The sequence below is a fragment of the Aotus nancymaae genome, unplaced genomic scaffold, assembly GCF_030222135.1.
Source record: "Aotus nancymaae isolate 86718 unplaced genomic scaffold, 86718_ANA_hifiasm-v0.15.2.pri h1tg000003l, whole genome shotgun sequence".
Taxonomy (NCBI): domain Eukaryota; kingdom Metazoa; phylum Chordata; class Mammalia; order Primates; family Aotidae; genus Aotus; species Aotus nancymaae.
The window spans coordinates 20,005,344-20,131,154 of NW_026988414.1; the positions used below are offsets into that span (position 1 = coordinate 20,005,344).

Here is a 125,811-nt window from a genome sequence, read left to right on the forward strand (position 1 = left end):
GGTCTGTAATCAAATAGAGGATAAAGTATTTGCAGCCTTGGGGTAGGCAAGGACATCTTAGAACACACACACACACAAACATACACACAAATAAAAACATTAACAAAATGCAAACAATACAAATTTTAAAGTTTTGTTTCTCAAAGACAGTTACAAAAATGAAAAAGTGACTGGGCATGGTGGCTCGCACCTGTAATCTCAGTACTTTGGGAGGCCAAGGTGGGTATATCACTTGAGCTCAGAAGCTCGAGACCAGCCTGGGCAACATGGTGAAACCCCATCTATACCAAAAATACAAACAATTAGCTGGGCATGGTGGTGGATACCTGTAGTTCCAGCTACTGGGGAGGATGAGATGGGAGGATTACTTGAGTCTGGGTGGCAGAGGCTTCAGTGAGCTGGGGTCGTGTCATTGCACTCCAGCCTGGGTGATAGAGTAAGACTCCATCTCAAAAAAAAGAGAAAAGGTAAGCCACAGATGTGGCAAAATATTTACAATGTATATATCAGACAAAAGATTTGCTTCCAGAATATGATTAAGAACTTGTACAATTCAATAATAAGGTGACAAACAATCTGATTTTTTTAAGTAGGGAAAGGTTCAAACAAGTATTTTACAAAAGAAGAGATATGAATTTCCAATAAACACATGAAAAATATAATCACATCCATAGTTGGGAAGGAAATGCAACTTAAAACCACAATGAGATATCATTGCACACCCATTAGACTAGCTAGAATTAAAAAGACTGACCATATTAAGTGTTGGTGAGGATGTAGGACAACAGGAATTCTTAGATATATAAATAATATAACCATTTTAGAAAACAGTTTGGTAGTTTCTTTTTTTAAAAAAATTACATATACACAAACCATAAGACCCAGACATTCAACTCTTAAATATTTACCCAAGACAAATGAAAACACATCCACCCAAAGACTTATACCCAAATGTTTATAGTAACTTTATTTGGAATACTCAGAAACTGGAAATAACACAAATGTCCATCAACAAGTGAAAAGAAATAATGATATATCTTCAGAATGGAATACTATTCAGTAATTTTAAAAATTTATTGTTATAGGTCAGGTGAGGTGGTTCATACCTGTAATCTCAGCACTTTTTTTTTTTTTTTTGAGACAGGGTCTCTCTCTCTGCCCCTAGGCTGGAGTGCAGTGACACAATCACAGCTGACTGTATCCTCAACTTCCTCATGCTCAGGTGATCCTCCTGTCTCAGCCTCCTGAACAGCTGGTACCATAGGTGTGCCCCCAGCTAATTTTTGTACTTTTTATAGAGACAGGGTTTTACCTTGTTGCCCAGGCTGGTCTTGAACTCCTGGACTCAAGCAATCCACTTGCCTCAGCCTCCCAAAGTGCTTGGATTACAGGTGTAAATCACTGCGCCTGGCCTAATCTCAGCATTTTGAGAGGCTGAGGCAAGAGGATTGCTTCAGCCCAGGAGTTCAAAACTAGTCTGGACCATATAGAGAGACTCTGTCTCTATAAAAAAAAAAAAAATTAGCCAGGTGTGGTGGCATGTGCCTGTGGTCCCAGCTACCCAGGAGGCTGAGGTGGGAGGATAACTTGAGCCTGGGGGATTAAGGCTGCACTGAGCTGTGATCATACCATTGCACTTTAGCCTGCGTGACAGAGTGAGACCCTGTCTCAAAAATAAATAAATAATATATATATTTAACAACATGGATGAATCAGAAAATCACTATGCTGAGTAAAAGAAGCCAAGCAAAAAATGGTTCTATTTCATAAGTGTATTTATATATTTTTAGAACATACAGATTAATATATAGTGATAAAACAAGTTGATGGTTGCCTGAGGAATGGGAGGGGGCAGTGGAAGAATGAATGGATTGTCAAGAGACAGGAGAAACATTTGATGGTGAGGGAGTTATTAATCATCTGGAATATGCAGATGACTTCATGACTGATAGATACAGGCATATCTTAGAGATATTGTGGGTTCAGTTTCAGACCACTACAATAAAGTGAATATCACAATAGAGTGAGCCGCACAAATTTTTTGGTTTCTCAGTGCATATAAAAGTTCTATTTACACTGTAGTATATGAAGTGTGCAATAGCATTATGTTTAAAAAACAATGTACATATCTTAATTAAAAATGCTAACAATCATCTGAGCCTTTTGCAAGGCATAATCTTTTTGCTAATGAAAGGTCTTGCTTTGACGGCTGCTGATTGATCAAGGTGGTGGTGTCAGAGGCATTTGAACCAGAGCATCTTGAATAGGGGCTGGGTAAAATGATGTTGAGACCTACTGGACTGCATTCCCAGGATGTTAGGCATTCTAAGTCACAGGATGATATAGGAGGTCAGTACAAAATACAGACCACGAAGACCTCGCTGATAAAACAGCATGCAGTAAAGAAGTTGGACAAAACCCACCAAAACCAAGATAGTGATGAAAGTAACCTTTGGTTGTCCTCACTGCTCATTATAAGCTAATTATAATTCATGCTAAAAGACACTCCCACCAGTGCTTTGACAGTTTACAAATGCCATGGCAACAGTCAGGAAGTTACCCTATATGATCTAAAAAGGGGAGGAACCCTCAGTTCTGGGAATTGCCCACCCTTTTCATGGAAAACTTTTTGAATAATCCACCCCTTGTTTAGCATAATCAGGAAATGACCATAAAAGTGGCCAGCCAGGAGCCCTTGGGGCTGCTCTGCCTATGGAGTAGCTATTCTTTATTCCTTTGCTTTCTTAGTAAACTTGCTTTCACTTTATGGATTCCCCTCAAATTCTTTCTTGCATGAACCCTCTCTTGGGGTCTGGATCCAAACACTTTTCCAATAACAGTGGTTGCTGAAGACTGGGGTGGTTGTAGCAATGAAGTTTGTCATATCCCTTGACTCTCTTTCATGAAAGATTTCTCTGTAGCACATGATGCTGTTTGATAGCATTTTACCCAGAGTAGAACTTCTTTCTAAGTTGGAGTTGTGAACCCCCAAAATTTGAGACAGGTCTCAGTTAATTTAGAAAGTTTATTTTGCTAAGGTTGAGTATGCCTGCTTGTGACACAGCCTCAGGAGACCCTGATGACATGTGCCCAAGGTGGCCAGAGCATGGCTTGGTTTTACACATTATTTTTTTTTCCACAAAGTAGTCTCAGGATGGTTTTACACATTTTAGGGAGACATGAGACATTAATCAACATATGCACAATGAACAGAGGTTCAGATGAGAAAAGTGGGACAGCTCCAAGCAAAGGCAGGACAACTTGAAGCGGGGAGCGGGCTTCCAGGTCATAGGTAGATGAAAGACCAAACGGTGGCATTCTTTTGAGTTTCTGATTAGCCTTTCCAAAGGAGGCAATCAGATATGCATTTATCTCAGTGAGCACAGGGGTGACTTTGAATAAAAAGGGGAGACAGGTTTGCCCCAAGAAGTTCCCACCTTAACTTTTCCTTTCAGCTTAGTGATTTGGGGGCCCCAAGGTTTATTTTCCTTTTATAGCTGGGTGGACAAGAAAACTAAGAAGACATTCTAGGCAGAGATGATCGAAGCAGCAAAGTAGGCTAACATCAGAAGGAAAAACAATATAGAATTCTTAAGGATTTAGTTATTATTAGCTAAATAATAATAATAATAGAGGCACATGTCTTATTATACTGAACTATCTTTGCATTCCTAGAATAAAAACTATTTGGAAATGATGCATTCAACTTTTAAAATACTATTGTATTCAGTTTGCTAATGTTTTATTTAGGATCTTTGCATTTATTTTCATTATTAAGATTGGTGACCAGGTGCAATAACTCACTCCTATAATCCCTACACTTTGAGAGGTCGAGGCAAGTGGATTGCTTGAGCTCAAGAGTTCAAGACAAGTCTGGGCAACATGGCAAAACCCCATTTCTACAAAAAATTTGCTGGGCATGATGGTCACGAACCTGTAGTTCCAGCTGTTCGGGAGGCTGATGCAGGAGGATTGCTTGAGTCCAAGAAGTCAAGGCTGCAGTGAGCCCAACCTGGGCAACAGACTGAGACCCTGTCTCAGAAAAAAAAAAAAAAAAAAAGGAAGAAAGAAAGAAAACAAGATTGGTATATAGTTTTTTTTCTCTTTTCTTCTATTTCTCACTAATTTGGTTTTATGGTTATGTTACCCTTATAGAACAAGTTACAGTTTCTCATCTCTCTCAATGTTCTATAATTAACCCTACCTCTGAAAGTTCTCACAGAATTGATGATACAAGAAATTTTCTGCCTCTTGTATCAATTTTCATAATTTATATTTTAAGATAATATTGTATTTTGTCAAAATTTTCACTATATTGACAGGTTAAACTGAGCATTCTTATAATTTTCAAACTTCTCCTTAGATATTTTCTTCTACTTAATTTCAATTTTCGTTTTAGTTTTAACCTGATTTCTCTTTCTTCAGTTTTGCAAGAGGATTGTTTGTTTCTGTAGGTTTGTTTATTTATTTTTTTGAGAAGGAGTCTCCCTCTGTTGCCCAGGCTGGAGTGCAGTGGCATAATCCCAGCTCACTGCAACCTCCGACTCCTGGATACAAGCAATTCTCCTGCCTCAGCCTCTTGAGTAGTTGGGATTACACGCGCCTGCCACCACTCCCAGCTAATTTTTGTATTTTTAATAGAGACGAGGTTTCGCTATGTTGACCAGGCTGGTCTTGAACTCCTGACCTCAGGTGATCTGCCCACCTCGGCCTCCTAAAGTGCTGGAATTACAGGCGTAAGTGACTGTGCCCGACCATTCTGTGGTACTTTTAATGGACTATTTGCTGGTGTTATTTATCTTTCTCAAACTTTTGACAACATCAAGCATTCATTTTCTGTTTTATCATTTGGCTATAAATGATACAAACTTCTTTAAAAATAATCTGTAGGATGTGATAGTAATTCACAGAAAAGGGGAGGTCTCTTGAGGCTGAAATTTCAAAGTTTAGTGTTTATTGAGATTGTACTCCATAACCAAAATTAATACAATGACAACCAATAAGAATCAAAAGCCCCTGCACCGTGGCTCATACCTGTAATCCCAGCACTTTGGGAGGCTGAGGTGGGCAGATCACAAGATCACGAGTTTAAAACCAGCCTGGTCAACATAATGAAACCTAAAATACACTCTACTAAAAATACAAAAATTAGCTGGGCATGGTGGCACACACCTGTAGTCCCAGCTACTCGGGAGGCTGAGACAGAAGAATCGTTTGAACCCAGGAGCACCACTGCACTCTAGCCTGGGCAACAGAGCAATACTTCATCTCAAAAATAAAAATAATTAAAAAAAAAGAATCAGAAAAGAGGCTGGGTGCAGTGGCTCACCTGTAATCCCAGCACTTTGGGAGGCTTAGACGGGAATATTGCTTGTGCCCAAGAGTTCGAGACTAGCCTGGGCAACATAGGGAGATCCTATCTCTACAATAAATACAAAAATTAACTGGGCATGGTGTTGTGCACCTGTGGTCTCAGCTACTCAGGAGGGTGAGGCAGGAGGATGGGCTACAGTGAACTATGATCACGCCACTGCACTCCATCCTGGGCAACAAAGTAAAACCCTGTCTCTTAAAAAAGAGAAAAGAAAAAGAAAAAGGAAAACAAATATCTTATTTGTAATAACAGAATACAAATTTCATATGCAACATAAAATGCATATTTTATAATATAGTACTGGTATGATACTACATGTCAAAGATGATTTTAAGTATTTTAAAAATTCTATTCACCTCTCATATTACAGGAGGAAAAAAATGAAGCCACAATGGTAAAGAAAGTAAGTTACACAGCTAGTAAATGGTAAAGCTGGGTTTGGAACTGGGTCCAATTCTTGCATATTTGCATTATGCTCTGCTATAGTGTGAATACATATGCACACATACACAGAAATTGTAAAACTGCTGAGAGAAATAAGAGAAAAATATGAGTAAATGAGAACCATATCAGGTTTTCTGATTTTGAAAACTCTATATATTAAAATGTCAATTTTCCAAATTAATTTATGAATTTTATTACATCTCAATCAGAATCCCAGTTTTAAAAATGTATAATCTTGACACACATATTTCTTATGTTTATTTTTAAGAATAAATCTTTCACAGTAGCCAGGAATTATTTTAAAAGAAGAGTAATGAATGAGATTGCCACATCAGAAATTAAAATTTTACCAGTGGGGGTGAGATGGGGGAGGGAGAGCATTAGGATAAACAGCTAATGGATGCTAGGTTTAATACCTAGGTGATGAGTTGACAGGTGCAGCAAACCACCATGGCACACATTTACCTATGTAACAAACCTGCACATCCTACACATGTACGCCAGAATTAAAAATTAAAATTAAAATTAAAAAAATAAAAAGGACTATATACCCCAAAACTTAAAATTTTAATAATCAAAACAGTGGTATTAGCTCAGGAGTAAACCATCAACAGAACAAATTAAATATGTAGAATTTAGCACATGGGAGTAAATGATAAAGATGTAATTTAAAATAAAAGGGAAAAGTCAAAAAACAGTGTTGAGGTAATTCATTAAACTTTGTAAGAAAAATATTAAATTGAGAACACATTTTATGCCTTACACACCCATATATACATGTATCATCCTAGAGGTTCTAAATGTAAAAGATGACATGATAAAAACAGAAGAAAATATATTTGAAAATTTATGCAATCTTTGGGATGGAGTTGGCTTTTCCAAATATGGCCCTAAAGGCAGAAACTATAAGAAAGAGAATGATAAATTTGGCTATGTAAAAATGAAAACTAAAAGATAAAAAGTTATTTCCTCAATTTTCTTACTAGCTTCTGATTTTAACTGAAATATAAAACCTTGTTTGTTAAAGGTGTGTAACACTGGTGTTCTTATGTGGAGAATACAGACCTCAACATAATGTTAAGATACTTTATCAGAATGGGAGTGTTGTTTTCCTTCTGCGTAAGTGAACAATAAATACTATGTGTGAGAATGAGTCATATCCTCAAATACTCTTATTTTCAGTGACCAACAAATCTCTCATGATTCTCATGAAAGAATCTTAACAGACATTTACTGATTCATTTACCTCTTATTCAGTAACTACTGAGACCAAAGTATTTAGATAGGATATATATGGGAAAACAAAACTCTGATGCCACAGGTAGGGTAGTAGAAATAACTTTCAACTGAGACAGAATTTTCCAGTTGGAGCTTGGGTCACCCTGTAACATTTATGCTCTTGGGCAGGTCACTTAACATCTTGGAGCTTTAGTTTCCTTACTAATAGTAAAGTATAATAATACCTTGGAGAGTTGCTATGAAGATGAGAACCAAAGATGAGAACTGAGCTCCTACTCTTTGCCAGGTTTTTAACATACATGAAACAGTGCTTGGCTGGGTGTGGTGTCTCATGCCTGTAAACCCGGCACTTTGGGAGGCCGAGGCAGGCAGATCACGACCATCAGGTCAAGAGATCAAGACCATCCTGGCCAACTTGGTGAAACTCTGTCTCTACTAAAAATACAAAAATTAGCTGGATGTGGTGGCACATGTCTGGAGCCTCAGCCACTGGGGAGGCTGAGGCAGAATTGCTTCAACCCGGGAGGTGGAGGTTGCAGTGGGCTGAGATCACGCCAATGCACTGCAGCCTGGCAACAGAGCAAGACTCTGTCTAAAAAAAAAAAAAAAAAGAGTGTTTGTAAAATGTTACACAAAAAGGTTACTATCACATAACAAATTCCTTGCTCTAAAGGAGTGTGAGTAGAAGAAGGACAAAAGAGCATACATACAATTAATGATAACAAAATTTGAAAGTAAGAAAAGCTCTACCAGTGAAAAAGAAAAGAGCAGATCAGAGATCAGGAAATTTAGCTGGGAGCTTGAATTGGGCTTTGACAAATGAATAAGTACTTGGACCTATGGGGATGTGTGAGAAAGATCATGTAGATGGAGGGCATATGCTATGGTTTGAATATTTGTTCGATCCAAAACTGATGTTGAAATTTAATCCCCAATGTAGCAGTATTGAGAGAAGGGGCCTTTAAGAGGTGATTGGGTCATGAGGGCTCTGCCTTCATGAATGGATTTACCCATTCATGAATTAATGAATTAATGGGTTATTATGGGAGTGGCATTGGTAGCTTTTTAAGAAGAAGAGACCTGATCTACCATGCTTATCCCCCTGGCCATGTGATACCCTGTACCACTTGGGGGCTTTGCAGAGTTCCCACCAGCAAAAAGACTCTTACCAAATGCAACCCCTTGACCTTGGACTTCTCAGCCTCCATAACAGTAAAAAATAAACTCCTTTTCTTATAAATAACTAATTTTCAGGTATTTGGTTATAAGCAACAGAAAATGGACTAAGACAGTACAGTATGAGAGGGAGCAAACAGAAGAAATGAAAGCAAAGATAGTATGGGGAAAACAACAGTAATTTAACAGTAGTGTAGGGTGGATGAAGGTCAGCAGTAGCTGGAAAAAGCATGGAACCAGATCACAAAGAGTCCTGAAGGCCACACTAAGGAGTTTAGAATTCATTCCTTAGGAAATGAAGAGTTGTGTGAAATGTGCAAACTTTGGCATTAGACTTGTCTTGGCCCCTCACTTCTTAGCTATGTAGTTTTGAGGAAGCCACTTGACCTCTTTAAACCTCAGTTTGCTCTTTTATCTAATAGAGAGACTAATACTAACTTACGTACCAAGCTTCATACCTTGAAAATAGGAGATGCTTGACATATCAAAGTTATTATTGGTTAACTACTGAAAGACTTTAATTAGACTAGTGAGTATAATCTTATTTGACAGCACTATGTAGACTAGATTAGAGGCTGGGAGAACAGCTGTGAGAAAATTACAGTAGTCTAGGAAAGAGGTAGTGGAGTCATAGGAATACAAAAAATTTTTAAAGTAGAAGGTTCTAAATAAGAGTGTTAGAAAATATTTTAGGATGGAATATAATGAAGCACTTTTCAGATACAGAAAAGCCATTATAGGAGACAGAATGAAGATGTACATGAGAGGAAAACACCTACAAACTAAATTCTGGAGGAGGTGAGTGGGGATGAGATATTGAATTCAAGGGAAATAGTACTCTGCTTTTCTTATCTGTTTGTATACTGTGATACAGAATGCATTTTTGTAGGTATAAATAATTTGGAGGATAAGATAAGATATAAAGATTAAAAGATAATATATTAGAAATAAAGAGAAATACTTATTCACAGAAAGAAGAGAGTAAGAAAATATCAAATGAGGCTAAATGGACATTTTGAGATAAAAAGAGAAAAGTGGAAAAAACACAACTTCCCACTCAAGCAGAATGTGAGGTCACCTGCAGGAAATGAGATAGGTTTTATATATATGACTAGAATAGTATGGAGAATGTGGGAATAGATTAGTCTAGATCAAGGTTTCTTAGATTTCATTTAACAGATCATTCTTTTTGGGGAGCATGGAGTCTGTCCTGTTCATTGTGGAACATTTAGCAACATCCTTGACCTCTACCTATTAGATACCAGGATCCTTTCCCCTAGTTTTTTGTTTGTTTGTTTTTTGAGATGGAGTCTTGCCCAGTCGCCCAGGATGGAGTGCAATGGCACAATCTCGGCTCACTGCAACCTCCACCTCCCAGGTTCAAGTGATTCTCCTGCCTCAGTCTCCCAAGTAGCTGGGATTACAGGCGCCCGCCACCATGTCCAGCTAATTTTTGTATTTTTAGTACAGATGGGGTTTTACCATGTTGGCTAGGCTGGTCTCGAACTCCTGACCTCGTGATCTGCCCACCTCAGCCTCCCAAAGTGCTGGGATTACAGGTGTGAGCCTTGTTGCTCCAAAAGCTTAGGCATCCATGGCAGGACATCTGGTGTGGAGGCAGGCTGTTGAAGGTCGACACACTGGGTGTAGAAGACTCTACCACCATAGGTGGAAGGTGGGGTCTTGAGATGGGAATTGAGGCCAGAGAAATATCTTCCAGTTGGGGGAGTACATGATGACCCAGGTCCCCCAAGGTTGTTGCTCAGTTTTTGATAATCCTGGACCAGCTTTAGTTCCACCGGATGCAGCTCTGCTTGCCCCAAGCTAGGGCCTGGCAGGTGAAGGCCACACCTCAGTAGCAGGAGCAGGTGGGGGCCGCATAACCAGGCTCTCTTTCCCCCAGTTTTGACCAACAAAAACTTCTTCAGACAGCCCAAATGTCCCCGTGAGGGACAAAGTCACCTCCAAATGAGAACCACTGGTCTAGATGTTGTTAGAATATGATAAGGGGCCATTTAGAAATAAACAGATAGGGCTGGGTGCAGTGGCTTATGCCTGTAATTCCAACACTTTGGGAGGCTGGAGCAGGTGGATCACCTGAGGTCAGGAGTTTGAGATCAGTGTGGCCAACATGGTGAAACCCCTTCTCTAGTAAAAATACAAAATTAGCCAGGCATGTTGGCGCGTGCCTGTAATCCCAGCACTTTGGGAGGCCGAGGCAGGCGGATCACCAGGTCAGGAGTTTGAGACCAGCCTGGCCGATATAGTGACACCCATCTCTACTAAAAATACAAAAATTAGCCGGGTGTGGTGGCATGAGCCTGTAATCACAGCTACTCAGGAGGCTGATGCAGGAGAATCTCTTGAACCTGGGAGGCAGAGGTTGCAGTGAGCCAAGATCGCGCTGCTGCAATTCAGCCTGTGCGACAGAGCGAAACTCTTGTCTCTAAATAAATAAATCTATAGACAATGTCTTGTTTGAGACTCTATTCCTCACACCTAGAATATTGCTGGCATACATCAACACACTCTCTGTATACCAAATGAATGGAAATAATGATTGACAACTGGCATTGAAAGTCTAGCTAAAGTTGCACAGCATATATTTGTAGTGTAACTAATGAGCCTGATTTTGTGGTTTTGCTATTTTCTTCCAAAATGATAAAGAGCCCAGGCAGAGAACAAGTGAAATAATCCAGGAAGCCAGAAACCAAAGAAGAAGGGTACTTAAAGAAGATAGTCAATAGTCTATTAAATGATAAATAGATGGTCAGTATATGATCATTAACGTTACTGTTTTTAGCTATTCTTCTTTCCTGTAAGAGACAACACAAGTTATCTTTCTCCTGAAGTTGTACATACTGAGCACACATAGTAGGTATTCAAAAATCATTTGTTAAATTAGCTTATATTCTGAGATACATGATTAAGTCTAAATTAAATGAGAATTGCTGTTTACAAAATATTTTTATTTATGGAAAAGGTCTACTTGCAACTTTTCATAAAATGATTTTTCTTGCCTATGAAATTATTATTAATGTAACATTCTTCTCCCCAAGTTTAGCCCAATGCCCCATCTCCTTCATTTTGTTTGTTTGTTGTTTTTGAGATGGAGTCTCACTCTGTTGCCAGGCTGGAGTGCAGTGGTGCGATCTCGGCCACTGCAATCTCTGCCTCCCAGATTCAAGCGATTCCCCTGCCTCAGCCTCCTAAGTAGCTGGGACTATAGGTGTGCACTACCACCCCTGACGAATTTTTTTCTTTTTTTTTTTGTATTTTAGTAGAGCCAGGGTTTCACCATATTGGCCAGGATGGCCTCAATCTCCTGACCTCATGATCCACCATAAGACATAAAAGCAATCAAAGATATCTCAAAGAACATTAAGCCTTATATTGGCGAGAGAAAGAAATAATAGTTTTTCCACATTTTATAAGGATGATGTTTGTTACCCTGGATATTTGAGATATCTATTACAACTTATTAAAATTCAAATTTGCAAGTTTAGACCTTTGGCTGTTATTTGTTTTGCAAGTTACATCTTCCATTAAGTACACAGTCAGCTATATTGTGACTTTTGTGGTCTAAACAGCTAGAGTTCCCATTGGTGTGGTTAATCTGGTAAAATATCTAAATTAGTTATCTAATCAATTTTTTTTGCATCTCTATAACTTATTTGTTGAAATAATAAAGCACTATTTCCTTTTTAAAAATTCCATACTCTTATGACATTAATTTTTTCAAGGAATAATATTTATGTAAATGGTTTCTTTTCCCTATTACATTGAAAGAGTAGAATCAGTTTGCTCTCCCCAACTAGCATATTTACTTGCTCATAATATACGCTTAAAAATAACTGATGGATAAATCAATAAGTAAACAGTTATACCTCACAGGGTAGAAGTCAGAAGACCTGAGCTCTAGATCTGCCTATGTAATTCTGGGCAAACTGCTTAACTTCACTGGACCATATAATGTGCAAGGTTTTAGGGTAAATATTACCTAGGGAAATGTGAAAGCATGGGATTAGTACTTCTACTTTTCCCATGGAAATGGTCACCCAATTCCCACTTTTTCTTCTGGGTTACAAAGTGAAGTCTAAGCAGGGATAAAGTTTATGGCAAGAATCTTGGCTTGCCTGAATTTTTCAATGTGTGTAAAAGATCCAATAAGCATATGATATGTGAAATTGTTCATAATCAGAAAAATGTTGAGAGGTTGAACATATGGGACAGAGAAAAGTAACAGTGTTTACAGAGACAAATACTGCCAAAATAGGCTAGAATAATATTTGTCTTCTTGTATTTGAAAATAGGTAATCTACATGATATGAAATGTTGGGTTTCCCTTCCATACTTGCAAAAATTTCTTTACATGCTGTTGCTACCATAGCTCTTTTCCAGCAGTAATTATCCAGCTTAATTAGACTGAATATGTTGTATTAAAATGTTTGCTCTCAGTCTATTGGTGCAAAACAGTCCCTTGATGGTGATCAAAAGATAGTATGTGAGGTTACACCTATAAATTAGCAGCCAGAAGACAATACATTACTTATGCAACATATTTGTGCAATACTTTTTATTCCATATCCAGATTTTCTGCATGATCCAGTTTGAGCTAATCTGTAATTCTGTCTCAAGCTGATTATCTGCTATATTCATGCCATGTTCACTTTTGCACAGGCGTGTATATGCGTGTGTGTGTGTAATATTTCATACACGACTGCTCCTGCAAAAACACTGAAAACCTACATTTAGTAGGAAGTACAAGAAAATTGATAGTCATTATTTCAAAATGACCTAGTGCCAGATGTTAAGAAGTAGAAAATTCAATTAAATATTCATCACAGTACTTACTCTAGATAAGGCATTGTGCTAGTTACATAAAGATAATTAAGACATGATCCATGGCCATGATATCAAGAAGACTGAAGTCTGGTGGAGAAGGCAGACATGAACAAAACAATTATAATGCAAAACATGAAAAGGATACTAACAAAAATTGTAGGAATAACAAAAGATAACCATTAATTCTCACTAAGAGTACCAGTGGGAGGAGGAAATATATTAAGTTAAAATTTATAGAGTAAGTAGGATTTCAACATGTGATCAGAGTACAAAATAAATTAGCAGGAAAAAAGACTTAGGAGTCGGAGAATCTGAGAGATATTCAAAGAATGGCCAATCATTCAGGATTCCACAATAAATGTGATTGACTGCGAGTTGTTCCATACTAAGGATTTCAGATTTTATATGCTGGAGGTGACAGTTGAATGAATTTAAGCAGGGAAGTGGTATTCTCAGTTAACTGTTTTAGAAATACCATCCTGGCAGCAGTGTTTAGAATCACCTAAAGAGAAGAAAAATAAGATCAACTCAGACAAGGATTTATGAGCTTCTTGGAGGCAAAGATTGGTTTTCCTTATTTTTTGCATCATCAGTGCCTAGTATTGTGCTTGGCGCAAAGTATGATCTCAATAAACATTAAATGTTATTACTATAGTCTTAACAGCACAGTGTGTGAGTACAACAATGAAGTTTGATATTATTACAAGAAATTTCTGTAAATGTGTGGAATTGGTCTGGACAGTAGAGGGATTTTTTTTCTTCCTTCTCATCCTCAGCTTAGTTTATATTCAAGTGTGTGTCTAAACTTAGTTTATATTCAAGGTTCAAAATAACAATGGTACAAATAATGAATTAAAATTTATAGGGAAAAGCAATTGTTCTAAGATTCTCATCATACGTAAAATTTTAGAAATAATGATGCAGAAACATCTATGAAGAAAAAAACAGATGATTTGGATATGATAAAATTCTCTGTAAATATAGAAAGAAAACTATCTTTAGAAATTCACCAAGATAAGCAGGGGGAAAACTCTTACAAAACATGATGACTCAAAAGCAAATATTCCTTTTAGAGAGTGTATGCTCTCATTCAGAGTTTGGGCTCTGCAGCCAGACTGCCTGGATTTGCAACTGTTTTATACTTCCAAGCTCATCTTGGGTAAGAGACTTAAGTGGTCAATGCCCCAGTTTTCTCTTCTGTAAACTGGAGTTTGTAATATTTGTAAACTTATCTAGTTTATGAGTTGTTGCAAAGTGTTTAGAACAGTGCTTGGCACATAATAAGTACTAAATAAAATTTTGATGTTTTCTTCTTTTCTTTGTTTGAGACAGAGTCTTACTCTATCGCGCAGGCTGGAGTACAGTGGCGTGATCTCGCTCACTGAAACCTCTGCCTCCCGAGTTCAAGCGATTCTCTTGCCTCAGCCTCCTAAGTAGCTGGGGTTACAGGTGCGTGCCACCACACCCGGCTAATTTTTTTTTTTTTTTTTTTCTGAGATGGAGTCTCACTCTGTCACCCAGGCTGGAGTGCAATGGCGTGATCTCAGCTTACTGTAACCTCTGCCTCCCAGGTTCAAGCTATTCTCCTGCCTTGGCCTCCCGAGTAGCTGGGATTACAGGTGCCCGCCACCACATCCAGCTAATTTTTGCATTTTTAGTAGAGACGGGGTTTTGCCCTGTTGGCCAGGCTGGTCTTGAACTCCTGACCTCAGGCGATTGTCCCACCTTGGCCTCCCAAAGTGTTGAGATTACAGGCATGAGCCACAGTGCCGAGCCTGGCAGCTATTTTTAGGTTAGTATTCTGAATGCGACAGAGATTGCTGTGTATTTCCCAATATCTGTTTTTTGCTTATATTAATAGAATCTAATTATAACTATGCAAATAACTGTCCAGAATGAACGCTGCTTCTTCCAGCCTTTACTGCAGCTAAATGTGACCATGTGACTGGGGCCTGGCAAATGAGATGCAAGCAGAAGAGTCAAGTGGCAGCTTACGGAAAACTTTCTTAATAGACAACTAGACATCTACTAGAGCTCAAAATTTTCAAGTATGAAATTGCAAGGGTTGTTGAGATATAGAGCAGTAGAGAGTGTCAGACATTACTGATGGATGTGTGAATTGGTATAATCACTTTGGAAAACAGTTTGATGTTAGTCAATAAATGTGAAGATATGTATACTCAATAATCCAGAAATTTTTCCTAAATCTATATTCCAGAGAAGCATATATGTATACTAGGATGCATATACAAGGATATTGTAGCAGCATTCTTTGTAATAGACAAAAATTATAATAACTCAAAGGTCCATCAACAGTTTAATGAATAAACTGAAGTATGTTAATACAATAGGATACTATTGTATCCTATTTAATTATCATATATCATTGAAATCATCATATATAATACATTGAATGAAATTGATGAAACTGAATCATCATATACTTACAACATCCATTGAATAGAAGAAGCAAGAACCAAAGTAACACAAACACCAAGATTCAAAAATAGGCAAACTATGTCATCTAGAAAGGCATACTTGGGTGAAACACTTTAAAGAAAAGCAAGGCAATGATTACCACAAAGTCAGAATTATAGTAATCTCTAGGTCTAGAGGGAGACTTCCTCTAGGGAGAGTTGTGATTAGAAAGGAAAAGCGGGCTTCTGAAATTCCAGTGCTGTTACTTCACTTGAGGGAAGGCTCCATTGATGTTCCTTTAAAGTAATTTTTATAACTATACATTGTGGTATAGTTTCTATGTAAACATTATATTTCTATGTGAACATTACTTTTCTATGTGAACATTATATTTTACAATTTAAATTACATATATATATATAAAGAGACATTGTGCCTTTGGCCTTTGCTCCTTTTCAGTCCTTCCTCCATCCTGCTTCTTGAAACAGATACTGCCACCAGAGACCATGAAAACAAGGACCACTACACAGAAATATCAGAAAAATGAGCTGGTAGGAAGGTAAGTCCCAGAGGACTTAGTGGGGCAGAGTTACCATATCAGTTCTTAACCTTTGTACCTCTTGACTTCACATGATAGAGAAATATATTTTAAATTATTTTGGAATTTTCTGTTATTTACACAGGCCTGATTTTAACTAATACACCTTTACACTAGATTTTCAAAAAGACAACCTGCCCAATAGAAAAATCACTTGCTCTCATACACACACAAACATACATAGATGCATACACATATACATAATACACACATACACAGGCACATGCATAATTAGGCAATTCATGGAAGAAGAAATCCAAAGCTTTCATAAACATCTGAAGCATGTTTAATCTCAGCAGTAGAGAAATGCAAATTAAAACAATATATTGCTTTTCAGAAATTTTGGCCAGGCTGATGATTTCATGCATTTCTGAAAAGCAATATATTCAGTGCTGTTGGGCATTCAGGAAAATGATGATCCCTTTCTGATGCTGTTAACGTAAACTGCTATAAATTTTTGGAAGGAAAATAGGCAATATCTATTAAATTTGAAATGCCCTTACAACGTGAGCCAGCAAGCCAAAACAAATCTATGCCACAGAAAGTATTCAAGAGCATATGTCAAGAATTCTTATTGCAACAGTTTTGTCAGGTAAAAATCTGGAAACAATCTGTGTTAATCCATCAGTAGTGGAATGTTTAGATAAATCATGGCACGTAGTTACTATAAAATATTACGCAGCTATTTTAAAAAGTACTCATTTTGGCCGGGTGTGGTGGCTCATGCCTGTAATCCCATCATTTTGGGAGGCTGAGGCTGGTGGATCACAAGGTCAGGAGACCGAGACCATCCTGGCTAATATGGTGAAACCCCATCTCTACTACAAAAAAAAAAAAAAAAAAATACAAAAAATTTGCAGGGTATGGTCGCATGGGGCCTGTAGTCCCAGCTACTCCAGAGGCTGAGGCAAGAGAATCGCTTGAACCTGGGAGGTGGAGGTTGCAGTGACCCTAGATCATGCCACTGCACTCCAGCCTGGGCAGCAGAGTGAGACTCTGTCTCAAAAAAAAAAAAAGTACTAATTTTTATATATAATTAGCCAATCAACTTTGTATATGTGTATCTGAATAAATGTGTATGAACATACAACAAAGTGTGAAAAGAATCAACCCAGATTGTTAATATTGGTTGCCTGGGAGTTGGGATGGGAATGGAAATTACTTTTTCTATATACATCTTTGGATGGTTTTCCTGCTTATAGTGAGGATAAGCACATGTTATTTTTGTCTTTTTGTTGTTATTTGTTTCTTTTTGAGAGGGAGTCTCGCTCTGTTGCCCAAGCTGGAGTACAGTGGCACAATCTCAGCTCACTGCAACCTCCACCCTCTGGTTCAAGCGCTTCTCCTGCCTCAGCCTCCCAAGTGGCTAGGATTACAGACACACACCACCACAACCGGCTGATTTTTTTTTTTTTTTAGTAAAGATGGGGTTTCACCATGTTGACTAGGCTGGTCTTGAACTCCTGACCTAAGGTGATCCACTCACCTTGGCATCCCAAAGTGCTGGGATTACAGGCATGAACCACTGTGCCCAGCCAATTTTTGTAACTTTTACAATGATATTTAATTTAAAATTGATTTTAATAAAAGGTAGACATTCAAGAAACACCGGATGATTAATGCACCTCAATGTTAGGTGAATATCTTTAAAACAGGTTATTGCCAAACATTAAATCCATATAACTGAAGCAAACTGCAACACCTGTACAAAATAAAGGAAGTAAGAAAATAAAGTAACTTATCCACTGAAATTTCACAATTAGTATTTGAACAATCAATTCAAAAGACACCCATGTGCTACTAAAATAAATAAATGCATGTTACTTCTTGCAATCTTCTGGGAAGGAGTTTAATACCAAGCCATTTCATGGAAAAAACAGGAGTTATGAAATACGGAGAAAAGAATAATTATTCCTCATCAGGCGAGTCTAGCTATACTTAAATGTGTGTATGTAAGGGGGTGGCTGTTAATTAAGGTATAAAATCCACATGTGCCAATTGAAACTCAGGCTCTTCCTGCCCCCCCTCAAATGTTCTTACGCTACCAAGACATGAGCAACACCTAGCCAGACCTCCAAGGCACGTTTGCCTCCTCCCTCTTGCCTTCCTCTTTCCGTGAATGCTAAATCCTCCCACTCTTGGCCCTGGAAGGCTTCTGCCCTCGCCCTCCCGCTAACCTTGCCGCGTTTTGCCCGGCCTCGCTGCCAATATGCGAGCCTCCACTCCCAAAGAAGCTCAGACTGGGCTGCAGGGTCTTCCCAACCCTTCACACCCAGATCTTTCTGGCCTTCTGCCGACTTCTCCACCGTCGCACTCCGCCCACTGCTACCAGGATTCTACTCACTCCCGAGGACCTCAGCGCTGCCCAGGCTGTGGCCTCAGATCCTCACGAGCCTCAGCTCCCTAGGCTGCGCCCACTCGCGAACGGAAGTGCCAGGAGACCAAAGGACGGGCCAGGGGCGGGGCCTGGTCTGGCCAATAGAAGCACAGAATCCAGGCTCAGCGGTCACGTGCCCAGTGAGCGGGAATTTAACCCCGGGAAGACCTACAGGAAGCAATTTTACCTCAGGTAAGTCCCTGAGAGGTTGGAGGCAGGAGGGAGGGTGTTTTTGAGAGCTGAGGGGAAGAAAAGATCGAATGGGACTAAAGAAATATGGCAGCTCAGGAATCTCCGGAAAACACATTGGTGAGGCTCGGCCGATATGACTCTGTAGGGACAAAACCCCAGACCCACCAGGGCTCAGAGATACTGGTGGGATTTCAGCCCATCAATTAGAAGTTGCATGGGCTAAACAATAAGGGAAAATAGATGCACCTCGCCTCCTCTGCGATGTTACGTTTCTTTGTTTTAAGACAGAGTCTCTTTCTGTCGCCCAGGCTGGAGTGCAGTGGCGCGATTTCGGCTCACTGCAACCTCTGCCTCCTGGGTTCAAGCGATTCTCCTACCTCAGCCTCTGAGTAGCTGAGATTACTGGTGCCCACCACCACGTCTGGCTATTTTTTTTTTTTTCCGAGACAGTCTTGCCTTGTCGCTCAGGCTGGCTTGCGGTGTTACGATCTCGGCTCACTGCTACCTCTGCCTCCCAGGTTCAAGTGATTATCCTGCCTCAGCCTCCTGAGTAGCTGGGATTACAGGCCTGCTTTACCACACCAGGCTAATTTTTGTATTTTTAGTATAGAGGGGATTTCACCATGTTGGCCAAGGCTGCTCCCAAACTCCTGACCTCAGGTGATCCGCCTGCCTCAGCCTCCCAAAGTGCTGGGATTACAGGGGTGAGCTACTGTGCCTGGCCCTGGCAAATTTTTGTAATTTTTGTACAGACGGTTTTGCTATGTTGCTCAGGATGGTCTCAAACTCCTAGCATCAGGTGATCCACCCGCCTCAGCCTCCCAAAGTACTGGGATTACAGGGGTGAGCTACCTCGCTGTGTGATCTTATGTTTTTGTAAGTGTGGTTTTTATGCGAGGGAGTGAAGAAGGCAGAAAGCTCCTGATGCCTTAGGCTGTTGGGGAGAAGTGGGAAGGCAGACTGAAGATTACACACTCACCTGTGAGTGCTTTTAAATAATCCTGGGGCCCGGCATGGCACAGTGGCTTGTGCCTGTAATCCCAGCACTTTGGGAGGCTGAGGCAGGAGAATTGCCTAAATCAACCTGGCCAACATGGTGAAACCCGTCTCTATTAAAAATACAAAAATTAGCCGGGCACAGTGGCACCTGCCTGTAATCCCAGCTACTTGGGACGCTGAGACAGGAGAATAGCTTGAACCCGGGAGCAGGAGGTTGCAGTGAGCAGAGATCGCACCACTGCACTCCAGCCTGAGCGACAGAGGGAGACTCTGTCTCAAAAAATAAATAAGTAAATACATAAAATAATAATAATTACCATCATCATCATCTTGGGGAAAGCTGACTTCCTGGCCTTGTGCCTGACCTCATTATGGTGTGCATTTCCATTTTGGCCCAGTAGATGTCAGTCAGGAAGTAGCACCAGAGAAATAAAATCTTTAGAAATAGGTAAGGAAAAATATTCGAGAATTGTTGCAATTCAAAAGCTGATAATTTTAAATTACCTTCTCTCTATCCATGATTTTGTTCATTTCCCCCTATCTTTGGTTTTAGAAATAAGAGCAATCTATCTTTCTTGTATCCGCCCACCACTATTAGATTGATTCGATATCGGTATTGCAATGAAATAAACTTGATAAATGGAATTCTAAGAATGTATATAATATATGGACTCTTATTAAAGTAGTACATATTTAGCATGAATTTCAGTGGTTGACTTCAATACAAAGGAGAGTGATAAATATGAAGCCGATAGAAATACTAGGCTTCACAAGAAAAGTTAATATAAATGCTGACAATAAGCTGAATGGGTAAAGTCTGTAGAGTTGAGTTTGTTGTTATCTTTTTGAAATGGCTTTTAGAATGAGATAATCTTTTTCTGAAAGTGCAACATCAAGAAATGGAATCCTAGAATCAGTATTTGCTTGAAAGATCAGTGATACACTGGATGGAAAAGACACAGTGGTTCAGTGATTGGAAATATTCTCAGAGAAGTAACCATCAGTAAAATAATGCCATGTTGGTCTCTTTAAGAGTGAAAGAGGGTGGCTACACTATATATTCTCCACACCACAGAATCTAAGAATATTAAAGACAATTCAGAGAACATATTTGGCTTGTTTTAATTGGAAAACATTGTAATATCCAAAATCCTTCTGAGTCATTAATCAAATAATTGTGCTCTGGATTGTTTTTGTTTTGTTTTATTTTTGGTTTTGTTTTTGAGATAGAGTCTGGCTCTGTTGCCCAGGCTGGAGTGCCCAGGCACAATCTTGAGTCACTGCAACCTCCACCTCCCAGGCTCAAGTGATTCTTGTGCCTCAGCCTCTCAGGTAGCAGAGACTACAGGTACACACCACCATGCCAAGATAATTTTTGTATTTTTAGTAGAGATGGGGTTTCGTCATGTTGACCAAACTGGTCTCAAACTCTTGATCTCAAATGATTTTCCGCCTTGGCCTCCCAAAAGTACTGGGATTACAGGCGTGAGCCAACGCGGCTGACCTGGATTGTTTTAAGTTTGTTTTTAGTTTTTTTCTGAAAGTTTTAATTTTTTTTTTAATTTATTTTTTTAAGACAGTGTCTCACCATGTTGGTCGGGCTGGTCTTGAACTCCCAACCTCAGGTGATCCGCCTGCCTTGGCCTCCAAAGTGCTTGGATTACAGGCGTGAGCCACCACGCCTGGCCAGTTTTTTTCTGAAAGTTTTTAAAAGTTTTACTGAAAGTTTTACACAGAAGTTACTCTGTCCTAGAGTAACTTCAAAGCTGTAATTCCTTGAGTTCTCAAGTAAATGAGAACCATCCTGGACTATTTCAGCATTCTAAATTTTACTTACTGCTTCATTAGATGGATTTGTTGATTTACCAATATGCCATTGTTATTTTCTTCCAAATAAGTTAGCTACTAGAAAATTCTAACTTTAGACTTCTTATTTTCTAAGTAAGAGAATGAAAACAGTTTTGCAAATTGTTTCCCAATTTCCCAAATCCCCACTGTTTCAACACAGAATTCTGCCTTTGGTTACCCAATTTCCAGACCACTTGCAAAATATGGTTAGTCTGGGAACACTACTCTGGCAATCTTGTGAATTTCAACCTGTTTTGCAACAAAATGGTCATATTAAATATATTTCCACCAACCAACTAACAGCTATATGGTTTAAACAGCATGAAAAATATTCAATTTTATATCAATATACATTATTTTCATTAGATTTAAAATTATAGTAAAATATATTGTTTTTACCAATGATTACCATTCAGAGCCTTTTTAAAAGTGAGTAAACCAAAGTTTTGTGATTAAGAGAGATTTTCTGCACTTGACTTGCTATTTTACCAATGCTAATTTTAATTTTTATATTTCCAGATATTGAAATTTACACTGCTTTAAAAGAAAGAAGATATGTTTTCAGCATTCAGATATCATGCAATAGACTATTTATATGAGGTAGAGTGTTAGTGGCTTACTGCCTATTTACTAAGAATTATAATGGGAAAAGTGTTAACTACATTCAATATAGGTTGAGTATCCCTTATCTGAAATGCTTAGGACCAGAAGTGTTTCAGATTTCTGATGTTTTTTTCAGATTTTGGAATATTCTTATATATATAATGAGATATCTTGGAGATGGGACCCAAGTCTAAACACAAAATTTATTTATATTTTATATATATCTTATCCACATAGATTGAAGGTAATTTTATACAATATTTTGTGCATGAAACAAAATTTGTTCACATTGAACCAACCATCAAAAAGCAAAAGTGCCAGTATCTTCGCCACCCAGGTGGCATCATATTGGCACTCAAAAAGTTTTGGATTTTGGATTTCAAATTTTTGGATTAGAGATGCTCAACTTATGTATGATAATTTTTCAGTAATCCTTAGATTGTTTATTAGTGTAATTACTTTTAGATTTATTTAAAATTATTTTCCACATTTAATATATCTTTAAAATGCCACTTTTGGAAGTAAATTATTAAATTAAAATAATCAAAAAATTAAAATCAAATAATTAAAATGAATCTGAAGCTGTCAGGAGAAAAAAATTGAAACTCTTGGCAAGTTTGAGGTGATTTTGCTAACAATCTGGAGTGATCTTTCTTGAAAGGAGTGGAGAAAAAAGAATCCCAGTTATCTTTAGAAGATAATACTGATAGCATACATTGACCACTTTCTGTGGGACAGATACTTTGCCCTTCTGGATTATATTAGAGTGGTGCAAAAGTAATTACCATTAATTTACCATTAGTTAGTTAAAAGTAATGGAAAAAACCACAATTAGTTTTACACTATTCTGCTATCATTTTATCATCATAAGTACTTCGTGAGACAGATACTATTATTTTACAGGTTTTACATTTTACAGGTTAGAAAACTAGTTTCCAGAGAAGTTAAATAGCTTTTATAATTGTCAGAGCTAAGTTTTGAGCCCAGGCACATTGTTAGGAAACTAATTAGAATAACCATCATATAACAGTCTGTTGCTCTTATGATTTTAGTTGACAAGTTAAATGTTTTTCTTTGTAACACTGACCCCATTTACCAAGGAAAAAAATTACTCCAGTATAACAAAACTGTGTGACATTTTACAGGAAATGAGAAAGACATTCAGGCATCTTCTGGTTTTATTATTCCCTCATAAGTGAGAGAAGCAAATGTGTAGTTAAAAGAGATGCATCATAGGAATCAAAAGTCATCATAAGAAAATTCCAATATGAATATATTGGCCACTTGCAAAATTAGTCTGTATTCAAACATCCTCAAACTTTTTTTTGCCCATGGTATTTTAGTTTCTACTGGTATATGACACTCCGTGATATAATACAAATATGATACGAATCAGTGGCAAATCTTGCCAAAAGATGCAAGACTTTGTTAAGTTCATGAAAACAGTGTTGAGGAACCGCTCAGATAATAAGTAAAGATATTATGAAGATCATGCAAAATTAGATCAGTTGACAGACAAGAGAAAGAGAATGGTTTGAATATCAAAGGAGTCAGAGATGCCTTGGGAAAATCTTCAAGTATTCTCTAAAAACATCTTTTTCATGATCAAAGGTGAAGTAATGAGTAGTATCATGCATATCATCATATAATACAGTTTGTGTATGCCAAAAAGTAATAATTTATATGCTAATTATAAATGAAATTTTGTTATAAAACTTTTTGTAACTTTCATATTTTAGATAAAATACTAATCAAACTTTTTTTCCTATTTACTGTGAATCTTTTAGTTGATATAAAATTACCTTAAGTGATCTTTTTCTCTTTACCATTTATTCTTGGATAATGACTTCTATTTAATCTGTTGTAACACCTTCAGCGAACATCAAAAAGTCTTGTGAAATAATGCAAGAAACTAACATTTGTCCAAATACATAAAATAATGAATTCTGTGGGAAATTGGAGTCACTAAGGAAAGGCTTCATAGAAGAGATATTGCTTAAGATGGGCCTTGAAAGATGAATAGGACCTCTATAGAGAAGAATAGCAGGGCATTTTTAGAAGTACAGCGAAGACCATGGTGTTAACCAGGAAGTGACCACTGAATGTTAAGGGAGGTGGTGAAGAGACTAGTCTATTTAGAGAGAATAGTTAGAGTAATGGAAGATAAAGTTCGAAAGCAAAGGCAGAGCCTAATTTAAAGAGAACACTGACTCATTTATGGACTTATTAACTGATTTAACATTCCTTTAAATAAACAGTTTCCTTATATATAGATAGATAGATGCTCTGTTGCCAGACTAGAGTGCAGTGATAAGATCTTGGTTCACTGGAATCTCCCTCTCCTGGGTTCAAGCAATTCTCCTGCCTCAGCCTCCCGAGTAACTGGGATTACAGGCATGTGTCGCCATGCCCAGCTAATTTTTGTATTTTTAGTAGAGACAGGGTTTCACCATGTTGTCCAGGATGGTCTCAAACTCCTGACCTCATGATCTGCCCGCCTCAGCCTCCCAAAGTGCTGGAATTACAGGCGCGAGCCACTGCGTCTGGCCTATTAGATATATTTTTAAAAATTAGAAATGAATTTGCTGGTTGTAACAAAAGAAATAATGCAAAGATAAAACAAAAGTTAAGACATCCACATTACACTGTTTAGTGAAAAAAGCACATTGCTAAGTGATATATAAATGATGTGATTCTGTTTTTTGTCAAGTACTTACACATGCATTTTAGCTTAAGCTAGAAAAAATATCTGCAGGAGAATACATCAAACTACTACTGATATTACAAGGGGCCTTGACTTTCTCAGTTATGTGGTTCTGTGTATATGATACAGGCATACCTCAGCAACAGCATATATCACAATAAAGTCAGTCACACGAATTTTTTCATTTCCCAGTGCATATAAAAGTTATGTTTATACTTGGAATGCCGAAGTGGGCAAATCACAGGTCAGGAGTTCGAGACCAGTCTGGTCAACATGGTGAAACCCTGTCTCTACTAAAATACAAAAATCAGCTGGGCATGGTGGTGGGCATCTGTAATCCCAGCTGCTCAGGAGACTGGCTGGAACCCAGGAAGCGGAGGTTGCACTGAGCCAAGATTGCGCCATTGCACTTCATCCTGGGTGACAAGAGAGAGACTCCGTCTCAAAAAAAAAGTTATGTTTATACTCTACTATAGCCCATTAAGTACAATAGCAATATGTCTTTAAAAAGATATACCTTAATTTAAAAATTACCAGGGATACCTTAATTAAAAAATACTTTATTGCTAAAAAATGATAAGAATTACCTGAGTCTTTAGTGAGTCATAATCTTTTTGCTGGTGGAGTGTCTTGCCTTGATGTTGAGGCTGCTGACTGATCAGAGTGGTGGCTGTGGCAATTTCTTAAGGCAACAATGAAGTTTGCTACATCGATTGAGTCTTTGATTCACCAGAGATTTCTGTAACATGCAATGCTGTTTGATAGCATTTTACTCACAGAACTTCTTTGAAAATTAGACTCAATCCTCTAAAACTCTGCTGTTGCTTTATCAACTAAGTTTATGGAATATTCTGAATACTTTGTTGTCATTTTAACACAGTATCTTCACCAGGAGTAGATTCCATTTCCAGAAACCCCTTGCTTTGCTCATCCATAAGAAGCAACTCCTCATCTGTTCAAGTTTTATCATGAGATTGCAGTAATTCAACCACACCTTCAGCATCCATTTTTAATTCAAATTATCTTGCTATTTCTATCACATCTATAGTTATGTACTTCCTCCACTGAAGTCTTGAATTCCTGAAACTCATCCATGCAGGTTGGAATCAACTTCTTTCAAACTTCTGTTCATGTTGATATTTCGGCCTCCTCTGATGATCACAAATATTCTTAATGGCATCCAGAATTGTTCTCCTTTCTCAAAGGACTTTGCCTAGATCTATCAGAGGAATCACCATCTGTGGCAGCTATATCCTTACAAAATATATTTATTTCCATAAGACCTTAAAGTTGAAATGACTCCTTGATCCATAGGCTGCAGAATAGATATTGCATTAGCAGGTGTAAAAATATTAATCTCCTTGTACATCTCCATCAGAGCTCTTGGGTGGCCAGGTACATTGTCACCGAGCAGTAATATTTTGAAAGTAATCCTTTTTTTTCTTTCTGAGCAGTAGGTCTTAACAATGGGCTTAAAATATTCAGTAAACCATGTTGTAAATACATGTGCCATCATCCAGGCTTTGTTCCATTTATAGAGCATAGACTGGGTAGATTTAGTATTCTTCAGGGCCCTGGGATTTTCAGTATGGTAAATAAGCATTAGCTTCAACTTAAAATCACCAACTTCATTAGCTTCTAACAAGAGTCAGCTTGTCCTTTGAAGCTTTGAAGCCAGGCATTGACTTCTCTCTAGCTATGAAAGTCCTTGTTGGCATCTTCTTCTAACAGAAGGCTGTTTTTTCAGAACACATACAACATTTATCAGTTAATTTGCTGTCTTATATGGTGCAGTTTATGCCACCCACAAACAATTACAGTGGATCAAAGACCACTGATCACAGATCATCGTAACAGAATAATAATGGAAAAGTTTCAAATGTTGGGACAGTTACCAAAATGTGACACCGGAAGTGAGCACATGCTTTTGGAAAAATGGCACAGATAGATTTGCTCAACACAGGATTGCACAAAATCTTCAATTTATAAAACAAAAATATCTGCAGAGCACAATAGAATAAAGCACAATAAAGTAAAGGTGTGCCTGTTTTTTATAAGGAGCATATATTACTTTTAAAGAAAAATCATACAAGTTTCAAAGTATAGAGAATTTTAATATATTCTGAATATTGACAGATACATAGTAAATGTTAAAAGATTTTCTAATCTTTCTTCCACAGAATGTAGTTAGAAAGAAGTTTTGTAGAGATGCTTTATTGCTTCAAATCCCTTCATGTTTATATCAAGATGAAAGTTACCATATAGCAGTTACTGATAATAAATTTAGGAGGCCATGGACAAGAGGTATGTTTGTTTTCATTTCTTAAAAATGTGTTTAAAAAGCCATTTCAGAGTTCAGCACAGTAAATTATTAAGAATATGCAATGCTTTACTAATTAAAAACTCATTGTATCTGTTCATGTCAGGATTCCAAGAAGTTAACAACAATATTTTTATTATAGAATTTAGATAACTAAATAAGGAATTGGAAAGCTTATATTTGATGTGAATAAACCAAATAAAAGATATGTAGATGATGAAGACTTAAAATAGTCTAACATTGTAAACATTTGTTGTACTATAATAGAATTTTTCTTGACCATCTGAGGCCTACTTTAAGTTGTAATGGCACACTGAATATAAAATTATTTTTAAGTATATATGTATAAAATAGTTTTTTGTTTATATCAAGTCATAGACAAGAAAAGAAGTAGCCTCCTTGAGAAGTCAAGTCAGTTAACAGCATTTATTTGGTATATATCACATACCAAACACTGTTATAAGTACTAAGGACACAGTTACTTAAAAGACATAGAAGTAGTCTCTGCCCTCATTGGGTTTTAGACTGGTAAGGAGGATACAGCAATAAAACCATTAAATATGTAAACCAGTATCTGATATTGCTAAATGTATAGAGAAGAGACAGTAATGCTAAGTGATACGAAATTTCGGGAGTAGGGAGTGCTACTTCCTAAGACAGTTAGGGAAATGTCTCTCTGAAGAGGAGGACATTTGAGTTGAAACCTGAATAATGAGAAAGCAACAACCATGAAAAATATGGGGAAAAGCCTTTCAAGCAAATGCAAAGTTCCTGACTCAAGAATGAACTTGATGTGTGTAAGGACCAGAAAATTAAGCTATTGGGACTGGGTAATGAAAAAGGGACTGAGAAGTAGGCAATTTCTGAATAAGGATTTGTAGGTCATAACGGGGAATTTATTTATTTATTTATTTTTATTATGGCTACAATAAACTGAATGTTTGTGTCCCTCAAAATTTATATTTGTAGGTGGGGCCTTTGGGAGGTAATTAGGACATGAGGATGGAGTCCTCATGAAAGGGATTACTACCCTTATAAAAGAGACCCCAAGAAGCTCCCTTGACCTTTCTGCCATGTGAGTCTAGCAAGAAGACAGCCACCTATGAACCAGGAAGTGGGCCCTCACTAGACACTGAATCTTCTGGTGCCTAGATCTTGGGCTTCCCAGCCTCCAAAGCTATGAGAAATGACTGTTTGTTGTTTGAGCCATCCAGTCTATGGTATTTTTGTTATAGCAGCCTAGACTGATTAACACAATTGTGGACATGGGAAGTCACTGGACAATTTTAAGAAAGAGAATGATATAACCTGATTTATGCTGTAGAAAGATAGTTATAATTGTCTGGAGGATAGAAAGCGAGGAGTGGGGATTAGGAGTCAAGAGTAGAGACAGGGAGATCTATCAGGGAACTATTGTAGTAGCCCAGAATCTCGGCTCTGGATAAAAGATTATAGTGTCTTGGACAAGGCTTGTAGTAATGGAGATGTGAGATGTGCTTAAAGTCGAGCTTATTTTAGAAATTGTCAACAGTGAGGGGGTTACAAAATAGAAGAATAAAGAAATTCTTCTAGGTTTTTGACTAGAGAAACTGAGTAGATGACAGTACCATTTCCTAAAATAGGGAAAGGCTTATAGAGAAGCCAATTTGTGGTCAGAGTCAATAACTCTGCTTTGGCCAGATTATTAGGCATCTAAATGGAATCATTAAGAAGGCAATTGGTTATATTAATTTTGAGCACAGATGCTCAGGACAGTTCTCTGGGTAGACTTGTCCTCCTTTTCTCACTTGAAGTTCTTAAGAATAACTATAAAACGTGCTAGGAATGCAACATTCTGAGATAGAGAGAGAACTGGCCACAACAGCCTAGGCTTTTGCCAGTCTTCCCCTACCACGGAAACAGGATGTCCTTCAATGCTTTAGCCCAGCATGTCCTTTGACCTCAGAATATCAAACCCAGGTGGACTGCTTTCTGGGGTTCTTCAGCTGCTGTGCAAGTGTGACACATGAAGACTCCATCTGCCCCAGGCAGCTTTCCTAAGCCTTAGGGGACCAGTTCACAATGAATCCTAGGCTTCTGTTGTCCCTTGTTATCTATCTGTGAGTAATAAATCCACTTCATGTAACTTCCTGTGTATAGGTGTTCTGTCTCACCCATACTCAGACAAGTTGGTAATCAGTACACAGCTAACCTGCTTCACAAGCTGGAGTTTCAAACTGGAGTTTTCAATATGTAAATTACACATAAAGATGTAAAACCAGATGAAGTCACTGACAGCATGAGTATAAATAGATTAGAAGGCCTAGGACAGAGCCTTGGAACACTCCAATAAAAGTCTGATGTAAAAGGAGTTAGACCTAAGAAGCAAGATAGGAAAATCAAATGAATCTGGTGTTGTAGAATTCTAAAGAAGAAAGTACTTCAAGAAGGAAGTAGTAGTCCAATGCATTGGGCTCCTGTTAAAAGGTCAAGTTATCTGAGGATAATGAGTTGACCATTAGCTCGACTAAATGTAGGTCATTGATAACTTTGATAAGAGTGGTTTCCCTGGAATATTGGTTATTAATATGATTGTAATATAATTAGAGTGTGATAGGAATATATTGGAATATGATTGGAATATGTTGAGAAAATAATGGGAAGTGGGAAAATGAGAGTGAATTTGACTATTTTGGAGAATTTTGCTGTGAAGGAAAATTTTTAAATGAGGCACTAACTTATGGGAGAAGTAAAGAGTTATTCTTTTCTGTTTTTGTTTTTGATGTGTGATTTTTTAAAAATACGTGATGAGAGAGACTGTAAAATATTTGCCAATGGAAATAATTTTGGTAAAAAGAGAATAGGATGATGCAGGAAAGAAAAAGGATAACAGGAGTAAAAGGGGATAGGATCAAGAGCACAGTTAGAGAAGTTAGTATTCAGTAGGAAATAAAATAATTCTTCCCCTGTATGGATACAAAGATAGGGTTTGCAGGTACTTATGCCAGTAGGTTGGTAGAATGGGTGGTGGAAAATGAGGTAGTTCTCTGTATCAGTTTTCTATGTGAAGGTAAGGTCATGCACTGAAAGTGGATAATGGAACGAACACTGAATATTTAAGGGGGTAATGTGTGAATTAGCTGTCTAAAGAGCAGGAAAGCCAGTTTTGTTTTTGTTTCTTGTTTTTGTTTTTTTTTAATTTTATTTATTTTTTATTTTATTTTATTTATTTATTGCATTTTAGGTTTTGGGGTACATATGAAGAGCATGCAAGATTGTTGCATAGGTACACACATGGCAGTGTGATTTGCTGCCTTCCTCCCCATCACCTATATCTGGCATTTCTCCCCATGCTCTCTCTCCCCAACTCCCCACCCCCCGCTGTCCCTCCCCTATTTCCCCCAGACAGACTCCAGTGTGTGATGCTCCCCTCCCTGTGTCTCTGTGGTCAAGAAAGCCAGTTTTATTAGGGGGTGTACTATTATCATCTGTCAATATTGGGTGGCCATTTGAAATTTATGGTTGTTATTTGGAATGAGTTCCTTTAGCATGGCTGGGTGATTTTTTTCCAGTGATTGTCAACTGTTTTAGTGTACATACACAGAAAGTGTAGAGTAGGGGTTGTCCTAAGTTGGTATAAGAGAAAGAGAGGCAAGGGAATCAGGAGTCTTTGAAAGCAATGGTTATGGGGCTGGCTATGGAACCTAAACTGTTCTAAGCAACTTGCATGCCACTTCACATTTTATCTTTACCGCAACACTCTGAAAAGGCTATTCTTCCTAGTTTATACATTAAAAAAACTGAGGTGCAAAAAGGTTAAGCTATTTACCCAAGATTACATAGTTAATAAGTAGCGGTACAAGGGTTAAAATCCAGGCAGAGTGATTCCAGAATCTGTACTCTTAACTACTAAACTTTGGTATTTTTCTTTTTTTTTTTTTTTTTTCATATTTTTCAATGAGGCACAGGCTTAGATGTTAAATGATTTGTTCAAAGTAACAAAACTAGTAAGAAGTAACACTGGTGGAAGGTAGAATACTCAATTGCATATTCTGACAGTAGTATATGACATGGTCTTTCTCCATAAGGAACCAAGGGTCTAATTTGGAAGACAAGCTATATATACATACAATTTGATTGATTGATTGATTGAATGATTGAGACAGAATATCACTCTGTCACCCAAGTGCCCAGGCTGGAGTGCAGTGGCGTGATATCTGCTCACTGCAGCCTCTGTTTCTCATGTTCAAGCTATTCTCCTGCTTCAGCCTTCCAAGTAGCTGGGACTAGAGGAACGCACTACCATGCCTGGCTGATTTTTGTATTTTTAGTAGAGATGGAGTTTTGCTTTGTTGGCTAGGCTGGTCTCGAACTCCTGGCCTCAAGTGATCCACCCGCCTCAGCCTCCCAAAGAGCTGGGATTACAGGTGTGAGCCACTGCGTACCACCTACAATTTTAAATATAGGACTGTATATGGTTGAGTATTCAAGTGCTACTAACAGTATTATGGCCCTTCAAGGAGAATGTATCAGATTGAGCTGGAATGGTTAATAGAAGCTTCATGAGGTATAGCATGTGCAGTAGAAAAGGACTGTCTGGGATGGTAGTGCTGTATGAGCAAAAGAGAGGCTATAAAATGAGGCCGATATGTTCAGGTGATATTCTTCTAACTGTAGTTGATTGAGGGGCAGGGGTGTCTTGATGATAATGAAGATGACTAAATATTTGGAATCAGCTATCACTTTGGAAAAAACTACATTTGTGAACAAATAAAGATAATATCATAATGTAAAAGATGAATGTTTGGTTCCTTGAATTAAGTGTAAAAGAAAATTCTAGAAGGTAATGTTTACCATTATCCTTTCTAGTCTCAGCTGTTTCAGTTCCGGGAATGACAGATACCTCAGTCTTGGACCAATGGAAAGCAAGTCTCTTTGTGGACGATTTCCTTGAGAAGTATGTATCCTTAATCTCAAATTTCTCTTTTACATCTAGAAGAAGATAAACAGTAAGTTCTCCAGATACCTAAAGAGGGAAATATCTTCCTTCATTTCTTCATGGATTTTCTTCTTTTATCTGCAGAAAAGGTCATAATTTGAACCACAAAGGAGTAGTTAATAGGAGTGACTTCTATCCTTTTTCTTAATTAGTAAACTTTTGATTAGTTTATCAATTAGACTTTCTGTAGAAAGTATCTGTAGGAAGTTCTTCATATTAAACTCTTTTTTCCTTTAGTAAACATGCAGATTTAAGGGTATTTTGTAATATATTTGGTCAAAACATTATTTATTATTAGTTTAAGCATTCATCAAATATTTTTATCATGCTATGTATTAGATACAAGATATAAAAATGAATAAGACATAGTCTTAATCTTCAAAGAACACATGAAAACAAGGAATACAGTTTTATAAAGAAATAATTATAATGCAATGCACAAAGTACAATGACAGAGATAGGCACCCATAGCATAATATAAGGAAGAACATCTAACCTGTTCTACATTGTAAATATAGACATAAAATAGATATTTTAGTGCAAATTTAATAATTTACTCTGTTGCTTCACTTCATGCACAGAATGCTGATCAGACCCAGGAAAGATTCCGTTATTATTAACATTTTTGAGTTTCTGTAATTTAAATTTTCCTTAGTTGTGCTTCAAAGAAACAAAAAAACATTGAAAAGTATCTAGACTCTGGATACAGTGAAGCTCAATATGCCATCTTTGTCACCTAGGAATTTAAAGTCAGGTTAGGAAGATAATAGATAAGCACAGAAAAAATTAACAATGTAAGAATTAAATGATAATATAGGATGACCAACATAAAGTCTATAACAAGGCATACGGCCAATTAGAAGTATGTATCACTTGAGTAAACTCCTAAGCAGTGAGGAAACAGAAAGGTGTAGTGAAAAAAGCTCTGCACTATGAATTAAAATATGTAGATGTTAAGCCTTGACTGGAAAAGTCAAGTGCTAACTCCTTTGTTGGTCATTTTACCTATGACCCTCATTTTATCAGTATGATGATGATGGATCAGTGCTTCTCAAACTTTAGTGTACATATGAATCCCCTGCGGATCTTATTAAAATGCAGATTCTGATTCAGTTAGTCTGTTTTGGAGCCTTTCTAATCTATTTCTAATCTATTTCTAGGAGGTACTGATGCTACCAGTCCAAAGACCTACCTTGAGTAACAAGATGCGAGATGATCTCTAAGATCGCTTTTCACCTTATGAGTTAGGTTGGTAGAGCTGTGCATTTGTAAGTAGGAGAGGTCAGCTTCACATAAGTAGCAATTGAGCTTGGGCTGAGCAATGAAAGAGAAATTAACTCAAAAGAAAGGATTTTGAGCAGAGGAAACATGTTTCCAGGCATAGATGCAGGAATATGCAATCAGTATTCAGCAAAGGCAATAATTGGGCTGGTTTGGTGAAAACTAAATTATTGTTTCATAAGGTGAAAAGAGATCTTAGAGATCATCTTGCATCTTGTTACTCAAAGTAGGTCTTTGGACTGGCAGCATCAATAACACCTAGAAATATATTAGAAATGCACAATCTCAGGCTCCAAAACAGACTAACTGAATCAGAATCTACTTTCTGTCTATTGATTTGCCTACTCTGGATGTTTCACATTAAGTGGAATCATACAATATGTGCTTTTATTGTGATTGATTTCTTTTACTTAATATAATGTTTTCAGGGTTTGTCCATGTTGTCACATGTGTTAGTGCTTTATCTCTCTCCCTCTCTGTTTTTTGGGACAGTCTTACTCTGTCACCTAGGCTGGAGTGCAGTGGTGCAATCTCAGCTCACTGCAACCTCTGCTTCCTGGGTTCAACTGATTCTTGTACATCAGCCTCCTGAGTAGCTGGAATTATAGGCATGCGCCACCACATCTGGCTAATTTTTGTATTTTTAGTAGAGACGGGGTTTCACCATGTTGGCCAGGCTGGTCTCAAACTCCTAGCCTCAAGTGATCCACCCACCTCAGCCTTCCAAAGTGCTGGAATTACAGATGTGAGCCACCGCTCCCCACCAGTATTTTATCTCTCTCTCTCTCTCTCCTTTTTTTTTTTTTTTTTGGAAACAGAGTCTCTCTCTCTCATCTAGGCTGGAATACCATGGCATGATCTCAGTTCACTGCAATCTCTGCCTCCTAGGTTCAAGTGATTCTCCTGCCTCAGCCTCACAAGTAGCTGAGATTACAGGCATCTGCCACCATGCCCAGCTATATTTTTTTTTTTGTATTTTTAGTAGAGATAGGGTTTCACCATGTTGATCAGGATGGTCTCAAACTCCTGACCTCAGGTGATCCACCTGCCTTGGCCTCCCAAAGTGCTGGGATTACAGGCATGAGCCACCACACCCAACCTAGTCATAACATTTTTACCACCTGAAATTATGTCATATACTTATTTTTCTATCTTCCTTTTAGCAGATAAGCTCTATGAAGGAAAGAACTTTGTTTACCACCCCATTCTCAGTATCTAGAATGGTGTTAGCACATTATAGACACTTAATAAATAGTTTTGTTAAGTTTACAAATTAATGAATGGGAGTAGATTAATTTACTTAAAAGGAATGATATAGAAGGAAAGCAAAGATGATCTGGAGTAGAAACCTGGTAAAGACCAGCATCTACACATTATGCAAAGGAGGAGGCACTAGTGAAAAGAGAATAAATATATTGACAGGGAGGTAGATGAGGAGAGCCAGGAAACACTGATCTTCATAGATCTTTTGTGTCTACAGAAATAAAATTGACTGGTATTCTCAAAACTGTAGTACCAAGTATTGTTATAGAGTGCTGACCCTGTGAGCAACATTTATTTTAAAACAACAGCAACTATGTAAACACTGAGTTCAGTATATATGATCCACGTAAAAATCAAGGATCTTATTTAGTAATATGGACATTGAAGAGTTAAAATATTTTTTCTTCTACTTTGTATTTTCTTAAAGGATAAATTCTAAAGCTTTCTCCATCTATGATTTTAAGATATGTTAAAAACAAATTTTCAGTGCCGCAAAAGAAATAGCACTCAAACATAAATTTACTCAGCAAGACAAATTTACTTCTATAGAAGGGTGCATCTCGGGGATGGAGGAAAGGCAAGAGCACATCAGAGAAGGGAGGGGAAGGGGGTCTTATCCCTGATGCAACTAGTTCCTACTGCTGTGTCTTTCCCCTATTGGCTAGTATTGGACTGCACAGTCTAAGCTAATTCTGATTGGCTATTTTAAAGAGAGCAGGGGTACGATCCAGAATGGCAGAGTGAGTAGTTTTGGTGGGAAGGATGTGTTACAGAGTAGGTGACTAAGGATGACTAAGGACAGAGCAGGTGACTAAGGATGGCCAAGGACAGAGCCACTAGTGATTGGGGCTAGGAGGGGGTTGTTTACTGAAACTGGGGGAAGAGGACATAAAGAACAAGGAAGTTGAACCTTAAAATAGAGAGCAAAGAACAGGGAAGCTGAACATGCTAACATATTGGTTCTTTGAAGAGGAATTTACTATATCCTACAGATATGACATAATTGGTCTTTTCTCCCATATGGAGAGTTATATTCATTTTGGTTCTTTCAGTCTGCACAAAGGAATGATTAGGGCTGTAATGTTCCAGGATATCAGGAAAAAAGTATATAAAGATGTATAACTAAGTTGCCAATAATATATTTATCCATTGGAAGATCTCTTGTAATGCCAACCATTGTAATGGTGTAGACAATAGCAGATACATGTGTATCAATCAGGAAACAGGTAAGGGCAAGGTTAAAAGAGCCAAAAAGATGTCCTCAGGACTAGCAACAGTAGGAAGTTAAAACTGCCTTCCCAAAAATTATAACTGAGGAAATTATGACAGTGAAAGAGATCAGACCTAACTGATTCCATCCTGCTTCTAACCTTTAAACTGCCCTTCTAACCTTTAAATTCCTGGGTGTAGGCTGAACTAATCTTGGGAAGGAATTTAGCATATGGTTTGACTCTGAAACAAAATTGATTATAGCCCTTTCCTGAAAAGACCCACTTCTTGCCTGGGGACCAGATTGCCTTTGTAGGACTAACAAATTATCTACAAGGTTAGAAATTTTGGTTTAGGGGTCATGTGGCCTCTGTCTGCAAGAATCTGAACCTCTCCAAATTGCTCCTGGGAATAACATCTCTATTATAAAATCCAAGATCAGTGCTTGAGATATTTTGCAGACCCTGCACTTAATGGATCAGCTGACACCACCTAGCCAGTAATCTGGCTCAACCAGGTCTGCGATCCCACCCAGGAGCAGAAGACAGCAAGGAAACCTCACTTCCATCCCTTATAATTTCATCTCCAGCCTGACCTATCTGCACTCCCCACTTTCCAAGCCCTTACCTGCCAAATTATCTTTAAAAACTCTGATCCCCCAATGCTCAGGGAGACTAATTTGAGTAATAATAAAACACTGGTCTCCTGCACAGCTGGCTCTGCATGAATTAATCTCTATCCACTGCAATTCCCCTGTCTTGATAAATCAACTGTCTAGGCAGTGGGCAAAGTGAACCTGTTGAGCAGTTACAAAGTTGTTACTACCCTAAGGTTGAAGAAACAAGGTGCCTATGCAGTTACCAAGCTAGTAAGAACTACAGGAGCAGGGTTGTCTGACAAGGGATGTAACTTTTGGTGGAAGAGTGCAGCCACTTCTAAACTGTGGCCCAACAGAGAAGGATTTGGGAGGAATAATATTCCAACCTGTCTCTCTCTCACCTTCGCTCTTCTGCCAGTACTTTCCATGGCTGAACCCATCCAGAAGCCAGAGGACAAGGAAGCTTGGTTAGTACATAGAGAATAGGTTCCCAGGTTACAGAAAAGAACATAAAAAGTTGAGTAATTGTATTGAGGAACAGACATCGAATATCCAACACAAGGGCAGTTTGGCAATGTGTGGCAAAACGTAAAAATCTATATACCTTTAACTTCATCATTTCTGTTTTTAAGAAATATATTTTGAGATTATTAGTGAATATAGATGTTCTTTGCATTGTTGCTCACAATACCAAACAATTAAAACAAACTTAAATTTCCAGCAATCAGGAATTGGTTGAATAAATTCTGATTTACTGATATCTGTTTACCCATTCAAATATTATTTTTGAATGTACATTGATTGACATGTAAATGTGTTCATTCTTCATCGTTTTACAGAAAAGAACAGGTTATGGAATGCCATTGTCATTAATCTACTATTGTTTAAAGATATTTTTAAAAATTGAGAAATTTACATAATTTTTATATTCATCTTGAGTGATGGGATTATGGATATTTCTTCTCTGTATCTGTTGGAATTTGATAATTTCTTTCCACAGCGAAATATACTATTTACTAATAAAAGTGTTTTAAAATAGGCCATAAACATAACATTAGTAATTTTATACTGTACAGAAAAACAATTACAAGAATGGTGACCCAGATTAACTGTGAATTTGATGAAGTTGTTCCAAGTTCAAATCCAGACTCCCAAATTGAAGTAGAGGAGGCAAGTTTATACACCCACATGGACTATAATGAAGTCTTTACTCCTGTCAGCTGTTCAGAAAAATGTTCAGCACTTCGAAAACAGAACAAAGGTAAAGATTTGTTATTTTATATTCATTTCAGTGAGTTTTTTGTTTGATTTGATTGAAAAATTTTTTTATTAAAGGTCCAACTGCGTAATTATAACCCTAAGCTTTGCCACATTAGGGCAGTATTTCCTCATTCATATTAATCCCCTTTGTAAGTTGGGTTATTTTTGGAGTTTAAGTTTGCTGGGCCTCAAAATAACTGGCAGAAATTTGATCATAGTATGCTTTCAACATACTGCTGTAATGATATTGGTATCTTTTTACAGATCCTATGATATAACAATCCAGTGTAACATTAAATTAATATATTATAATGTGATGATTATATTTTAATTCTTAAAACATAATATTTTCAATCTCATCTAATTTATGTGAAATCAAGGTTCAAAGTGGAGATGGAATAGTTGCAGTATTAAGTTAGAAAATTTACTCAGTTTTACAAACTTCCTGTCAAAAATAAAAGTAAGCCGGGCATGGTGCTTACTACACCTGTCATCCCAGCACTTCGGGAGGCCAAGGCAGGTGGATCACCTGAACACAGGAGTTCAAGACCAGTATTATATATTATATATAATGTAATACTAATATATGTATCATATATATGTATTATATATTAATATATTAATATATGTATTATATATAATATATTAGTATTATATAGAGAATATATATATCTATATGTATAGAATATATATAATATATAATACATTATATACTATATAATATACTATATATAATATACTACATATACTGATACTAATATATTAGTATAACATATATATAATATATAATTAGTATTATATCAAATTTATATAATAAAATTTATGTTGTATTATATTTGTGTAATATATGACATATATGATTATATATAATTTAATATAATAGTAATTATAATAATTTATTATATTATGTATATTACATATAATTTAATGTAATACTAATTATATATTATATTAATTATAAAATACTAATCATATATTATATTAATATATAATATACATTAATATAACATACATAATTTAATATAATACTAATTACATATATTATATATTAGTATATAATTAGTATACTAATACTAATATATTAGTATTATTTATGTTATATATCATATATATCATATACTATATATACAATACTAATATACTAGTACTGTATATATATTAGTATATATGTGATCCTGTATATTGTACTGTATATATGATACTGTATATGATACTGTATATATGATACTGTATATGATACTGTATATATATGATAGTATATATATGATACTATACATGATACTGTGTATTATATCATATATATACTTATATATACAATACTAGTATTGTATATATATATAAGTATATATATGATACTAATACTAATATATATAATATGTATTAGTATATAATATATATTATAAAGTATATAATATATATTATATATTATATGTATTATATATTATATATATTATATACATTAACTAATACTAATATATTATATATAATATGTATTAGTATATAATATATATTATAAAGTATATAATATATATTATATATTATATGTATTATATATTATATATATTATATGTATTATATATTATATACATTATATATAATATGTATTAGTATATAATAGTGTGTATACTAAATAATATAATATTATACCAAATAATATAATATAAATATTATAATATACCAAATAATATAATATTATATACTAATACATATTATACATAATGTATTAGTATTAGTATCATATATAATATATAATATATATATTATAAAGTATTATATAATATGTATTACATGTATTATATATTATATGTATTATATATTATATGTGTATTTTATATATAATATATATTATATGTATTATTAGATAATATATATTATAAAGTATTATATAATATATAATATATAATATAATATATAATATATATGATACTAATACTAATATATTATATATAATATGTATTAGTATATAATATATAATTATATTATATAATATATAATATATATTCATATTATAGATAATATTATATAGTATATGATATATATCTTTAGTTTCATAATATATATGATACTAAATATATATCATATATATAATACTAATATATATTATATATGATATAATTATAAAATACTATATATTATATGTAATGCTAATATATTAGTAATATATACTTATAAGTATTAGTAATATATACTTATATTAGTAATATATATTTATTAGGTATATATACTTATATAAACATATTAATTTGTAAAAACTGATGGACTACACAAATATAGCTATTATAAATGTGGCAAACTAGAAGCTACTATTGTCTAGAATCAAATATTGACTGAGAAAATATGCTTGAATTTCCAAAATGCGTATGAATTCTTCATATCCTGTATTGCCTTAGGTGTCCTGTGTCACCAGACATCACTTTATAAATTTAGATTTTCAATTTCATTTATTGTCTTTGCAGTTATATTGATTGCTGCCAGATCTGTAGATACTTTGGTCTTATTGTCTAAATCAAAAGAAACATATTATATTTTGTAATTTGTAAATATACTGTATCTTATAAGAATTATAAATAATTACTAAATTACAATTTCAAAACATATATATCTTTAAAACATAAAACAGTGGCTGGTTTTCTTTTATGGTTGTTGGTTTATTGATATTTGCTAAATTTTCTATAATGTTCACTTATTATTTCTTAATACATGAAACTCTTAAGCATCCCTCTAAATATCCTGGGAACATATAAGCAAGTATAAATGTAGCTTTTATTTTTCTTTTTAAAAATAAAATTAGGCCAGGCATAGTAGCTCATGCCCGTAATCCCAGCACTTTGGGAGGCTGAGGCAGGTGGATCACCTGAGGTCAGGAGTTTGAAACCAGCCTGGCCAACATGGTGAAACCCTGTCTCTACAAAAAGTACAAAATTAGCTGGGCATGGTGGTGGGCACCTATAATCCCAGCTACATGGGAGGCTGAGGTGAGAGTATCACTTGAACCTGGGAGGTGGATGTTGCAGTGAGCCAGGATCGCACCATTACACTCCGGCCTGGGCAACAAGAGCAAAACTCCAACTCAAAAAATAATAAGAATAAATAAAAAATAAAACAAACGAAGTTGCATATGCATACAGTTTAGTGAGTCAAATAGTTTGTTAAAGTTTACAATAAAAAGCAGTAATCTGACCTGTGGTTTTAAATGGTGGCACAGAAGCAAGCTGGCTTCACTACTCATACAGGAAACCAAAAACAAATATAAAGTGCCAAGATTTTCAGTAGCAACAACCCACATCTCAAATATGAGGATGAGACAGATCCTAAGGACACAGATGTGAAAAAACTTCAAGCACAGAATCCAACTTCCACATCCACCTTGCCCATTCTGCCTGACAGGAACCACATGGAAAATCTTTTCCTAATTCATGGTTTCTATGCTGGAAAAAGTGAGATTGGAATAGTTAGCTAGCTTTCCCACCATCTTGGATTCCCTGGCAGGAGACTGTTCTTTCTTTAACCCATGGAAAGCATGGTGACTGCCTGAAAGGAGAGACAAAGAGGGGAGAAGGGACTACTAACCTCAGCCCTGGAAACTGCTCTGTAACTCAGGCAAAGGAGCCAAACCAGAGTAGCTGAATTGTGCCACAGGTCCCTTGGGCACGAACCTCTAGCCAGACTTCTCTTGCTGTTGGGATAATCTTTTTCAGACTCTCCCATTTGGAGTAGACAGTGCCCTGATCATTTGCTAGAGCCAAGGCAAACCTGGGCTTAAGATACCACTCATAGCCAAGAAAGAGGCAACAACTTAGTAGTAAAGATTTGCTAAGCAAATATATCCAATAAAAAAACAAAACAAGTTGAACAGAGAAAGCTGGAATAAATAACCAATCATCTTTCAATGCAAAGACAAAGACATATACCCACAAGAAACAACACCGAACAGGGAAATGTGACCTCTGCAAAAGGACAAAGCAAAAACCCAGTGACTGACCCTAACAAGAGAGTAATTTGTGAACTCTCTGACCAAGAATTCAAAGGAGCAGTTTTAAGGAAATTCAGTGATCTCTAAAATAATATAGAAAAGCAATTCTGAAATTTGTTGGAAAAATTTAACAAAGAGAATTTGTTAAATTTTTAAAGTTAACTTAAAAACATTTTTTTAATCAAACAACTTTTGGAACTGAGAAATACATCTGCTGAGCTGAACAACTCATTAGAGGCTCTCAACATCAGAATGGAACAACCAGAGGAAGAATCAGTGAGCTCAAAGACCAGCTATTTGAAAATACAATCAGAGGAGAAAAAGGAAAAAACAAAGAAAAAGAAGAAAGACTGCCTACAAGATATAGAAAATTACCTCAAAAGGCCAAATCTAAGAATTCTTGATGTTTAAAAGGGAGCTGAGAAAGAGCAGAGGGTAGAAAGAAATAATACAAAAATTTCCAAAGCTTGAGAAAGATATAAATCTCCAGTACAGGAAGGTCTGAAAATACCAAAGAGATTCAACCCAAATAAGACTACCCCAAGGTATGTAATAACCAAACTCTCAAAGGTCAAGTACAAAGAGGATCTCAAAAGCAGCAAGAGAAAAGAAGCAAATAACATACAAAGAACCTCCAGTTCTTCTGGTAACAGACTTCCCAGACAGGAGGGAGTGGAACAACATACTCAAAGTGCTCAAAGGAAAAAAAAAACCCATCCAGCAAAATTGTATCCAGCAAAATTACCCTTTGAATATGAAGGAGAAATAGTCTTTCCCAAACAAAATTTCAGAGGATTCACCCCTACCAGACCCATCTTACAGTAAATGCTAAAGGGAGTTCTTCAATCTGAGAGGAAAAAAACAAAACAAAACAAAAAACCATTTACATACAAAAAGAAAACTTTTCAAGTCATGAAACCCACTGGTAAAATTAAGTACATGAATACTTAGTTTTAAGAATTTTTGATCAAGCTGGTGGCTCAGACCTGTAATCCCAGCACTTTGGGAGGTTGAGATGGGCAGATTATAAGGTCAGGAGATGGACACCATCCTGGCTAACATGGTGAAACCCCATCTCTACTAAAATATAAAAATTAGCCAGGTGTGATGGTGCATACCTGTAGTCCCAGCTACTCGGTAGGCTGAGGCAGGAGAATCCCTTGAACCCGAGAGGTGAAGGTTGCAGTGAACCAAGATCGTGCCACTGCACTCCAGCCTGGTGACAGAGTGAGACTCCATGTCAAAAAAAAAAAAAAAAAAATTCTAGAATACTCAGAATACTCTGTTACAATAATTGTGGTGTGTAAGCACTCATAACTCTAGTATGAAGCTCAATCAAAAACAATAGTTATAGCAACCTATTAAGAGATAGGTAATATAAAAATATGTAAATTGAGACAACTAAGTCAAAATGTGGAATTATGTGTGTATGTGTGTTTGCCTTTGTTTCTATTCCTCTTTGTAATCTAAAATATTATCTCGTTAAAATAACTTTTTATATCTATATGATGTTTTTTGTAAACCTCCTGGTAACCACAGTTCAAAAACCTATAATAGATTCATTAAAAATAAAAAACAAAAAATTAAAACATACTACCAGAGAAAATAACCACAAAGGAAGACAGTAGGAAAGGAAGAAAGGAGTCTTAAAACAGTCAGAAAATAGGCAAAAAAATGGCAGTAGTAAGTCTTTACTTAATAATAATACTGAATGTAAATGGTCTCAATTTTCCAAATAAAAGGCATAGAGTGACTGAATGAATTAAAAAAACAAGGCCAAATTATATGCTGCCTTCAAGAAACTCTCTTCACTTATAAAGACACACATAGACAGAAAGTGAAGTGGTGGAAAATGATATTTCATGCAACTGGAAACCAAAAATAGCAGGAGTGCTATACTTACATAAAATAGACTACAGATGTAAGATTGTAAAAAGAAACAAAGATGATCAGGAAAGGAGACAATTAAGCAAGAGGATATAACAATTATAAATATCTATGCACACAACACCAGAACCCCCAAGTATATAAAGCAAACATTAATAGATCTAAAAGGATAGACTGCAATATAATAGTAGTCGACTTTAACACCCCACTCTCAGTAACGGGCAGATTATCGAGACAGAAAATCAACAAACAGCATAAACTACACACTAGAATAGGCATAATTAACATTTACAGAACATTTTCATCCATATGACAGCTAACTTCATACTGTGTATTCTGTGCTGCAGAATCCACATTCTTTTCATCAGCACATGGAATATTCTCCAGAATAGACCATATCTTAGGCCACAAAATATACCTGAACAAATTTTAAAAATAGAAATCACATCAAGTAGCTTTTCTGACCACAGTGAAATAAAACTAGAAATTAGTAACAAAAGGAACTTTGGAAAATACACAAACACATGGAAATTATACAACATGCTCTTAAATGGCCAATGAAAAAATTAAGAAGGAACTTTTAAATTTTCTTGAAATAAATGAAAATGGAAATAAAACATACCAAAATATATGGGATATAGCAAGAGCAATACTAGAGGGAAGTTTATCAATAAATTCCTATATCAAAAAGTAGAAAGACTTCAAATAAAATAACTTAATAATGTACTCCAAGGCTCTAGAAAAGAAAGAATAAACTAAATCCCAAATTGGTAGAAGGAAAGAAACAATAAATATCAGAGCAGAAATACATGATGAGACTTAAAAAAATACAGAAGATCAACAAAATGAAAAGTTGGTTTCTTGAAAATATAAAACTTTTAGCTAGACTAAGTAGAAAGAGAGAAAACCCAAATAAATAAAGTCAAAATGAAAAAAGACATAATAACTGAGAACTCAGAAATACAAAGAATTATTAGAGACTATTATGAACAACTATATGCCAACAAATTGGAAAACTTAGAAGAAGTGGATACATTCCTGGACACATACAACCCATCAAGATTGAACCATGGGCCAGGCATGGTGGCTTATGCCTGTGCCCCAGCACTCTGAGAGGCTGAGGTGGGTGGATCACTTGAGGTCAGGAGTTCAAAACCAGCCTGGAAAAAATGGTGAAACCTCATCTCTACAAAAAATATTAGCCAAGTGTGGTGGCATGTGCCTATATAATCCCAGCTACTTGAGAGACTGAGGTGGGAGGATTGATTGAACCTGGGAGGTTAAGGCTGCAGTGAGCTGTGATCATGCCACTGCACTCCAGCCTGGACGACAGAGTGAGACCCTATGTCAAAAAAAGGAAAATAAGTTTGAACCATGAAGATATAGAAAACCTCAACAAATCAATGATGAGTAATGAGATCAAAGCCATAATAAAAAACCTCCCATCAAAGAAAAGTCCAGGACCTGATGATTTCACTGATTAATTCTACCAAACGTTTAAAAAACTAATACTAATCCTACTTAAATGCTTCAAAACAATTGAAAAGGAGGGAGTATTTCCAGACACATTCTACAAGGCCAGCATTACCCTGATACCAAAACCAGACAAGGACACAAAAACAAAAAGAAAACTACCGACCAATATCAACAATGAACATAGATGCAAAAATCCTCAACAAAATACTAGTAAACTGAATTCAACAACACATTAAAAAGATTATTCACCATGATAAAGTGGGATTCATCCTAGGGATGCAAGAATGTTTCAACATATGCAAATCATTAAATGTGACACATCACATTCAAAGAATCAAGAAAGAAAACCATATGATTATTTCAATAGATGCTGAAAAAAGCATTTGATAAAATTCAACATCTCTTTATGATAAAAACCATCATCAAAATAGGTATAGAAGGAACATACCTCAAAATAATAAAGGTCGTATATGATAGCTAACTTCATACTGAATGGGAAAAAATTGAAGGCCTTTCTTCTAAAGACTGAAGTAAGACAAGGATGCCCATTTTCACCACTTTTATTCAACATAAAACTGGAAGTCCTGGCCAGAGCAATTAGGTAAGGGAAAGAAATAAAGGGCATTCAAATTGGAAAGGAAAAAATCAAATTAGCCTTGTTTGTAAATGACATGATGTTATAGCTAGAAAAATCTAAACATTTATGCAATTTACCCATATAACAAACCAACACATGTACCCCTTGAACCTAAAATAATAGTTGGAAAGAAAAATTTTAAACACCCAAAGACTCCACCAAAAAACTGAGTTGATAAATTAATTCAGTAAAGTTGCAAAATTCAAAATCAATATACATCTGGGTGCAGTGGCTCATGCCTGTAATCTCAACACTTTGGGAGGCTGAGGCAGATGGATCACCTGAGGTGAGGGGTTCAAGACCAGCCTGACATGGTGAAACCTCATCTCTACTAAAAATACAAAAATTAGCTGGGTGTGGCTGCATGCACCTGTAATCACAGCTACTCAGGAGGCTGAGGCAGGAGAATCACTTGAACCCCGGAGCTGAAGGTTGCAGTGAGTCGAGATCTCACCACTGCACTCCAGCCTGGGTGACAGAGCAAGACTCCATCTCAAAAAAAAAAAAAATCAACATACAAAAATCAGTAGCATTTATATATACCAACAGCGAACAATCTGAAAAAGAAATCAGGAAATCAATGCCATTTACAATAGCTACAAAAAATATAAAATACCTAGGAATCATTCTAATCAAAGAAGTAAAAGATCTATAAAAGAAAAACTGTAAAACTCTGATGAAAGAAATTGAGGCAGACACACAAAAAAGGAAAGATATAATATTTCATACTCACGAATTAAAAGAATATTACTAAATTAATATTGCCAAAATAACAATACTATCCAAAGCAATTTACATATTCAATGCAATCTCTATCAGAATACCAATGACATTCTCCACAGAAATAGAAAAATAAAACCCTAAAATTTAAATGGAACCACAAAACACCCCCAAAAGCAAAAGTAATCCCGAGCAAAAAGAAGAAAACTAGAAGCATCACAATACCTGATTTTAAAATATACCCCAAAGCCATACTAACCAAAACAGCATGGTACTGGCATAAAAACAGACATATAGACCAATGGAACAGAATAGAGAACCCCAATATAAATCTACTCATTTACAACTAACTCTTCTTTAACAAAGGCACCAAGAACATACAATGAGGACAAGATAGTCCTCAATAAATGATGATGGGAAAACTAGATGACTGTATACAGAAGAATCAAACTATATCCCTATCTCTCGCCATGCACAAAAATAACAAAAATAGATCAAAGACTTAAATCTAAAACTTGAAACTATGAAACTACTAGAAGAAAACATTGGGGAAATGCTCTAGGACATTGATCTGGGCTAAGATTTCTTATGTATGGTCTCAAAAGCAGAGGCTACCAAAGCAAAAATAGACAAATAGGATTATATCAAGCTAAAAAGCTTCTGCACAACAAAGGAAACAATCATAAAGTGAAGAGACAACCCACAGAATGGGAGAAAATATTTGCAAACTATCCATCTGACAACAGATTAATAACCATAATATACAAGGAACTTAAACAACTCAAAAGCAAAAACCAAATAATCCAATTAAAAATGGGCAAAAGATATGAACAGATACTTCTCAAAAGAAGAAATGGCCAACAGATATATGAAAAAAAAGCTCAACATCACTAATCATCAGAGAAATGCAAATCAAAACCACAATGAGCTGGCCAGGCATGGTGTCTCATGTCTGTAATCCCAGCACTTTGGGAAGCCAAGCCAGGCAGATCACCTGAGATCAGGAGTTCGAGACTAACCTGGCTAACGTGGCAAAACCTCATCTCTACTAAAAATACAAAAAAGAGTCAGGCGTGGTTGCAGGCACCTGTAATCCCAGCTACTTGGGAGGCTGAGGCAGGAGAATCGCTTGGACCCAGGAGGCGGAGGTTGCAGTGAGCCAAGATCACACCATTGCACTCCAGCCTGGGTGACAGGAGCAAAACTCCATCTCAAAAAAACACACAATGAAATATCACCCAAGTTAAAATGGCTTGTATCAAAAAGGTAATAACAGATACTGGCAAGGATGTGGAGAAAGGGGAACTCTTGTACACCATTTGTGGAAATATAAATTAGAACAGCCACTATGGAGAACAGTATGGAGGCTTCTCAGCTAAACTAAAAATAGAACTACCATATGATCCAGCAATCCCATTTCTGGAAAAGAAGGGAAATTATATCAAAAAGACATCTGCATTCCCACGTTTATTGCAGCACTATTAACAATAGCCAAGATATGTAATCAACATAAATGCCCAGTAGTGGATGAATGGATAAACAAAATGTGGTATATTATTCATCCACAAAAAAGAATGAAATTCTGTCGTTTGCAACAACATGGATGGAACTGGAGGCCCTTATGTTAAGTGAAATAAGCCAAGCACAGAAAGCAAATATTGCATGTTCTCACTCATGTGGGAGCTAAAAAAGTGGATCTCATGAAGTTAGAGACTAGAATGGTGATTACCAGAGGCCGGGAAGGGTAGCAGAGAAGGGGGATAAGGAGGAAAAAAGAACATAATGTATTTATTACCACTGAACTCTACACTTAAAAATAGTAAAGATGGGCCGGGTACAGTGGCTTACTCCAGTAATCCTAGCACTTTGGGAGGCCGAGACAGGTGGATCACGAGGTCAGGAGTTCAAGACCAGCCTGGCCAACATGATGAAACCCTGCCTCTACTAAAAACAGAAAAATTAGCCAGGCATGGTGGTGCATGCCTGTAATCCCAGTTCCTTGGGAGGCTGAAGCAGGAGAATTGTTTCAACCCAGGAGCAGAGTTTGCAATGAGCGAAGATTGCACCACTGCTCTCCAGGCCTGGGTGACAGAGCAAGACTGTCTCAAAAAAAAAAAAAAAATTAAAGATGGTAAATTTTAATAATCATATTTTACCTCAAAAAATCAAAATACAAAAAGAAAGATGGAAAGAACTTGGGTCCCTGAAAATATTGTCAAACTTTTTTTTTTTTTTTTTTTGAGTCAGAGTCTTGCTCTGTCACCCAGGCTGGAGTGCAATGGCTATCTCAGCTCACTGCAACCTCCGCCTCACAGGTCCAAGCGATTCTCGTGGCTCAGCCTCCTCAGTAGCTGGAATGACAGGTGCATGCCACCACACCCAGCTAAGTTTTGTATTTTTAGTAGAGACAGGGTTTCACCATGTTGGCCAGGCTGGTCTCAAACTCCTAGTTCAAGTGATCTTTCCACCTTGACCTCCCAAAGTGTTGAGATTACAGGTGTGAGCCACTGTGCCTGGCCAAAACCCAGAGTTTTGAATTAATCTTTGGTTTGATTCTTTGTTATATTCAGCCAAAGGTAATATTTATATGCTTTTTAATGTTTTTTTTACTTAGATTTTATAAACACTTTTCTGTGTCATTTTATGTTTTCTACACCATCAATTAAAATGATTGTATAACACTTTTTTAAAAGCAGTAATTTCCTGACTTCATCAACCACCCCTTATTTTGTCACTCTCTGAAGGCAACCACTTTCAACTCTTCAAAAACAGTTTTAAAAGAAACTATATTTCTTTTGCCATTTATTTATCTGTATGGTATGCTTATACTGCTATTTCCTGATGTTTTTAGTTTTAGACCTTATATATTGATCTCTCACCATGAGAATAAAGATGGAGCTGTCCTCACTCTTTTACACCCTTACTACCACATATCCCCACACTTCGTATAGTCTACTCTCCCAATGTAGTTATAACTTTGGTTAGATCAGTATTCTGTATTTACAGAATTATGAGTGCATAAGTACTGTTTATAGCTGAAAATAGTACTGTGTTGTTCATTGATGTCTTTCTTGTACAATAGTCCCCCTTATCCACAGGGAATACATTGCAAGATGCCCAGTGGATGCATGAAATCACCAATAGTACTAAACCCTATACAGTATATATAATGTTTTTTCTTATACATACATACCAATGATAAATTTTAATTTGTAAATTAAGCACAGTAAGAGATGAATAGCAATAAATAGCTAACAATAAAATTGGAGAATTAAGTAAAACAAAGGTTATTTGAACACAAGCACTGCAGTACAGGGACAATCGTTTTGAGAATTGAGACAGCTATTAAGTGACAAGTGAATAGGTGGCATATCAGTGTGGAAACAGTGGATCATTCACATTTGGGTGGGACAGAGCAGGATAGCACTAGATTTCATCATGCCACTCAGAACACCGTGCAATTTAAGACATGAATTGTTTATTTCTGGAATTTTCCATTCAATATAGTATTTTTGGACTGCAGTTGACTGTGGGGAACTGAAATCTCAGATAAAAGGAGATTACTGTACTTCATAAAGTTAATGCTTGTTTCCTGTTTTTTGTTTTGTTTTGTTTTTATGTATTTAGTACATAGAACTTGATCCTGAAATTCTCCCTTGTTTGTCTAAATCTCCTCTTAACACATTCAAGCATCAAGTGTACCAATAGTTTTATCTTTGGGAATTTTAGTTTTAGTTTTAGAACAAGTCATTATCACCATCATCCCTGAGAATTCTGTTCACTTCTTTTTTGTACTGGGCCTCCTGTTTCTTCAACCTTATAGCTGCCAGTTTAGTCAGTTTATTCCCTCCTTTTAGTAAAATGCTTCCACTCACAGTTTCCTGAGAATAGGAATGTAGGAAGTAAATTTTTTAAAAACTTCCGTATCCAAAAAGTCTTAATTCTATCCTCACATTTCATTGATAGTTTGATTATTTATAGATTCCAGGTTACAAATATTTTTTTCTCAGAATTTCAAAGGCATTGTTCCATTCAATTCTAGCTTCCAGTATTGCTGTTGAGAAGTTCAATGCCATTCTGATTCCTAAAATTTTTATTAAGATCTTTTCATCCTGAAAATTTTAATGATATTTTTCTTCCAGTGTTGTAAAATTTCACAATGGTATGTGCCTTGTGGGTCTATTGTTATATATTAGGCTGGATATATGGTGTATCTTTCCACGTAGATACTTAATGCACTTCAGTTTTAAGACATTCTCTTGAATTATTTCTTTGATGATTATTTTTTCTTGTTCTCTCTTCTTGAATCTCCCATTGTTCTTATTGAGGTCTTTAATGTCTTTCAGTGAAGTTTAAAATTTTTCTTCATAAAGATTTTATGTATATTTTATTTTTTAATATTTTTTATTTTCATCAGAAATATGTTACATATCTAAGATTTATCCATAAGTACTCTATTTTAGCTGCCATTATCATTTATATTTCTAAATTAAGATTTCTGTTTATTGCTTGTGTGTAACGAAAGGTAGTTGATTTTTATAATGTTCTTTTTTTTATCAGCAACTGCATCTGCAATAATGTTCTTATATTTATCTACCTCCTAAACTCTCATAGTAATTCCAATAACTAAATCTAATATATATTCATATTATCTGTGAATAATGGCTATTTCTTCCTTTACAATATTTACATCTTTTTTTTTTTGTTCTGACTATGCTGACTAAAACCTCTAGAACTTTGTTCAGTAGAAGCCATGATAGTTGCTATCCTTGTTTATTTCTGATGGTAAAGGAAATGCTTCTAACATTTAATGTTTATGTCATTTTCAATGGTGAAATATTAGAAACATTTCCTTTAGTGGGTTGAGGAAGATTCCTTCTGTTCCTAGTTTGATAACAGCTTTTAATCATGAATAAGGATTGAATGTTATGTTTTTCCACATATTAAGATATCCACATCTTAAATATATAGAATGTCCCTTTAATAAAAACTCATAATTCTATAATCCAAAGATAAATTGTTTTACTATTGTGACCATACTGCATATACATTATATTATTTTTAAATATTAACATAGTCTTGGGAATATTTTGTTATATGCTTGAATTTTCTTCAAAAGCATGAGTTTGTCTCTCCTTTTTTTAAAAATTGAGACAGAGTCTTTCTCTGTTGCTCAGGCTGGAGTATAGTGTTGCAATCACAGCTCACTGCAGCCTTGTAACCCTCAGGCTCAAGTGATCCTCCTGTGTTAGCCTCCTAAGTAGCTAAGACCACAGCTGTGCCACCATGCCTGACTAATTTTTAATTTTTTTTGTAGAGACAGGATCTCCCTATGTTGCCCAGGCTGGTCTCAAGCTTCTAGCCTCAAGCAATCCTCCCACCTCAACCTCCCAAAGTGCTGGGATTACAGATGTGAGCCACCGTGCTGGACAAAAGCGTGGCTTTTAATGATTGCGGTTTTTAATCTTATATATGTATCACACGTATCCAAATTTGAGAGCACTAATGTTTTTAATTTCAAATATGAATATAAATATGTATTCTTATTTCCAATTATTTCCTTAGCATGAATTCCTAGAAACTGATTTATTTAGTATAAGTTCTTTTTAAGCTATATGTCCACTAGTATGGTATGAGAATGCCCTGTTTATGCCAGCATTATCATCATTGGATATATTACTGCTGATGTTGTAGTAATACATTTAAACCAATGTGATGGGCAAAAGAATTATATTTTTATTTGCATCTTTAAAATTACAGGTTTGTTGTTGACAAACCGGGCATAAAAAAATAAATTAATAAACTTACTGGTATTTATTGGCCATCTGCATCTTTTTCTTTTGTGAAATGATTTTCTCTTTTGTCTATATTTTGACATATATTTTATCTTTATCTATAAAAGTATTAACTCCAAATATATTTAACTTGGACCTAACCAATTCTGCCAATTGTTTTCTTTTATGGTTTCTTTCATTCCTTTTATACTTAGAAAATTCTTTCTTAATTAGATAAATATTTATTTGTATTTTCTTGAAGGTGCACAGTTTTTTTTATTTTTTTGGTTTTTGAGATAGAGTCTTGCTCTGTGTGGCCCAAGCTGGAGTGCACTGGTGTGATCTCGGCTCACTGCAACCTCTACCTCCTGGGTTCAAGTGATTCTCCTACCTCAGCCTCCCAAGTAGCTGGGATTACAGGTGCCCACCACCACACCCGGCTAAATTTTTTGTTTTCAGTAGAGAAGGGGTTTTTGCCATGTAGGCCAGGCTGGTCTTGAACTCCTGACCTCAAGTGATCCATCTGCCTCCCAAAGTACTGTAATTACAGGTGTGAGCCACCACACCCAGTTGAAGGTGTGTGGTTTTAGTTTAGATTTTGACATATGTTTAAAAGTAGGAATAAAAATTTTTTTCCAAGTGTTTTAGCAATTGCCCCAATATCATTTATGAAATGGTCCTTTCTTTCCCACAGATTAAAAATGCCACTTATGTTATAGGTTAAATCCTTTACCACATTAGAATTTATTTCTGGATTTTCAATTATGATGTATTTTGCCTATTACTGTGTCAGTATCATATAATTTTAACTGTTTAATATATAATTATAACATATATTAATAATATCCTCTTTTTAAAACTTTTTTCTACTCTCATAGCTACATTCTTCCAGTTTTACTTTGTAATCACTTTTCCAAGTTCTAAAACAGACCTCTTGAAATGGTAATGGGATCCTTTAAAATTTTATCCATAGTTAGTCTTTCTAGCTAGGAAAGTATTTTATCTTGCCTTTTCTTCAAATTTTAAAAGAAATGGTCTTCAATGAAGTTCTATCATTTCCTGCATATGCTTTCTGAATATATTTATGTTTAGTCCTTGATATTTCACAAATTGGTAACCATTATGTTTTTTTCATTAATTTTTATGACCAAGTTTATATATATTTAAAAAAACATTAATTGTATAATTTTTATCAGACAACTTAGTGAACTCCTTTGTTTTCATTTCATTATCTTGAATTTTCTAGGAAAACAGAAGTGTCCTTTGTAAAGAATAAACTTCTCTTCTTTCATATTAGTAGACCTTTTTCTGCTTCTTTTCATAGTAAACTAGCCAGAACTTTGTTTCCTGGTGACAATTTAATATTCCTCTACAATAGAGGAAAACAGTCTCTTTATATCTGTATAGTACATATATTAGCTGTAATAAAATAAGAACTTCAGGGCATGCTATATAACCTGAAGAATGTAAGGAAGTGGCACTCTTGCTATAAACAATCTTAGTAGAATGACAAAGAACATTGGTTGTGGTATGATGCTGCCCTCAAGTGGTTCCATCAAAAAGTGTGGATGGAAAACAAGACCACATAATTGACTTTAGATATCAGCCATTTAGGCCCAGAAATATCAGAATGAGGCTCTAGATAGGGAAGATGGCTGGAGGATCTGTGTTTAGAAGCAGAAGGTGGATATGGGATGTAAACTAATGCTGTTTGGGTTTTTACTATTAATGTGATTTCACTAATACTTACAGAATGAATTATACAAGTAAATAAACCATATTTAACTGTCTCAGATAAACCCTCCTTAGACATGGAATTGATTAACTTCCTTTGATGTGTCATGGGAAGCTTTCGGCCATGAGATTGTTGTAAACTTAAGTCAGATAAATAATATCTCTTAGGAGGCTAGTTCATACCACAAGTTTTCTTATGGCATATCAAGTTAGCACCAAGCAAAGGGATGTTCCCTAGCTGCCTGCATGCCAATTATGTAGTTGACCATAGGAGACGTTAGCACCTGAAAACTCGATACTATTCTTTTCTCATGCCATTCTGCATCACTTAACTGAAAAGTCAATACCCAGAACAAGAAACCATTACTCTCCCTTCAAGATGGCTTTCTTTTTTGGGAGCTTGAGTTTTTGAGTATTTCTTCGTCTGAACTTATATTTTCCTTTTTCTCTTTCCACTCAGAAACTTATTGAAGAATTGCAGGCAAATTTTTTGTTCCTTCCTGTGACTTAGAAACTGTTAAAGCTGTTAGTTAGCCAAGATTCTAAAGAAACCCAAACATGGCAGGGTGGAGACAGAGAGGAGAAATTTATTCCAGAAATTAACTGTTAACAGTAGTGTTTCTTAATATATAAGATATATCATACTCCTTGAGTATGATTTTTTGCTATATAACTTTCACTGTAAATAATTTTATAGCAACCATGTATGAATAACTTAAGAATAATAGAATCAGTTAGTCTCATTTGTAGGCACTGCAAACCATCTCCATTCCCTCCATGTCAGAGACTCTGGGGGATGAATTGGAGATATTAAGAAGTAAAATGATGCAGAGAAGACCAGGGCCAGCAGAAGTCAAATACTTTTATTTCTTTAAAATTTTGCTTAGGCTACTCCTGGCTATTTTGAAGTGTAAGTTCTAAGATATTTTCCTCCATTGATTAATCTTTATTGATAAAGTATTAGCCATTACAGCTCTTTGGGATATTTGGCTACTCCTCAGTGTAGTAGATAATATTAAAATTTACTGTGCTTTTACCTCTGTTCCAGTTCTAGCATGTACTGCTACATGCTTTATATGAGCAGTACGATGAAGAACTAGAGTTTAAATGTGATTGAAAAACCCAATTGTATCTAATGACTGATTACATTAACTATCTAGATCCCTTTGGATAACTTTTAGTTTTTTTCTTATTCCCTTACGTTTGTTATTTCTTTTCAGATTTATTTATTGATGATGAAGAAATACTTTTTGTAAATAATAGAAATCACCTACCAACTTTGCATACTCTCTTGAGTAGACTAAAACTATTTTTTGTAAAGGATCCTCTTCTAGATTTCAAAGGACAGATCTTCACAGCAGCTAATTTTTTCAGGTACTTACTTAATTGACCAATGCTGTAAATATTTTTAAGAGGTGAAAATGTTTTTGTATGATCACAAACTTATGTTATCAATAATTTTTATCATTATTTTACCTCAAATTTAATTTTAATGATTACATGTTTCGGTTAGCTACATTTAGTGTGTGATTTGCTTTTAGTAAATGCTAATTAATATTTTTTTAAGGGGATGTTTTTCTCTTCAAGAAGATTTGGAAGTTTTTGGGAAAGAAGATTTTTGTATGGACAAAGAGAACTTTTGTCAGGAGAAACTAGAAGACACAATACATTCAATTAAGGTTGTAATATTTGCTTTCAATAATATTTTAATAGAAGTAGTAAGGCATACTTTTGTAAATTTTTATAATATATATTGACTGTCTACAATTGTCAGATTAAAAGATTTGATAATGGAATGAACATGTATCAATTAAGGAGTCAAAATTACTTCTAAATAGTGATTCTCAGCCTTGGCTGTATGTTGGGATTATCTGAATAGTTTAAAAAAAGTTGAAGCCTGAGTTCTACACAGACCTATTCTGAATAATTGGTCTGGTGTACAGCCCAGGCACAGGGAACTTTAAAATCTCTTCCAATAATTCTAATCAATATACCTGGGTATAGGAAATTAAGGAGTCATGTCTAGTTTAAAAATTGGACACTGGAACTAGAAATATTGATTTGTGAATGATACACAAAAAATAGTACTTGAGCTAATGAGAATATTGCAAGAGTAAGAATATAAATGGTCCAAGACTGAATTTCAGTTTTCTGCCAGTGTTTAACAAGGATGATAACATCTTTTGTATATTAAAGACCAAACTTCTAAAGATGCCTTTAGTTTCAATAACACAAAATGATTATAATATTTAGTATGTAAAGAATTTTAGCAGTCGAGAGTGCAATAATGTTTTGCAGTTGAACAAGCTCAGAAATCTAGGCCCATATAGATTAAATGTATTCACAAAATTACTTAAAAAACTTTTTTTAGGACAACTTAAAATGTTTTATATTTGGCAATTTTAATGGACTTAAAGCATTTAAGGGGTTTCCTTACAGTAAAAATTTGAACATGATGGTAAAAATATTAATTCACCTATAGGCCCCATTCCTCCAGTATCTCTTGCCTCCCCTGTTAACTCTGAGAGTTGTGGACTCAGTCTCTCTCGTTGAGGAGTCAAGTTCTGTTAGAATGAAAGAGAAACATACTCTGTGGAGCATAGTAAAGATCCGTTCCATTCCATGATCTCATTTCACTTCTCCCCATTTATTATCTTTCATCTACTACAGTGACTGTTTTTAATTTAAAATGTTTACAATTTGCTATTAGCCAAAAAGAAGCTAATTCTGCATCTAGGGGGATTGTACATCACTAATGTAATGAGTGACCATAAAATACAATAGTCAGAGAGAACATTGCTTATAATAGAATGTATTTTTAGTTGTTACATTTCTGTTTTTTAATAGTATATATAGCTTTAACAATTTTGAATGCAGATTTAGTTTAAAATTTGGTACATCATTTAAGCAAATTTTGTCCACTTAAACAATTTCAAAAATATTTATTTGGAAAGCCTCCCTAAAAACTTTTTAAAACTATATGTTTTTTTCAGCCATCACGTTTTCTTATTGAGTATGACTTCTTAATACCTCCAAGCCACAAACAAGAAATTGATATTCCATCACTCTCAGAACTGAAGGAGTCATTAAACCTTGTGCCAGAAATAATAACCTATGTTGATGAAATTGAAAAGCTTTTCAAAAGAGGTGAGAATTAATTTTAAATGTATTACTTGTAAAAACCACTTAAGAATGTTTGTTACATAGGTTCTTGTTTATTAAAATTTTTCTGAACCTCCAGATTTTGTAAAAATATTCTGCAAGTTACATGTTGAAATCTCAGTATCATTTTTGATGAGATTCTTTTCTCATTGTCATTCTCTTTATATGACTTTCAGGTTTAAAACTTCTCTGAAATTTAATCATTTCAAGATAATTATACAAATAAAACTAAAACACCTATGACTATACAAATTTTTTAAAGAGTTGTTTTCTTATAAACAATGAAAACATTATCAACTTTTTTTTTTTTTTTTTTTTTTTTGAGACGGAGTTTCGCTCTTGTTACCCAGGCTGGAGTGCAATGGCGCGATCTCGGCTCACCGCAACCTCCGCCTCCTGGGTTCAGGCAATTCTCCTATCTCAGCCTCCTGAGTAGCTGGGATTACAGGCATGCGCCACCATGCCCAGCTAAGTTTTTGTATTTTTAGTAGAGACGGGGTTTCACCATGTTGACCGGGATGGTCTCGATCTCTTGACCTCGTGATCCACGCGCCTCGGCCACATTATCAACTTCTATACTGACATTAGTTAACTATGGAGAGGCTCACAATAAAGAGCTCAGAGTGAGGATTTGTGGAGTCAGATTACTAGGAGAGTCATAACTTAGAACTTAGATGGTTTCTTCCCATTTAGTCTTAGTAAATACTATTGAGTTATTTTTAATGACAGTTTGAGCCCAAATATTTAACTGCCCTCTCATAAATTCCATTTAAAATGATAAAAGATATATAATATCATGGAGGAATGGAAGGGGGATCTGTGATATCCATTGAGAACAGGGATGTTTGCCATGAACAGACCACAGACTTTAAGGAATTCTTACAGATAAGACTAAATCAGGGAATTACTGATCACCCTACAAATCAAAGGAAGAGAATGAAAAGCCAACCTGGGAAAGTAGATCAAATCCATACCAGAACTTGTAAATATAGTAGATCTCAAAATGCAGTGTGGATCATGGGCTTATTGGCAGGGCACAAATCTTAGCTCCGTAAATGCTAATGTAAAGAACAACAAATGACTTTATTGAGTGATTATACTGTTAAACTTCCCGCCTTCACTTGACTCAGATGCTGTACTAAGTAAAATGAAGTCATTGCCATGGAGGACTTCTAACAAGGAAAGTTATACACACTATTGAAAGGTCAGGGGTAGGCAGTGTCCCAGGTACCTTTGGGTTGTGACAGCGATAACAATAAAACTGCTTAGTATAGCAATAAAGTTGCCTGCTACAGGGATTCCTCAAGCCATAGCTCCCTTCCTATTTCCCATGGTCAAAGGGTAAGTAAAACTATAGATTTGCCTATTCCGAACATTTAATAAAAATTGAATCATATAATATGTGATCTGTGACTTATTTCACTTAGCATAATATTTTCAAGTTTATTGACATTATCCAATAATATCAGTATTTCATTCATTTTTATGGCTAAACAATATTCCATTGTATGGCTATATCACATGTTGTCTATCCATATATCTGTTCATAGATATTTGGGCTGCCCTTTTAGCTTAAAAGTAATACTGCTATGAACATTTAGGTACAAGTTTTTGTGCACACATATGTTTTCATCTCTCTTGGATATATACCTAGGAGTGGAATTGCTAGATCAAATGGTAACTCTATGTTTGACTTTTTGAGGAATTGCCAGACTGTTTTCCAAAATAACTATACTATTTCACTCCCTCCAACAATGTGTAAGGGTTCCAATTACGTACATCCTCTCTGAAACTTGTTATTATATAACTTTTTTATACCTATCCTGCTAGGTGTGAAGTGATATCTCATTGTGGTTTTGATTTGCATTTTCCAGATAGATAAGGATGTCAAACATCTTTTCACATACTGTTGGCCATATTTGTATATCTTCTTTGGAGAAATGTCTACACAGATCCTTTGCCCATTTTAGTTGGTTTATTTTTTTTAATTGAATTATAAGCTTGTCTCATTTGTTTTTGTTTCTCGATTCTTCCTTTTCTTCCTTCTTTGGGATTACTTGAATTTTTAAGGAAGTGTTTTTGTGACAAAATTGTACATACTTAAGGTGTATGACATTTTGATGTACATATACATTCTGAAATGTTTACCATAAAAAAGCTAATTAACATATATTGTCTCATAGTTACTTTTTTGTATGTGATGAGAATACTTAAAATCTACTTTCTTAGTAAATTTCAAGTGTACAATGCATTATTATTATTAACTATAGTCACCATGCTGTACGTTAGTTCTCTAGAACCTATTCATCTTGTAAATGAAAGTTTATACCCTTTAACCAACTTCTCCTCATGTCCCCTACACCCTAGCCTCTGGTAACCACTCTTCTATTCTTTGTTTCTATAAGTTCAGCTTTTTAGATTCCACATAGAAGTGGTGAGATTAGGCATTATTTGTCAATACCTAATTTTTTGAGAGTTTTTATCATGAAAGCATATTGAATTTTGTCAAATGCCTTTTTTGCATCTATAGAGATGGTCATATGATTCTTGTCCCTCATTCTATTAATGTAGTGTATCACATTTATTGATTTGCATATGTTGAACTATCCTTGCATCTCAGGGGAAAAAAAATCTCACTTGATCATAGTATATAATCCTTGTGATCTGCTATCAAATACAGTTTACTAGTATTTTGTTGAGGGTTTTCTTTTTAGAATTATTTTTTATTGAATAATCATGGTTTTAAAATTTTTTATCCTTTTGATATGGTATATTACTTTGAGTTTGGGATTTTCAATCTACTTTGCATTACTGCAATAAATCCCACTTTTTAAAACTAGATTATTAATTTTTTGTCAATATTCTTAAATATTGGTCTATAGTTTTATTTTCCTGTGATACCTTTGTCTGGTTTTGGTATCAAAATAATATGGGCCTCATAGAATGACTTAAGGATCATCACTTCTATTTTTAAGAGTGACTAAATAATTGATGTTGATTTTTTAAAAATGTTTGATGGAATTCATCATTGAAGACAACTGAGCAAGGGTATTGCTTTGTGAATAGTTCTTGATTACCACAGAATTATATTTTATGACAAAAATACAAAGATACATCATTTTAAAAACTAGATAGATAAATTGTCTCACAGTCACTGAAGCTCTGTTCATTTTTTCTTTCTTTTTTTATTTTTGAGACAGGGTCTCACTATGTTGCTCAGACTAGTCTTGAACTCCTGGGCACAAGTGATCCTCCCACCTTGGCCTCCCAAAGTGCTAGGATTACAGACATGAACTACCGCACCTGACATCTGTTTATTTTTATTCAATTTTTTTCTTATCATTTTTCAGATTGGGTAATTTCTGTTGTTCTGTCTTCAATTTCACTGACTCTTATGTCAGCTCTAATTTTCTGTTAATCCCATCCAGTGAATGTTTTATTTCGGATATTGTTTTAAAATTTCCATTTGTTCTTTTTTATACTTTCTCTTTCACTGCTGATAATTTCTATTTGCTCATTCATTACAACCATATTTTTCTCTACATCCTTTAGCATGGTGATACTAAGTTATGTTATTACTGCTTTGAAATCTTTGGATACTAATTTCAAAAGCTGAGTCATCTCACAGTTAGTGTCCAGGGACATATTTTTTTGTAGAGAATGAATCACATGTTCCTGTTTTTTCATTTTACTAAGTGTATTTGGATTGTATCCTGGCATTGCACCTGATACATTATAGAAACTGTAGTTTGCTATGTTCCTTTGAAGAGAGTTACTTTCTTTGTTTGTTTTAGTAGGCTCTTAATCTGGCTTAACTCAAACTATAAATTTTGTCTCTGCTGTGGTGGGAAAAAGCTGAAATCTTTATATAGCCTTAACTGATATGCTTTCAATCTGCCCCATACATATGTAGTTCAGGGATCATCCAGTGATTTATTACGCAGAGTATATACATAGAGTTTGGGGCCCCTCTTCTGTTGCTCTCTCCTTTCCTGGATTTCCTCCTTTATCTTCCAGCTGCTGTGGTAACCCTGAACTCTAATTCAGATAGAAATGTCCTCTAATTCTTCAAGATAATAAGACTGCAGATTTTTATCCAAGTTCTAGTTGACCCAGGTAGTACCGAATAGGTCATCCCTTCAGGTGAAAAGTTATAAAAATAGAAAATTCACTCAGTATCAATCCCCTTCCCATTTCTGCCTACTTTAGACCATAGTACCTTCAGACAGTCATTTTACATATTTTGTTTAGAGTTATAAATGTTATAAATGTTGTCTACAGGAAGATTGGTCCAAAGGAGCTATTGCTAAAAGTAAAATTCCATTGTTTTATATATTAGTTTTTTAATTTTCTTTTTATCTACTGGAATTCTATTAATAACTCTGGACTGCAGATGAATTTTCCTTCCTCTTCTTCTCACTTTATACATTTTATAGATGGTTACTGTCATTCTATAGGATTTAGAAGGGAGAACTAATATATACGTTTCCTGCTTTCTTAAACGAAAAGCCAGATACTTTTGAAAGAAATCAATTATAATCTCATTTGAAATATCAGTTAATCTCAGAGATCTCAGCTTTTGTTAGATTAATCTGTTTCAAAAGGAGAAAGTTTTGGTGAAAAAAATATACTAAGTTTCTCATTTAAAAAATAGGAGAACTGAGATGCAGCCTTTTTTAATAGATAAAAAAAAAAGATTGAAATCATATATTATTAATGATAATGCATTGATTTAAAATAAGATGTTCTAAGCTCAAAATCTTCTTAAACTGATAAGCAACTTCAGCAACATCTCAGGATACAAAATCAATGTGTAAAAATTGCTAGCATTCCTATACACCAACAACAGTCAAGCAGTTCATATGGAACCAAAAAACAGCCCAAATAGCCAAAACAGTCCTAAGCAAAAAGAACAAAGCTGGAGGCATCATGTTACCCAATTTCAAACTATGATATAAGGCACCAGTAACCAAAACAGCATGTTACTAGTACAAGAACAGACACATAGACCAATGGAACAGAATAGAGAACTCAAATATGACCACACATGTACAACCATCTGATCTTCAACAACTTGACAAAAATAAGCAATGGGGAAAGGACTCCCCATTTAATCAATGGTGCTGGGAGAGCTAGCTAGCTATATGCAGAAAATTAAAACTGGATCCCTTTCTTACACCATATACAAGAATTAACTCAAGATGGATTAAAGACTTAAATGTAAAACCCCAAACTATAAAAACTAGAAAAAAATCTAGGCAATACCATTCAGGACATAGGCATGGGCAAAGATTGCATGATGAAAACGCCAAAAGCAATTGCAATAAAAGCAAAAATTGACAAATGGAATCAAATTAAACTAAAGAGCTTCTGCACAGCAAAAGAAACTATCATCAGAGTGAACAGACAAACTACAAAATGGGAGAAAATTTTTGTAATCTATCCATTTGACAAAGGTCTAATATCCAGAGTCTACAAAGAACTTAGACAAATGTGCAAGAAAAAAAATAAACAACCCCATTAAAAAGTGGGCAAAGGACATGAACAGACACTTCTCAAAAGAAGATATACGGCCAGGCACAGAGGCTCACACCTGTAATCCCAGCACTTTGGGAGCCTGAGATGGGTGGATCACTTGAGGTCAGAAGTTTGAGAACAGCCTGGCCAACAAGGTAAAACCCTATCTCTACTAAAAAATACAAAAATTAGCCAGATGTGGTGGCATGTGCCTGTAGTTCCAGCTACTCAGGAGGCCAAGGCAGGAGAATCACTTGAACCCGGGAGGTAGAGGTTGCAGTGAGCCAAGATCCCACCTTTGCACTCCATCCAGCCTGGGCGACAGAGCAAGGCTCTGTCTCAAAAAAAAAAAAAAAAAGAAGAAGAAGAAGAAAAAGAAGACATACAGGTGGCCAAGAAACATGAACAAAACCTCACCATCACTGATCATTAGAGAAATGCAAATCAAAGCCACTATGAATACCATCTCATGCCAGTCAGAATGACTATTATTAGAAAGTCAAAAAACAACAGATGTTGGCAAGGTTGTGGAGAAAAAGGAATGCTTTTACACTGTTGGTGGGAGTGTAAATTAGTACAACCATTGTGGAAGACAGTGTGGTGATTCCTCAAAGACCTAGAAGCAGAAATACCATTTGACCCAGCAATCCCATTACTGGCTATATACCCAAAGGAATATAAATTATTCTATTATAAAGATACATGCATGCATATGTTCGTTGTAGCACTATTCACAATAGCAAAGACATGGAACCAATCTAAATGCCCATCAATGATAGACTGAATAAAGAAATGTGGTACATATATACCATGAAATGCTGTACAGCCATAAAAATGAATGAGATTATGTCCTTTGCAGGGACATGGATAGAGTTGGAAGTCATCGTCTTCAGCAAAGTAATGCAGGAACAGAAAGTTAAACACTGCATGTTCTCACTTATAAGTGGGAACTGAATAATGAGAACATATGGATGCATGGTGCAAGGAACAACACACACTGGGGCCTATCAGAGGGTGACGTATGAGGAGGAAAAGCATCAGGAAGAATAGCTAATGGATGCTAGACTTACTACCTAAGTGATGTGATGATCTGTGCAGCAAACCACCATGGCACATGCTTACCTATGTAACAAACTTGCATGTCCTGCACATGTACCTTCAACTTAAAATAAAAGTTGAAGAAAAAACATGTATAATTCCGAACTAACAGAGGAAAGAAAACAAAACTCTGAGCAATAGATTTAATTCTATGGAAATAAAGGAGAGCAAAGCAAGCAAAAGGCATTGGAAGCATAAAATAAGATTATAAAAGTATCGCCTTTGTTTAAATAAACGTAAATAGGTTAAGCTTCTCTATTAAAAGAGAGACTGATTCTTAGATTAAATTTAAAAAGGAAGTATAATGACCATATGTCTGATTCAAAGATCCTATCAACTGCAAGATATATTATCAACTTAAGAATTTTTAGGGAAGAAAGAAACATTCTAAATGCACATACAGATTGTAAGATGCATCACAATTTCACAAACAACAAAATACAAAAAAAAAAAAGATGTCTTACCATAAAGAACCACCATGTATGGTGTTTACAAGAGTTGAGTCAAGAAGGAAGGAAGGAAGGAAAGAGAGAGAGAGAGAAAACAAAAAGGTAAAAAATAAAGGGATAGGCAAAATGTATGACAGCTGGAGAGGGAAGGAAGGAAAGGAAGGAAGGAAGGGAGGGAGGGAGGGAGGGGAAAATAAAAGGATGGGCAAAATGTGTCAGACGTCCAGGGAGGAGAAGGAAAGCAGGAAGGAAAGGAGGGAGGGAAGAAAGAAATCCGAAAGATAAAAAAGGATAGGCAAAATGTGTCAGACAGCTAGAAAGGAATGAGGAAGGAGAAATGAAAGAGAGAAAGAAAGTGATAGAAAGAAGGAAAGAAAGAGAGAGAGAGAAAGAAAAAAGAAAGAAGAAGGAAGGAGGGAGGGAGGGAAAGGAAGAGGGGAGGAAGGGAGGGAAGAAGGAAGGAAGAAAGGAAGGAGATAAAAGGTAAAATGTGTCAGACAGCTGGAAAGGATGGAAGAAGTGAGGAAAAAAAGAGAGGGAGGAAAGAAGGAAGATAAAGGATAGAAAAAAGAAAGCCAAAGTGACAATATGAATATAGAGAAGTAGAGTTCCAGCTAAGCAAGGCAGAGAAAGTCATCGCATATTGATAGAGATGAAACCCTTCAAAGTGACCTCATTCTTTGAAGTTTGTGGCTTATGGATTACCCACCCTATCTTACCTTCCAATGATTATGTAGATTTTTCCATTTTTCCATTTTTATTTCCCTTTGGTAATTTTGATTGACATTTGAGGGGTAACAAGGGGTGTGCATGGGGGAATAGTTATTCACCTAAATTAGCATTTTCTTAAGAAGTATAAATCTCTACTTCTCTCTAAAAGGAAAAATTGACATGAAATAAAACAATAAAGATACTTTAAAAGGAAAATGCCACTGAACAAGGTTACAAAAAATTAATTTAATTGTACACTTGCTAATAGTAGAATTTCTTCCTTTTTAGATCTTACTAACAAGCATGGAATTGAGGATATCGGGGATATAAAATTCAGCTCCACAGAGATTTTGACCATTCAAAGCCAGAGTGAACCAGAAAAGTGCAGTAAACCAGGTAGAAATTTTGATAAATCATTGAGCTTATCAGGGATTACCTATTTATGTTGTAAAAGTACAGTACATTTGCATATACAGTGTACTGTGAGTCAGTTTCCATGTTTAAAATTTGATTGTTATAAGCCTATGTCATTTTTTCTTATTTGCCCCTTTATTACTATCATTAACTCAGAATCCTACTGGAATCAAAACTGAATAATAGGCTGGGCATGGTGGCTCACGCCTATAATCTCAGCACTTTGGGAGGCTGAGGTGGGCAGATCACTTGAGATGAGGAGTTCAAGACCAGCCAATATGGCAAAACCACATCTTTACTAAAATTACAAAAATTAGCGAGGCTGGGGTGGTGACACATGCCTGTAATCCCAGATACTCAGGAGGCTGAGGCATGAGAATGGCTTAAACTGGCGAGGTGGAGGTTGCAGTGAGCCAAGATTGCACCACTGCACTCCAGCCTGGGTGACAGAGCTAGACTCTGTCTCAAAACAAATAAACAAACAAACTGAATAATACATAGATGGGAGTTATGAAGATTGTAGAAGAGGAATGGAGGAAACAGCATTAATATTAAAAATAGAAACCTTAAAATAGTATAGCTCAGTAAATAAAATTTCATATTTTATCTCAATATTAGCAATCTTGCTGATCACTGTAACAGTTTTTAAAATTTTGAATTTTTTATCTCCCAAAGCAATTTTACCATTCTGTGTCATCGTTATTTTTAATATCATTATTCTACCAAATTTGGAATCTCAGAATCATCTTTTGTTCCAGTACAATGCCAAATTGTGTTGCTTCTTAACTATATTAATGGCACTGTTACTTAATTACATTTATAATTGGATCATCTGAATTATCTATTTGAAAGTTTACTGCTTTATTTATGAAAGTAATGAAACCACACCCACTAGTTATCAATACATGAAAATTAGTTTTTCAAGTCTACCATATAAATATATAATTCTGTGCTAGGCCATCTAGAGTACAGAGTCATTAAGATGAATAATTACTCTTTATAATACAGTTTGTTTAACATCACTAATAGTATGAAAATAAAAAATTTTTTTTTCTTTCTTTGGAAATAAAAATAATTCTATCACCTAAGTGCCGACAACACAAGCTGTGAGAATCAAAAGCTTTAATATATAAAGCTCTCAGAATTTATCTGAAACACAGTAAACTCAGTAAACTTTAGCTATCAATGTATTTTTTTAAAATCACAATTGTAGTTGAGACACGATGTGATATATATGTAATTCCTTATATAGATGGACATTTATTTTGTATCTCAACTCAAATTTCTTTTTATTGAAATATTTTTGTTGTAACAGAGTGATCAAACATAATAGTTGCTTACAAAAAGTTCTAAATTATACTTAATTTTTATTTATTATTTTTTTTAGAGACAAAGTCTTGCTCTGTTGCCCAGGCTAGAGTATAGTGGCATAATCACAGCTCACTGCAACCTCAAATTCCTGGGCTCAAGCAATCCTTCCAGCTCAGCTTCCCGGGTAGCTAGGACTACAAGCATGTGCCACCACTTCTTTCTAATTTTGTACTTTTTGTAGAGACTGGATTTTGCCACGTTGCCCGGGTCTTACACCTCTGGATTCAAGTGATCCTCCCACCTCAGTTTCCCAAAGTGTTAGAATTACAGGTGTGAGCCACCATGCCTGGCCTACTTAATATTATTCAATGTTTACATAACTTTCATTTTCATATATTCCAGGAGAGTTAGAAATGCCATTAACTCCTCTAGACCTATCATGGCAACATTATTCAGTGAATTCATTATGTGCAGAACTTCAGACATTTCCATTATCTCCAGTTGGCAAAATGTAAGTAAAGATTATATCTAGAACCCAAGTTGCAATTCAGAACAAGCAGTCTTTATTTAAATCTCTCCATATAAGAGCAATTTCCAAGATACCTCTATGAAAAAATTTAAGAACTAGTATAGTGTCTATAATAAGTAACTAGAAGGAATATATAAATATATGAATATCTTTGGTTTTATATGCAAAGAGTATCTTGAGAAGGGCACACAAGAAACAAGAAATATTGGTTGTATTCAGAAAGGAACTAGGTAACCTAGCAATGTGGGTAGGAAATTTTTCACAATATGACCTTTTACACATTTCAGTATTTTTAATGTGAATATATTATCATTAAAAATAAATAAATTAAAAATTTTTTAAGATCCTGACATTGGAATAGTATACTTAGGACATTGCCACTGGACACTTGCTAATGGCACTGTTTCTACTGGCAGTCACTCGGTTTAAAAACCAAGTTTACTAGTCCCCCCTTATCCAGGGGGAATAAGTTCCAAGATCCTAAATGGATGCCTGAAACTGTGGATATTATATCACAACCTATATATACTGTTTTCTTCTCATATATAGATACCTATGATAAAGTTTATTTTATAAATTAGGCAATGTAGTGGTATATTAGATTGCTAGGGCTGCCATAACAAATGCCACAGATTAAGTGACTTAAACAACAGAAATTTATTTCCTCACAGTTCTGGAGGCAAGAAGTGAAAGAACAAAGTGTCACCCGGGTTGGATTCATTCTAAGGCCTCCCTCCTTGGCTTATTATACATGTCCATCTTCTCCCTTTGTCTTCATACATTCTTTCCTGCATCATTGTCTATACCCCAGTCTCCTCTTCTTATAAGAATACCATTCGTATTGTATTAGTGGCCCTATTTAATTTAATTACCTCTTTAAAGACCCTTTCTCCAAATAGAGTCACATTCTGAGGTACTGAGGATTAGGACTTCAACATAAGAATTTTATAGAGGCACAATTCAGCCCATAATAAGTGGTTAGAAGCTCTGAACTACAGCCAGATTGCCTATCTCTATCACTTTCTAACTGCAATCTTAATTGTTCTGTGCCTCAGTTTTTTTAATCTACAATACTGGGATAATAATAGTATCTACCTCATAAGGTTGTTAAGAGGTCTACTAAAAGATTTGTCATAGATCTGTGCCAGAAATAGCCAAAGATCACAGAGCAGTGTGGACAATGTTGATCAATAGATTTGGCTATCAGTTTATTCCCACTAAGTACCAGGGGTCATGTCCTATCTCTAACAGAAGACATCCACTGACCTTGTACACCTCTGTCAATGTGGTCTCAGTATTGGGGAACAAGACATGCAGAACCAAGGTTGATTCATAAACTTGTTCAATACCCCATCGTTGTTGCACAGAATAGTCTGAAATTGTAGAATTGATATTGCAAGGCTATGTCATTATATTCTAGTTTGAGCCAAAATTGCATAGCTTAATTGCCCAGCATCTTGCCCTTTGACAGAGTCTGAGATAGTTTTTATTGCTATCTTAAACTGTGTAGCATACATGTAACTTAATGTTCTCTAAGATTGATTGGTCTGCTATCCTGGAATAAAGCCACTCCTTTCCTCTGCTTCTTATGCCAATTACAAAATTGGGAACATAATCAGTACAATCAGTCTACTGTAAACTTAGAACTTCATATGTCCTAAAATAATATATTTTCAGGAAAACGACAGTAAAGTCTACGAGTCTCTAATGAATTATTCCAGGACTGGAAACTGTGGGAGCTGTGTATTAGGTTTTGAGTTCTTGTTATGATTAGCTGATCTGCCAGAGGAGAGTGCTATTTGGATTACTGGGAGCAACTGAAGTCAAGGCTCTATAATTTATCACTGGCTGCTTAGGCTTCTATTAATGGTCTCAGGAAAGTGCCAAAGCATGAGACTGAGAGCCCTAAATATATCTTTATCTTCTAGCTAAGAATTATTTACATTTCTGGAGCAAATTTGTGTTATACAGAGTGTGCTATACATGAACTAAGACTTGTCCATATTAGATGTGAGCCCTACAAATTGCATAGGACAAGTATGGAAACTGCATATAATTTGTTTAAATACTTTTAGTTCCCTTGCTAAGGTGCAAGATGTTTATTTGCAGGACATATGCTGTCTTTATTAGTGCCCTTTTACTCTTTTATTTACTCCATATACCATAATCCATCTGTTATGGCAGATTGGCATATTTAGAAACAGAAACTAGCAGAAATTACTGTAATCTTTAATTTCAATATGATATTAAAAGTATATAAACTGTAATAAGCTCTTTTTAATCACATGTTATATGTCTATTGTTATAACTAAAATATCTAATAAGAATTTATGAAACAAATCTTAACTAATGATTTGGCAAAGTTAGAACAAAAAAGGCTTTCAAATTACTAATGGTTTTAGAGTTATTTGAAACAACTGAAAGAAGTTGTCCCCTTACTACTACATTTATGAGCAAGAGATAAATCACTTCCATTGGTTTGGTGACTGTAAAAGCTTAAAAATCAGTATTTTAAAAACGAGTTTACAGTAGTTCCCCGCTTATCCAGGGAGAATAATTTCCAAGACCCTAAATGGATGCCTGAAACTGTAGATGTTATTGAACCCTATATATACTGTTTTTTTCTCATATATACATACCTATGATAAAATTTAATTTATAAATTAGACATAGTAAGACATTAACAGCAATAACTAATAATAAAATAGAACCACCATAATAAATACAAGCATCATTACACTTGTGCTTTGGAGTCATTATTAAATTCAGTAAGGGTTACTTGAACACAAGCGCTGTGATTCTGCAACAGCCGATCTGATAACTGAGAATGCTACTAAGTGACAAATGGGCAAGTAGTGAGTATATATAGTGTGGATATGCTGGGTGAAGGGATGATTCACATCCTGGGTGAGATGGTGTAGGGTGGCGTGAAATTTCATCACACTGCTCACAACAGTGCAATTTAAAACTTATGAATTGTTTATGGAGTATTCTATTTAATATTTTAGACTGTGGTTGACCACAGATAACTGAAACTGAGTATAGTGAAATCATGGATAAGGGGGAACTACTGTATATCTCAACTGCAAAACTAAAAACAAGGAGAAAAAGTGTTAAAAATTTTTTTAAAAGGAAGGGAAAATAATAAGAAATGTTATTATAGCTTTAACTTATTTTTAAGGTATCAATTATATTTATTTCAGAACACAACACTTTGGCTGAAAATAATACCCAGTTAACAATATTTTTAGTGCCTACCACATGTGAGATTCTATGCTAGATTTTATGTACTAAAAAAGAAAAGTCTGTATGGCATGAGATTTTATTAACCTACTGACTGCCAACTTGTGAATATATTTTTATGAACAAACAATGTATCAAATTCAGACATGTCTTCAGAAAGCATCATTAAGAGTGAAAATATATGTCTATATTGGACATGGCTTGCTAAGTATTACCCCTTCCTTTCACTTTAAAATATTTGCTTACAATCTGAGGTGTTGTCAAAGAAACCTTGGTAAGATTCAAGAATTGTCTAGATTCTCAAATTTTCTACCACATGACCTGATTTTTGGATTATGTGGGTAAACTGGATGCCTTAGACATAAAACCTAGCTTACCACTGCCCTAGACTGTCAATTTAACTGGCAGTACTTATTAATTATAAGCATGCTCTTATATGTTCCATATGAACAAAGAAACCGAATACAATCAATTCTCACTCAGGCTAGCAGGAGGTTTAGGGCACAGATTAAGGGGTTTATGAATTAATAATCTTTCCCCTACCAAGGCTAGTAGCTTCATAGCTACAGATAAGCTGTAATTTACACTGACTGTCATGCGTATTTCCTCCCTTCTGCCCCCAGTACCCCTAAACACACACAAACACACATCACTTACTCACAAACCCACCAAGATTGAAGGTCTTGAACTAAACTTTAGGACTCTGCCATCTCCAGAGAAGGACTTTTTCATAATACCGATCCTCAGCCAGTAGAAGATCCAGAATATCTATATGGAAGGGACTTGGGGACAGCAATTATGTAAAAATTTTTGTTGAAGTTGCTATTTTCTTTCTTTTTTCTTTCAATCTTTTATTTAGAAATTTTTTTATTGCATTTTAGGTTTGAGGGTACATGTGAAGAACATATAAGATTGTTGCATAGGTACACACATGGCAGTGTGGTTTGCTGCCTTCCTCCCCATCACCTATATCTGGCATTTCTCCCCATGTTATCCCTCCCCAACTCCCCACCCCACAATGTCCCTCCTATTTCCCCCCTACAGACCCCAGTGTGTAATGCTCCTCTCCCTGTGTCCATGTGTTCTCATTGTTCAACACCCACCTATGAGTGAGAACGTTTGGTGTTTGATTTTCTGTTCTTGTGTCAGTTTGCGGAGAATGATGGTTTCCAGGTTCGGATTCCCTGTTTAATAAATGAAGTTGCTATTTTCATGGTAAGCATGATAATTTTACTTAGATTGTATTTTTATTTTTGGTGGCGTATAAAATTGGTGCTACCATAGTTTATGCAGGGAAGTGCTAAAACCCTCCTGTGTCAGCCTTCTCTGGCTCCAGGTGCCACTGAAGGAGGTAAAGGTGGGAGTAATTTATAGTCAATTAGGAACGATTGAGTTTACAAATTACCAAACCTTCCCAGGGATGGAGAAAATGAGTACTGTGTTTGACATTTGGTCTATGGAACTCTACTGCAGTTTACACATTTATAAAGTTAATTTTTCACTTGATTTTGAGTGTAAAAAGTACTTTAAAAATACTTCTTAAAAACAAAATTTTATTATACCAAAGACTCAATATTCTTAATGTGTTAAACTTTAACTCCTTTTTTCAGTAATTTGCTTACTGCTGAAGAATCAGCTAATAAATACTACATGATGTGGCAATTAGAAAGCTGTAGAAGCCCTTTGAACTCATTTTTGCTAACAGGTAAAGATTAATTGCTTTTAAATGATAAATAGAAAGTATAGGTTAAAAGGTACAACCAGTAGAAATGTGGGGTATCCTTTTTCTTTGGCCATTTCTTAACACAGAATATGTAACTTAGCCTAAAGGTAAAATATCAAGATATCTTCCATAAGGTTCATTATGCTAGGTACAGAAGTATATGACAAGATCTGGATCCTGCTGATTTTCTGGATAATTCCTACACATGGGAGAAGGAAAAGAAAAGAAATGAAATACAAGTAGTACACAAAACAGTCCCATAAACGTAATTTCTATTTCCAAGGTTGTGAATTGTTTGTTTAAAAAAAAATCACATCCAAAGTTAAAATGTTTCATTTCCCAAGCTTTCCAAAAAGGACATTTAAAAACATTTTAACAACGGCTGGAAATTAGCCGGGCATGTCAGGGCGTGCCTGTAGTCCCGGCTACTTGAGAGGCTGAGGCAAGAGAATCTCTTGAACCTGGGAGGCGGAGGTTGCGGTGAGCTGAGGGAGATCACGCCATTGCAATCCAGCCTGGGCAACGTGGCGAGTCTCCGTCTCAAAAAATAATAATAATAATAATAAAAGAAAAAGAAACCAACCAAACAAACAAAAATGACAATAAAAAAAAAAAAACACACACACACACACACACACACAGAAAAACAAACAAAAAAACGGCCGGGCACTGTGGCTCACGCCTGTAATCCCAGCACTTTGGGAGGCCGACGCGGGTGGATCAATTGAGACCAAGAGTTTGAGACAAGCCTGGCCAACATGTTGAAACCCCCTCTATACTAAAAATACAAAAATTATCTGGGTGTGGTGGTATGCGCCTGTAGTCCCAGCTACTCTGGAGGCTGAGACAGGAGAATCGCTTGAACCAGAGAGGTGGAAGTTGCAGGAGTTGAGATCGCCACTGCACTCCAGCCTCTGCAACATGGTGAGACTCCGTCTCAAAAATAAATAAAAGCATTTTAGCAAAACTTGTTTATAGTTTAACAAAATAATTTTGAAGTGAATATACATTTCACATGTACATTCAAAATTTACCTGAGTAAGTTAAACTCTTGTCTGTGTCTGAACTATTCCATTATGGGAATGGAACTTTGGATAAAGTATTCTTTTAAAATTTTTTTAAATGAATCACTGAGTTGCATTTGGAGGCCAAAAACAAAGTGAAAACAGGAATCCTGGAGAGCAAGTAAACACCAAAGCTAGCTTTCCCTCCAAGCTCTCTATTAAACCTAGGAGACTTTGAACTTCTGTTTTGAGGTTTACATGTAGTATAGAGTCAAGAAATATCCTTCATGTTGAGTCTAATAGGGAAACTCTACATAAAACTTGGAGTTTAACAAACTACCATTAAAATAAGAGCATACAAAAATAAACCACCATATAGAAGGGAACGCCAAATAAATTTGCCTATTTCTACCTTGGAGCTGGAAGAAAGGAAAAGAAAAAAACTTTCCCGTAAGTACTTCTAACCAGAAGGCAGCCATCATGCCTGGTTGCAGTCTGAATTCAAACCACCTATATAATTTGAAAAAATAGTGGTGATTTAATTTAAAGTGGTCCCAGGTAGACAGGCCTCCCAAACACATAAACAAAGGTAAATCCTTTCTAGAGGAAATTTTTTCCTGAGGAATGTACTTCAACTCAGGCTTCAAAGACCTTCCACAAAATTGAAAGAAACACATGCTAATAGACAAAATCACAAAATATATTGGGATCACCAGTGAGATAAAGCAGAAACATTAGACATCAAAATCAGATTATATATTGGAATTATCAGTTACATAGTATAATATACTTTGAAAACAAAAAAAAGGAGGGAACAAGACATCTTGTATTATTTCTTACCACTACGTGTGAATCTACAATTATTTCTCTCTGAATAAAAGGAATGGACTGTTGATACATACAACATAGATGATCTCAAAATAATTATGCAGAATGAAAGAAACCACAAAAAAAGAATTCATATGGTATAATTCCATTTATATAAAATTCTAGAAAATGCAGTTTAATCTATTGTGGCAGGAAGCACAACAGTGGGACAGGGGCTGGGGGACGAGGAAGATTAGAAGAGAGGTATAAAAAGGCAGGAGCAAACTTTGAAGGGAATGGATATATTCATTACCTTGACTGTAGTAATGGATTCATGAATGTATAAATATGTCAAAACTTATCAAACTTTTCACTTTATGTGTAGTTTATTGCATGTCAGTTATACTTTAATAAAGCTATTTAAAATCATATCTATCTTATAGAATTATTTAGGGATTAATTAAGAATAATGCATATAGGCCAGGCATAGTAGCTCATGCCTGTAATCCCAGCACTTTGGGAGGTGGAGGCATGCGGATTGCCTCAGGTCAGGAGTTGGAGACCAGCCTACCCAACATGGTAAAACCCCATCTCTACGAAAAATGCAAAAAATTAGCTGGGCAAGGTAGTGGGCGCCTGTAATCCCAGCTACTCAGGAGGCTGAGACAGGAGAAATACTTGAACCCGGGAGGCAGAGGTTGCAATGAGCTGAGCTCGAGCCACTGCACTCCAGCCTGGGAAATGAATGAAACTCCATCTCAAAAAAAAAAAAAAAAAGAATGATCCATATAAAGAAAGCACTTAGCATAGTGCCAGATATTTTTTAGTAACTTGTAATTACTGTTATTAATATTAGTATTTTTATTTTAAGTTTTGATTTCTTCTTAATATTACTGTCATTATAAAAGCACCATTTCAAAATTAGGGTTTCAAAATTTATAATCCTATTTTCAGGTTGATGTTTATAATGCAGATAAATAATATTAGGTAGTTGTGCTACTTCAGTTCCTCCATATGTTATGATTTCTCCCTATTTAGGCTAAAAAGTAATGAGGCAGTAAGCTCTGTACCACAATATCTTAGATGATATGGTCATCATAAAAGCTGAAAAAAAATATATCTTCTTGTTTAGGCTTATCATAATGAGTTAGAATTTCCAATAAAGCTTATATTACTTCAAAATGTTAATCAAATATATTAATTTAGTAATTGAAAATGGTCAAACAAAATAAGAGTTCCTTCTCATATCAAATATTAGAATAATTTTAACTTCTTGATTTTTCAAAGAGTGGAATAAATCCTTTATGTGACTTCTACTGCTATAATAGCTTGAACTTTACAAATATTAGCATCTTGATAACAAAAATACCAGATATAACTTTAAGTTTTACTTTTTTCCTAATGCATGAAAATGCATTTTATAAAGAAATTCCAGTGTGGTTCTTTTTATGTGTTTTGTTTCGTTTGCTTTGTAGACTGTGTCTAACTAATTGTTTCTATTTTTTTGTAAGTGCCAAGAATTCAAGAGCCCCACAGCCGATATTCAGTTACCGATTTGAAAAATATATTATCTATTAAAGAAGAAAGCCTTATTATTAATCCCTTAAACACTGAGTGGTGGAAACAAGCAGGACTAAATCTGAAAATGATGGAAACTTTGGAACATCTGAATACGGATTTATGTCTTGATGATCTATCTTCTAATGACACTAAAATGGAGATATTTTTGCCTACAAAAGTATTTCAATTGGAATGTAAGTACATAATAGTAAATATTAGTTATGTAAACATTTTCAGAATGTGAAAATATTAGATTCTGGATTTCCTCTAGGTAATTGGGAAAATCACTAGGTTTTAGCATTCCATATAGGCCCTGGCTCTGCCAGAATTTATGACTTTAGATTTCTGTAGGTCCCATTTTCTTGAAAAAAAATGATGAAGTTTGACTAGCTAATCCTACAATCTAATTATGTCCTAAAATTCTATAGTCTCAGTTTTAAAAGTTCTAGCAATTCTCATTTAAAGTGATTTTGTTTCCTTTTATAAATGATTAAGTTGCTAGCAAATTCTGTTCACTCAGCCTAGACACAGGTCAGCATTTTGCCGTAATTGTTTTTTGATCTAACAGCTGAACATTGGCATTCAGTAAATGTCTCTCTTCAACAATAGAGAATCTTCCTTTGTTACTTAAAAGTTTACTAATTCATTTTTTACTGTACAACTTAAAAAGGCAAAAATGACTTTTGAGTGTTTATGTCTTGAGCTATTTTGGTTGCTATATATGGTAGTCTATTAATAGTAAATTAAACATATTTAGCATGAATTTTGTGTGTGTGTGTGTGTGTGTGTGTGTGTGTGTGTGTGTGTGTGTGTGTTCTGAGACACAGTCTCACTCTGTTGCCCAGGCTGGAGCACAGTGGCATGATCTCATCTCACTGCAAACTCTGCCTCCCAGGTTCAAGTGATTCTCTTGCCTCAGCCTCCCGAGTAGCTGGAATTACAAGTGTCCACCACTGCGCCCGGCTAATTTTTGTATTTTTAGTAGAGACAGGGTTTCACCATGTTGGCCAGGCTGGTCTCGAACTCCTGACCTCAAGTGATCTGCTTGCCTAGGCCTACCAAAATGCTGGGATTACAGGCATGAGCTACTGTGCCCAGCCAGGTTTGGGAGTGTTTATGGTTTATTATAGAATAATGAACATATTTAAATAAATTTTAGAAATTGCTGTCTATGTTGGGAGACTGGTCTAAGGAGTTAGGGAATCTGAATAAGAAATGTTATCAGCAAGGCATGTTTCAAAGACAGAAGACAGAACAATATTTTTTAAAACATATACACAGTAATGGGATTGCTGGATCGAACATAGCTCTGTTTTAAGTTCTTTCATAAATCTCCAAACTGTTTCCACAGTGGCTGAACTAATTTACATCCCTCACCACCAGTATGTAAGTGTTCTCTTTTCTCTAAAGCCTTACCAGCATCTATTGTTTTTTGAATTTTTAATAGTAGCCATTCTGAATGGTATGAAATGGTAACTCATTATGATTTTGATTTGCATTTCTCTGATAATTAGTGACATTGAACACTTTTTTCATATGTTTGTTGGCTGCTTGTAAGTCTTCTTTTGAGAAGTGTCTGTTCGTGTCTTTTGCCCATTTTTAAATGGGGTTGTTTTTGGCTTGTTCAATTGTTTAAATTCCTTGTAGATTCTGGATATTAGATCTTAGTCGGATGCATAGTTTGCAATTAATCTCTCCCATTCTGTAGATTGTCTGTTTACTCTGTTGATAGTCTCTTTTGCTGTGCAGAAGCTCTTTAGTTTAATTAGGTCCCACCTGGGAATTTTTGTTTTTGTTGCAATTGCTTTTGAGGACTTAGTCATAAATTCTTTCCCAAGGCTGATGTCCAGAAGGATGTTTCCTCTAGAATTCTTATAGTTTAAGTTCTGACATTTAAATCTTTAATACTTCTTAATTTTTATATATGGTGAAAGGTAGGGATCCAGTTTTATTTTTCTGTATATGGCTAGCCAGCTATCCCAGCACCATTTATTGAATAGGGAGTTCTTTCCCCCTTGCTTATTTTTGTTGACTTTGTTGAAGATCTGATGGCTGTAGGTGTGTACCTTTATTTCAAGGTTCTCTATTCTGTCCCATTAGTCCTGTGTCTGTTTTTGTATCAGTACCATGCCATTTTGGTTACCGTAGCCCTATAGTATAGTTGGAATCAGGTAATGTGATGCCTCTGGCTTTGTTCTTTTTGCTTAGGATTGTTTTGGCTACTCAGGTTCTTTTTTGGTTCCATATGAACTTTAAAATAGTTTTTCCTAGGTCTGTGGAAAATCATGTTGGTAGTTTAATAGGAATAGTGTTGAATCTGTATATTGCTTTGGGCAGTATAGCCACTTTAACTATATTGATTCTTCCAATCCATAAGCATGTAATGTTTTTCCATTTATTTGTGTCATCTGTGATTTCTCTCAGCAGTGTTTTGTAGTTCTCCTCGTAGAGGTCTTTCACCTCATATATGCACCCATATGTTCATCGCAGTACTATTCACAATAGCAAAGACATGAAATCAACCTAGGTGCCCATTAACACTGGATTGGATAAAGAAAATGTGGTACATACACACCATGGAATAGTACACAGTCATAAAAAAGAATGAAATCATGTCCTTTGGAGTGACATGGATGCGGCTGGAGGCCATGATCTTAAGTGAATTAATGCAGGAATGGAAAACCAAATACTGCATGTTCCAGACGGAGCTAAACATTGGGTATCATAGACATAAAGATGGTAACAATAGAAACTGGGGGCTACTAGAGGAGGGAAGTAGGGGAAAGGGTTGAAAAGCTATTGAGTACTATGCTCAGTACCTGGGTGATGGGATCAATCATAGCCCAAACCTCAGCATCACCCTATATACCCAGGTAACAAACCTGCCCATGTACTCCTAAATCTAAAATAAAAGTTCAAATTATATTTTTAATCACAAAAAACCTACAAGTAGCAAATACCGAAATATGTAACAGATGTATAAGTGCTCCTTGGGATAAATACTTGATAGACAATTAACTGTCATTATATCCCTGTCTCTGTTTCCACTCATTTCTATAGTGTACTTCTGTGGCTTACTAGTAATGTAACGAAAGTGGTAACACAAATTCCAGGTTCAAAGGTAACCTAGGAAGATCTGCTTTCTTACTTCTTGAATATTCCTTACAAAAAGAACAAGAAGCAATGTAAAATAAATTTTTTAAAAAGACAGAAGACAGAGATGTTTGGATGGCTAGGAAAGGGAACAGATAAACAGATTATATCAAGCAAATGTACACCAGTCCATCTCAGGCCTAGATGGTACTCATGGTGGAATAAGAATGTTAAATAAGATTATGTCAGGTTAGTAGACAAAAGAAAAGGGAGAAGATTTAATGAGGTCTTCAAATATCCATATAATGTATTAAATATATAAAACTATGTAAAGTCTTTACTGTAATATGTAACTAATTTGAGATTAAAATAAAACGTATCATTCATATTTGATATTCTTGATATCCAATAAGTTATAATAATTCTGAAGTTAAAAATGCTGTTGGAAAGTGGCAGCAATAGACTTGATGCAAGATTGCCACAGAACTTCAATTTGTAAAAAAAAATGAATGTTTAACAGTATAGTTAAATGTACAGCAATATAATTTTTAAGAAGCAATAACTATATCTGGAATCCATGCCAAATGGCCAAGTAGGGGTGGTTAAAGAGAGAATAATAAATGGAAATAATGAAAAAACTGAAATAATAAATAGTTTCTATTCACCTGCTAGACATACTAGATTACCACTAGAGAATATCTGAAAAGTGCCACTTGGATCCTATTCAGCCCACGTATTATTGACTCATATGGTATTTTAATTAGTTAACAACTTTTTTTTTGAGACAGAGTCTTTCTCTGTCACCCAGGCTGGCACTATCTTGGCTCAACTGCAACCTCTGCCTCCTGGGTTCAAGCAATTCTCCTGTCTCAGCTTCTTGAGTAGCTTGGACTACAGGTACTCACTATCATGCCTGACTAATTTTTGTATTTTTAGTAGAGATGGGAATTCACCATGTTGGCCAGGTTGGTCTTGAACTCCTGACCTTAGGTGATCCATCCATCTTGGCCTCCTGAAGTGCTGGGATTACAGGCGTGAGCCCTCGTACCTGGCCAATTGCCAACATTTAAAATTTGGGAGATTTTACATATATAATATGTATTTTGAGTTTATCTTTAAAATTTCAAAAACTGGACTCAGATTCTGATATGGCAACAATTGGCTGGAGCCATTAGCAGCTTACCACTTTAAACAGACCATGCACTCTCCAGCCCACCACAGTTTCCAGGACTTACAAATCAAAGCCTGTTGCTAGTTGACATTTGACACTTTTGTCTTACATTTAGGTATAAGAGGAAAGTAAAATGTGTCTTTTACCAATCTCTCTAATAAAAGCAAAAACAAAAATAAAATTATAAACTACATTTTGGAAGAAAATAATACAGAGTTCATCTATACAAACAAAGATTGTGATTTAAGCAGTAGCCATACATTTTACTAATTTACATTATTTAGTTGGCCCTATAGGCATTTTTTTTCCCAAATCTATTTTATGAGGTATAATTTACATAAAATAAAAGTGTACCTGTTTTGTTTGTATTGTACTCACACATATGGTTTATTAAGGGAAAGGACACATATTAGCCAAAGAAAGAGATGCTTTTGATGGAACCTAGGAGGGCTCCAAATGTGAAGATTTCATTGTCCCCAGGATACATTACTCTTTTGCCATTGATACATCACAATATACACAAATGTTGCCAGTCCAGGAAGACTGCACCTATTTTAACTGTACAGTTTGATGAATTTTGATAAGCATATATGCCTGTGAAACTACCACTACAATTATGATACAGAGTATTTCTATCATAAAAACATTTCTTTATGCCCCTTTGCAGACATTCTCCCTCTATCCCACCTCTCCTCCTCACTAACCTACCTCCTGGTCCTTGACAACCACTGGTCTACTTTCTGTCACTATATATTATATGTTTCCCCTGTCCTAGGATTTCACCTATGGAATCAAATAGTGTAAGTTCTTTTGTGTCTGCCCTCTTCCACTCAGCATAACATTTCTGAGATACATTCATGATGTTGTGTGTATCACTAGTTCATTTCTTTTTATTGCTAAGGAATTTTGCATTGTATGGCTATGCCACAGTTTGTTTATCAATTCCTCTGGATTTTTTCCCAGTTTTTTATTATTGTGAATAAAAGTTATGAATATTCTTGTACAAGTCTTTTTGTGGATAATGTTATCACTTCTCTCTGTAAGTTTTTATTTTATTTTTTTAAAGTTAATTAGAGATTAACTTTAATCTCGCTATGTTGACCAGGCTGGTCTCAATCTCTTGGCCTCAAGCGATCCTCCCATCTAGGCCACCCAAAGTACTGGGATTACAGGTGTGAGCCACTGTGCCAGGCCAACACGTTATCATTTTTCTTGAGTGAATATCTAGGAGTTGAATTGCTGAGTCTTATGTATATGTTTACTTTTGTAAGAACTACTAAATTGCTACCCAAAGTAATTTTGCCATTGCACATTTTGACCAGCAATGTGTGAAAGATCCAGTTACTCTATATCTTTACTAACACCTGGTATTCGCAGTGTTTTAAGTTTTAATCATTCTAATGGGTGTGTTGTGGTATTTCATTGTGGTTTTAATTCTGTTTCCCTCCTGACTGATGATATTGGGCATCTAATTACATGTTCATTGGCCATTTGTATATCATTTAAAAAAATACAGGCACATTTCATTTTATTGTACTTTATTTTATTGTGCTTCACAGATAATTGTCTTTTTTACAAATTGAAGCTTAGTGGCAATATTGCATTAAGCAATTCTTTGGCAGTCATTTTCCAACAGCATTTCCAACTCTAGAATTACCATCATAACTTATTAGATATCAAAAATATAAAATATGAATACATTATATTTTAATTTCAAATTAGTCACTTATCACAATAAAGACTTCACATAGTTTTATAAATTCAGTACATTATATGGATATTTGAAGAATATGTGCTCATTTTGTGTCTCTTTGTCACATTTTGGTAATTCTCACAATATTTCAGATTTTTTTCTTATTATTATATCTGGTATAGTTATCTGTGATCAGTTACCTTAATTTTAATTTTGTAATTGTTTTGGAGTACCATAGATCCTGCCCATATAAAAAAGTGAATTGAACTAATAAATGAGTGTGTTCTGACTGCTCCACTACCGGCTGTTCCCTCACCTCTCTCCCTTTCTTCGGGCCACTCTATGTCTATTGAGACACCACGATACTAAAATTAGGCCAATTAATAACCCTACAGTGGCCTGTAAGTCTTCAAGTGAAAGGAAGAGTTGCACAACCCTCACTTTAAATCAAAGGCTAGAAGATTAAGTAAGAAAGGCATGTTGAGAGTCGACCTAGGTGAAAAGCTAGGTCTCTTGCATCAAACAGCCAAGTTGTGAATGCAAAGTAAAAGCTGAACCCATAGTATCTCTGAGGTATTCCTGAAACAGCTTTGTCAAGATATATTTCACATACTATACAATTGATTCATTTAAAGTACACCATTCCATGGCTTTTAGTATAATCTCAGAGTTGTGCAATCATTACCACAAACCATTTTAGAAAACTTTTACCACTCCAAAAAGAAATCCTGTACTTATTAGTTGTCACTCCCCATTTTACTCAGCTCTGGAACCACTGTTCTTTATATGTAGATTTGCCTTTTCTGGACATTTTATATAAATGGAATCATACAATATGTGGCCTTTTGTGACACTTCTTTCACTTAGCATGTTATCAAGATTCATCTATTTTGTGGAATATGCATATCTTATATGAACTATTGTTCAAGTCTTTTGCCAAATTTTTAATTGGGTTCCTTTTTAAATATAGAGTTTTAAGAGTTCTTTATATATTTTGGATACAGTCCTCTGTCAGTTATATGTATTGCAAGTATTTTTTTCTGTTGTGGCTTGCCTGATAAGTAAGTATTTGACCCATAGAGTAACTGTTACCTCAAAGGCTATGACTCATAAGCCTATCAGCAAAAGGGCTTTACTGGAATTTCTTTGCTTGGTAAACTAGCTCCTGTAATAAGAAAAAGGGTGTCATACCCAAGGGAATAAGAAGGAAAAAAAAAAAAGAAAGAAAGAAAGAAAAAGGGTGTTAAATTTTGATCCTTTTTAAAAATTTATTTCATTTAGACCAAAAATTGATTTTCAAAGCAGTAAGCAAGGTACTCCTAAAGCTCAAATTACATTAATAAGAAACCACAACTAAGTTATTTGAATATCTAATAGAACACTTGTTTAGGTGTGGAGGTTATTTGTGTATTTTTTATTTTCTGTTTTCAGCATGTCTAGAACATAAAAGTCATTCTTCACCTATTGCACTTATTGATGAAAAATCTACAAATGATCATTCATCACTTCCACAAAAGAGTCTACCTCTGGCAAAAGAAGTACTAGATCTATGTTTTTCTGATGAATATTTCTCTGATAAAAGACCAGCAAAAGAGGAAAAACCAACAAATGACCAAGAACCAGTAAACAGAATAATCCAAAAGAAAGAAAATAAAGATCACTTTGAACTTGACTGCATAGGACCATCTATTAAATCATCTTCCTCTTCAATAATTAAAAAAGCATCTTTTGAACATGGTAAAAAACAAGAGAATGATTTAGACCTTTTGAACGACTTTATTATGCTGCGAAATAAATATAAGACTTGCACCTCAAAGACTGAAGTCAGAAACAGTGATGAAAAACATGGTAGGTAATTTAATAATATTTTGCCATAGATATGGTAGTCTCAGGACTAAACATATAATTTATTATAGAAGAAAAGGAAATAAAGCTCTTCTAGATAAAATTATATTATTTTTCATAGTTAAGGAAAGTGTCATTGATTCTTGAGACTTCTTGTATACAGATAGTTTATGGATATATAGGCATAATTTAGATATAGATACGTATTTTTCAAAAAATCTAAAAGTGCATTTGAATTTGTAACAAAAGCCACTATTTGTAAAACTTGCTTTCTACAACAGGGCCTTACAAATTCACATTATTTCTAACTTTTGTTGGTCAATTCTGCCATTCTTTTTTCTCTTTTAGCTGTAAGTCCTATTTCAGTATTTTAACGTAAATGTTAATGTCTACTTGAAAGAAAACTTTCTCTGCCCACTTAATTGTGTATTACTCTTTCTAACATTATCTAACAGTTTTTGTTTGAGTTGTAATTGTCTTACATTCACTGCTTATAGCCACATCAAAGGAAATATAATATGTCATATCATTTTACCTCTCATAAAAAGAAAATAGGCATTTCAGAATAAGTTAGACATTGGTTACCCTGATGAAATAAACACAACAATATTTATTTATTCATTGACTACTATTGTTTATTCCTAAAATTCAGTACACACTACTTCAACCTAATGGCCAGGGACATTGGAAACTTTCAATATTTATATATTGTTACATTCAGAAATACCAGAAATATTTTCTAATGATCAACTTGTTTGATAAATCCTATTCTTTCTTCATAAGGATAATAATATTATCATAAATACAGGTATATTTATGCTTTATAAAGCACTTTCACATCTACTGTCATATTTGATCTGTTTAGAAACATTGTCGAGGAATCAGAGTAGGTAGTATTACCCCATTTCACAGTTAAAGAATACAAAAACATTTATGTGACTTAGAGATAGTTAGATCTTACTGTCTCATATACTATTCATAGACACAAGATCTTCAGTTCTTAATGTCATGATGGTTATACTTATTTTTCTAAAAGATGTGACAGCCTTTTATAAATCTGCTTAAAGTAATATTACTGGGGCTGGGCAAGGTGGCTCAAACCTCTAATCCCAGAACTTTGGGATGCTGAGGTAGGAGGATTGTTTGAGGCCAAGAGTTTGAGACCAGCCTGAGCGATATAACGACACCCTATCTCTAAAATTAGCCCAGTGTGGTGGCACACACATGTCATCCCAGATCAAGAGGCTGAGGTGGGCAGATGTCTTGAGCCTGAGAGTTGAGGTTAAGATGAGCTGTCATTTAAAAAAAAAAAGTAATATTATTGTGTCAATCAGTGCATCTTTCATGGTAAAAATGCAGAATAGTATTTAAAGATTTCAGAATTTTGTTATATAAAAATATAAAATCTTTTATATTTCTACATATTCACCTTAAAGTTTCTTTTTACGTAATAGTTTGGCCACCTTATAACTTACCTGGCCAGATGACAATTCTGTATGTAACTGAGCTTTTTCTAACCAATATTTGCACCATAATTAAAGTATCACTTCTGCATGTAAATCAGGAAAATATAAATAATTATTTTATAAATGTGATACAAAAATAGGAACTTTTCAAAGATTTGTTATTCTCAGATTTGTTCATGTTTTCTGATTCTATTTATATTTGGTGCAAAAAAGAAATCTACCCCAAAATTAACACTGACATCTTTCTAGTTGCCATAGTAGTGATAATGACTTACAATAGGGTATATTATCAACAGAAAATAAGAGAATGCAGCAAGAAAGGAGGAAAATATATAAAAAAAAGTTTTTATCTTTTCTTATTTAAAAAATTAGCCATTCATTCACTAAACAATTAAAGAATATTAATGTTATGGGGGAATGCTTCTGTACTCCTGATGTTTCCTCAATTGTTATGTTCCTGGCCTCTTTGTCCTTTTATACATCTCTCCAGAGGGGATGGAAAGAATCATCTGAATTGTAAAGTCAAAATAATAAATTGGATATAAGCTGTGGGAATGAGTTTCCCAGGAAGAACAGGAGTTCTCTTTGGTTTTTCTATGTCATAACTCTTTCCTGGGCAGTATCCCTGACCTCTCCTGCCCTCCCTGGACCCAGTGGGATATTCTCTCTCAGTCCAGCATACCCTAGGACTGGGTGGGTAACTCTGTCTAATTCTAGTGTTTAGTTAGCAAGCTCATTTGACTCTCAGACTAAGTTCTATTTCCCTACTTAGCCTTTAATAGTAATAGAGGTAATATTTTGGTGTATATTTTACTTTTCTTCTTATTTTACAGTTATTTCAGGGGCAAGCAAGTAATATTATAAATTCTTAGGCCCCCTCAAAAATTTTAATAATTAATATTATTTGATCAGATCTATTCTAATTATGATTAATTGAGAGTATTACTTGAAAGTAGCATTATAAATCTAGTTTAGAATATAGCCCATTAATATATTTTTAACCGTGTATTTAAAGATGGTAATGTGTTTCTGGAATTATTTTGTAATTATATTACTGATTGATAAATGATACTACTGTATAGTTAAAATAACTAGACTTCTATGTGTATCTGTGTTTGTGTGTAAATCCTCTATAATACCTAGGAAAGAAGAAATCCTCTATAATACCTAAGAAAGAAAGAAAACTAACATTTTATTAGACACTTTGTGCCTGGCACTAAATTATGTATTAGAGATAAATGTGATGCTGTTGCTGACCTTGAGAAGCTCACAGTGTGATAGAGTAGGTCAGATATGCAGATAGATCATATCAATACAATGTGGCAAGTACCAGGAAAGAAATCTTCAGAATGCTAAAGAAACAAAAGGGGGAGGCCTTTCCTGGCCTGAAAGTTGGGTGGGCAGTTACATATGACTTTTTACAGAAGATGCCTGAGACCTGCAGGGTGCAGTAGTAAGAATAGGCCTAGGTCAGGCATAGTAGCTCATGCCTGTAATCCCAGCACTTTGGGTAGGCAGATCCCTTGAGCCCAGGATTTTGAGACCAGCCTGGACAACATAGGGGACCCTATCTCTACCAAAACTATCAATAATAATTTTAAAAAATAAATTAACCCAGGATGGTGGTACATGCCTGTGTTCCCAGCTACTTGGGAGGCTGAGGTAGAGGATTGCTTGAACCCAGGAGGTTGAGGCTGCAGTGAGCCCTGATCATACCAATGGCACTCCAGCCTGGGCAACAAAGGGAGAACCTGTCTTAAAAAGAAAAGAAAAGAAAAAGAATTGGCCTAGTTAAAGAAAAAAAAAAGATGGAAATAGGGAAGGTTTGAGGCAGAGGAGAGGATTAGTAGTAGAAGGAAGGGTATGTGGAAAGTCACAGAGAAATTAAGGAGAACGGTACATACCTTCTGTGTCAGAAGCTATACTTGGTGTTTAAAGCAGATATATGTATCCATATTTTACATATGAGGCAACTGAGTCAGAACTGAGCTTGAAATACTGATCTGATACCAAAGGTTTTTCCATTTTTACCATTCATCTTCCTACCTAGCAGTGTTAGGTCCATTGATCTGAATAGTTGTTCACTTTAATACTGATGTGTTTCAATGAAGAAATTTAACAACTGAGATCATATTTTATAAAAAAAAATTAAAACAACATTAAGTTTCTCTTGAACAACACAAATTTCTATTTTTTATTGGAATTTCAAGATAAAGAAGAATGTTCTTTGACTCTTCAAGAGGAAAGTCCTATTGTTCATATTAATAAAACCCTAGAGGAAATAAATCAGGAAAGGGGAACAGATAATGTCATTGAAATTCAAGCGTCAGGTATGGTATATGCTTTTAAAATGCATTCAGATTTGCTTAGTTTGAAAGCCCTTTTCTAGATAGCTAGGACATACTGCGTTTTCCATGTCATTTTCTTCACTTGTTTCAGATATTTCTTCATTCCATTCCTACTTTCAAGTTATATTCCAACCTGGAATGCCCAGTCCACTGCCCCTGCCTCCCCCATTGCCCTACCCAAGCCATTCAGTGTTATTTCTTCTTTAATTTAAACTACTGCTGCTTCCCTATATCAATCTGAGAACAACTTTACCTCCTTGGACTCTTCCGCCCAGTCTGGAAAATGAACTGCTAATCATGCTCTCTGTGTTCTCTTACCCAGTATCAGAGGGATGTAAATAAGTTACTATTGATACCTATATTGATTTTTTTGTTATGCTGTAAAGAAGAATATTCTTCAACTCCTAAAGAACAGCCTGCTTAAGAACATCAGGTTCATTATTAAAATCAATAAGGAAATATGACCCAGGTTCTCATCTTTTCATTCTTTTGGTCTCTAGATGATTATGCAAATTGTTAATGTTATTCTCGAGAAAACTGGAAACAATTTTTCATTGTTTGGCTTAAGATTGTATGCTAATAATGGAGAATGGCAAATAAAAAATGCAATTCTCTTTATATGGGTCTTTATATTTGCCATGTCAAGTTATTTATGGAATAAACCCTCTCAAATAATATAGCCATAAAATTATATAATTCCATGAGTTTTTCAATTAGTCTATGTAGAATAAATATCTTAAAATAAGTTTTTATATAATCTCATGATTTTTAACTCAGAAAATAATTCAGATAGAAGTTCAGATTTCCACAAAATAACACATTTAATTGGTTTATCAAAAAGATCATACCATCTTTATTAATACACTGCCATTACTGCTTTTATTTTTGCAGATAGCCAGTGCCAAGCATTTTGCCTCCTTGAAGCAGCAGCTTCTCCTATCTTAAAAAACCTTGTATCCTTCTGTACTCTCCCTACTGCTAATTGGAAATTTGCCACTGTTATTTTTGACCAAACAAGGTTTCTCTTAAAGGAACAAGAAAAAGTAGTAAGTGATGCTGTTTACCAAGGTGAGTGAAAATAAAAGTCACATTATTTAAAAAGATATATCTAGAAATTATTGTATCAAATTAGTAAAAAATTGAATATAGAAGATTCAGAAATTAGTCATAGATTATATCATGACTGTAATTCAGCTTATGATACCCAGCCAAACCAATACTGAAGGATCAGCTAAGTAGAGAAAAAGGTAAGAAATATCACCTGGCATTGCTTCTCAGTGAAGCTCCTAATTGACATGTATCACTTGACAGATTCCTATTGCAGAAACTAAATTAACTTTATTGTTGTCCACATCTGAACCACTCAGTCTCCTCCCAAAAAAGGAGGTCAAAAACTAGATTACTTAAAATCAATCCCAGACTTTTTCTTTCTGCCAAGATGGAGTAACAGGGACTAGATTTACCCCCCTCCTACCAAAAAAAAACAACAACAAAAAGACAAAGACAAAATACATGAAACTGGTTTTTAAAGACCCTGAGGGAAGGGAAATGAGTGAAATGAGCCCTACTATTACCCTAGCTAACTGCCTTGAAAGAATTGTCAGGCTATGATGTAGGGAAAGTTACCTGAGGCAGAGCCTGGTGGACAATCTGAGTTGAAGAAACAGGTGAGAGTCCAGGGAGACCAAGACAGATAAGAGTTCAAAACAGAATGTTAGAGAGCAGAGAGCTTCGCACAGAAAGTATAGAATTGTGCAGAGGATGTCCCTTGAGTATTCAGCAGATGATTGATCAAAGAATATATGTGAAGTGGCCAGGTGTGGTGACTCATGCCTATAATCCTAGCACTTTGGGAGGCCGACGTAGGTGGATCACCTGAGGTCAGGAATTCAAGACCAGCCTGGCCAACATGGTGAAACCCCATCTCTACTAAAAATACAATGATTAGCCTGGTGTGGTGGCACGCACCTGTAATCCCAGCTACTTGAGAGGCTGAGGCAGGAGAATTGCTTAAACCCGGGAGGCGGAGGTTGCAGTGAGCTGAGATCATGCCACTGCATGCCAACCTGGCCGACAGAGTGAGACTCCATCTCAAAAACAAACAAACAAAGCATATATGTGAGGAAACTACGTGGAGCTGGAGAAACAAACCATCTGAAAGGACTAGAGGGCCTAGTATGCTGCATTCACACAGGGCAGGAATAATAGCTGTTCCCACCAGCTAGACTAGAACAACTCATAATTAATAGAGGATTAAGGAGAGTACTCAGAAAAATCTCGCCTCAGTAGTGGGGGATAATTATCCCTAGACTTAGCGCTGCTCTGAATGTCCCTAACAAATCACAAAGCAACCCCCCAAGGATCAAACTATTTCCAAGGAACATAGCTGCATCCCATCATAAAACACAAGAGGATTTATATGAATACAAGAATGCCCAACGAGGTAACAGTCACAATGTCTGGCATCCAATAAGATCATGAAGTATACAAAGAGTCAGGAAAATACAACCCATAATGAGAATAATCAATCAAAACAAACCCAGAATCAACAAAGACATTGGAATAACCAGAAAAAGATACTGAAACTTCTTATAACTGTTTTCTGTATGATTGAAAAGTTAGAGACATTTAAAAAGACCTAGATCAAACTTCTAGAGACTAAACTACAATGCATGAGATGAAAGGTGTATAGCGGATGGGATTAACAGCAGATTAAATACTGCAGAAGAAAAAAATTAGTTAACTTGAAAGCATAGCAATAGAAACTATTACTCTACAAAAACTGTAAAGCATGAAAAAATGAAAAATAAATAAAAGAGCATCAGTAGGCTGTGGAACAACGTAAAGTAGTCTAACATTCTGGTAATTAGCGTTCTCAAAAGAGAGGAGAAAAGAGAGTAAATGGAAAAAAATATTTGAAGGAATAATGACTGAAATCTTTCTAAACTTAATGAAAACTACAAACCCACAGATGCAAAAAATCTCAATGAACACTAAGTACAAGAGACACGAAGAATGCTAAAACGAGGTCCACATAATTAAATGACTTGAAACCATTAATAAAAAAGAACTGTAGGAGGAGCCAGAGGAACAAAAAGACATGCTACATACAGAAAACAAAGGGTGACATGAGATTTCTTGACATAAATAATACAAATGAAAAGACAATGTGTAACCTTTTGAAAATTCTGAAAGCAAAAAACATCAACCTAGTTTTCTATACTAGACAAAATGAGGACTTCTTTTGGAGCTCTTCTGTCCACATGGCGGTATGTACTTCTGGGCCTTGGTCTGCTTTAGTCTAGGCTAGTAAATACCAGAAGTGGAAAAAAAAAGGAAACTCACCGCTTGTTTGGTGGCATTTTGAAATCTGGTCTCCTCCAGTCCACTTGCTACCATTTACCTTTTAGAGTTTTCATGTATTCTATTTTGTGTTTATCGTTGTATTCAATGGAAGAGACAGGGTGAAGTGTGCTTACTCCATCTTACCTGGAACCTACTTAATTTATTTTTAAAGTCTGTTTTCTAAATTCATTAAACTTAGATGTCCTATATATTTTTTAAAGGTTAACTCTCTTTTACAAATGAAAAGAAAGTTGAATTTAATCTTCTTCCAAATAGAGTGCCCAGTCTTTGCAGTGAGCAACATTTTAGTCATCAAAACCTTGAGGTCACGATAGTATTACTGAGATAGAATACTTGATCTGAGAGGAAGGTGTTAATCCATAGTTTACTACTTGAAATACCTGAGCCACAGAAAGAGCATCAAGATCAACACTTTGGGGAGCTGACATTCTGGTAATGATTATACTGGATAGAAAAGAACAATTGTCAGCAAACTGGCCTTTATGAAAGAAGACAAGACTTACACAAAATAAAAACTTATGTCTTCTGGATATAGTTTCAGTCCTGTAATTCTCAGGTTTTAAATTGGTTGAATATGGGTTGAGCTTCTAAAGGCTTTAAACATCATTGAGAATAATGATGATTATTATAAAATATACAGGCATAAGTATTTATGAAGTATAATGGATGATTAAAAAGGGACATGGTTTTGGGTATCCAATTGGAACAATATTGCATTAATCCCAAGCAAGTCAATAGTTGTTATATTTAATATTCTTTTTTTGGCCCCAGAATTGAGATAAACTAAGCCTACGAATAATGATTAAGTAAACCTAGATTAAAAGAAGTCAGACCATTTCCCACAACTAGTTTCCTAGTCTGTACTCCACTTTCCAAGCATTTTTTACATTTCCAGTTCCCCACATATGTTTTCTCTGCCCTATTCTCATCTCTTGCAGATCGTCATTGACTTGTTCCCACAAGTCCTTCTAGGGGCTGAATATATTACCCATAATTGGCTTTCCTATTGCCTCTTAATTACCTACTACATATTTGCCTGGATCTTCATTGAATATATCATCAATTTGCAAACTATTTAGCAGAATTCTTTGTTCAAATAAATATTTCATGAGATCCCAATATATGAAAAAGAAAAACATAGAGCTTCTCTGGTTAAATTGGTGTAGGGGGTCTAGAATACTATCTTCTTGGTCTCACTTTTATATGCAGAAAAATCCAACCTATCATCCAAAAAAGCTCTAGAACTAAATGGAACACAGTTAGGCAATTAGCCTGTCCCTGTGAGTTTATCCTTTGTTTGAGTTATACCTTTGAATAAATATTCCTAGGTGTCTACCTCCATTTCAGGGTATATCTTCATGTTATAATCCTCTGCTTTTAATCAGTTGGTAAGTTATGAATTTATTTTTATCTTGTTTCATAACTGGGAATCATTGACTCTTTTTCCCAATAGGAGTAGAAATAAGTGAATATTCTTTGGAAGCAACAAGGACATGAATTCTAAGGTTAGCTGTCTGAGTTTGAATGACAGCTCTGCCATTTACTCACTCACTGACCTTGGACAGTTACTTAACCTCATTAATACTATTTCCTCATTCATAAAATTTCAATCATAATAAACTTGGCTGATAGGATTACTGTTATGGATTCAATGAAATAGCCAGCTTATGTACAGCCTGGCATATAGTAAGCACTCAATAATAAATGGTAGCTCCCATTAGTAGGCAGATTCTGATACATACTCTGAAACTGTAATATATTGTCTATGTTTTAAAATATGTTTTTGCTTACTTAGGTACAAATGATGAAAGAGAAATGATATTCAAGCATGCTGCTCTCTTACATCTTCTGGTAACAGTTAGAGATGTCCTTTTAACATGCAGCTTGGACACAGCATTGGGTTGGGAATATTTTATTTCCCCTTTTCTTTCTATTAAATATTTCATCTGAAATAACTTACTTTTCGAAAAAAGATATACCTTATAAGAAATTACGTAGACTTCTTTTCTATTATAATAAGCATTACATACATTTTGGCAAGATAGTGAGTTTTAGGTTCAAATAATAGAGTTTCTCTTCTGGGTTTTAACCCGGAAATAAATTTGGTATTTATTATGGAATGTAACAAGTATGACAACAGAGATATATAGTAGTGGTGCAAAGGATGGAGACTATTATCCTTAAGATGAATATGTTTTTTAAAAAATAAGTAAAAGTATGCCAAGTAGATACAGTATAAAAGAGTATTCTAGGCAGAATTAAGAGCCCAGAAGAATGGACCAGTGGATATGTTGCCAACAGTTCCATACGGCTAGATCGAAGAGGACAAGTAGAAGTTAACAGGAGCTAAAGCCTGGAGAAACAAGAAAGAGCCAACTCATGGAGAGCCCTCTAAGCCACACAAAAGAATTTCAGGGATGCTACTGGATTACATTTATCTTTCAAAAGGTTAATTCTGATGGCAATATAGAGAGTCAGTGGGAGGTCTGAAGATGAGGAGGCAGAAAGAACATAAGTCAGTCTCTAAGTTGCCCATCAGTCTAGCAATTTTAATATAAAAATAGAATTAATATGCACATATCTAAAACTCAAACATAAACATTAAAATTTTTTTAATTTATTATTTCATTTATTACCCAAATATTCATTAAACACCTAATCTACATGAGTTACCATGCCAGGTCCTCTAGTGCAGTAATTTACAAAATTCCATGCAGCAGAATCACATGAATAGCTTTTAAGACATAGAAATAATTAGGACACAATCTAGATGTACTGAATACGAACCTTCAAGGATAAATCTATATTTAAAACTGCCCTTAGTGAGCATGAATTAGGCACTGCTGTTTTAGCAGCTATATGAATTAAATATGTATAAATATAATACCACATTCTACCCCCAAAGAGCTTATAGGCTAAGTGATATACATAAATAAGCAGATATCAAGTACAAAAGTTGTATAGATAAAATACCAAGAAAATTCCACTTAAGTAGCATTTCAACAAGACTTGAATGTAAATATAGATACTGGGATTAAGGAAGAGTGTAATAGCATTCAACAAGCCAGGAGGTAGGAAAGAATACAATATATATTCAGCGAGTATGTAGCATATATTAATGTATATACATGCAGCTTAAAAAGAGCTATGTGGTACATATTTTTAAACTTCACTCAGTTTTAAAGTTTTTTATTAGTTTTTATTAGTCAATATTTTTTATCAAAGTCAGAAAACAATTAAAGGAAATTTTAACTGTCTCTACTTTGACTTACTTTCTTTCAGTCATTTTGCCATGGAGTTTCTTAAAAAACAAAAACTTAGGCAATTTTTTTATAATTTTGCTTTAATAGGATATTTGTCAAAGGCAAAACATATCTACAATAGCATTTTAGGCCCCTATTTGGGTGACATTTGGAGACAGCTGGAGATTGTACAGTTTATTAGGGGGAAAAAGCCTGAAACCAACTACAAGATACAAGAATTGCAATGTCAGATACTAAGTTGGATGCAATGTCAACAGCAAGTTAAGGTTAAGTATTGGAATAAAGCAGGTAAAATAATCAGTTAAAGTAAAGAATTGGATGTAAGATACATTTTTTGCATTTAACTTTGAAATAATGAAGTGGTTTATACTACTTAGCCCCTGGATGGTTTAGTCCCTGAATAAGATAACAGAATCAGACCCATAGAAAGGATGATTTGCATCATTATTCATGTCTCAAATTTAAAAATACTTTACCAGTTGGGCAACATAGTAAGACCTTGTCTCTATAAAAAAAATTTTTTTTAATTAGCCAGTCATGGGTGTGCACCTGTAGTTCCACCTACTAGAGAGTCTGAGATGGGAGGATCTCTTGAGCCCAGGAGGTTGAAGCTACAGTGAGCCATGATCGTTCCACTGCATTCCAGCCTGGGCAAAAGAGCAAGACCCTGTCTCTAAATAAATAAATAAATAAACTTTAACTTTTTTTTTTTTTTGAGACGGAGTTTCGCTCTTGTTACCCAGGCTGGAGTGCAATGGTGCGATCTCGGCTCACCGCAACCTCCAGCTCCTGGATTCAGGCAATTCTCCTGCCTCAGCCTCCTGAGTAGCTGGGATTACAGGCACGTGCCACCATGCCCAGCTAATGCATAGTTTTCCTATGGATTAGTTCTCCAATTCTCCAACTGTCTGGTACTTATATAAGTCCATGAACATATACATAATAATAGAACTACAATGATTTATTTATTTTATTTAAAATACTGAGCCAGTATTTATTTTAAATACTTATATAAGTCCATGAACATATAATAGAACTACTATTTATTGATTTTATTTTTATTTTATTTATTTATTTTATTTTATTTTATTTCAAATACTGAGCCAGAATCTCATATGATTCCACCAAAACAAGCATTTAGTTTATGCCTTGGATTACATTCACAATTATTTGCCCACCCTACATCAAGGTTGCATTAATGAAGTTTTAACAGAAAATGCTTTAAAAAATCTTATCAAGCAGAAAAGCATTTTAAATGGTTTACACTAAAAATCTGGACTTAAATTTATGTGGCCTTTTTCTCATTTTTCACTCTGTGCCTCCTATATCTTTAACCTCAATTTTATAGTTTCTTGGGTAATAACTTTCTTTAGTCATTAAAATAATTTAATCTAAGTGAGAAATCTGAAATTGAAACTGATTTGTTCTCCCCACCTCTCCTCCACAAAACTGTAATGGTAAATAGTAAAATGTAGCAGCAGATCACTGGTTTTCTCCAACAAATTTAAACTTGTGTGGGTTGAATTTAACACTAACAGAGACAACCTATGTATTGATAGTCACATATGTGGGGATACTTGAAAAATGCTAAGAATGCCCTACCCCAAAATATTTTCTTCACTGATATTTGATCTTGCCAGAATATATATATATATTCATGTTCAAGTATTGACATCTTTTACAACAGAAATATTTGCTTTGTAATCTTATTGTCATTAGTTTCATAGAACCAATTAAAATTTGTTATTTTGTCACTGATCAAAACTGTGAAAATGTATAATCATTCACATATATATAAAATTTTTATTTTTGACTAGGTACTGATTATAATAAGAATGGACTCAGACAGTGAAAAACATTTACTCATTAAAATTCTTAACAAAATAGAAGGTAGGCAGTTTTAAATTATACTTCATTTGATAACAAATGCTTGAAATTATAAAAATGTATTGATCTAACCAGCTTTTAAAATTAATTATAAAATTAACATACCATAAAATTCACCCTTTGAAAGTGTGTAACTCACTGGGATCTAACCAACTTTTAAATCAGTCTGAACTATAAGTTTGCGGTATATATATACTACAATGTGTTTGTTATAACTAATAACTGAAACCCTTTATTGATTGCCTACTGGTTGCTAAATAATATTAGCTACTTATAACTCTATGAATAGGTTTTATTAACTCAGTTTTACAAATAAAGAAACTAAAGTTCATGCTAAAGATGATGTAGCATGCCAAACCTCACAGGTATTTAGGGAATCGGTGTTTGAACTTAGGATTCTCTTGTTTTAGTATCGTTCTTCAGCTCCCAATTCTTCGGTTCTCTAATCGTTTTCCTCACTCACTATACTTTTCTACCCACTACTGCTCCTTCTGTCAACCTTTTCCACTTTGTGTTGTAGAATCCATTGCATGTTATGCAAACTCTTCTCATTCTTCATCTCCTTTGTCTAACTGAAACCCAACTTTCCCCACATGATACTGCTTCCTCTCATATAAAAGCTGATCATTTTCTCTACACATATATCTCATAGAGATTAGAAAGCCATTTCTTGCTTTCCATTATCATTTTCAAAGCATTATTCCTCTACCTTTTGAGGCTGTGCCATATTGCCATACTATTCTCTACCACTCATCATCTACTAACTACCTGGTCATTTCCCATCATCCATGGACAGTTGTGTTCCTAGTTCATGGTATTCTTTACATTTCTAGTCCTGTCATTGTTCTAGGTATCTTTAATGTTTCTAACATGAATTATTCATTCCATTCTCTGGCTTTATAGTTTCACTGGCCTCCACAACAAAAATTATATCATCTTCAGTTCCTTGGCTATGCCATGGAATTTGTGATAATGCAGCTTTGGATACCATCTCCTCCTGCAGTCTCAAGCATTTTGCTCCATCAGTTACTTCCTAGACCAACCTTTCTCTCTAATGACTCTTGTCCTTAATGTTTAAGCCCTTCAGTCTTAAAAATAAAATAAATACCACCATCAACTTATGTCAACCTTTGGTTACCATTTCTCTTCCCTCTATAAGCTGCATCTTTTGCCATCTTCATCTCCTAAAATAGTTCTTTACTCTTACCTTACCAAACTGTTTATCATGCTGTTTCATATTCTGTATTCTATGCCTTTACACCTCCTGTTCCAGCTATGAGAATACTCTTCCTCCTTCTTTAGGAAGATAACTCCTACACGTTCTTTAAATATTAATTAGAACATTTGTTCAGGAAGTCTTGATTTAAATGCTTTTTCTCTGTGCTCTCAGGGCATTATGTGCATACTTCTGAGGCACCACTTACCACCCCAGGCTATAAGGGTGTTATCACCCTTATAAATGATCCTCTTATCTTCCTCACTAAAATGTCGCTTTTGGGAGATTCAGATCATACTGGCGCTCAGGAAAATTCCTACAACATAGAAGGCACTCGATTAAAATTTATTGAACAAATGAATGTACCAATGAGTACCCCTCTATATACCTAGTACATACTGAAACTAGTGAAAAAGATTGAACTGAAATACACAAATATAGCAACATACATCTGCTTATAGGTGCAGGAAGTAAAGTTAACTAATATTTTAAATTATAGTAATGTGAGGATGGAAAAGTCTTTCAATCAGAGCCTTACAAGGTGCTATTTCTTGATGAAGTTATCATATATCCAGAGTCCAGATTTGTAAACTTGGATCTTATTTCATTTAGTTTTCCAATCCTGGGAAGATGAGTTTGTATCCACCAAATTCATAACATCCTTACCTAGTACTAAAATGTTAGTGCAATATTTAACAATTACGGGGCTGAGACTACCACAGTTATCTGTTATCAGGGTAATTGGAAACATTTTTTTTTAAATCAGGAAAGTGCTGAGCAATGTTTGCACTATAAAAGAAAAGGCCATGGGTAATCAAAGGAGTGTTTTTGTGAAGAACCTGAGGAAGTATGCCTGCTCCACAGAGAAGAATATTTAAACCTACTTAGTGGGACACCTTCTCCTTTGATGTTACTGAAGATATATTGACAGATTTTTTATTTTTTATTTTTAGATTTTGTGGGTACATAGTAGGTGTATAAATTTATGGGATATATGAGATGTTTTGATACAGACATGCAATGTGAAATAAGTACATTATGGAGAATGGGGTATCCATCCTCTCAAGCATTTATCCGAGTTACAAACAACTCAGTTGCACTCTTTAAGTTATTTTAAAATGTACAATTAAGTTATCATTGACTATAGTCACCCTTATTGACAGATTATTACTCTGTATAGCTTATCTAGGTTTCATGCTGAGTACCCCTGACTCTTTTGGCATTCAGGATTATGTAATTGCCGATCTCCTTATCTTCATTTCAACAAGGTCTACTGACACAAAAACTTTGAATCTATAAACTGGAAGATGTTTTTATTCTTTTTCAGGATGGCAATTATCCTGTTTCTGGAAGCTAGGCCTTTTTTTTTCGGCCTAGTATTAGAAAGTAAAAATGTAGTTCTGTTTTCTATATGTTTGTAAGACCTAGCAATGCATTCACCAAGTAATTAGTCTGCTTTGGGATCATAACTAATACAATCATTTAAGCAGATTAGGTTTTTTGTTTGTTTGTTTGTTTTGTTTTTTGAGACGGAGTTTCACTCTTATTGCCCAGGCTGGAGTTCAGTGGCACAATCTCAGCTCATGGCAACCTCCACATCCCAGGTTTAAGTGATTCTCCTGCCTCAGCCTCCCAAGTAGCTGGGATTAGAGGCCTGCACCACCATGTCCAGCTAATTTTGTATTTTTTTTAGTAGAGATGGGGTTTTGCCATGTTGGCCAGGCTGGTCTCAAACTACTGACCTCAGGTGATCCACCCACCTCAGCCACCCAAAGTGCTGGGATTCCAGGCATGAGCTACTGTGCCCGGCCAGATTAGCTTTTAAAAAGAAGAATCACCTTATGAATTATAAAAAATAAATAGTACTCACTTCTTATCACTACCAGAACTATTGTCAAGTAAAGTTATATGAAATTATTAACCATTACTCTCATTATTATTATATCACACCTTTGTGAACTTTATGGTTGAAAAACTACACTAATAGAATATATAATTTGAACTAGAATTAGCTATTCTTGAATCAATTATGTCTACCAAAAATAAATTGTGTGGATGGGTACAGAATATTTTTAAATTTATTATATTTTGTTTAAACATTAGTAAAATAAGAAATTTAAAGTATAAGAAGCAAGAATGAATCTAAGAAACAGTTCCCAATAAGTCTTCTGCTTCTAAATACTCAGTAGAAAGAGAATAAAGGCATTCCTATTACACTGAAATACAGTCTCTTATTTAGTTATGTACTTAAATTTTTGGCTAGAGAACAAAGATAAAATCTACCATGATATTTAGCAAAATAAAATTAACTGCACAGGATTGGTGAGTGTTTAATTTGCTTACTTTAAAGTTAAGTTTTTGGCGGGGTGCAGTGGCTCACACCTGTAATCGCAGCACATTGGGAGGCTAAGGTCAGGGGGTATTACTTGCGGTCAGGAGTTCAAGACCAGCCTAACCAACATGCTAAAACCCTGTCTCTACTAAAAATACAAAACTTAGACAGATGTGGTGGTAGGCACTTGTAATCCCAGCTACTTAGTAATCCTACTAAAGCAGGAGAATTCCTTCATCCCGGAAGGCGGAGGTTGCCGTGAGCCAAGATTGCGCCATTGCACTCCAGCATAGGCAATAGAGTGAGCTCCATCTCAAAAAAAAAAAAAATTAAAAATACAAGTTTTTAATCTATTTTATTATTTTATATAATAAATTTAGAATTTCCATCCTCTACATGTACACACAAGAGAAATATTGCTTATGGTTTAAACTTTCTGAGATGCTAAACTTAGAAAAATAATCTAGCAAATTGTATTTTAAGCAGTTTCCTTATTCACAGATTTTTTTTTTTTTTTTTTTTTTTTTTTTTTTTTTGAGACGGAGTTTCGCTCTTGTTACCCAGGCTGGAGCGCAATGGCGCGATCTCGGCTCACCGCAATCTCCGCCTCCTGGGTTCAGGCAATTCTCCTGCCTCAGCCTCCTGAGTAGCTGGGATTACAGGCACGCGCCACCATGCCCAGCTAATTTTTTGTATTAGTAGAGACGGGGTTTCACCATGTTGACCAGGATGGTCTCGATCTCTTGACCTCGTGATCCACCCGCCTCGGCCTCCCAAAGTGCTGGGATTACAGGCTTGAGCCACCGCGCCCGGCTATTCACAGATTTTTAATTCATTTTTATGGTAGTAAAATATATGACATACCAAAAATATGTATCTGAACAACACACTGAAAAAATTATTCTTTTTTCCAACAGGTTTAACACTGACTGTCCTTCATTCAAATGAAAGGAAAGATTTTCTGGAATCTGAAGTTGTTTTAAAGGGGTAAAACACATTCCTTTATCTATGAAGAACAAACATACCAGTTTCACAGGAAAAGCAAAATCTTTCTAGAATTTGACTTTAAAAATTTAACAAAATCTGAAATTTATCAATGCCTCTACCCTCTTCCTGAAAAATGCTTTATATAGGACACTTTAGTTCTGGTCATTGTCCTGTGTATTATATGTTATTAGTGTCCAGAAATTTAATTCAATCTTATTTTAATATCCCCAAATAATAATAAGAATACTGTTATTGTTAGTACAAAAGTGCCTATTTAGAGAATAGTTTTACCAGTTTTTTTGCTCGGCATTATTTTTTACCTCTTCTTTCTTTGGGATTCTCCTTCTTCCTAAAGTGTGTCCTTTAGAAATTCTTTCAGTGAGGACCTGCTAATAATAAATCGACTGTTGAATTGTGTAAAAGTTTATTTTGCCTTATTTCACATAGAAATTTTTTTTTCAAATATTGGGATACAAATAAAAAAATATGTAAGTCAAATAGAAGCTCATAAAAACTGGACATAGATACTTTTTAACTTCTAGACTGCCCTAGATAGAAAGCAGCAATAGAAAATTTTAATTATAGTAGGTGGTATGTTTTATTTTTTTATTTATTTATTTTTTTTAATTTTTATTTTTTTTTGAGATGGAGTTTCGCTCTTGTTATCCAGGCTGGAGTGCAATGGCGCGATCTCAGCTCACCGCAACCTCCGCCTCCTGGGTTCAGGCAATTCTCCTGCCTCAGCCTCCTGAGTAGCTGGGATTACAGGCACGCGCCACCATGCCCAGCTAATTTTTTGTATTTTTAGTAGAGACGGGGTTTCACCATGTTGACCAGGATGGTCTCGATCTCTTGACCTCGTGATCCACCCGCCTCGGCCTCCCAAAGTGCTAGGATTACAGGCGTGAGCCACCGCGCCCGGCTCAGTAGGTGGTATGTTTTATGAGATTTGAAAATGTTTATGTGAGTTTATGAGATGAGAGCTAAATTTATGATATTTAAGTGTCCATCTTTTTTGTTGTTTTTAAATCATTTATGAAGCCCATTAAGAAAAACAAATCCTGTTTCAAAGTTGTCAGATAATATACTATTATGTAGATTATCTAAGATTAAGACCTTATATTTGTAAGAAAATGAGACGGATTTTTCATTTATTTCTGTTATTGATAGTACTCAGGCAGTAAAATCAGGCTGTCTCCCATTTGAGGATATGAAATAGTCTACAGGTTTTTATATCCTGGTATAAAAATATATGATCATTAATAAGAAAAATATAAAGAAATTAACACAATTGCAGAGCAAATCAACAGAAAATGCACCAGTGCCTTAGATGAGGCATAGATTAGAGAAGGATAGAACAGCTGCAACAGTCTTTTTTTTTTTTTTTTTTTTTTAATTCTTCAGCTAAGACAGAGGAAGAGGTGATTTATTTTACGGTTGTTACACTCGGCCACAAGTAAACACAGAAATAGTCCAGAATGTCACAGGTCCAGGGCAAAGGACCAACATGGGCAGTTTTGGTTATGAGCAAGGTGGGTCTCAGAGGTGATCAGCGATCAGATGGCGATGAAGTTCTAGATCCACTGAGACAAGCTCTAGACAGTAGCATGCAGTCCCACAACTTGTACTAGCATCCCCAGCGTCTGGCATTCCATGTTTCTGCTCCTGTGGCCCCCACGGTGCAACAAGCTAGCGGTTTACTTGGACCTCTGCCTCACCTTTCTTCTTTTGCGCTTCAGCCTGCGCATTCGTTTCTTCCTCCACTTGGCTCTCATGGCGCAGAGGTTTCCAAAAAACATGGCGCTAAGGCCGAGAGCACAGTCATCTTTTAATAGTCCAAGCAAATAATAACACAAGTATAATGCCATTTTCTTGGCTTTCTTTTGTCTGTAGTACAAGTTCCTGTGTAGTTGTACATAATCAATATATTGGAGCAGATTTCCCCTGGAGTAATTTCTCGTTTGTGGTAGAATACAATTATGTGGAAGACTCTTGTTGGACTAAACACTGCAAAGAGTTGAATATTCCTTACACGGCCTTTAAAGTGATTCTTCCAGACACAGTTTTAGAAAGTAAGAATATAAACCAAAATCTTTTTTTGTTTTGCTTTATAAGAATGAAAATTTTCTATTTTCTGTTTATGATCTATGGATAAAAATAAGCTGTGACATTAGAAGCCTTGAGTTCAACCTCTAACCCCACCACTATCTGTGGCAGTCCTTTAACTGTCTCTTACCTCATAGTCCTCATTTGTAAAGTAAGCTTTACTATTTATGTTTTCATTCCTTTATCTAACTTCTAAATTTTACTTATAATAGCACAATTTTATTACATTTATACCCAATCTTAATCTGATGGCTCTTATACAATAGTATTTTTTATTGATTTTTAGGGGACAATTGCGTAATAGTATGCTAACTGATTCAGAAAATTTTAATATGCAACACAAGTTATCTACGAATACTTAGAAAAAAGTCTAAACCACTTCATATATTTCTTTATTTCTTTGTATTTGTCAGTAACACCTCACATGACTAAGGTTGTGAGTTCTCAGATCCATAAATCTGATACATTTTGAGTATAAGATGGACTCAATGTGAGAGTGCATCTCTCTCAGTGCTTGCCATCAATTATTTTCTATTCACCTCAAATATGAGTGGGAAGTCTAAATAGATTCTGAGACATTTCAACTCAATTCTAAAAATACGGTCACCATATGATTTCTTTGGAACTGGAGTAATAAATACCTGTTTATGTCTTTTGACTATTTATCTATTGAGGTATTTATTCTTTTCTTATTGATCTGTAAAATGTTTTCCCTATGGATTACTGCACATAATTTAAAATCTTTATGTAAATCAGTATATTTATATAGTACATGTCCAATATATACTTAAGTGAATAAAACAAGTTTCAACATTTCAGGTAGGGAGTGACCCTATTTTTTCTTTTCTTATTTTAAGTGAGTGTACATGTGTGAGTATAAGCAAAAAAAATATTGAAAAAAGTCTGGAAATATATACAAAACTCTGTCTTAGTGTATGGTGGTATTAGTAAACTCTTATTAACTTATTTCTAAGTAGGATAGCATGGTTTTTACTTTCTTCTTCTTCAAGTCTGTCTTTATTCTGTTTCTGATTTTTTACACTGAATATTATTTTTATACTACTCCTACTATCCTCATGTTTAGTAAAAAAGAAAGAACTGGGAAATGAGAATAAAAGAGAAATATTTATAAATTTTCTCTTATTTAGGAAGCACATTGCTGGATAGATTTGGAGGTTTTCTTGTGGAAATTCAGATTCCATATGTGTTTTTTGCATCTGAAGGACTTCTTAATACTCCAGACATACTTCAGCTGCTAGAATCCAAGTAAGTTATTGATTTCACAACTTTAACAAAAGTATATATATATATATATTCTGATAGGTGAAATATTATGCTGTATATGTGACTACATGTCTCTGTGATTCAAGCCTGGAATTATATCACAAAAGAATAGTTTTCCAGAGAGTTTATATCAATTTATACTTCTTTCCCTATACCACACCCTCATAATTGTTGAATATTATCTTTTTTGGTAATATTTACCAATTTTACAGACAAAAATAATATTTAATTATTGTTTTAATTCATGTTTTACTTGCATTTCTTCTGTTACTAGCAAATATGAACATTTTATATGCTTTTTTTGTGAATTGTGTGTTCATGTCTTTGGGTCATTGATAAAATTGAGAATGAGTATTCTTGTTTTGGGAAATTTACTGCCTGGAAAACAGGACTGAAATTCTAAATGAATTCTCAAGGTTTTAGGTCTTTAGATCTAAGGTCATACTAACATTGGACCTTATAAAATTGTAAAATACTTTATCATAACACACGAATTGTCACAGGAATGTTGGCCCTTGGGCTGCATATTAAGGAAGGATAATTGTGCTGTTACCTTAGTTAAAATGCAGATGTATGTTCCATGCTTTTAGTTTTATGTAGTAAGGCTGTGGAGCATTCATAGAAAACTATGAGCTTATAAAAGGTAGTTAAATGCATAATGGTATGTGCCTGTAGTACCAGCCACTTGGGAAGCCAAGGTGGGAGGTTCGATTGAGCCCAGGAATTCAAGGCTGCAGTGAGCAATGATAACACCACTGCACTCCAGCCTGGGCAACAGAGCTGTCTCTAAAATAATAACAATATACAGTAATAAAATAAAAAGTGGTTAAAATATAAGCCATTTTTAAGAAATAAAAAAAGGAAATTCTGATAAATGCAGAATATTTTAGTCCCATAATGTTTTGATTTCATGAATTATTAAAGAGATGGAATAAATTGGCTAAAACATTTGTAATAGTGTTATGTGCAGTAACATTTAGCACAATGCCTAAGGCAACACACATCTCAGCTGATTTGTTTTATACACTGAATAAATCATAACTTCATTCTTCAAATTTTATAAAGCAGAACAAATTGGCATATAAAAGAAGAAGCACAGAAATCCAAATAACATGCAGGAGGACACTACAACTTTTCTTAAATAATTTTTATTAGCATTTCATTTTTTCACTCAAGAATATTGTATTTTACAGCTATAATATCACACTGGTAGAGAGAGGCTGCAGTGAGTCATTGAAACTCTTTGGAAGTTCAGAGCGTTACATAGTGGTGACAATTGATGAACACACTGCTATAATTTTGCAGGTAAAATTAGGTAGAAAAATATGAACTAAAATAGATTAAAATATATAGCTATGTAATTCATTCTTATCTTTTCTATAGGAAGCTTAACTATAATCTGTTAGTGATTTCTTCTAAATTTTGCAAATGGGCCACAAGTGCTAAAATCATCACTGTGGAAAACGACTATCATCAAATTTCTCTGATGCCTTATAGTTTTTTTTAACATACTTTAAAAAGACAGGGCAAATAAAGAATCTTTAATATTATATATTAACCCATTTAAAGTGTATTTATAGAATAATTATAGTATTGAAAGCTCTAAAAAAGCAATTTCCAGTCACTTTATTTATTACAAGGAGATAGTATATTAATTGATGATTGGTAATATGGAGTTTCTAAAAGTCCATTGCATTTCCAATGTAAATAAGGGTTGTCTCTAAGTAAGCTAGTTTTTAGAGAGAGAATTTCTCTTCAAAAATTCATAAAGTTTGGAATTTTTGATGTATAAATTCTTGGCTGAATCTCCCTGATATGTTTGCTTGATTGGAGAACCAACTGCAAAGAAATTAATTTATTGGGGTGGGAGTGGGAGCAGAAACCAGGTTTGATGGTATACAATATAAATATTGCAATATATTAATAGCCAATATGTCTTTTGATAAGCAAATGTTACAATATAAGAATTACATGATAGAAAAACACAACTCTATTAGAGATTTTTAAGAGATACTGTGTCTCATACAAAGTTCTTAAACAATATTTTTCTGTTTGGCAAAACTTTGTTTGTTTGTTTGTTTGTTTGTTTGTTTTTAAAGATAGGGTCTCACACCATTGCCTAACCTGGAGTGCAATGACACAATCATAGCTCACTGCAGCCTCAAACTCCTGGGCTCAAGTGATCCTCCTATCTCAGCCTCCCAAGTAGCTGGGACTACAGGCATGCTCCACCATACCCAGCTAATTTTTTAATTTTTTTGTAGGGACAGTGTTGCGCTATGTTGCTCAAGGTAGTCTTGAACTCTTGGCTTCAAGTGATCCTCTCACTTCAGTCTCCTAAAGTGCTGGGGTTACAAGCATGAGCTACTGTGCCTGGCTGGCAAAACTGTTGTAATCCAGTTATATAACTTGTTGTTAGAGGAAGGTCATTTTTTGAATTCCTTAATCTATCAAAAATTACTTATGTTAAAGGAAAAGGAGATTCTATACCATTAGGTAGAGATTCCCAGAAAGTCCATTAACTGCTGCTTTCTCATCTCCCCTAAATAAGAATGCAGTGCACATTATCTCATAGGTTTTAAATATATTTTCTATTGCCTATGGAATGAGCAGATCCTAGTTCACAAAGGACTTGCATCCACAAAGGACTAGGATTTTGTTATTCCAAAGGCAATACAAAATTGGACTAGTCTGTGGAGTGCCAAAATAGGGGCACTCCATAGGCTACTTTCTTCATATCTAGGACCTTGGGAGATTCATGAGACTTCCTTGCTGAAACTATCGCTAGGTGTTTTATGTCTCCTATAGCTTTTCCCCTACTACTTCCTGTGTGATTTTAATTTTTCCATGAAATGGAAGCCCATACCCATGCCTCTTTCCAACTTACTTATATGTCATAGAGTCTTGAAATCTGATAAAATAATTTTATAATAACTGTTCAACCTAATGAATTTTTACATGTTCTTTATTTTCTGATAGGATATAGAAGAATTAAATTGTGAGAAGGCATCAGACAATATTATTATGAGGCTGATGGCATTATCATTCCAGTACAGATATTGTTGGATAATTTTATATACCAAAGAAACATTAAATTCAGAGTGGGTAAACATTTCTTCATCCAAAGTTATATTCATATTTCTTAAGCATAAGTCCTCTTCTTTGAATGAAAATAGCTATGCAGTTTTCTTCTTGCTCATCTAGTTTGCTTTAAGTCAAGAATTCTCAAGCTGGAGGTATGATCGTAGGAAAACAAATTTGAATTTTGGAGATGATACATGTTTCCCTGGACATTCTATGCAATCCACCCTCCCCCTGCCCGGCCGCCTGCCATCTCACTAAGAATTGCTGCTTTAAGTATTTTATTATTTCGTAATTCTGGACTTGTCTGATTTCTGTTTAACTACTGTACTAAACTTTTTGTATACACTTATCAGGTTGGGATAAGTAAAAGTTAGAATATAAGAGTCTAAATATCTTGGTTTTTATTCCTCCTTCTATTAACAAATAACCTCTAGCAAGTGATTTAGCCTGGTTTTTCCCTTCTGCCAAAACTGAAAAATAGTAATTTCGGTCTAAAACCTTAATTTTGAAGAATAATAAAGGATGTAAAGCATTTTAAGCTTTGAACTTTCTTGTATTTTAAGCTTCATCTGGAACTTGGAAGTGTTCTGGATAAATAACTGATTTGGAAATTTTTTAAAGTTGTTTTAGATTACTGTCTACCTATAGTTCTAGTAGTACAGTTGAGGTACAAAGGAGAATAAAAGGAGATTCAAACTTATTTTTACTCAGATTTTCATGAAAATAATGAATTATCTAATACTCTGAAATAGTTTTATATTCAAGATGTAGAGTGATCATTTATTCACAATAATATAAAATATAACTATTTTCAGACCTCTAGGTATCTCAGATTCATATTTTTAGAGAATTAGAACATTTAGAAAGTATCTTAATCAACTGACCAAATGAAGAAAACTGAAAATACATAAGAAATTGTTTGAATTACAATAGTGTTCATGCCATTAATTCTTGTTGGAATAAGTGTCAGAGGTCCCTGAGACCATACTGAGGTTTGATGGTTTGCCAGGGGGACTCACAGAACTCAGTATATAGCTGTATTCATGGCTATGATTTATTATGGTGCAAGGTTACAAAGCTTATAATGTAAAGTCAGCAAAGGAAAAAAGCTCATAGGGCAAAGTCCAGAGGGAACTAGGAGGAAGCTCCTAAGAGGCCTCTCCTAGTAGAGTCATACAGGATGTGCTTAACTTTCTCAGCAACAAGCTCTTATAACACTTGTAAAATTTTGTCTACCAGACCAGCTCACTAGAGACACATTGCCCAGGGTTTTTTTAAGGACTGGTCAAGTAGGCACCTCTGCCTGGCACTTAATCAAAATTCTAGACTCTAAGAAGCAAAGCAGGTGTTCAACAGAAACTACATTGTCAACAGTTTAGTGTTCCTATCAACCTTTCATATGGAAAGAGCTAATCTGAGAAAGAATCCAAAACAGAGGAAAGAAGAGCCAAGAAATAAAGAGAGCCATTATCTTGATGGCATTGTTTGAGTCCCAGGATCCAACAATGCTTTCCCCTCGACTTCTTCGTAATATAAGCTAGTGATTTCCTCTTTGTTGCTTAGGGTACATAAAGTGGGTAAAGGTAGAAATATCTACCCACATCTACCCACAGTTCAGCACTTATATCTGACCTGCTTTGTAACCACAGAAGGAAAAGAAAAGGTTGCTTTTTCTAACAGTTCACGGAAAACTCTGGGAAGGATTCTGTGTATCCTGGTTCTGGTCATGTGTCCATGTCAGAACCTGTTACTTTGACCAGGGGTATAGAGTATTTTACTTAGCTAGGCTTTGGTCGTAAAGCCATCCCTGGAGTCAGTAAAGGGATGAGTTAAGTTCTTCCCACAACCCACACCTCCTACAACACACATACCCTTAGCATCCCCTAGGTTTTACAGTATTATTAAAGAATAGAGATGGAGATGTTTTTTCAAGAATACAGTGTGGGCAAAAAAAACCCCACAAATTTGCCACACTAGTATTGTCTTAGCTAGGTTATTCTAAAAATATTATGAAATATGGAAAATAAAATGAAATTTTAATAATCTGATATCAAATGAATAGAAATATAGTAATATAATTATTTATAGGTATCCGCTTACAGAAAAGACACTTCATCACCTAGCACTGATTTATGCAGCTTTGGTGTCATTTAGGCTAAACTCTGAAGAACTGGATGTAAAGGTATTCTTTTCCTATGTGTTTGTTCATAAGTATTTTTTATAAACCAAAATTAAACTCAAGTGCCCAATGAGAAAAAATGTTAAGCAAATGAGTTAAAAACTGTTTAAAAGCTAAATAAAGAGTAGTTTTCAATTTAATAAACATCTTACCATTATTCTATTCCAAAAGGCTTTAGTTTAAGGAATTTAAAATCATATTTCATATCTTTTTTACTACTCAGATGTTTTCTAAACATAGCAGGATATGAATAAAAATAAATATTCCTTGATTTAAAAATGTTCCTTATGAAAGATGTACTAAGCTTTATCTGCTGTAAATGGAACTCTTATGACATATACTAGTAATGTAATATATTGTTAATATATTAGTATAGAGTAATATATTGGTGATTTCTAAACAGTATCTTTACTTGGTCCCCTTTTTCCAGTGTCCTCCGAAATTTAGACATTTGTCCAAGTTCAGGGCTCAGCACTGTTCCATTATCACATTACATTCTTTTCTTTATGAACTTAGAGATTCCCACAGATTTTGCTTTCATTTCTGGGTATAATTCTGAAATTTTTCCTGACATTTCTTAAGGTCTGCACCTGTATTCTAGCAGACTACTGAGAATCTCCACATGAATATCCAACAAGTACCTCAAACTCTACATGTTCAAAAGACAACTTTTCATCCTCCCACTCTTAGTTCATGGTATCACTATTCTAATCTAATTAGTAGCTAAATCTTTTTTTTTTGAGATGAAGTTTCACTCTTGTTGCCCAGGCTGGAGTGCAGTGGCACGATATTGGCTTACTACAACCTCCGCCCCCCCAGGTTCATGCAATTCTCCTGCCTCAGCCTCCCAAATGGCTGGGATTACAGGCATGCACCACTGCGCCTGGCTAATTTTTTTTGAATTTTTAGTAGAGACAGGGTTTCTCCATGTTGGTCAGACTGATTTCGAACTCCTGACCTTGGGTGATCCACCCACCTCGGCTTGCCAAAGTGCTGGGATGACAGGTGTGAGCCACTGCACCCGGCCTCTAAATCTTCTTTTTAACTCTGCAGTGTCTCTTTCTACTTCTCCTGCTATTTCCCTAAATGAAGGCCTTCATCACCTCACACTTGAATTTTTAAAGTAGCTTCCTACCTAATCTCCCTTTTTCTACTCTTTCCCCACTTCAATCCATTATATATAGACACCAATTATATTTCCAAAATACAGCTGAGAATATCTCACTCCTAGACTATAAGCTCTTTGGCAAGGAAACATGTTTATTCATTTTTTTTTTTATTCCTGGAACCTAGCACAATGCCAGATACATAGTAGTCTCTTGATAAAAATGTGCTGTTGATTTGAATTTCTTGCTCAAAGACTTTCCATAGCTTCCTACTTAAGTCAATACAAAGTTTAAACTCTGCTGGATTCAAACTCTTCCACAATGTTGACTTCAATGATTCCTTCTTTAACATCATTTTACTCACCATTTACTGAATATGCCTTGTTACTGTCACCTCTCAGCCTGCACAAACATGCCATTCTGGTCTGCCTTCCCCCAGAAGGAATACTATTCCCCATTCCCTTACCACTAGCTCTCAAAGTTCTACCTGCCTTTCACTGCCCAGTTCAAACACCACTTCCTTTAAGAAATTTGCCCCAGGGCCGGGCGCGGTGGCTCAAGCCTGTAATCCCAGCACTTTGGGAGGCCGAGGCGGGTGGATCACGAGGTCAAGAGATCGAGACCATCCTGGTCAACATGGTGAAACCCCGTCTCTACTAATACAAAAAATTAGCTGGGCATGGTGGCGCGTGCCTGTAATCCCAGCTACTCAGGAGGCTGAGGCAGGAGAATTGCCTGAACCCAGGAGGCGGAGGTTGCGGTGAGCCGAGATCGCGCCATTGCACTCCAGCCTGGGTAACGAGCGAAACTCCGTCTCAAAAAAAAAAAAAAAAAGAAAAGAAATTTGCCCCAATCGTACTCTCTCAGGATACATCATCTCTCCTCCCATTCTCCCACTAATACTTCATATCTTTATTATAGCATGGGGATATTTATTCATATATCCTCCAGCCTAAAGGGTAAGAATAAGGTTCTTTTTATTTGTAAAACCTAGCAGCTAGCCTAGTGCTTTGCACAAAGCAAAAACATTGAGTGGAATTCAATCAAAGTACCACTTGCTATGAAAATCAACAAATAACCTGTTTGAACTGGAATTCCAGATAATTTTATTTCTGTGCTGCATACTAAACAGAAATGAAATTCTTAGGAAAGTTACCTAAATAAGTGAATGACAAATGTAAATTTGTCTCATCTGTTCTGGTGAGGTCTTACCACTTATTTAGCCTGTTCTCTTCCCAGCTCAGGGTAAACCATTACAGGCAAATATGTTTTAAAAAGTTTTTTTCTTCTATACGTGGGGCATATGATACCAGTGAGTGATACTATATTCAAGTACAGCAACATGGCCCAGGGATGGCATGATCCAAGGAAAGCATTTGGGGATGAAATAGGCACATTTCCTAGGAACAGTCCGTTCCAAACAAGTCAATTTCCACCTGGATCAAACTATTCTAAAAGCTTTTCAGGTTTTACATAATAATCTAGAAAGCACATCATTTTCTCAATGGACATTGAGAGGTAACTATGGCCAGTTTGCTCTGATTCTATTATCAGTATGTCCTCAGTACTCATAAGCCTCCTGTTTTCCTAACTTGATGACATTGTTGTATTAAAGGAGGTCCTCTGGGCTCATATTATTTTAGAACATATTGTTGCATTACCTTACTCTAGTAAAATGGCTTTTGGTCTCTTAAAGCATCAGGACCATTAGCATCTATTTATTTTCAGGCATCTGAAGAACCTAAAAATCAAGAAAGTATTAGGAAGTTTAAGAAAAGAAAATACTGCTAGTAGTGTTATGCTAAGAGTTATTCTAATTTTTTCAAAGTTCTGTAATTTTCTATGAACCTTCTTTGCAGGAAAATACATAAATACACGCATGCAAAATTGGCAAACAAATTAAGGAGGTTCCTAAATTCCCAAAATCTAGCCATGAACCACAGAATTCCTGTCCTAATAAATTAGTCATCATTACCACCATCATAAAATTATGTCTTTTAACCCTTTTCCCATTTGCCTTGAGAATCCTCGCCAGCCAGGCTTGTTGCTATAGTGTTTACCCAGAGATAACTTCGCCATGAAATATCTCATTTTTATTATTATTTTTGCATTGCTCTAGTATATCAACTTTGGAAACAAAAGACATCTTTGTATTTATAGCATTCTATTTTTAGTAGTGGCACTTCCATTACAAAATATAGTACTTCTCAATCCCTGAAAATGTCACATCTTAGAAAACAAAGCACTCCTACTCATAATGTTAACATCATTCTCAAACAGTTGTTGGCTGAAGATACAACTAATGAATCTGATTTTTCTGAAATAGAAAAATCTGATGATTCAGACAATTCTGATGTTAGTTCTATTCAGAAATAACTCCAAGCACAGTTTTTATATTTTATTTTCACATTGAAAATCAGTCAGATTTGCTTCAGCCTCAAAGAGTGTGTTTATGTAAAATTAAATGAGTGCTGCATTTTTTTCTAAAGGGGAAAAGGGTTAAAATAAAGTTTATATTTAAATGAAAGTGTCATATCTTCTCAAAACATCCAAAACTAGCAATAAAGTACATTTGGAATTGAACAATGTATTTCTATGTACTCTCCCTATATAAAGTAATTTAAAGAAAATCCTTTAAAATGCATAGATTCCCCAGGTGTGTTCTAACAGTTTTGTATTTGTTATTCTTATAAATGAAAAAATGCCATAATTATATTGTAAGATTTCTACAGTTTACTAGATTTCCACTAGAGTATAGGGTATTTGTATTTCTAAGATATGATTATTTGGGGCAGTATTTCTTTGTTCACATTAAACTGCTAACTCATGAACTATCTTTTCTTCAACCAAATCTAAAAGATGAAGAAGAAAAGAAAGAAATGAAAGCAGATGAAGAAGGTTGACATTTCAGAAGAGAGAAAGGCATGAAGGAAAACTGTGTCAGACAGGAAACAGAGGATATTACAAAATTGTTTTTTCTTTACTTTTTTTTCTTACCACAGTACTAATGGGAAAAAATTTTTTTAGAATTAAGTTTAATATATACAAACACCACATTTTTGGCAGGGGTACCTTAGAATCAGTAAGCCAATATTAGATGAGCAATTAGCAAAATGCTGGGAATGACTACTCTAAATCAAAACCTTATTTTTTCTTTTTTGAATACAACATCAAATTCATTTATAAATATTCTTATTTTTTTAATTTTGTCTCTGAAAAATTTTGCACTATATTTTTAAAAATTCTTATTTTTAATTGACAACTATTAGGTTCAACCTTTGGAAACTGCAAAATAGTATTATTACCTAGTGATATTCAACTTGCTGATTTTTCTAATATAGTTGAAATATAACACTATATTTTAATGACTCTACTAACAAACGCCAAATGAAAATGAAAATTATTTACTTCCAAAAATTAAAAACACAAGGATGTCATATTTAAAGAAGGAAATAAAATTGGTTATCCTCATAAATAAAATGTCCTGGGCATAAATAAACCAATAGTTTCTGTCTAATATAGTGTTAAAGATCAGAATCTGCTGTTGTTTAATTTTATCTTCTAATTACAAAGTATTATTTTTTAAATCTTACATTTTGCTTCCTAATATTTCCTGTAATCTAACATAAAAAATATTTTTTAGCTTATAATTGCCCCAGGAGTAGAAGCAACTGCCTTGATAATTCGACAGATTGCTGACCACAATTTAATGACCTCAAAGAGAGATCCTCATGAATGGTTGGATAAATCCTGGCTTGAAGTTTCACCGTCTGAGGTATATTTTCTAAATGTATAAATTAGATATTAGCAAAGCAAGTATAAAACCCTGTATTTGAATTTACTTTCTGGTAACAATTTTTCCCCAAATGTCTCAAATTGAGTGGTAGGTGCAATGACAACATTTTTAATCTGCTGCAATGAGTAGAATAAAATGGATCACTTTCAAAAGACTACTGACTGATTACTTCTTAAATTCTTTTCTAGGAAGAAATGTACTTACTTGATTTTCCATGTATTAATCCATTGGTGGCTCAGCTCATGCTAAATAAAGGACATTCACTGCATTGGATATTATTAGCAACTCTGTGTCAACTTCAGGAACTCCTACCTGAAGTTCCAGAAAAAGTGTTAAAGGTTAGTTATTTGAGATCTGTATTCTGATATGAATACATATTATTATTTCCTTTGAATTTGAGTATTTTTACAATAGGATTTTTAAAATGAAGTTATCCAAGTTTAATTGTTTTGGACTCCAAATAGCAAAGAAATAATTTACTTGAATGAAATTTCATATAGACTTTTCATTAACTATCAATTATATTATACATTTTATTTCATTTTATTTATTTTTATTATTATGGTTTTTTTTTTGAGACAGAGTTTCACTCTTGTTGCTCAGGCTATAGTGCAATGGTACAATCCCAGCCCACTGCAACCTCCACCTCCGAGGTTCAAGCAATTTTCCTGCCTCAGCCTTCCAAGTAGCTGGGATTACAAGCATGCACCACCACACCCGGCTAATTTTGTATTTTTTTTTAAGTAGAGACAAGGTTTCACCACGTTGGTCAGTTTGGTCTCAAACTCCTGACCTCAGGTGATTCACCCACCTTGGCCTTCCAAAGTGCTGGGATTACAGTATTTTTTTCTTTTCTGAGATGGAGTCTCCCTCTGTCACCCAGGCTTGAGTGTAATGGTGTGATCTCAGCTCACTGCAACCTCCACCTCCTGGGTTCAAGAGATTCTCGTGCCTCAGCCTCGTGAGCAGCTGGGACTATAGGTGTGCACTACCATACCTGGCTAAATTGTGTATTTTTAGTAGAGCTGGTCTCAAGCTCCTGACCTCAGGTGATCTAACTGCCTCAGCTTCCCAAAGTGCTGGAATTACAGGCATGAGCCATAAACCCCCGCCTATGTTATACATTCTAAAGCTATTTTATACAGATAAATTCAATATAGTCAGCTTATCACACTTCAAATCATTTTGGAATATTATTATGCTCACAGAAAATTCAATTATGCACCCTGTTCACATGTATTTACATCACCTCTTCCAAACATTCCTAACACACCCTTCATTCTAGCTGTAAAGAGAACTTTAAACTTATTTGCAATATTTTAAAATTCTTATCAAGGAAATAGTATTCATGTATGAATTGTATAACTAAAAATTCTATTATATTTGCTGTGAGCCTAAAATTGTTCTGAAAAAATAGACTATTAAAAATTCTATTACAAGTGATTTAAAAATATGTATGACTTACAATGACTTTGTCTTTTAATAGAGCCTAATGATTTCATGTTCTTAATACCTGGATCAATGTAATATCTATGAATAGACTACTTATTTATATTTTGCCTTCTTTCTGTATAGATAAGCATCATTATTTCTATTTACTAAACTGTTTGTATTATATTAATTTTTTAGCATTTTTGTAGTATCACTTCCCTATTCAAGATTAGTTCTTCTTCCATAACAAAATCACCGCAAATTTCATCACCTCAGGAAAATAGGAATCAGATTAGGCCCTTGTCTTCTCAGAGTTCAACTTCTGATTTAGACTTCGTCATTCAAGAACATAATGAATGTTATCAGTATTTAGGATTAGGAGAGACATTGCAGGAAGACACAACCACCACTTCGAATTACAACTCTTCCATTATGGAACTAAAAGAAATGGCAGGGTTTTTACCACCTGTGACTTCATACAATCAGACCAGCTACTGGAAAGACTCCAGTTGTAACCCTGATAATGTGCAGAATACTCCTTTTCTAATTAATATAGAATCAAGGAGACCGGCTTATAACTCCTTTCTAAACCACAGTGAGTCAGAGTCAGATGTCTTTTCTTCGGGTCTAACACAAATGAACTGTGAAACTATAAAATCACCAGTTGACACTCAGAAGAGAGTGTCAGTTGTCCCCAGTTTTATAAACTCTCAGAAAAGAAGAACACACGAAGCAAACAGTTTTGTAAATAAAGAAGTAGCTGACCCTATCTTTTTACTAGAGGGCTCTCAATCTCCTCTTCATTGGAACTTTAAGAAAAATATATGGGAACAACAGAATCACTCGTTCAACTTACAATATGGTACAGAGCAGACTACGTGTAACAAATTGTACTCTCAGAAAGGTAATTTATTCACTGATCAGCAAAAATGTCAATCAAATGAGTTTGAAGGCCTCACATGTGAAAGTTCAAATGAGACTTTCTGGAGAGAATTACCATCTGTCCCCAGTTTGGCTTTATTTTGTGCTTCTGATTCTAATGCAAATCAAAAAGAATTCGACAGCCTTTATTTCTACCAAAGATCTGGAAAAAGTTTAGGAGAGAAAAGGCACTCTGAATCTTCATTTAACTCAGGAGACAAGGAATCGTTAACAGGTAATACTATCCAGTAGATGACAAAACTATTCTCAAATTTAATTTAAAAAGATAAAACCATCTCCAAATTTAATTTTTTTTTGTTTTAATGACTACACTTAAAAAACCTCTCTAATAGCTGTTAGGTAAAGGAGAAAATCTAAACTCTAAAATAAATGCAAAGAAAATATATTATGTTAAATTCTTATAGCCTTAAGTGAACTAAGCAGTCAACTTAAGAAGTTAAAAATAAAAGCAGTACAACTCTAAGTAAAGCAGAAAACTAAAATCAACAAAGATTAAACAGAGGAATCAGTGAATTAGAAAATTCACTGATATAGGTATATTTAATTGACTAATATTTATTAAAAGAGCCTTATTAGGTGCCAGTCTCTATTCTAAGTCCTTTTTTGGATTATTTAATTCTAACAATTCCATTAAATAGGTACTATCATTAGCTCCATTTTGGTGGATGCTTTTGAGTTTTCTGAACATTTAAGCATATCAAATTTTTAAAAGAACAATTTAATTTTCTTATTTCTAGTGATTCTAGCTTTTCTTTCGCTGTCATTTCTTATTGCATTGACCCAAGCTTCTAAAACAAAATATTAAATCTAACGGCCATACAAAGGTGGCCTTCCCCAGGATAGAAGAAAAAGAGAAGGGCAGGGGGAAGCTTAAGTTGCAAACTTCTGTTTTTCATAGGTCCTTTTGTTAGGCCTGAGAGGGACCAAGAAAATCTTGTATTCTTTGTTTTGTTTTTAAAAGGCCTCCCAAATTGTACAAGCTCCGGGACTTATAATACTTGAATTTGCTCACATTTAATAGTCACAACTTGTTTTGTTCTTTACTTTTTTGGGAAGTATCCTGTGTCTAGTTTTGTGTGAACTTCTATGAAAAATAGATGCTGAATTTTATCCAAACTCTTTTTAGTACTTATTGGGAAAAATCAAATGTGTTTTCTCTATTGTCTTCTTCATGTCAAAGATTATACTTACAGGTTTACTAATATTAAATTATCTTTACCATTTCTGTGATTAACATAACTGATTTTTGAGGGATGATTCTTTTTTTTCATTTTTATATTTTTATTTTATTTAATATTTCATGCTACCTTGTCTAAGAGATTTTTTTTTTCTTTTTTAAAGTCAGTGTCTCCCTCTGTAGCTCAGGCTGGAGTACAGTGGTGTGCTTGGCTCACTGCCACTTCCACCTTTCCAGCTCAAGCGATCCTCCCGTCTTAGGCTCCCAAGTAGCTGAGATTACAGGCTCACACCACCACACCTGGCTAATTTGTTTCTATTTTTAGTAGATACAGGATTTTCTTATGTTGTCCAGGCTGATCTTGAACTCCTGGGCTCTAGCGATCCACCTGCCTTGGCCTCCCAAAGTGCTGGGATTACAGGCATGAGCCACTGGGCCCAGCCTAAGAGATTCTTTTAATATGCTGTTAAATATGGTAGCTAATATTTATTTATGATTTTCATGTCTATGTTCATGAAATTAGATTGTGTTCTTTATTTGTGCATCACATTTTGACATAAAGGTTATGCTAACTTCATAAACTAGATGAAAATTTAATCTTTTCTACTCTGAAACAAAATACATATGTGAATTACTATATGTTCTTGAGCACAGGGAACTCCAACATATAACCTCCCATTTTTCAATGAGAAGATCTAGAAGTCGTTTTTAAATAAATTCTAACATTTAAACTTTAGGTATATGAGTAGAATAGTCAAACATCTACCTACATTTTAATTCACTAATTTAGTTACATATTTTTAAATCACATACTCTATAAAATAATGTCAGTTTAGAAATATTAATTTCTTCCACTTTTCAAGTTATTTCCATGAAATAATTTTATTCAAACAGTTCACATGAATCTTTGATACTAGTATCTTCATTCACTATGGCAAATTTTATTTAACTGATTTTTCATAGTACATCATTACCTCCAAATACATTGTTTAAGGTACAACACTTTTTGAATTAATACTGGCACAGCCTTGGAAATTTTATCCAACGCCATTAGTGTAATCCATCACCTGAAGTTAATTTTCCATTTGTCCCGAAATGTACATATGTGCTCTCTATGATATAATTACTTACTTCATTGCTTTATTTTTATTTGTTGGCATGTCTGTTTAACAAAACACATAGATTTTTAAACTTATTGTTATTACTGACAGAGTCTTGCTCTGTCACCCAGGCTGAATCATCCCTCTTCAACCTCTTGAGTAGCTGGAACGTAAGACATGCACCACCACGCCCAGATAATTTTTGTATTTTTTGTAGAGAAAGGTCTTGCCATGTTGCCCAGTCTGGTCTCAAACTCTTGGTCTCAAGCAATCTGCTTGGCTTAGCCTTCCAAAGTGCTGGGATTACAGGTGGAAACTACTGCATCTGGCCCTGCCTTTTAAACTTTTAAATAATGGTATCACAACTCTTACAATTATGAGATTATATCCCCAGGGATAATTATTACAACTGATTTAAATTTTTTAGTTTTCCATTTTACTGATTTAATAATTGGCCTCTATAAGTATCAAAATCTAGGATATTTGACGTTAATGTATCATATATTAAAAAGCCATATAAGGTGAGTTCTTACATGATCACCACCTATCATTCATCAGGGCTTAGGATAAATTTCACATTATAGCTATGGGTCAAGGAGCAAGCTAATGAGGGAAAACTTAAAAGCAAGAGTATTAAAAATGGCATATTAAAGACTGGAATGGAAGCTGAATATGAGCTACTAATGCCATTTTTAAATATGGTATTCTAATTTTTATTTTTTTCTTAGTGATCTATTATAATTTTCAGCCAAGAGTGGGGTTTTTTTCATGTTGGTTTTTTTTTTTTTTTGAACTTTTGTTATTTCTGACAACTGCATTGCTGTCAGTTTATTATTTACCCCTTCCATTTATTAATGATGATTCTTTCTCCAACTTGGCAAGGATGTAGTAAATTTTGCTCATAATATCCAAAATGGTGGTAATCCTTCAAAACTGTTTTCATCTGTGAATTTACTTGGGACACTTTGTATTGGTCAGCTGGAAATTTGTGTGTGCCTTATAATTGAACATGTGGATACTAATATAGGGATAACTATATGTAGATATCCATATATAAATAATATGTGGATATCCATACATAAATAATATACAGAAAATAAATTGGAGTTATTAAATAGGTGCAAAATATACATTCATTTCATGGGAAAGCTTCCTGGCAGCTCTAGAAAAAGAAATGTTAGTATTTTTAGAAATTTTAGAATTAGCTGTGAGGGATTGATATGCAGGAAAAAAACATTGTTTCTATCACATTGGCAGCTTAAAATCAGCCATGGTGGGGGGCATCTTCATACCACAAAAATTGTCAAATGCTGTAAATCAGGCCTTTCCCTGTTTTCCCCACACCACCCCAAGAGCTGGTTGATAAACATTTACCAGCATGCTACTGGTAGTCCAGGCTCTCCCACAGCTTTACAGTGAAGGACCAAGGTCCTGTCATCATTAATATTCCCTGTGTTTCATCTAATTGTTCATTTAAGGATTCTTTAACTTCTTAATTGGAGTTAAAAATTTGTTTTCCAGACATGCCTTTAAAGACATGAATTTACAGACAGATTTCCTAAGTACATAACATCTCCCTGAAAAGAAATTATCCTTAGTGAAAATGATGCCTCATAGAGGGTATATGTTCCTGAGAAGAAAATTAGCCCAAGTGAAAAAAATCTGCAGTCAGGAATAGGAAGGGCAAACTAAAAAAAAGAAGAAGAAAAAAAAAAACTGTGAAAGAATTGTATACACTCTCACCACAAAGATGGATACCAGGTACACAGAGACCAGGCATATGCCTTTGTTTTAGGTTCAAAGTCTGTCACAATGAGCCTCTAATTTATATCCTAATTAATGAGGACTCATTAGAAACTTTCAGAAATTAGGAAGCCCTGGCTGAGTTGCTTCCCAAACCATTTGGATTGTTTTTACTTAAAAATGTTAGAACTAGGACAGACCTTAGAGATTATGTATTATAACTTTTCATTTCACAGAAGAGAAAATTGAAATCCAGGGTGATTTAACTACTTCTGCAAGGCATAAGCATCAAAATATATGCATTTATTACTAATTTTTAATACTAGGCCATTAGGTACAGAGGCATTTGTTTTAAAACATACTCTTTAATAGTTATTATTTTATCCTAGTTTAGAAATTTTGACACTTCGTAGATAGATGATGAAGACACAGAATCCATTTGAATAGTAAGGAAAAAATATACTTAACTATTGTAAGCAATAAAATGGTTTTCCTTTTTCTTTTTTAAACAGGTTTGATGTACTCACAACGACCACAATTCAAAAAACGACGTCTAGCATATGAAAAAGTCCCTGGTAGAGTTGATGGGCAGACTCGGCTGAGGTTTTTTTGAAGGAGAAGAGCAGTGCTACATGCTATATCCCACTGCTTTTGATGATAATCCACTAGCAAAATTATTTAGATTTGCTCATACATTAAAGAAAATGCAATTCTTTATACATGTCTCAGTGTTTATGTTTTAAATATTCATAATATGTATTCTGCCCTATGGTTCGCATATTTGTAAGTTAAATATTCTAATATATCAATTAGCAATTATCGTAAGACCCAAATTGTCTTCCAAATACCCCTACACACAAACCATTTAAATGAGTCTCCATCACAGTCTGACCCTTTGAGGCAGGAAGTGAAGATCACCAGTTAACCCTCCCACATCCAAGAAAGTTAAAACCTAGGACAAAATTGAAGTTAGAAAACTTCCATTTTAAAGTATTGTTTTCTGTAAACACATTTTAAGAACAAATGACTAAGAGGAAATATTTGCAATCCAGATCACAGGAAAAAAAGTTTACATTCCTCATATAAAAAGAATTCCTACAATTTGATAGGAAGAAGAGAACCTGATAGAAGAATGGGCAAAATATGTGAATAGATATTTCCTCAGGAAAAAAACAAAAATAGTCAATAAACATTTGCTACAATATGAAGCTTCATTACTTATTAGGCAAATGCAAATTAAAACAATGTTACTGTTTTTTCATCTATCAGTTGCCAAAATTTTTGAAAATTAATACTATCCAATGTCTACATATTGAAGAAAAGACCAATTTCCTACATTGTTTGTACAGCTTCATTAGAGCACAGTTTGTGTAAACCTACTAAGATGAAAAGTGCTCCTTTCTTTTGACTCAACGATCACATTTGCAGGAATCTGTCTTAAAGAAATATTCAGTCACACAATGAAATATATAATTTATAATAGGCAAAAGTTATAGACAATAAAAATGCTATCAGTAGGGGAATAGGTAAACAACTTAGACTATAGAATATCATGAAACTATTAGAAGAAAGTAAGTCTGGGTGCTCTGACAAGGCAGGATGTCCATAATATAAAGAGTAAAAAAAAAAAAAAGAGGGAACAATACATAAAATACTATGTGTTGCACAACTCCATTTTTGTTTTTGAAAAATAGACCTTTGAAAATTCTAAATTTTTCCAAAATGATCACTATATCAGGGAATAACGTGGGCATAAGATGAATTTTACATTCTGATATGCAATTTTGTTTACCAGAAACTCTAGGTGAACTCAAAAATGACACCCACTGAAATAAACTGGATAGGAATACACATAACACACACACACCACATTTCACAAGGTCATTGAGCCATACAATGTAGCCAATGCCACATCTGGTATCTCAACTTTCTGGCTAGATAACCCACCTGTTACTACCTCACAGTAACTTGCCAGTTGCAGCTTGGCTAAGCAGCTTCCTACCTTCCCCTTTCTTTAATTGTTCCCCGCTTTCCTTTCAGGTCTCTGCCATTTTTCTCTCTTTATTCTCTCACTCTTTTTTAATCTCTCTTTTGTTCTTTTTCTTGAGCAGAAAGGGTACCGGCCATGGTCATTAGGCAGGGCTGGCCAGTGGGACAGTGGGGCCTACAGGTTCACGAGCAAACTGAGTATTTTTCAAGGTAAGGAGCCATATATATTATAGTATTTGTGTATCCCTTAACCATTTAGCATGTTTAAAACTGTGCTATCATTTTCATTAGATTTCTGTCTTTTTTATTGTCACTGGCAAAATTTTTTAGTATTAAGTCCCAGCTCCATTTTCCCATAAGCCCTGTGGTGGTTATTGTGTGATTTTACATAGCTTGGTGATTTTTAGGAATACCTGTGTCATGTTATAGCAGCACTGACTGGATATATATTCTTCTTAGCAGCTGCTCAGTATAATCTGCCATGATATATTTAATTATTCTCTCACTAATCAACATTTAGGTTTACTTCAGCTTTGGCATGAAAAATATAGAGACAGACACATTCTCAAACTTTTAACAGCGGGAGATAGAGTAATAAATACAAAGGTTGTCGTTCTTTATAAATTTGGATATATTTTAAAGATACAGCTGAAGAATCAGGGATAGCACCAAGGTTTGTGGCCTAAGAAGAATGACGTTGCCATTTATTGCTATGGGGAAGATTACGAGAAAGGTATAATTTACAGAGCATGGGAGCTCAATTTTTGGGCAAGTTAAATTTGAAATACCTACTTGACTTCCAAGTGGAGATTTTAAGTAGGTATTTCTACTATGTAAGTCTCAAGTTCAATAGAATATATAAATCTGGGAAGTATAAATTTGGGAGTCATCAAAGTATAAATGATATTTAAAGCTATAAAAATGGATAAGATTACCAACATAGTGAATATAGATAGAAAATAGATTTCAAACACCAAGCCATGGTACAACATTAGAAAGAAATAGAGGAAAATGGAAAGAGAATGAGAAGAAGCAATCAGTGATGTAGGAGAAAAACCAGATTTCCTAGAAGCCAAATAAAGATGTTTCCAGAAGGAGAGTGTAATCGGTTGTGTTAACTATTATTGACAAATGAAGTGAGAGGAAGAAAGAGAACCATTGGATTTACCAGTGTGGAGCTCTTTGGTGATCTTGATAGGAGCAGTGTTTGGAGCAGTGGTAGGGCCAGAAGCCTGATTATAATAGATTCCAGAAAGTACAGGAAAGGAAAACAGAAGATGGGGAGTTTAGACAACTCTTTCTGAAACTTTTGCTGATAGATGAGAGATGGGGTATTGGCTAGAGGAAGAAGTCAAGAGAGGGTAGTCTTCACATAGAAAAATCTCATAGTGTTTGTAAATGGATGGGACAAATCCAGTACAGGAGCAAATGCTAATGGAGACAGAGACAGAGAGAGATTTGCTGAACAGAAGTCCCTGGGAAGGTGAAAAGAGATGGGATATAGTGCAGACAAGAAGGGAGTTGGTCTTGGCTAGGACCATAGAGAGATCATCCACAGACATGTGGATGTCAATAAACAAATGTTTATTGACTATTCTATTTTATAGAATATTGCTCAATTTGGTTTTATCTGATGTTTTCCTCATGATTAGATTTGGGTTATGTGTTTTGGGGAGAAATGGGATTTGGTGAAGACCTAGAAAGTCTCTTCTCTACTGCACTCTACCATTCTGGTCCCCAAATATCCATTTCATTCATCCTCTCACACATAGAATACAATGAGTCCCACCTCAAGAGAGGAAAACCAAAGTTTCAGCTAGTCACTGCAGGCAGCTCAAAGGCCAGGATTACGAGGTCATGCTTATTTTTCTTCATCGGGGCTAGATATGGCTTCTCAGTCTAGTGACCTAGGAATTTTTTGGTTATCTATTGTCACTTCCCCCACTCTCACACACCAATATTAAAAACACAATAGTGGAGCACAGACTCAGTGAACTTCCCAGATAGAAGGGGAATGAATGAGAGACACACAGAGTCAGTGGTCAGCATTCTGAAATCCAGCCATGCAGGTGTGAAGGCCCTTCTCTGGTAGATCCTCATTTTACTCTCTGGGAGAAACCCTCATCCATGGTTTTCCATCCTCACCCCATCCTCAGCTCATCCCTCTGGAAGTCCTCCCTTATCTATTCTCCTTGGACCCCTTGAGAGAGTGTCTTTCTTAGAGACTACAAAACTTTCTCCACTTGCTTTCTGAAATGTAAGTTTAAGGGCCTAAAGTTAAGTTTATTCGACTTAAAATAAACTTAACTTAAATATAAGTTACAGGACCATTTTCTCAAATCCCCTCAAAAATGTGATGGGTTCTATCTATTTGTTTCCAGTTAGTTCCATGTACCAGTAACTACATCCAATGTTCTTGTTTAGACATAATCCTCATGCTTAATTTATGTATTTATTTTTGCTTCCTTGTACCATGCCTCTTTAAACCTTAATGACAGTTTTTTGTTTTGTTTTAGTTTGTTTTGTTTTGAGATGGAGTCTTGCTCTGTCGCCCAGGCTGGAGTGCAGTGGCGGGACCTCGGCTCACTGCTACCTCCGCTTCCCAGGTTCAAGCAATTATCTGCCTCAGCCTCCTGAGTAGCTGGGATTACAGGCACCAGCCACCATGCCCAGCTGATTTTTGTATTTTTAGTAGAGACGGGGGTTTCACTATGTTGGCTAGGACGGTCTTGACCTCCTGACCCCATGATCCACCTGCTTCAGACTCCCAAAGTGCTGGGATTACAGGTGTGAGCCACCGCACCTGACCTATGACAGTTAAGTTGAAGCCATGAGGATTAATCTGATCTCAACGTCCTCAATCTTGTTTCCTTCTGATTGGGATTTATAGAGATTTTGCCAAATTCCTCTCCCAAAGTGTTGTAGCACATCACACCCTAACAAGATAATAAAACCGTCCAGTCTCCTTCATCCTCACCAGCAATGGTACACAGCACAGTGGTTTAGAGCGTAGGCTCTAGAGCCAGACTGCTCAACATCGAATACTAATTCTATCATCCATTAAACATCGAATACTAATTCTATCATCCATTAACTGTTGGATTATGAACAACGTTCAACTTACCTGGGCCTCGCTTTCCACATTTGTACAAAGCAGTTAAGATATTCTTATTGAAATGTGAAAAAGAATTATGGGTGATGAAACTGAGACCCAGACAATTTGATTTTTTCAAGGTTACACCAATAAGGAGTAAATGACCTAATACACATAAATACTTAGAACATGGCATGTAAGTTCTTACTGAATATGTGCTTTTATTTTTTGTTTTCTGAGGGATTGAAAAATGATACCTCATTATCACCATATTTACATTTCCCCTGCATACTAATGGAGTTATGTGTTCTTTCATTTGGATTCTCTCCTCTGTGAATTGCTTTTTCATACCCTTTACTCATTTTTTTCTCAACATGCAATCAGAATATTCTGTATGGTTAGGGATATTAGCCCATTATCTCTACTATACATGGCAGATGTTTTCTCTATAGTACAATGGTGCGATCTTGTCTCACTGCAACCTCTGCCTCCCAGGTTCAAGTGATTCTCCTGCCTCAGCCCCCCAAGTAGCTGGGATTACATCATGCCCAGTTCTGTCTGGTTTTTTTTTTTTTTTTTTTTTTTTTAGTATGTAATAATTTTTACAAGTTTTTTTGGGTTTTTAATTAAAAAAAAAAAAATAGAGACATGGTCTCAC

At 35.1% G+C, this 125,811-nt stretch overlaps 1 protein-coding gene across 1 annotated transcript; it reads left to right on the top strand.

Annotated features, from left to right (window-relative positions):
- The first annotated feature begins 32,008 nt into the window (after window positions 1-32,008).
- On the top strand, window positions 32,009-120,785 carry SHOC1 (shortage in chiasmata 1). The gene is made up of 25 exons (XM_064378953.1): window positions 32,009-32,073; window positions 37,543-37,727; window positions 55,148-55,301; window positions 55,495-55,606; window positions 56,921-57,074; window positions 65,153-65,260; window positions 66,992-67,100; window positions 71,972-72,066; window positions 75,407-75,649; window positions 82,844-83,260; window positions 86,934-87,053; window positions 87,963-88,139; window positions 92,233-92,337; window positions 93,788-93,966; window positions 95,518-95,590; window positions 100,053-100,122; window positions 102,016-102,194; window positions 103,377-103,494; window positions 104,706-104,817; window positions 106,492-106,613; window positions 108,685-108,778; window positions 113,525-113,656; window positions 113,866-114,015; window positions 115,307-116,264; window positions 120,583-120,785. Exons 1-25 carry the CDS (start codon window positions 32,009-32,011, stop codon window positions 120,681-120,683), a joined length of 4,332 nt encoding a protein of 1,443 aa, XP_064235023.1. The 3' UTR covers window positions 120,684-120,785.
- Window positions 120,786-125,811: the final 5,026 nt, after the last annotated feature.

Coding starts and splice junctions, on each gene's coding strand:
- SHOC1 (XM_064378953.1), top strand. CDS start 32,009: ATGACAGATACCTCAGTCTTGGACCAATGGAAAGCAAGTCTCTTTGTG. Junction 32,074..37,542: donor GTGGACGATTTCCTTGAGAA/GTATGTATCCTT, acceptor TATACTGTACAG/AAAAACAATTACAAGAATGG. Junction 104,818..106,491: donor ACACTGCTATAATTTTGCAG/GTAAAATTAGGT, acceptor ATTTTCTGATAG/GATATAGAAGAATTAAATTG.